The 121,896-nt window shown below is 32.5% G+C and overlaps 19 protein-coding genes, 1 non-coding gene and 2 pseudogenes across 30 annotated transcripts; 13 read left to right on the top strand and 9 right to left on the bottom strand.

Annotated features, from left to right (window-relative positions):
- Positions 1–5,406: 5,406 nt before the first annotated feature.
- On the top strand, positions 5,407–6,995 carry LOC107959079 (protein SODIUM POTASSIUM ROOT DEFECTIVE 3). Its single transcript, XM_016895052.2, has 3 exons — positions 5,407–6,354; positions 6,482–6,557; positions 6,690–6,995. Exons 1-3 carry the CDS (start codon positions 5,923–5,925, stop codon positions 6,851–6,853), a joined length of 672 nt encoding a protein of 223 aa, XP_016750541.1. The 5' UTR covers positions 5,407–5,922; the 3' UTR covers positions 6,854–6,995.
- A 4,151-nt stretch (positions 6,996–11,146) lies between these two features.
- LOC107959080 (DNA repair protein RAD51 homolog 4) lies at positions 11,147–14,458 on the bottom strand. Of its 3 annotated transcripts, none has more exons than XM_016895053.2 (10): positions 14,240–14,458; positions 14,063–14,142; positions 13,850–13,965; positions 13,679–13,760; positions 12,980–13,108; positions 12,743–12,856; positions 12,566–12,656; positions 12,301–12,371; positions 11,995–12,144; positions 11,147–11,904 (listed from the first exon to the last, which is right to left on the bottom strand). In XM_016895053.2, the coding sequence occupies exons 1-10, from the start codon at positions 14,325–14,327 to the stop codon at positions 11,872–11,874; spliced, it is 954 nt and encodes a 317-aa protein (XP_016750542.1). In that variant the 5' UTR covers positions 14,328–14,458; the 3' UTR covers positions 11,147–11,871. The 3 variants fall into 3 exon arrangements, with proteins under 3 accessions (XP_016750542.1, XP_016750543.1, XP_040969160.1); XM_016895054.2 differs by having other exon boundaries at positions 14,063–14,106; positions 14,240–14,404; XM_041113226.1 differs by lacking the exons at positions 11,147–11,904; positions 11,995–12,144 and having other exon boundaries at positions 12,301–12,437.
- On the bottom strand, positions 14,420–14,491 carry TRNAH-GUG (transfer RNA histidin (anticodon GUG)). The gene has a single exon. It is a non-coding gene; the product is annotated as a tRNA-His (tRNA).
- Positions 14,492–14,962: 471 nt separating this feature from the next.
- Positions 14,963–18,822, bottom strand: LOC107959082 (UDP-galactose/UDP-glucose transporter 5B). Of its 2 annotated transcripts, XM_016895055.2 has the most exons (11): positions 18,602–18,822; positions 17,794–17,907; positions 17,425–17,517; positions 17,225–17,290; positions 16,962–17,060; positions 16,537–16,616; positions 16,142–16,254; positions 15,933–16,021; positions 15,757–15,843; positions 15,589–15,657; positions 14,963–15,503 (listed from the first exon to the last, which is right to left on the bottom strand). In XM_016895055.2, exons 1-11 carry the CDS (start codon positions 18,710–18,712, stop codon positions 15,387–15,389), a joined length of 1,038 nt encoding a protein of 345 aa, XP_016750544.1. In that variant the 5' UTR covers positions 18,713–18,822; the 3' UTR covers positions 14,963–15,386. The 2 variants fall into 2 exon arrangements, with proteins under 2 accessions (XP_016750544.1, XP_016750545.1); XM_016895056.2 differs by lacking the exon at positions 17,425–17,517.
- Positions 18,823–19,143: 321 nt separating this feature from the next.
- On the top strand, positions 19,144–21,168 carry LOC107959083 (60S ribosomal protein L23A). Its single transcript, XM_016895057.2, has 3 exons — positions 19,144–19,406; positions 20,134–20,491; positions 20,872–21,168. Exons 1-3 carry the CDS (start codon positions 19,394–19,396, stop codon positions 20,954–20,956), a joined length of 456 nt encoding a protein of 151 aa, XP_016750546.2. The 5' UTR covers positions 19,144–19,393; the 3' UTR covers positions 20,957–21,168.
- Positions 21,169–24,063: 2,895 nt separating this feature from the next.
- LOC107959084 (probable aquaporin TIP1-2) lies at positions 24,064–25,323 on the top strand. Its single transcript, XM_016895058.2, has 3 exons — positions 24,064–24,307; positions 24,464–24,714; positions 24,806–25,323. Exons 1-3 carry the CDS (start codon positions 24,175–24,177, stop codon positions 25,178–25,180), a joined length of 759 nt encoding a protein of 252 aa, XP_016750547.2. The 5' UTR covers positions 24,064–24,174; the 3' UTR covers positions 25,181–25,323.
- A 3,526-nt stretch (positions 25,324–28,849) lies between these two features.
- LOC107959085 (protein SOSEKI 2) lies at positions 28,850–32,371 on the top strand. Of its 3 annotated transcripts, none has more exons than XM_016895061.2 (5): positions 28,850–29,115; positions 29,224–29,498; positions 29,917–29,986; positions 30,081–30,968; positions 31,931–32,371. In XM_016895061.2, the coding sequence occupies exons 2-5, from the start codon at positions 29,255–29,257 to the stop codon at positions 32,007–32,009; spliced, it is 1,281 nt and encodes a 426-aa protein (XP_016750550.2). In that variant the 5' UTR covers positions 28,850–29,115; positions 29,224–29,254; the 3' UTR covers positions 32,010–32,371. The 3 variants fall into 3 exon arrangements, with proteins under 3 accessions (XP_016750550.2, XP_016750549.2, XP_016750551.2); XM_016895060.2 differs by having other exon boundaries at positions 28,918–29,115; positions 31,928–32,371; XM_016895062.2 differs by lacking the exon at positions 31,931–32,371 and adding an exon at positions 31,176–31,525 and having other exon boundaries at positions 28,938–29,115.
- Positions 32,372–33,760: 1,389 nt separating this feature from the next.
- On the top strand, positions 33,761–37,818 carry LOC107959086 (protein ALP1-like). 2 transcript variants are annotated; one of them, XM_016895063.2, is made up of 3 exons: positions 33,761–33,990; positions 34,292–34,422; positions 36,564–37,818. In XM_016895063.2, exons 2-3 carry the CDS (start codon positions 34,296–34,298, stop codon positions 37,610–37,612), a joined length of 1,176 nt encoding a protein of 391 aa, XP_016750552.2. In that variant the 5' UTR covers positions 33,761–33,990; positions 34,292–34,295; the 3' UTR covers positions 37,613–37,818. The 2 variants fall into 2 exon arrangements, with proteins under 2 accessions (XP_016750552.2, XP_016750553.2); XM_016895064.2 differs by having other exon boundaries at positions 33,763–33,990; positions 34,253–34,422.
- Positions 37,819–38,895: 1,077 nt separating this feature from the next.
- LOC107959087 (uncharacterized) lies at positions 38,896–41,779 on the top strand. Of its 2 annotated transcripts, XM_041113224.1 has the most exons (7): positions 38,896–38,914; positions 38,999–39,106; positions 39,275–39,402; positions 39,786–40,850; positions 40,933–40,998; positions 41,078–41,276; positions 41,419–41,779. In XM_041113224.1, exons 3-7 carry the CDS (start codon positions 39,400–39,402, stop codon positions 41,481–41,483), a joined length of 1,398 nt encoding a protein of 465 aa, XP_040969158.1. In that variant the 5' UTR covers positions 38,896–38,914; positions 38,999–39,106; positions 39,275–39,399; the 3' UTR covers positions 41,484–41,779. The 2 variants fall into 2 exon arrangements, with proteins under 2 accessions (XP_040969158.1, XP_016750554.2); XM_016895065.2 differs by lacking the exon at positions 38,896–38,914 and having other exon boundaries at positions 38,962–39,106.
- A 98-nt stretch (positions 41,780–41,877) lies between these two features.
- On the bottom strand, positions 41,878–45,630 carry LOC107959088 (ras-related protein RABE1c). Its single transcript, XM_041113225.1, is given in 9 exon segments — positions 41,878–42,283; positions 42,395–42,487; positions 42,558–42,623; positions 42,895–42,992; positions 43,184–43,249; positions 44,047–44,147; positions 44,231–44,303; positions 44,892–44,971; positions 45,264–45,630. Coding segments are annotated over 8 exon segments (657 nt in total). The 5' UTR covers positions 44,965–44,971; positions 45,264–45,630; the 3' UTR covers positions 41,878–42,196.
- Positions 45,631–46,733: 1,103 nt separating this feature from the next.
- LOC107959090 (40S ribosomal protein S15a-1-like) lies at positions 46,734–49,265 on the bottom strand (annotated as a pseudogene).
- Positions 49,266–53,992: 4,727 nt separating this feature from the next.
- Positions 53,993–56,359, top strand: LOC107959091 (cytochrome P450 714C2-like; annotated as a pseudogene).
- A 1,951-nt stretch (positions 56,360–58,310) lies between these two features.
- On the top strand, positions 58,311–58,814 carry LOC107959092 (uncharacterized). The gene is made up of 2 exons (XM_016895067.2): positions 58,311–58,654; positions 58,768–58,814. Exons 1-2 carry the CDS (start codon positions 58,531–58,533, stop codon positions 58,812–58,814), a joined length of 171 nt encoding a protein of 56 aa, XP_016750556.1. The 5' UTR covers positions 58,311–58,530.
- Positions 58,815–70,966: 12,152 nt separating this feature from the next.
- LOC107959096 (uncharacterized) lies at positions 70,967–71,392 on the top strand. The gene is made up of 2 exons (XM_016895073.2): positions 70,967–71,232; positions 71,346–71,392. The coding sequence occupies exons 1-2, from the start codon at positions 71,109–71,111 to the stop codon at positions 71,390–71,392; spliced, it is 171 nt and encodes a 56-aa protein (XP_016750562.1). The 5' UTR covers positions 70,967–71,108.
- A 1,559-nt stretch (positions 71,393–72,951) lies between these two features.
- On the bottom strand, positions 72,952–76,952 carry LOC107959093 (UDP-glucuronic acid decarboxylase 6-like). Of its 3 annotated transcripts, none has more exons than XM_016895069.2 (12): positions 76,805–76,952; positions 76,259–76,378; positions 75,274–75,360; positions 75,074–75,161; positions 74,756–74,847; positions 74,615–74,679; positions 74,447–74,535; positions 74,108–74,185; positions 73,932–74,025; positions 73,789–73,855; positions 73,586–73,690; positions 72,952–73,402 (listed from the first exon to the last, which is right to left on the bottom strand). In XM_016895069.2, the coding sequence occupies exons 2-12, from the start codon at positions 76,346–76,348 to the stop codon at positions 73,220–73,222; spliced, it is 1,038 nt and encodes a 345-aa protein (XP_016750558.1). In that variant the 5' UTR covers positions 76,349–76,378; positions 76,805–76,952; the 3' UTR covers positions 72,952–73,219.
- A 2,201-nt stretch (positions 76,953–79,153) lies between these two features.
- On the top strand, positions 79,154–80,373 carry LOC107959095 (uncharacterized). Its single transcript, XM_016895072.2, has 3 exons — positions 79,154–79,368; positions 79,447–79,609; positions 80,087–80,373. The coding sequence occupies exons 1-3, from the start codon at positions 79,244–79,246 to the stop codon at positions 80,225–80,227; spliced, it is 429 nt and encodes a 142-aa protein (XP_016750561.1). The 5' UTR covers positions 79,154–79,243; the 3' UTR covers positions 80,228–80,373.
- Positions 80,374–80,572: 199 nt separating this feature from the next.
- Positions 80,573–82,660, bottom strand: LOC107959094 (ubiquitin-conjugating enzyme E2 7). Of its 2 annotated transcripts, XM_016895070.2 has the most exons (6): positions 82,502–82,660; positions 82,278–82,380; positions 81,753–81,850; positions 81,582–81,682; positions 81,263–81,340; positions 80,573–80,842 (listed from the first exon to the last, which is right to left on the bottom strand). In XM_016895070.2, the coding sequence occupies exons 1-6, from the start codon at positions 82,542–82,544 to the stop codon at positions 80,765–80,767; spliced, it is 501 nt and encodes a 166-aa protein (XP_016750559.1). In that variant the 5' UTR covers positions 82,545–82,660; the 3' UTR covers positions 80,573–80,764. The 2 variants fall into 2 exon arrangements, with proteins under 2 accessions (XP_016750559.1, XP_016750560.1); XM_016895071.2 differs by lacking the exon at positions 81,263–81,340.
- Positions 82,661–87,175: 4,515 nt separating this feature from the next.
- Positions 87,176–88,396, bottom strand: LOC107959099 (osmotin-like protein). Its single transcript, XM_016895075.2, has one exon. It carries the CDS (start codon positions 88,086–88,088, stop codon positions 87,342–87,344), a length of 747 nt encoding a protein of 248 aa, XP_016750564.1. The 5' UTR covers positions 88,089–88,396; the 3' UTR covers positions 87,176–87,341.
- Positions 88,397–96,130: 7,734 nt separating this feature from the next.
- On the top strand, positions 96,131–99,361 carry LOC107961374 (CLAVATA3/ESR (CLE)-related protein 46). The gene is made up of 3 exons (XM_016897522.2): positions 96,131–96,363; positions 96,483–96,547; positions 96,658–99,361. Exons 1-3 carry the CDS (start codon positions 96,165–96,167, stop codon positions 96,733–96,735), a joined length of 342 nt encoding a protein of 113 aa, XP_016753011.1. The 5' UTR covers positions 96,131–96,164; the 3' UTR covers positions 96,736–99,361.
- An 8,061-nt stretch (positions 99,362–107,422) lies between these two features.
- Positions 107,423–110,527, top strand: LOC107959100 (heat shock cognate 70 kDa protein 2). The gene is made up of 2 exons (XM_016895076.2): positions 107,423–107,974; positions 108,625–110,527. The coding sequence occupies exons 1-2, from the start codon at positions 107,761–107,763 to the stop codon at positions 110,361–110,363; spliced, it is 1,953 nt and encodes a 650-aa protein (XP_016750565.1). The 5' UTR covers positions 107,423–107,760; the 3' UTR covers positions 110,364–110,527.
- Positions 110,528–110,657: 130 nt separating this feature from the next.
- On the bottom strand, positions 110,658–112,981 carry LOC107959101 (uncharacterized). Its single transcript, XM_016895077.2, has 3 exons — positions 112,844–112,981; positions 112,708–112,765; positions 110,658–112,612 (listed from the first exon to the last, which is right to left on the bottom strand). The coding sequence occupies exon 3, from the start codon at positions 112,260–112,262 to the stop codon at positions 110,754–110,756; it is 1,509 nt and encodes a 502-aa protein (XP_016750566.2). The 5' UTR covers positions 112,263–112,612; positions 112,708–112,765; positions 112,844–112,981; the 3' UTR covers positions 110,658–110,753.
- A 217-nt stretch (positions 112,982–113,198) lies between these two features.
- On the top strand, positions 113,199–115,367 carry LOC107959102 (uncharacterized). Its single transcript, XM_016895079.2, has 2 exons — positions 113,199–113,820; positions 114,031–115,367. The coding sequence occupies exon 2, from the start codon at positions 114,109–114,111 to the stop codon at positions 114,991–114,993; it is 885 nt and encodes a 294-aa protein (XP_016750568.2). The 5' UTR covers positions 113,199–113,820; positions 114,031–114,108; the 3' UTR covers positions 114,994–115,367.
- Positions 115,368–121,896: the final 6,529 nt, after the last annotated feature.

Raw genomic sequence — 121,896 nt, 5'->3', positions numbered from 1 at the left:
TTATCATTTATATAAATTTTATTATGAATTAAGTTTCAACACAGATCATATTTAAATTTATTATATATTTTAGTTATTAACCATGTTTGTATATTATAATAATTAATTTTGAACATAATTATGCATATGTGTTGATTAAAATTGGAATTCTATTTTGTACACTATATTAGTGATAGTAATACGGATTTATGTAGTATAATTGTAATTTGCAACTAAAAAGAAGAAAGTATGAGACCATTGGTCTCCTAAGTACGCGACATTATCGTATTTTTCCTTTTCAGCCTCTTATTCTCATTTTATCAATTTTAGGTCACATCCGAACTCACCCAATATTTTGGATTTATTGATTCCATCCAAAAATTTGAATTAAGTAATGGCCAGCTGTGGTTACAAGGAAAAAAAAAAAAAACACTCTCTACGCGTTATCTTTTAATGTTTTTCAAAATATTTCTATTTAGGGTTAATATAGAAATTGGCCCTTGTTCTTGTCTATTTGTAGCTAATTGGACCTTAATTTCTTTTTTGGATCTAATTGGTCCCTGAACTTGTATTTCGTCTACCAAGTTGGTACCTCCGGACTAACACCGATACTTGTATTAATGTGGCACTGCTAGCCAGTTTAGTGTGCCACGTGGCAAACATAAAATAAAATAAAAAATATAAATATAAAGTTTATTTGCCATGTGGCATTCTAAGAGGATACCACGTGGCACCTCCAGATTGATTGGAAATGCCATGTCAACATAAACTAACAGTGTTAGTGTTGAGGGACCAACCTAGTTGATGAAATATAAATTTAAAGACCAACTAAATCCAAAAGAAAAAAAAAATTTAAGGATCAACTAAATACAAATAAACAAATTCAGGGACCAAATTATATATTTGATAATATTGTTAGACAATTTATGGAGTTAATTAGGTCATATATAATCATAAAAATAAAATAAAAGATACAACGTATGTACACAAATTTCATGAATTATTCCCAAAGTTAGAAAGCGTAGGAAGAAAGGAAATTAAAATGTCAGCATCAAAAGTATTGATTTTTGTCAAACGTGTTGTCACCATCATCATCATATATATTATATAAAAGAAACTTTTAATTTTGAGATAGTTCTATGAGTTTCAAAATACTCTATTTTTAATTATATTTAAAATGGGTTCCATTTTTAAATTAAATTTTAAATATAACTTCCTTCCAATAACAAAAAAAAAGTTTTAAATAATAAACTGCTTTAAACATAATGCATTGAATTATTATTAAATTTTAAAACTAAAATCTCAAGGATAAATTGTAAAATAATTAATTGCATGCAACAATAAGATGTAAAGATATTTTCTTTTTATTTTTTTATAAAAAAATATTTTATATCTAAAGATTTTCGATATGTTTAATTAGTATAATCGACTTTAGAAGTCTAATCGTTAAAGTTGAAAATAACTCATTAAACTAAAATGACATCAACTTAGAAAAGAAAATTGAATTATTTTTAAAAATATTTTATGTAAAATAAAAAAATTTGAATTTTTTTTATCCAAAAATGATTTTTTCTACATCAAAATTCTGAGCAACATGAATATCTTGTTTTGATTTTTTTTTTAAATATATAAACTTTTTTGGCTTTATAAACTACATAACTACTTAGAGACTTATGATATTTCTGGTATTAAAAATTGAAAACATTTGAATTTTCTTGCATCTTATTAAAAGTCCGTACATAATTACTAGGGACCTATAAGCTTTTTCTTAATGAATTTTTTCAAATGAAATCAAATGAAAAAACTCTAAAGAGCTTATGAAAATAGTGAGGAAATTGGCTCTATCATATAATATATATTATTATATATCAATAATATATAAATAAATTTAAACTATAAAAACTCTCTCATAAATTTCTTCAAATGGATAAATTTTAAAGAATTTATAAAAACAGTAAAGAAATTGACACTTATTTGTAAAGTATTTGTGAGCTAGTGTTTTCTAATTATGGTAAAATTAAAATTAACTTTTAAATTTGTTAAAATGTACTTATTTTATTAATTTATTTGCAAAATAAAAAATATATTGAAGATAGATGACATAATATTTTGTTATTTAAGAAAAAGGATAATGGGGTAAAAATTATTCCTTTTTTGCATCAATAATTATTCTTATTTTAAATTAATTAAATTTTTTTAAAATATTAATTAATTTAAAATAGTAATAATCCACAAGGTAAAAAGTTAGGTTGTTCACATCAGCTGGGGTTGAGACTTCCAATAAACATGAATTTTAGAACTAAAAAAAATAGATAATGAATATTTAACATAATGCACATCATATATATGTATATATATGACGAAGAATACATTCACAACGGTGCAAAATTTAAATGGCCTTACATCTTTTCATAATTTTTTTAAACTCAATTTTGTAACACTCTATATCTAACTTAATCGTCGGGTTCGAGTACAGTGTTCATATTCATTGCCGAAGCAACTACGATAAAATTTAATACAAATTCACATCGTCAAACATATAACCATAAGAAATATAAGCAAACAATACAACATATAACCATTCTCAGGTCCTATACGGACTTACGAAAACTTTAAAGTTAACCCGAGATTGAATTAGGATTGAATTGTAAAAAATTCAAAAATACAGGGTTGACATTGTGACATCGTTGCTTGCACGTCGTGACGTCGCCAATCAGTTTGTTATGTCATGATGTCAAACCACTCGATGTCACGACGTCACTTACTATATAGGCCTCATCGAGATGACGGAGTTTCTTATCTCACTGTGACATTATAGGCTATTTCTCGTCACGACGTGGTACGTTTGACGTCGCAACGTCACATACTGTTTTTACAATTCCTCCTTGTTAATCAACCTACAATTTTACAATTCAACTATCAATACAAACAATTCATTTTCAACCAACACATGTAATATTTCCTAGCATTAGTACATACACTTCACTACCTTATACAACATTATACTATAGCATCATCACCAACAAGCTAACCAATTTGTGCCATTCATTTAAAACCCACACATTTCAACCTAGAACCACAAGTCCCTAACATTACAGCCATTTCCAATATTTAAACATATATGCCAAGTTTTCATAAACACATTATAACCATTTGGCCAAATATACACCATAAAGTACCTAACATTAAAAGATACCTGAACTTAAAAGTAACTAAAATTTGACTCAACTAGGTGCATGCCAATTTCAAACAAAATGAAATATGCAAATATTTCTGAATCGGGAATCGTCCTCTGGATGCTAGAAATCTACTTGTTACTTGCTCAAAAATTTATTAAACTTATACATGGAAAATAAAACCGTTTGCTAGTAGTAAATTTATGATTCAAAACAAAGTAAATAACTTATGCAACATGTATACATTCAATTCTTAGTAACTCTTTAAATACAAGACACTTCCATTTCCACAAAGGCAATTATACAACCAATTTCACTTACTGACTTTTCTTTTTTATATTTTGTTATATATCTATGATTGTTCAAATTATTATAACAATTTATATGCTAACAATTTGATTTATATAGATTTTGGCATATTCTCCTAAATGTGTCATATTCATGTTGGTTTTCATTTAATTTTGTATTTTGTATAGTTTATTGTAATTATTTAATTTCAATATAATTTATTCTATATAAATTTTAATACATGGTATAATTTTTCTATGTATATTTTACTTTTATTGTTATCAAATGTTTTTTTTTTTGATGTCTTAAATATTTCATATTTTACAAATGCAAGTCGACTTATAAATTAACTACTGGAATTTTCGGTGCAAGTGGTTTAATTTGAGAGGCTTAAACAAACAGAGTATTTCAAAGTAAAATGAAGAATGGGAGTATTGCGTCCATGGAAAAAAGCTTTTGATAATGGATATTTGATGCGTAAAAAAGAAAGAATCAATGGCAGTTAAAAGGATATAGTATTTAGTTAGTCACTAAATGTTTCCTAGCCTGCAAAAGATGAGATGAGTGGGAGAGGTGAAGTTGAGAAAAGTGATGGATTCAAATGTTAATCAGGTTGCAATTGAGTCTTCAAAAGCTAGCTTCCCACTCATTGTGTTCCAAAGGGGCCGGCCCTTCGACCCACTACCACGAGGCTAGGCTACGGCAACCTTCTGAATCTGATGGAAAACACCTCAGCCATTCCAAGGCATAATCATTACACAAATCTAACTCCAATTCCAACACTCTGGATTGGCACTACATCATAATAATTGCCAACACTTCAGTACTATATTAACATGTAAACGGAAAAGCTGAATTGAGTATGTGTGTAGTGGCTTCCTCTGACCTGTAACTTTGTGGCAAATGAGGTGAGGGTTTCAAAACTGCTTACAACTGATCACATCTGTAGCAGCCGTTTGGATTAATTTATATATGTATATGATAACAAATGCTTAGGGTAAAAATATTTTTGTTAAAATTTTTATTCATTTGTATTGTTAAAAATGAGTGTAGTTGACAGAATAATTATTTAGTGACATATGGTGGGCCATGTGTATTTCATACTGATATATAAAGACCAATTTTTAATTGTAGAAATTGAAACAGAAAAACTAATTTTTTCTATAAACGAATATAATTTGACTCTTAATACAGGTAACTCCGTAATACTTTTACAAATGATTTAATTGTTTTCATCTCTCACTAATATTGCATGAAAATCTTCATAAATTACTGAGTTTTTTTATGGACCATTGCTTTGTCTTGGCTTAATTGTAATCCCAGAATTCAGGCATTTTCTAGATTCAAGTGTTCCATAAGATACCATCTTTTTCAACTTTGGTTTCCTTGAATATTTAGTAATGTTTTATATTTCATAGACAAAAAGTCCAACGATAGTTCCTGAAAGAATTTGATGAATACTTTAACTGCTCAACATTTTATGCTTTTAACAAAGTTACAGTTCAGACAAGCATACGACAATGAAAATGAGAACAAATGAAGTGGCTCCTTTTCATTAACAGTCGTGCATAAGGTGGCCAATTAACTATGCATATGGAATTAAACTTGATTAATTTTTATATATGGTATTATCCAATCTAGTCTTTTTTTTTTCTTTTTTTTTTATCATTACAAATTTGTTGAAGAGATTAGTGAGATTTGAACTCTGATATTTGTCACTCCAATTTTGATTATATTGGCATAAAATTATATCATTTTAATTATTCAATGTTTTTTACATAGACGAATTAAAAGCAAAACTGAGCTGGGATTAGATTATGATTTTATGCAAACCCTTTTGATATCAACCTTTGTTGTAATCTCAAAGCTATGATTTTTGGCATAAATAAGCAAGAAAGCCATGTTTTGCTTTTCTAGTTTATGATTGGGGAATAATGAAATGAAGAGCTAGGTGGGCAAATTCAAAAGATATGGGGAAGCATTAGCATTAAAGATTTCAGAGACGGATACAAGCAAAGATAGCTATGAATGTTTAGTCTCTAGATATAATGATTGTATTTCCTTTTCCAAAAGGAAAAAAACAGCAGTATTAATATATCAATAGCCCGCCATGGTCCTAGTGATACCGTAATCTTATCATACAAAGTTGAACCCAACTTTTTAACCCCATCTTAGAGAAAAATTTTGTACCTAAAACTAATCACATCTTTAAAGGTCCAGAATTTAATCAAATATTTTCCAAGGAATTGATTAATCAACACTTCAACAATGGGGCCTAGCTAGCTGCTTAATTCCTTTTCTTTTTATCCCCCTTTTTCTGTGCATGTCTCCCTCACCCACCTAGCTAGCTACTTTAAAACCATATTAGTTGGCCTTATTATGAAGATCCTTTCTTCCTACCTCTTATTTCTTCACCCATACTATAGCATATATTCAACTTAAGCGATACTTTATTCTCCCTCCCCTCAGTTATCCAAACATGAAAGGAATGGATCTTTTTTGCGCTTCTCAAGCTTCAACAGCCATCTGCTCTAGCGTGGACCATCGCTCCATGGTCCGCCATGGTCATAGGCGTATTGATCGCCAAAATTCAAAGCCTTATGCACCTTGTTCATCACAATTGCCTATAATCCCTAGGCCATACCATGAAAAGAGTAGCAAGAACGGTGTTAAGCCAAGTGACGTACGTCGAAAAAGCTCAGCAGATATTCATGATCTAAAAAGCTCTCCTGCTTCATCTACATATCTTCTAAGTGATAGACCCTTTATTGATTGGTTATCAGAGTCTGATCCTACTGTCTCAGCATTGGTTCCTTCTCAGCCTTCAAAACCTAAGCTGCATGTAAGCTCCGACGACAACAACAATTCTTCTGCTTTAAAGTCTTCTTCATCTGCTCGGTCTTGCGACAAGGTTTGGTCTTTAATCTCTTTCTTTTTCATTTGCACTTAAGGTTGTCGGACCATGTCTCCTGTTTTAAATCACTATACCAAGACTTTTAGCATTGGTATCCGATTTCCTGTTGTATATGAAATAACAGGTGGTGGTTTTGAGGGTGGCAATCCATTGCAAAGGATGTGAAGGAAAATTAAGAAAACATATCTCCAAAATGGAAGGTGAGAATTACTGTTTTTTTTTTTTAAAGGAACCTTGGTTTTCTTTCTTGGCATCCTTTTTGTAAGCCAAAAATGGGCATAAAGCCCTAAAGAAATTGCAGTAAGCCATGGTTTTTTGCACAATTTGTGCAGGAGTGAAATCATTTAGTATAGATTTACCGACAAAGAAAGTGACAGTCATTGGTGACGTGACTCCCTCAAGCGTGTTAGCAAGCGTGTCGACGGTGAAGAGTGCTCAGCTATGGCCATCTGCAGCACCATCTCAATCTTCTCAAATGGTCAAAATGAATTACTGATGAAAAAAAAAAATCCAGGGTTTTCTTCTTTTTAAAATGAAGTGTTTCACCTTGCTTAGATAGTAATCAACATTTGAACTGTAATATAAATTAATCAAATGTAAACCTTTTGTTGTGATAAAATTATTATCCCTTTGTTTGATGCTCTTGTGTTTTGTGATCATTGCCATTATAAATGGTTATAGAAAGCGAAATCTGGTGAAAAAGAAAAACTCTGAAAAAAGTTTAATCATATATTAGACACTGCAGATCAAACAAAATAATTGGTCCCCAAGCATGAGGCCCTCGCGTGATGTGATGCACTAATGATAATGAGTTTAGGGTGACAAGTAGTGGAATTGTCTGAACCCAGTAGTGAAGAAGAGAAATTTTAGGCGAAGACAAAATTAATCTATCCTTTTTCTTCTGTCTTCTGGATGAGCCGAGAATCTAGTGGGTAGTTGTACATTGTTCCAATGTTTTTAAAGTGCCATGTCAGTTAAACTGGCTTAATATGAACTCAATACTTAACATCTTAGGGTTATTCGTGTATTCAATTAATTTGCATTTCACCGACCAATTAATTTTAAGTTATTAAAATGATAAAAGGTATCATACCATTCAAAACTACATATATATATATATATAAAGTTCCACAATTCCACACCACTTTGCTCTTGTTGGTCAAACTGGGTTGCTAAAGGTTCATTTGTCGTAATTACTAGAGGAAATAAATATCAATAATAGCTGCCCTTTATTCTTGACCAAGATAGAGAAGGTATGAACCCCAAAAAAAAAAAAAAGGGAAAGAGAAAGTGATAGAGAAGGTGATAGATTCAGCGATGGACCGAATGACAGCCATATATAATTGGGCTGATATATTTCCACATAGCCTAGGGAAATTTTTTGGGACCTATCTAAAACCAACCATAAGAAGACAATTATATACAAGAAAAGGAAAGAAGGTGTAATTTTTTGTGGTAATCCTAATACAGACCCCTGCCTTAAAATTTAAAAACCAGCCATAATTTGTACGTGCCTGCCCGCCATAAAACTAAATGATGACTTCCCAAGTCACACTTTTGGTCGCATGTCAATGTCTATTTTCCCTTTCCACACTGTGGGTCTCACTCTACGTCTTCCCCTTCTTTTTTGTTTTATTATTTTTAGCAAAACTCATAAATAATAAAATTCCCATTTCAATAAAATATTGGGTTTTTTTAGACAAATAACCCTAAAAAAATTTTAAAAATATAAAAATAACTCTGTATTAGATTATTTAGAAAAATAACTTAATTTCTAGAGTAATAATAGGTGTCTCCACTTCTTTAGACGGCACAACCTAAAAAGCAGTTCAATTATTGTTTTATGAGTTAAAAAATGATAGGATGAAAAAAAATTAAATTTTTGGTGCCGCCACTTCCTAAGATAGTACCCATATAATTTTTTGTATTTTTATGTGTATTTCTACAATTAAAAGGAAAAAAATAAATAATTTTTATTATTTTTGGTGCCGCCTCCTTTAATGGAGGCACCAATAACTGTAAATTTTTTTTGTGCCGCCACTCCACATGGTGTACCCAGAATAGGTCCTTATATAACATATTGATTTTGATGTTGTTACATTTACAAGTGGGATCTAAAAATTTAAAAAAAGTTACCTAGTGCCGCTACATTTGGTGTAGGGACTAAGAAAATAATTTTTTATTCGTTTTTATGACTTTATATGATGAAGTGGTGGGAAAAAAATAAAAAAAATATACTGGTGCCACCACATTTTTAGTAGGGATAGGGAAATTTATTTTACTGTTTTTGGTGACACCACATGAAGTGGCGGGACTAAAAAATTTAAATTTTGGACACACTATGTGAAGTGACGACACTAAAAAATTTTAAAAATAATACTGGTGCTGCCACATTTCATGTAGTCATTAGGGAGAATTTTTTTTTTACATATATTAATGCCCCCATTAAAGGAGGAGACACCAAAAATAATAAAAAATATTTTTTTGTTTAATTATAAAAATACAAGTGAAAATACAAAAAATTATCCGAGTACCACCTTGGGAAGTGGTAGCACAAAAAAATTAATTCTTTTTCATCCTATAATTTTTATAATCATGAAGTAATTATTGAGCTATTTTTTAGAGTAGTACGCCTTGAGAAATGGAAGCACCTATTATACAGTAAAAACTAAGTTATTTTTCAAAATAATTTATACTAGTTTCATAATTTTAAATTTTTTAAATTATTTATCTAAAAAAACCCTCAAATATTACAATTGTACGTATATTTATTATTCAAATAAAAATCAAATAAACCAAACATTACGATTTTGATTGAACTTTTTTTTTTATTTTACCTTGACTACCATCTACTATGAAGTGGATATGAGTAATTGCATGCATCGTTGTTTCTACCTCTACTTTTCATTTTATGAATTTATATGGTCATTATCACTGGAAGGGACAAAAGGGAGTTGAGATAATTGGTTAGGTGTGGAAGTGAGATAAATTCCAAATTTCTCATCACATTGACGGTTTGAAATTTTAACTACTTTTTCTCTCTTGTGCTCTTAATGTTTCGATAATCTTTTTAAACTAATTTTGGACGCCTGAATAAAGAAAATACAAGGGAAAAAAGGTCAAAAAGGCTTCACATAGCATTATTTTAAGATCTCCTTTTGCTATATTTAAAAATAAATTTTGAATTTGGATTTCATTTTTGATTGGCATACCATATATGATATCTGGCAAGGACAGAAAGTTTCTTTTGATTGTAAGGAAAAATATTTGAATTTTTAGCATTAATTATACCACAAATCATTCTAAAATAGGGCTGTTTTTATTTTGGTCATTTTAAATTTTATTATCAATTTAGTTATTTTAATTAAGATAATTATTCAAATTGGTCATCACCATTAAAAATTTCGTTAATCACTAAGAGATTGTTGGCGTGACATTTTTTTATTACATTTGATTAATGCCAGGACCTCTCTATAATTAGTCTAAAACATTTTTTTTTGTTTATTTGTAACATAAGAACTATCATTCCTCATTATCTCCAAACATCCACCATAAGAACCACCAATTCTCATCGTCGCCCATCCTCTATTCCTCTATTTCTATCACCCTTCACTCCACCATCCCGCCTCATAAGAACTACCTTACATTTTAATTTTAAAAATTTTTCTTAAAAATTCACATTGAAACAAAAAAAAAATCATCATAGCATAATGATCTTTAAGGATGAAAAATATAAATTATACCTTTAATTCGGGCATTATTAAGGAATCAAAACTATAATTTGGACTTAAATAAGAAACACTGCAAATTAGAGATTTGACATCCATTTGAGAATTGAGATGCTTTCATATCAAGCATAATGTCCAAACTAACAAAAGTAGGTTTGCCACAATTCAAGTAGTCAAACCATGTTCTTATCAAGGATTCGGATCATATAAACACGAAAAGACATGCTTAAACATGATTATCGTAGCGCATTAGAGCAGAAAAAAAAAACCGAAGTAGCAAATAAGACTCCGCAGACAATACGTCATGAAATTCGAACTCTTTTCGAGATTAATATTGGTTAAGTAGAAGGCACTAAGCTTCACAAAGCAACAGCGGGCAAATAACCAAATCATTAACATCAATTAAAATGCAAGGTGGTTCTTGGGCAGCGGAGTGAGTAGCAATAGAAAGGGGCAGGGGATGGATGGTGATGAAATTTGATAGTTCTTATGGTGGATATTGGGCGATAATGAGAATTGATAATTATTATGTTGCAAACAAATTAAATAAAAGCATTTTGGATTAATTATAGAGAGATTTTTAGCTTTAGTAATAAAAAAAATGTCATGTTAACAATCCATTAATAGATTGACGAAATTTTTAACGACCGTAACTAATTCAAGTAATTATCTTAATTGAGGCATATCTTAGAAAGTGTAGCAAGGACATATCACAAAGGGAGAATTAATCATTCCCTATCCTCATAAATTTTGTAATTTGCAAACTAAATTTGGGTTTGGGAAATACTGAAATCGGATAATTTATAATGCTAAATATATTAATACCTGCGGTTATACTTATCCATGCATTAAATTTGGGTGGGGCAAATTTCAATTAACAAAAAGACTTTGTTTGTCAAGAAACAATCCTCGGGCGGTCGTGAAAAGTATTTTATATCAACATATATAAATACGCTTTTTTTTTTACTTATTAAATATTAATTCAAGTGAAATGAAGCAAACTTTAAGTTGAAAAACTATTTAAAGCCTAACGTTATGTGAGTTGAGTGGAACAAATAATCTGGTGCTTGAACAAATTGACTTTTGATGATTAAGAACCAAATTTCCATGAATGAAATTCCGGTGTTGTACATGTGATTGACATTGATGGCATGGGTGTTTAGTCCTTGGAGTCATGCACTGCTTTTTATCTTTTGACCCCATACCCCAACATTTTTATGATTCCTCTGTCTTCTCTCCACCATTCTTTTCTTTCCCCTTAGAACATGGCTATTGGCCGCATCCATTAAAACCCACAACGGACAATGGTCTAAATTTCATAAGTCACTGTCAAATTTAAATTCACTCCAATATGTCTTCAAAGTTCAATGGTTAGCTTTATCTCCTTAACTTTTTCTGGCTTGCCTCAGCTGATCTTGAGATATAAGTGTTCACACTACTAACTTGTAAGGCGAGTGCTTTTTTCAACAGAACTGTAAGGAGACTACCCTGAAGGTTGATATGGACCATGAGATGATGACACGGTGTCACCTCTGCATGATGGCCTGCTAACATGGGAACCATCAACAACCATTTTCCATTCCCTTTGGGTCATTAACAGCAACGGTAATAACAATTTGATCACAAATGGCTAAGCACTCCCATTCGTCACCGCTAGTCAGCTCCCATAAGAAGCTACACTACAGAACACTTCCCATGTACAATCGTTATCAAAGGGTATTTTACTCACAAAACAGTTCCATTTTTACCGGTATTTTCGTCCCTACCACACCTGTATGGGCTGGTACTAGATCACAAACCTTGCAGCCTTCCCAGAGGCCTAATGTAAAATGGGAAAAGGTTAAGTGTAAATGTAAAACAATGCTCTAGTAAATTGTGAGGAGTTAGAAACGTGAAGAAATGGGCATACCATGGATGGGTGTCTTAAAATGGAAACATTGTAGTTGTTGCTCCCACGGTCACAGGAGAGGAAAAGCCTTGAATGTGGAATGCACTTCCAGCTATCTCCAAGAGCCGGTTTGGAATACCCTCCCTCACCACCTACCGTGTGATTGATAATCTATAATAATAAGAAGAATCTTAAGGAATAGTTATTCCAAGGGACATAGTTATATTATATGGTCAGAACTGCTACTAGATTTAACTGATGGTAATCAAATTTGCATTTTTATTAGCTGAGCCATACTAGCACAGAAGAAAATCGAGTGAAGCTTACAAGTACTGCAAGATTATGCTGATGTGCTAGCTTTTTAAGCAAATATCCAGCAGATGTCATCAAAGCCCGCCCTGTATCCATCAACTTTGAATTTATGACTCCTCATAAGCATTAAGCAGTATATGATATATTGAGTCCTATGAACAAAAAAGAAACATGGGAAACAGAGAAAACCACTTGTTTTCATTTTAACTAGGAAAAAACTTCTATCTAAACATTCATCGAGAGCCTCAGCAGATGAGCATAATGATGCATGCATATATACCCTGTGTGCTAGAGCTTCCAAGTACAGGGGAGATCAGCGATGATATTGAATCAACTATTAGCAATCGCATCTGACAACCTCCTCTTCCGTCCTGAATCAACGTTCACTTGACCAATAACACTAGAATATCATAGTCAATTAAAGCATAATAGTATGTGTGCTTCGTTTAGATGAAACCTGACATCTCAAATAAGATTCTAGCTGATGTAGCACGTCAAACATTGCAAAGATGTCAAACACAGAATGACATGATATGTTGCTCATTACTTTTTGCAGAAATTGGTTTTTGGCCTGCACGGTAATAAATAAGCAGAAGCCAACATCAGTTACCGTTTTAGGCAACAATCGCGGTGAAGGGTATAAGACAAGGAAACTAACATAGCAATATAATATAAGAGTGATGAAATGTTTGACCTGAGCAGATGAGGGATTAATGGTCTTTCCTAGGAAGTAGGCAATGCGTTGAGGTGAAAACGAGTTGCCTGTATCTAAGTACAGCACCAAATGATTCCTTGCAACATTTGATGCTGTTCGCAAGCAAACCTAAACGTCACCAAGATTTGAATCAGATTTTAAAACAGCCGCTCTTCTGGTCTCATTATGAGAACGCTTTCAAGATCAAGTACAACCTGATTGATTCACCCTAGTCCCCTATAAAACAACATACTTTATCCTAATGTAGAGACATAAAAAGCAACATTTTGAGGCGACATATAGGCCAGCCTCAATATTATCACCCAGAAGTAAATTTGTAAAAAAAGCAGCAAAAACAACTGCGTGTAATCATGAAATGAATAGACTTGGGGTATCATTCTGCAGAACTCAAATACTAATTTATTATTGTGATTATGTATGCCTTGTAATATTTCAACAAAAACCATTGGAAAAGAGCTAATAGTACATATGGCTCTCACTTCATAACGTACTGTATTGGAGACTCCCATATGATTAGTTACATTCAATATCATGAACTCACGCAAAGAACCTACATAGATAAAATCAAACACATCTCATTTTCAGCATTGGTTTTAAGTTTAACTCAACCTATCAGCAGCACTTCATTGACAGCGAAAGAGGGCATTCAGCATATAAAAAACAGGGGATAGTTCTTACTTGTGTTTTACCAGAAGATGATGGTCCAACTAATTCAGTTAATTGGCCAACACGGATCCCACCTCCGAGTAACAAATCAATCCTACATTAACGGTATTTAATGATGGTAAAGAAATCAAACTTCCCAATGTAGGTTACAAGTTAGCATAGCAAAATTTGAATCTTTTATACCCTTGAATTCCAGTAGGAAAGACATGTTTATTCCTTTTAGCATCTTCCAACAATTCCATTCCATTCAACCATGGCTGATGCATGTCATCTATGATAGATAGAACTTGAGCAATCCCCTATATGCCCCTCACCCCCCCCAAAAAACCCAAAATAGTTAGCTACAATTATAAAAAATAAACAATATAAAATAAGATTTTCCTTGATGATAATAACCTCCTTTAATCTCTCAGAAGAATTGTTTTGTTCCGCAAAAGCAGCTAACATATAGAGATCATGAATCAGGAAATCTTCAACTGAAAACAGTTCGCATGAAAATTTATATAATTAGAGACCAAAAGTGGAAGAAAACAAAGGTTCTTTTTCCCTTTTAGCAGAGAGAAATAAACGGACCTGAGAAAATGCCATGAGAAGCGCAGAAGTTTCGGACAGTGGAATCTAAAACTGGATACTCAGTCTCTAGATTTGCCAATCGTGCCATTGTTTTTTGGTCTCAACTGGATAGACAAGGGCCGTTAGGGTTTATGGCTTTTTGTTAGGTTCATGAAAAAGGAAGAGAAGAAAAATTAAAAATGTGGCTGCTGGGATTCGAGCCCAGGTCTCTACGGCCACAACGTAGAATTCTTACCACTAAACTACAGCCACTTCATTGGTGAGACTTAGATGTACGGAAAACTATTAAGTAAAAAATATGGAGCCAAGTTCGAAAACTCAACATAGACTTGTTATTCAACCTTTTCCAAGTTTCCTACATGTAACAACTTTTTTTCTTTTACATAATAATTAAGGAATAAAGCATCTTTAATCCCCGCAATTTTTTTAAAAAATTTGATTTCTAATTTTTTGGTCAAATCCATCTTGAAATTTGACATTTTTTCTATTCAAATTATGTCACACTATCTTTCGAAAACATGGCACAATATTAGAATCTCATATCATCATACTTCAACAAAATTTAAGTTCAAGGATCAAATTAAAAACAAATAATCAAGTTCTAGGACAAATATGGACCAAGAAACAATTCAAGGACCAAAGAAACTACTAATTTGGATACTAAATATTACTTTATAACTGGATTTACTTGAAAAAGAAAAGGATTTAAACTTCAAATTTTAATTTACTGAAATTTCTTCCTTGAATTATGTGGAATTGTAAGAACCAAAAAAATTGTATATCACATACTCTTTAACTTTTCAACTGAATATAAGCTTTGTTTGCCTCTTTTCTCTTTTTTTTTTGTGTTCAACTCCCTCTTTTCCTCTTTCATATGTTAATAAAAGACATACAATCATATGCCTGAGTAGTTGCATATACATCTAATTCCTTTTGCTAAACAAACACCATTCTTCTGCTTCACTTGAAGTGTGTAGTTTTCATAACCTCATATCCCTGCAGAATAATGTATCTGCAGCTTGGATTTCATAATATTGTTCAAACCCCAGTCTTGGAGGGAAGCTTCAGAATGCAGCTTTAACTTAGGCAAATTCTTACCTCTATAGAATTAGATGCAGCAACTGGCGTGAAATTTCACCGGAAGATATTAAGGGATCCCCTTCACGGGACTAGGAGCTCCGTCCTGCGTTAGTAGCAGAGGAGGGGGATTTGTTGATGCTTTTTTCAGGAAGTTTTTCGAATACAAGGAGCCAAACACAATTACCTGATCAAGGCATCATATATAGATATATATATATCAGGCTATTGAATATCGACAAGAATGTAGAACAAATGTAGTTGAGACTTACCGCCCCAATCCACTGTTCCCAACTAAGTGGATGGCCGAACCACACACATGACAGCATGATGCTCACCAGCTTAAAACAACAGAGTTGCAGGTATCACCATTCATCCGAAATATATCATTAGGAGAAAATGATACATTAAAACTTTATTGTTGAAACTTTTGACTATACCTGTCTCGTGGTCATTACGGCAGCAAATGCAATGGCACCAAATGTACGTATCGTGTAAGAAATGAAGAATTGACTGACTGTGGCTACCTATAACAGATAAAGATAATCCCTTAAAACATCAGGGTCCCAAATTAAGGCCTATTAAACACTAAAACAGGAGCGTGAAGAGCACTTACAGTAGAAAGTAATACAATATCAAGAAAACAATCACTGTGGCGATAAACAAAATCTATTGCTGAAAGTAAATGTCCCTGTAATAGAAGGCCTAGACCAAACAGAAAAATGGTCAATCACAAGTAGTAACCAATCCATGAAATGCAACACAGACAAACCTTAAAGGTAAAACAGAAGATATTCCTGAAGAGTATGTTGAAGGAACTTTTACCTGTCAAGCTGAGAATACAAGAACATGATGTCGTGTAGAATATTTGATTGTGTATTTCCATATCGTATCCTTTAAATAATTTATCTTGGAATGTGCTTGTAAAACCATCAAACCTGTTAAACGTAGAAATGAGCATTTAAAACCTTTTCTCCCAAAAGCATTCAGAATAGCAATGCTAGTTGAAGAAATATTTCAGCCTATAAAAGCCTTCATATGAAAGAGCAGTTTTTCACTAATATAATTGCAATAAATGCAACAAATGCTAGTAATAAATCAGCAATTGAGAATTTAGACCTATCATGGTGCATATATCACTTTGTGTTTTGAAGATCAAATTACAGAAAGGATCAACAAATATCTTTTATGGCGAGAGGACATAAGTTTCAGATTGATACCCAAGATAACCAACCATCAGAGAAACGCCCCAAACTGTACTTTCTCTTCCTTTGCTGTAAGGACTAACGTCAGTTCCTGCCTATAGTGAGAGCTGAGTTAGTATTATCTATAATAAAATCAGAGCATAAGCTACAGCAGCTACTCTGCTATAAATTAAAATTCATATATAGCAATGCGACATGTATGACAGAAACCATGGAATAAGCAAGTTAAACAAATGTCTATGCATAATATTGTGGTTCAAAGCCTCACAAATTTTTGAATATACATCCTAAATTAGCCCCTTCAATCCAACAATCAAGCTCTTTTATAAGCTAAAGTAAATCATGCACATGACAATCTCATTTGTCATTCAAGGCATAAAAAACCAGAAGGAAAATAATGAAAGGAATAAACATTAGTTGACAAAGGACCAGAATTTTACCGGAAATAGTATAAATATTGAACAACCTAGGGTCACCAGAAACGCTACCAAATAGTCAAATCCCTTGTATGTCTTCTGCATAATGAAAGTGCCCCAAATCTATACGGAAAAAAAAAAAGGAATACTTAAAGACCCATTTGGATAAATAAGGGGGTAACATTAAGCATCCATTGGACGAAATTTAAGAGTCCAAACCCTTAAAGACCCATTTGGATAAATAACATACATAAACCTCCATAATTAGTCATGCAAAACTAACTTACCATTACAGGTATCATTTTCGCACACTTAGCAAGGGTCTGAACCGGAAAACTGACATACTTTAGGGCCTGGACCACAGAAATGTTATCATTATTATAAGACTATTCAGAAAATTTATGTTCAAATACAAATATTCTGCAGATTAGAATTTCTGTCAAGAGAAACATAATTGTATTTGTATTGATATAAAGTCCAGCTTCACCTCATACTGACATGTTGTGGTAAGGATGTTTGATACTGATATGAGGCAGTACTTATAGATGGGAGCAACAGGAACCAAGGCTTTCTTACTTGCCTAGAAAAAGAAAGCAGAAGCAAATGAAAATACCGAAAAATATGTTGGTCAAGCTTGCCATCTTTTATATGAGATGGTTCATCTCTTGGTTGTCATAAGGTTATGAGGCAAGAAAACTCCTAACAATTTAGTCAAAAAGTAGAAAGACGAGTGATCTTCCTTTATCTCAAAGAAACTATTCTTATCCCCCCTCCCATTAAGGCCCATGGCAAATAAATAAAAACACACAACAATAGTACATACAATAGCAGCAACTTTCCAGTAATAGTTGCATACCAGTAAAAAAACAGCGGAGACAGCAGATGTTGTTATGCGGTTGCAGAAAACGAGAAATAATGAGTACTTAAAATATTCCTTGTTCAGGCCATACGGTACTCTCATTATCTTTTCCTGCATGAAAATAAATTTCCATCAACACCTTAAAACAAAAGAACACTTGCACCTTAAAAGAAGAGTGAGGAACTGCCCTTGTCTACATGATTCTCATTGGGAGGAAGATTAACAAAGTTGAGACATCCATGGCAAAACTGCCCGTAGTCTACATTTCTTATTATTTGTTTTAGGCACCCTTTTACTAGCAGCTGGAATTAATAATCAAATCTCATCAACATAAGAGATTGAACTTGCAATTTTTTAATGAGATAAACAAGAATCATTCTGATATCCGTCACCATAGCTAAAATTCATTCTTTACTTTTCATATTCCAAGTTTCCAAGCAAAGGGGTCACAAGATCCTCCCAACAGAACTAGCGAAATAGTCAAAAAAAAAAATAAAAAAGCCTTGGGCTTGTATATTGTACTAAAACCAATCTTGCTATAAGCTCAAGACAGAGACATTAAAATCTAGACTTTCTTTTAATAAACCGTTTACATAGAGAAGAGTCATTGAAACTTATTTTCTAAAAAGGAGACCCACATATTGAAGTTCTTTCGAGGCACAAACAATGCAATTGAAAATTAACAATAGAAATCATATGAAAATAAAGGTAAAAAAAAACTAAAAAATAGGAAAGGCATGAGATTTATCTTTTATTTAAGAAGAAGAGGAAGAAGAAGAAGAAGAAGAAGAAGAAGAAAAAGAACCTGTAAAACTCCATAGATAACAAGAGTAACCATGATTCCACTGACTGCGAAAATTCCTTTCCATATTTTGTGGTCCTTCACCCCTTTTGTCGTCGGCAAAGCTCCAGCCATTCAGCAGTAAGCCAAAACAATTTAATTTATAAAAAGTTTATTCCAAAGAAAAATAAAGAATTTTAGAAGGCGATGAGATAAGCGCCTGGAAATGTACGGAGGCGATCGAAGCAAGAACTTTTCCCGGGGACAAGTGGAGGAAGGAAGGGAAGGTGTGGGTTTTAAAAGCAGGGAGTGAATCGAAAACTTGGGACCGAGAGAACATAAGAGTTGTATTTTAAAGCTTTGGGCAGATCGTAGTTAGTGTCGTTTTAAGCCGCGGAGAGTTTCGGCTGCCGTCTCTCTTGGTTTCTCGCTCTCTTTCACAGTCATCCGTGTAAGAGAAAGATATTCGGCTTTCTAGGGGAATCTACGGAGAAAGTGGAGAGATAGAAAGGTTTGCCAACGTCAGCATCCGAGGGAAATGGGCATTAAATGTAAGGCGAATGAGCGCGTGAGAAAATATCTGGTCTGGGTCAGAGTCAACTTTGGCCTTTATTGAGAAAATAGTACAGTTTCGGCTTAAATTTTGTGATTAGGACGAGTAGAACTCTTAGTCAGAGCCCATTGGACCTTTATAGTAACCGAAAACCCTTATTTATATAAAACCCTGATTTCCCAGCAAATCCTGACGCCTCCTCTGCGTCTTCTTTGACAACTCTATCGGTAGGGTTTAGAAGGGTTTGAGGCCAGCAGCCACCAATGGCTCCCAAAGGTATTCTGTTTTGGATGTAGTTTTTTCTAATTTCGAACAACTTTGCTTGCACTGCCATTTTCTTTTTAAATTTGTAATGCTTGTTCTAGTTCTATCTTGCTTTTGATACGTGCAATGAGAATACGACTTTTTCTAACTTACTGTATTGCTTTATGAAGAGCTGAAATGAGCTTAAATCTTACTTTATTTTGTGATTTTTAGATGCTGTTGGCATTCTCTTGGTTTTATAAACTCTTCTGTTACTGTTAACTCTGGATTTACTATTGTCTGATATCGGATTTATATGGGGGCAGACAATTAGTAGATTACTTGTGTTCTTTTACATGATTTTCATTTCATAGTTTTGGAAATTTGGAATCTAGATTGGAGTTTATAACCCATATTTGATTTGCTATTTGCATAGGAAGGGATATGAGCTTGGTGATGTCTCTCAAGCTTAAAGTTTATATTCTTTGCTTTGTTGTGTAGTCTGTAGAATTGTATATTTGGGTTAGTATAGTTTATTGTTTGTGTTTTAATGAATGTTTTGAATATGTCATCATTAGAGACACAAACAGGGTTTATTAGGATCAATGTATGTGATTTCCATTGTGTAGGATACGGTTTGGCATTGGAGTTGCATTGTAGGCTTAAGTTTCCACCATAATAAGACCACCTTTCTAATGATGGTATATTGGTATTTGTAACTTCATTTCATTAATTATACTGATTGTTGTATATTTTGCAGTTGAGAAGAAGGCAGATCCAAAGGCACAGGCCTTGAAGGCTGCGAAGGCTGTGAAATCTGGGGCCACTTTTAAGAAGGCGGCAAAGAAGATCCGAACAAAAGTTACATTCCACAGGCCAAAGACCTTGAAGAAGGATAGGAACCCTAAGTATCCACGCATTAGTGCTCCACCGAGAAACAAACTTGATCATTATCAGATTCTCAAGTTTCCCCTCACAACTGAGTCAGCTATGAAGAAGATTGAAGACAACAATACCTTGGTTTTCATTGTTGATATTCGTGCAGACAAGAAGAAGATAAAGGATGCTGTCAAGAAGATGTATGACATTCAGGCCAAGAAAGTGAACACCTTGATCAGGTAATGTTAACAATTATTACTTTCATGAGCTGGTTTCATATATTTCCAGTAGCATCTATTTCATAGATCAGTGTGTTCTGTCTTTGATTATTAGACATTCATTGGAGGTCTCATTTGTTATTGAAAAGCTTCATTTGAAGAACTGTAAAAAGAATGATACATTAGGCATGTTATTGGATTGGGACCATATATTCTTCTTCCACTTGTATTGAGACCATATTTCTATGTTATGTTTCACTTGCTTATGATTGTATTCTCCATATTTGGTTTCTTGATGACCCGCTCATCTAATCACTTCATATTTTTCTTTCCTACTCGTCTTATATGCTTATGAGGGCCTGTGGTCATTCTTCGTAATCAATGTGTTTCTTGTGATTCAGGCCTGATGGTACAAAGAAGGCATATGTTAGGTTAACACCCGACTATGACGCATTGGATGTGGCAAACAAAATTGGTATTATCTAAGCTAGTTGGTTGCTACGTTGTTATTTTGAGACTTTGAGCAGGAAGATATATTTTTAGCTGTTGAAGTTGTAATCTTGCTTTACTGCCATTTAACCTTCTGTGGTTAACTGAAGTATTTTTGTTTAATATGTTATTTCAAGAAAAAAATTGTTTGACATTGTTCTGTGCTGAAATGCACTTATTGCTTCAAATATAGAGACTTGATTTCTTTAGTGAAGTTTCATAACTCTTGCATATTGGTTTATCTAGTGCAGATATATCAAAGTTCATCAAAAGAAAAATAGAGTGGTAACAGGTTTTTTTAGCTAAAGTCTTTACCGGTGACTGACAACTTAACTCTCTAAGAAACATGACAAATTATTGCCTTACATTTACAAGAGTAGTTACCTTACTATGAATATTTTTGTGGCTAAATTATATTGGTATAATGACTTATTTGTTTTTGTTTTGCCATGTCGGCAAATGTAACAAATATTAGCTTTTTCATTTATTTTTGGTGATTTGATAAAAAAACACAACTAAAAGGATTAAAAAATAAAAAATAAAAAAAAAATTTATAAAGTTGGAAGGCTAAAAAAGGTATTAGGTAAAATATGAAAAAATATATATATAAAAACTACTTAACGGAAAGTTAAAAAATAGAGCAAAAATGAACAAATTACTACACTAAAATTCAAGGAGTTGATTATTTTGATTACATCAAATGAGACTAAATTAGAGTGACCAAGTACCAGACGTTACTGAACTTGTACATCCCTGGATAGTTGGTCTACACCATTTTATCTCCATGGATATTGCCCTCTTTTAGTTACAAAAGCTTGAAAACCAATTATTATTGGAGAAGAATCTTCCCTATCACCCCGATTTGGCTAAATGATTTTTAATTTCGACAACCTTATTTATTCTTCTTCCAAGATATAAAAAAACAGAAAAATATGGATTTTGAAAGAGTTGTGGGGCGGCCATTGCCCTTCTGAGCCGTCCATATTAAACAAAGGCATGGATAATATTTAAAATGCAAAGGAATAAGGGTTGTGGATGAGAAGCTATGTCATACATTATTTTAAACAAAATCAAAAAACATTGTTGGACAATATTAAACCGACCCATAATCCCAATTATTAGATTAAGAAAAGTGTTGGTTTGATAACTACAGCTGCTTATTTATTCCATTTCAAAATTCCTAAAGTCCACCTTCCCCCAATACCTACTTCATTTTCAATTCCTTTTAACAACTAATTTTAGCCCTTCTTATCATTCTAATCTAATCTGATTAATAAAAATGTTTAGACTAACGTGATCACGTTATTCTCATTTCGTCCGATAAAAGCTGCAACTCCTTTAAATAATTTCCTAATGCAAAAACCGTTTTGGATTTAAAAACAACTTGTTTTGTTTAACCTGCGTTTTAGAAGGATGAAAGTAGATTTTATCTAGAAATCTGGACTCAATTTTTAAATATAATTTCCTTGATTTAATCAATAAACCGGTTTTTTTTTAAAAAAATCGATAAAAAAAATTTAATTAATTGATTTCAACAATCACATTTAAAAGAATTTACAATCTCCTCAACTTTCATTGTAAAATTTAATGATGGAAGTATTGCGAAATTATTGGCCACAAAAATATCGACAGATGAATTTGCAAGACCAATAAGTCACATGATATTACTTGGTCAGAGTGATAGATCAGAGGTGAGAAAATAATAAATTATTTACTTTTTTATTGTCCACAAATTTGTTTAATGTTATTTATTACTAGCCACAAATTAGTTTAATGTGCAGAAATGAGTTTACAGATTAAAATAATCCAATAGTTTTCTTTCATTAGTCTTTTAATTCTAAGGTTAAATTTTGCTATTAATGTATGTACTATGTGTAAATTGTGGGTTTAGTCCCTATACTTTAATTTGGTCATTTTCAGTCTCTATACTTGTAGAATTTTAAAATTTTAGTCTTCACCAAATGGTTAGCTATTGAATTGATTAAGTTAAGTTATGTTATTTTCAATTTTTGAAATAAAAATCATATTATTACACATGTAATGTTATGTTAATTTCCTATTTTTTCATGCATTACTCACAAAAAATCAGTTAATAGATTTAATTATTGTCATTTGTATTAAGATTAAAATTTTAAAATTTCAGAAATATAGCGACTAAAAATGATCTAGTTGGGTAATATAGAATAAATCTACAATTTTATGCATGATATATGACTAATAACATAATTCAACCAAACAAATTTAATTGTTACCTTTTAGTTATAACTAAAATTCAAAATTTAAAAAGCATAAAAATTGAAATTCATCAAATTACTAAATCAACAATTTAGGCAATTTACAGGGTCTAATAATATAATTTGACCTAATTTCTAATTGTGCAACTAAAAAGGAAATTAAGGGGAAAAAAAAAAAGAAAAATGCACTTTTATATAAATCCGTAAAATTAAAATTAACTTTTATATAAATCCGTAAAATTAAAAATAAATTATCTGTATGTATATTTTATTATCAAAAAATGCATATATAAAAAGGAAAATCACGAACTCAAAATAAAATTTTGCATAAAAAGAGAGTGCAGCATAAGGTTTTTTAATTTTAAATTTATTTTGAAAGCAAAAACTTTTTCTAGTACCAAACAATTCTGGGAAAAATGTTAAGGTCAAAGCACACTTGTTTAACAACTTAAATCTTTAAATTTTTACGGTTTTACCAGATAATAAACGATTTGGATTTACCCCTTAGTTAATCTTGATTAGTCCATGATAATGGCTTAATGAGGCCAGCAAAGCTAACCACCATCGTCCACGTCACCTCGTTTATAAACAATCCGATGGTCGGTCAAGAGAAAACAACCAAAATCATAAGAGGGGCGGAACCCAGTGCCACCAATGTCATTCTCTGTCGGTGATTAAAATTCTCCGCGCTCGGATTGGCCATCAAAGTCCACATCTACCGTACACGTGGCATAATGGGGGAGATTTGGAGGCCCTCCCTCGCCTACAATATTTTTTCTTTTGTTGAAAATTTTGCTAGTTACCGATTTTAAACCGGATCGTCCGGTTCGTAGTCGTTACATTGGACCCCTATATATAATTACCATTGAAGAAAGCTGAAGCAAGCGAGAGAGAGACAAGGGTATCGACGAATTGGCTTTTATTTTCTTTTTTAGTTTTGAAGCTCTAAGTCCAGCTAGATTTTCACTTTTCGGGTGGAGAATGCCGATTTCTCGAATTGCAGTAGGCTCCCCAGCGGAAGCTAGCCAATCCGATGCCCTCAAGGCAGCTCTAGCTGAGTTTATTTCAATGCTCATCTTTGTTTTCGCCGGCGAAGGCTCCGGCATGGCTTTTAGTACGCATCTTGATCTCTTCAAACCCACTTAAATACTTAATTAACATGTTCGGTTAGAACAAAGTTTGATGAATTTCAAGATGCCGATTGGCACTGTTTTATGTATTAAGCCTAATTAACCAACCTCAACGTTTATGTGCATGTATCTTTGTGCAGACAAGCTCACTGACAATGGCTCATCAACACCGGCGGGATTAGTAGCGGCATCAGTGGCTCACGCCTTCGCGTTGTTTGTGGCGGTTTCCGTCGGTGCTAACATCTCCGGTGGGCACGTAAACCCTGCCGTCACATTCGGTGCCTTTGTTGGTGGCCATATTACATTGTTCAGGAGTATTTTGTACTGGATTGCTCAGTTGCTCGGATCCGTTGTTGCTTGCTTGCTTCTCAAGTTTTCAACTGGTGGACTGGTAAGGTTTCATATATACGTATATGAACTGAGATAATAATAAAAACCGAAGTTTCAATTTAATGTTTAACCAAGTTGTTTGTATGATGCAGACAACATCAGCATTTAGCTTGTCATCTGGGGTAGGAGCATGGAACGCAGTGGTTTTCGAGATCGTGATGACCTTTGGTTTGGTTTACACTGTATACGCCACAGCTGTTGACCCGAAGAAGGGTAACATTGGGATCATTGCACCCATTGCAATTGGTTTCATTGTGGGTGCCAACATCTTGGCTGGTGGTGCCTTTGATGGCGCATCCATGAACCCTGCAGTCTCCTTCGGACCAGCCGTGGTCAGCTGGACGTGGGACAACCACTGGGTCTATTGGCTCGGTCCATTCGTCGGCGCTGCCATTGCAGCTATTGTCTATGAGGTCTTCTTCATCGCCCCAGACACGCACGAACAGCTTCCCACTACTGAATATTAAGATTTATGGCCTTCTTCCATGTACTTAAACAAGGGTTTGAAAGTTGGGTGGATCACTTTGGTTTCATTGTTGTGGGTGTTTATTCCATGTTTGTATCTCTCTTTTGTTAAGTGCTGGTTCCTGTGAACTTGGTTTTTCAATCATTTGATATTCTTCACTTGCGTTAAATTAACAGAATTTCATGTCCAAAATGCATTTAATTTGATAATTAAAATCACAAAAAACAGTATGAAAAAGAACAAAATCAATAATAAACATTAGTTGAAAATGTCAATTATGGCTGGACATTAACAATGGGAAGGTCTTGAGATTCAACCTTAGACATAGCTGATTGCTGCGAAATCTTAGTATAGAAGATGAAAAACTCTAGTGTCAAAGATGTTCAAGCCGGTTCAAATTCTAAAATTCAAAGGAATATTTTTTTTTTAGTATTTACATACTTCCATGTAAATGAAACGATTACTGTGATATATGCAGGATGAGATAAGAAAAATGTTTATCAGAAAGCTTAGAGCAAACCCAATTATAGAGGTTTAAGAGTTTCCCTGGGAAATAACAGTATTAGATTTGAGAAACCAAACGAATTCTGACTAGCCAGTTAAAGATGCTGTCCCATAAAATATTCATGACGTACCAGAAAGAAATTTATTGGAGGGGAGAACATTTTACTCTCTTCTTGTTCAAAGTTCATCTTCCAAAGTAAGTACCATGAAGGATAAGCCATAGAAGTAGAAGAAAAATTACAACCTAGTTCACAGATAGGAGGTTTCAAGTTCCATATTCATTGAGTTTTCTTCAGACGTATCAATAACTTTCCATATGTCATCGATGGATGGACTACTCCTTTTCATCTTCGAATTCTGGACTGGTTTCCCCTTTTAAAAGCTGCCGTGTGGGGCCTCCACTGTCATAAAAAAAAACTTACTATTCCAGTTACCAAAACCTAAGAAGGGCAAGGAATCCACTGTAGTAGCAGTAGTTTGATCGTCAATGATAATTCGAAGATGAAGATTATTGGGATATGGCTTTTGTAAGCGAAGCAACGGTCCAAGTCCAATAAGTGTGGCGTTTTCAATAACTCCCGAGTCCAAAGACTTGGCCCCCTTGGAGCTCATAATTGTTCTCGTGCACTACTATTCTGAGAGATTCCAGAATTTTCTATATTTAGCAAATTTAGATATGAATTTTAATTTTAAAGTTTTTTTATTTTTTAAATTATAGAAGAAGCTCGATGTCTTTTTAATTAAAAAAATATTTTTCGACTGGAAGTGAAAATTTGAAAATTTACAAACGCATTAATCAAATCAATGATTTAAATAAAAATAAAAAATTATTATGAATATTATAAAATATAATTAAAATTTCTTTTTGATGAATAAAAATATATAAATTCAACACAAACTCAATTAAAACCGAATGACTTACAGCACAATTATCCAAATTTTGATAAATAATATAAAAAGGAGTTGTCGGCTTCACCCTTTGACATAAAACTTAAGAGTAATTGGGTCCTCACATGACTCAAATGCATGTCTGTATGCATCTCTTTTTATATCAGAACTTGAAAAATGTTCAACCTGACTTTGCACGGGAACATGTTTTTAATCTTTGGACTTTTTTGCCCATTTTTTGGACTTCCGGCCAAGTTTCCCGCTCACACTTTATGAGACATTGATGCGGTAAGTATTTCGTGATTTAGATATAATATTAAACTAATTAAAATATTATAATTACAAAAACCCTCGCATTATGATTTTAAAATTTTAAAATTCGTTTTATTTAAATTATGAAAGTATTAAAATTTTCAGATATGTAGATGAAATGTTAAATATATATATGTGGCATTGATAATTTAGATTTAATATATTTGAAAATTTTGACATAGGTAAATACACGTTAATTTTTTATTTATATTTTAAATATATTTCACGTTAAATTCAAGATGATATAAATAAATCTTTAAATTTTAATATGCCATTAAATATATGTTCACATTTAATGTCTGAGATAATACTATTATTTTGATAATGATATTTAAGGATTAAATTTAAAATAAATTATATGTCAATTTGAAAAAAAAATTATAATTTAAGGATGTCCAATGAAATTATCCCATTTAAAATTATAGTTTTTTTTTGGGTTAAAATCTAAAAATATATTAAAGCATTTTGTAAATTATTTGAACATCTTTTACTCAAAACTTCTCCTGTTTATGGGTCGGGCCAGGTGAAGGCCTACTCGAAAAGTGGGAATATTTGAATAAAAATATAATGAGTTTGGATAAAAAAATAAGGCCCGTTCAGAAAATTGGCCGGGTCTTGAGTAAGGCTTTTTTAACCTGGCCCGGCCCAAATATGTAAAAAAATTGCATTTTTTAGTATTTTCTTGCTTTTTTTTTACTATTTTACTACTATTTTACTATTATGTTGTTATTGTTTTGTTGTTATTGTATAACTATTGTTTTATTATTAAATTTGTTACTATTTTAAAGATATTTACTTATTAAATTACACATGTTTTATGTTATTTAAGTATACATTTTTTAAAATTTATTTTTAATTTATTAAAAAATATTTATTTTAATATTTTTAATGTATTATATATATTTTAAAAAAATTATATAAAAAATTAATATAGACTAAACCGAGCCTTGACTTTAACATTTTTATTCAAGATAAATTTAAACAAAAATTTAAATCTATTTTTTAAGCCAGATTAGACTTGATCCTAATGAATGAATCTAAAATTTTTATGAACACCCCTACTCAAAACTTCCATTATCATCTGATCCTATTATTATCTCCTTAGATCACCAAAAAGATTTGGCCGCATCCAGTTGCAGATCACACAGCACCGTATAGAACTGTCGCCTTTCGATCCTCAATCTCAACCGTTGGGTGGTTCTTACCAAACAGATTAAATAAATGTTTAACCTCCCACCCACATACAGCCATCCTCTAATCTGCATGATTCCATTTGCCACGTGGATACAGGGTCCCACTTAACTATTTCTCTTAGTTTTTTAACTTTTACCTCAACTTTCTATTCTAAAAACCAAATCAGAGGACAGAGTCGACAGGACGTTCATTGCCTTTCTTTTTATTTTAGTCTCAAAAGTTGGGTCATTTGGTGTGGGCCTCTAAAAAATGATAAGTCAACTCATGATTTTTTTTCTTTTGAATAAATTTATTTCCAAGAAATTTGAATTTTTTCTTTGAAAGTGGGCAATTACTCCCCCAATATGTAAAGCTTGGGTCGTCTTCTTCATTGCATTTAAGGATATATTACAGTCTTTTTCACTGCAACAAGCAACTTCCACTATTGAGTGTTGACAGCTTTTATAATTTCTTTCCTCCAACTTACTTTAGAATGGATGATACCCAAAATTATTGTTGACTATTTTTTTAAAAATAATTAATATAATGGGAACTCTTTTTGAACTTCAGAAAGGTTATAGCAAAATGTTGGCCCAAATAAACATTTGATCCATAAATAAATTTTGCTCCATTTACCAAAAATATATATACTTAGCCATTAAAAAAATTTAAATCTCGGGTTAAAAGTTTTTGAGGAAAGGAAACTAAACTCCAAAGTTAAAAAGAGTATCATATGACTACAGTAGTCCTCCCCGAATAAGCTTTAACTGCACATTAAAATTTTAAAATATGTGCGGCAGAACGGCACCGTTTGACTTAGCGATTTGCAGATTTAAATCTTGATATATTATTATGTAGTACGAGATAAAATAAACTAGGAATTTGACAGTCAATGCTCGCAAGAAGTGAAGCAAAAAACAGGCCTTATTTGTTTGGTAGCTGTTGTCTGCAGCATCCCTATTTTGAAACTCTTCTCCATTTCACACACTCTCATCCATCTCCCTATAAAATCCAAACCTACCCATTTCTAGCTTCTTCACTTACTCCCTTCTCCATCAGGTAACAGCACTGTCTCCGCTCCCTCTCTCTCATCATAATTTCGGCTTCCTCTCCCGTCGTAATGTCTTATTCTCTTTCTTTTGTTGTTTCTGTTGTTGGGTTTCTCAGATAGAGAGAAGAAGAAGAAGAAGAAAGTGAAATGGCGGTCAGTTCTAGAGGGAAAATGACAGAGTTCGGGGGAATTGTTTCAAGGAAGTGGAATGATAGAGAAATAAGCCCAGAAAGAAACAAAGTCTGGATTGAACCCAAGCCTCACAACAACAAGTCTTCCCTCACTGAAAGAAAGGTTTCTGTTGTTTATTATTTGTCTAGGAGTGGTCAGCTTGAACAACCTCATTTCATGGAAGTTCCTCTCTCTTCTAATGATGGACTTTATCTCAAAGGTATGACAATTAACCCTTCCCATTGCACTTCTCTTTCTGGGTTTTGTCTTATGGTGAAGAAAAGAACATCTAGATCTTTTTTTTTTCTCTACTTTCTTTGTTTCTATCTCTGTTGTTTGGTTTCTCAGACAATTAAGTGTTCAAAATTTTGAATTTACGTTCACGTTCCAAGAAATGCCTTTTGCAAATTGGTTTTACCTAGCCATAGCTGCTGCCTGCTGCAGCTGACAAAAAGCGAATTTTCTGTTTTCCCTTTAAGAGAAAAATATATTAAAAAGTGCTCTTTTTTCCGGGAAAAGAGAAAGAAAAGAATTAAGTTTAAAATTTCAAAAGCTTTTTATTTTTACTTTTGATCGGATGCTGAGAAAGTACCTTGTTTTCCTATATTCCTTACAATTTTCAAAATCTTTTTCTTCAGATGTAATCAACCGCCTAAACCTCCTTCGAGGCAAAGGCATGGCTAGTCTATACTCTTGGTCTTCCAAACGGTAAAACGCTCGCTCATTCCCAACCATTTGATCAGATTACTATTTCCTTTCACTGTCTGATATTAATAGTCCTGCTTTGATTGTTAAAACTCAGGAGCTACAAAAACGGATTCGTTTGGCACGACTTAGCAGAAAACGATTTCATTTACCCGTCTCATGGCCAAGAATACATTCTCAAAGGATCGGAGATTCTCGACCACACGATCAACTCTCAAGCACTTGACATAACGTCGGCTTCTTTTCGATTACCAAAACCGGCGGAGTCTCAGAAGTCAGAGAACGAGCATGATTTTCCGTCAATAAGACGGCGGAGGAATCAGTCTTGGAGTTCCATTGATCTCCATGAGTACAAAGTTTACAAGTCTGAGTCGAGACCCGAATCAATCGGGAGAATCGCTGCTGATGCGTCGACTCAGACTGATGATAAGAGGAGAAGAAGAAAAGCGTTGGTTAAGGAACCGGAAATCGAAGAGCTAGAAAGTACTGAAAGTCAAAGTCAAGAGTTGGAGCTGAATCATACTACGGAGCTGAGTAGGGAAGAGATTTCACCTCCACCGTCGGATTCAAGCCCGGAGACATTGGAATCCTTAATGAAAGCTGATGGACGGTTGAGATTGGGCAACGGTGGTGGTAGTAACGAAGATAGCTTGAACCGTACGGCTGAGGGTTGCCCAAGTGGGAGGATTAAGGCGTCGTCCGTTTTGATGCAGTTGGTATCGTGCGGTTCGATGTCGTTTAAGGATTGTGGAGCCAGCTCAGAGAAGGATGAAGGGTTCTCGTTCATTGGACATTACAAATCGAGGTTACCACGCGGGGCAGGGAATTGTAGCCAGGTGGGAAAAGAAGCAGGGATTGAGAGGGAAACGGGGAGCTTCTCAAGGGTAAGCTTGGAAGATAAAGAGTATTTTAGTGGTAGCTTGATTGAGACCAAGAAAGAGGAGATCCCTAACTTGAAGAGATCTTCTTCTTACAATGCTGATAGGTAATCCCCAAAATTTATTTGTGAAGCATTTTAATTACCAATTACGTTTTAAGTTTACTTTCATTGCTGCTTAAAATCTTATATTTGATGTATAATTAACTAAATAATAACTATATTCTTTACCTCCTTATAAAAACAGTAAAACTAATTTATCTTGTATTTCGAATGTAATGCCAAGGAATCTAAGTAATTAAACTCTTGATTTAGACATAAACCCAATACTAATCTCATGAAAGGACTGAAGTGAAGAAGCACTGATGATGGTACAATGAGTAAATAGGTTTGAAGCTTTAGTTGAATAATGAACTGTTCCGTACCTGCAATGCAAGGAATGCCTCGCCTTTCAAGGGATTTCAAGTTAGATTATTGGTTCTATTTCTGAATATCTGACCCTGCGGGCCTGTTTTATGTATTGAATGTAAAATTCGTACGGGTTTTGCCCGAAAGGCCAGCTTTTGTTACACATATGTAACTAAATACTCTTCATTTGTTTAAAAGTCTTTGTATTCAATGCTCGACATGTATTCAAATATGAGTGCGTGTGATGTTTTGAATTAGATGAAAAATCTTTGGAATTTTGAATATAGGACCTATGCTTGACTTTGGATAACACAGCTGTCATGTATGTGTATGTCTTCCATGGCTATACTTTTGTTTTGGAATCAGCTGTATGTCTTAAGGAAGGACAGATTATATACGAAGCTGGCCATTGACATTAATGATCCGTAATCGAATCCCAGGAGGTCCTGGAATTTAAATCTTGCGGTTGGGTTTTAATGTAATGAAACATATTGGACAAATGATTTGACTACATTAATACTAACTTTGAAGGAATGACCAGGTAGATAAACACAATTTCTGTTGAGAGTTTTAAGCTTAAATTCTTATTAGATGCTTGATCTGGTTCTGCTTTGTTTGTTGGTCTTTTAATTGGGTTAATTTGGGAACATTTTAATCAGCAGGAGCTCGCAGTTGCAGCTGGCTGGAAAGGAGATGGACGGAGTGCGTACAAAGTGCATACCGAGGAAGCCGAGAACTTAGTGATGGAAGAAAAAAGTCAACACCGTCGCATGACACCAATTAAAGTAGAAGCTATAATTGAAAGACGCGCTGTCTAGATCTGAATTACTTATGTGAATTGTAGTAATTTGTAGTTTCGTAACTAAACAGTGAGAACTGTTGGGAATAGCAATGGCAAATTATTTATAGAGCAAGCTGCTTAGCGGACGGTTTGCCTTCGCAATGATAGGAAGCGCAGGGTTGGGTGATTGGTGCCTTGGTTTTTGTGGGAGTCTATGTCTTGTTGTCGGTGCACGGGCGATAACCTCTAGTTGTGATATGTCCTTTTTGACACTAATTTAGTTCGACTCTGAATTAAAACATAGGAAATGGAATTTCATCTAGGTCTTATCGTCTGCTTTGGGCATTGGTGTCACTGTTGGAAAGATGAGTGTTCTTCATGGCGATTGGAGATGTGAAAAATTCACTAATCTCTACCAAGAAAGTTGCAACATTTACTTTGCTAATTTTTTACTAACAATTTGGAATAGGAGTAATTTTTGATACATTGGTAATGTAGAAGTCTGTATTTTTAGTTAATTAGATGGTATGTCATTAAAAATTAGGTTATTCTTAAAAAGTTTTGATGATGTGTTATCATTTAATTTATTAATGGTGTGTAAACCATATATAGATCACCCATTAAGATAACTAAAACTTCCAAATGAAAGCTTTTACTTGGGTGAAATACAAGTAAAGTGAAATAGAGTTAGGTTGGAGTTTCATTTTTAAAGATTGAATTTAAATTGAGATAAAATTGATTTATATGCTTAACTTCACTTATAACTCTAGTTTACACTTGACGCCCTATGCCTGATGGTTCCATATTTGAAGAGTGGGGGGCGCGGTATTGGTTGAGCAAAATGCCCTTGTTAGCTAAGCAGCCAATAAAGCCAAGATGAATTGTTGGACTTTCCTTTCTATTTAGACAAGTTTAAAGCCCAGTTTCAACAGTTTCAGTCAACTAGTAGCTAGTACTGTACAATATTAATTTCCCAAAGGGCCTAAGAGGCGCATTGCTTCCTTCCGCCAAACTTTACTTACATGATGAAATCCCTGGGAACGTAAGATATATATGATGTGACCAAAAACAGAACTGAAATTATTAAACTTTCCTTATTGCAAAGCAATAAATTGCAGTTTTGTTATGCAGAAAATCTGGCTGCTTTTCCACCAAAAGAAAAATCTTCATTAAAACTCCACAACCCGCTATCCTATAGGAATTTAAACATATATATATTAATAGGCAAAGAATATTAACATTCGATTTCCTAACCTCTTATAAAGACGAATTCAAACATATGAACTTTGTATGTACAATTATAAAATATGTAATACTTGATTTTTATTTTTTTAAAATAATATGATCACATAAGTAGAAAATTTTGAAGAAGAAACTGAAGTTTTAGTTTGCCAAAAATTGTGATGATTGTTGCAAATAGATTAAGATGATTGGTAGTAGTAAGCAAATAAACTTCTTTCATTGCGTGTTAAATCAGCTTTGTTTTTGTTAAACCATATGCATAATGACCAAATTAGCCACGAAGAGCTACCTTCGGATTCTGACCATTTACAACTGAATTTCACCTCATTTACCATTTCATGAACCAAATTAGACCAGATGGCGTTTTAGTCATTTTAATTGCAAAATTGACCTTCCAATTCATATATCATCCCATATATATACATTAGTACACTAAGGCATGTTAAAAATTTGTTTTTTTTTATATATATTTATATAAATATATACTCTTTAATTTGAGAGAATCTCACTAAAAGCTCTACGCAAAGCCCTCCCTTTTTCTTCCCAGGGAAAAAAATCTGAACATGTTTCAGTAGGTTTTTGTGAAGAATAGAAGATTGTGTCTATTCGCATGTCGATGTCGTTTGTTTTGTGTTGGCACATTGTCTAAAAACAACACACTTTGAAACTTCTTTACTTGCCTGTAGATTTTCTCATCAGGTAACACATGAACAACTATCTACCTTCTCCTTTTCTTTTCCTTCCTTATTTCAACGAAGCTACCATTGAACACAAAGCTGTTTTGTTCCTTTCTTTGTGTAGTTATTGCATATTAGTTGCCACTATTCCTTTCAGGATCCTATTGTTTATGTTTGTCTCATGGTTTGTGATATATGTATTGGTGGTGTTTATAATTAATGGGTTTTGTTCTTTTTGATGAATTGTAACATAGTTATCGTAATTCTTGTTTTGCTGGAGTTAGCGGGTTTTGTTTTTGGATTCAATTGAGTGTCTTTTTTAGGCTGATGGGTCCTGTAAGAGGGTTAAAGAAAAGAAGAAAGGTAGAGAAGAAACCTGTAGAAAATGCCTCTGCTTCTTCTGAGATGGAACGGTCTGTTGATTGGTGGGATGCGCTTTCCAAGAGGATGAATGGTATGTTTTCTTTTAACAGTTTTACTGTGTCTGACTCTTGAACATTTTCTTTTTCCTGTTTTTATTCTTTATTTTGAACTGTTTTTTTTGGTTACCTTGTATTGGTATTTGCTTTAGTTGGTCATTCATGGCATTGCCGATATATAAACTTAATAGTTGACAAGTTTTCAAGTCATGGCTGGAGACAAATTTGACTGGCTTTACAATTTATATCGTTTTCTATTTATATATGAATGCATAGGAAATACATTTAGGACCATGTATGCAGGATCCCTAATCTGACTTTCAAGTGGTTCTGTTAACCTAACACTCTTTTTTGTTTATGTTATTAAATGGGGAAGAAGATTGGTTTCGTTGTTAACAGATAGCTAATGAAGTTGACAAACTGATTCTCATCTTACATTTGAAGTTTGTGATTGGATTTACTTTGAGGAAAGCTTTAAGTTATTAATGGAGACTCTGCAAGTGAGAAATGGAGTTGTAAATAAAAGGGACTTGTTATTAGTTCTTTCTAGATGACTTTTATTGTTTGTGAAAGCAGATTGTAGATAACTTGACTATACATTTGTAATAGCCAATGTAGGCGAAACAAACAATCTTTTTTCTTATTCTTCTTCCTCGTCCTTTTTATTGATTTATCTTAATTCTTTATCCTTTCATCTTGAAGATTCTTCTCTTTTGGTTTATGTTAAATGCTTTATCCATTGGTCTTTTTGAATATTGTTCTTGTTCTGCCAGAAACATGCCATCTACAGAATGCGTGGTCTTTCCATTTCTTGAAATATTATCTTTCACATATATGTAGTCCTTACTTGTACAGTCATTACATGTTTTGATTGAAAATGCTACAGAGCAAGTAAATCCAGAATAATAAGATCTTTAACATGAAAGGCTATTGATAAGATCAATCAAGTTATTTACCAGGTTATTAGGCAGGAATTAATTCCCTTCATATTCTGCATTCATGAGTTCAACCTGCAACGCCTTTTATCATTCAAAATAACAAGGGTTTCAACTGGTCAAACTATCGCTTAATGTGTTCTGATAAATATGTCACTTCTTGATGAGAAATTTCTTGTGTTCAGAGCATTGAATTCTTCCTATTTTTTATTACTCTTTGTCCATGTATCTGTTTCCCTTGTTTTCTTTGATTTGTCTTCTCAGTGCTGGCTTCTATATGCTGGTTTAATATCTTGTGATTCTTGTCGTTTTACATTAAAATTCAACACACCATGCAAGGGCACATTAGTTTTAGTTACCTGGAAAATGTTAAAGAAATGGGTGATGATTACTTTGAACATGTTAAAAGAATGGCTGGTAATCCTATGTTTCACTTACCAGCAAGTTCCATAGGTTGAAATTTTTTATTTCTCCCATTTTCAATCTATACACAGATGATATTTTTTCATAACATTTGTTTTTAGCTACAGTTCACAATTCAGTAGATTACATTGACTAGTGTCACTTAAAAAACAATAGGATTTGTCAATGAGGAGAGATTAAGAAAGAAGACATAAGATAAGAGTTAAAGAGCTTGACGCAGGTCAGTAGAAACTAAGCTTTGATTGGAAAAGTAATTGCCAATTAAGCTAATGTGTATGCTCTAACCAATCCAAATAGTCCTCTAATCAAATTCATGATGTTGGTTGCCCTTGTTCCATGAGCCTTCTTTTCTTGGCTCTACCCGGATAAGACGAAGAGGACCGCTTTGAATTTAGTTACTTATCTTCCTTTTTCTTTCTCAACAAGATGTGAGTTGTCTTTACGATGATGAGTAATAGGAGAATGGAGTCATCTTGTTTAATCAAAGCTTCTGCATTGGTATTAGCAGTCTGTCACATTGGTTCCTACCAGTCCCAACTGTAATTGTTGCAAACTAGATTCAACAGACGCTGTCATGCTTCAACTTTATGTGCATCATTTACCTATTTAATGTTCCAGTTATAAACAATTATGCATGTCTACTCTATATTTTCAATTCCTATGGCTGAACATTGTTTAATGAAATGAGACTAAGAAGGTTATATTTTTCTCGTTGATACAGTAATCCTGATAATTGAAATAATGTTCCATAGATACTAGTGAAATCCCATAGATCATCTACTCCAAGTCTCAACCCTATTGACTCATGCTATTTGCAGGTCTTCAATCGCCATCTAAAGGTCTGGACAAGTTCAAATCAGTTTTCAAAATTTCCAGAAAAACTTTCAGCTACATATGTTCGCTCGTGATGGAAGACATGATGGCTAAGCCAGGAAATTTCACATTTTCAAATGGAAAACCTTTGTCTTTTGAAGATCAAGTAGCTGTAGCTTTGAGAAGGCTAAGCTCTGGTGAATCACTAGTGACAATTGGTGATCTGTTCGGGCTGCATCGCTCTACTGTCTCGCAATTGACCTGGCGCTTTATAGAGGCCATGGAAGAAAGGGGTCTTCACCACTTGCATTGGCCTTCCACTGACGCAGAAATGACGGAAATAAAGTCCAAATTTGAAAAGATTCAAGGACTTCCCAATTGCTGTGGTGTGATTGACACTACTCATGTTACGATGTGTTTGCCTTCGTCAGACCCTGAAAGTAAGGTGTGGCTCGATCATGAGAAGAATCATAGCATGGTCCTGCAGGCAATTGTGGACCCTGAAATGAGGTTCAGGGACATCGTTACCGGTTGGCCAGGTAAGATCGACGACTGGCTGGTGTTTCAGAGTTCAAATTTCTATAAACTGTGTGATAAAGGAGAGAGATTGAATGGCAAAAAAGTTGAGGTGTCTAAAGGATCAGAAATAAGGGAATACATAATCGGAGACTTAGGCTATCCTTTGTTACCGTATCTTGTTATACCATACAAGGGGAAAGAGCTACCAGAGATTAACACCGAGTTCAATAAAAGACATTCGGCGACTCGGCTGGTGGCACGCAGGGCCTTGGCAAGGCTGAAAGAAATGTGGAAGATCATCCGAGGGGTGATGTGGAGACCTGACAAACATAAGTTGCCCAGGATCATCCTGGTTTGCTGCTTGCTTCACAATATTGTTATTGACTTGGAAGATGATGATGTGCAGGATGAAATGCCTTTGTCTCATGACCATGATTCGGGTTACCGACAACGGATTTGCGAATCTTTTGACATTGAAGGTGTCCACCTGAGAGATAAACTTTCTGTCTACTTGTCTGGGAAATTACCACCTTAAATTACTTTACCATTTCTGATTCCTGATCGGTAGTTTATTGACATAGAAAAAGGTTTAAAATAGGATCTTTGGCAGACAATCATTTGATTGAAGTTGGTTTTCTTTTTGTTTGTTCGATTTAAATTTGTAAAAGGTAACACAATCAAGTGCATTTTTGAAGCAGGCAGGCTCCTCAATTATAAAGGGAAGACGGGAAATTTTAGATCGCTCATGGAACGAAATAGGCATGCTTGCTCAATTATACTGGAACTATCCAATCCACCCTTTTTTACTTGTGACTTGCAAAACAAGTTAAACGACTGAATATCAGTGTTTCTCTTCTAGATTGTTAAGCGTGTTTTCCTTTGCAAGCCCTTTATCTTAAGCCATTATCAAACTAAAAAGAAAACAAAAGAAATCTCACTGACACACACAAACCAAAGCCTTCAGACTAGGGATCATCATTTTGGTTGCAAAATAATCACAATCTGGCTAAGAGAATATACAAAATGAACACAAAGCTATTATATATATTTGAACATCACGAAAGTAACATATTAACTTCTTGCACAAGCACTGTAAGAAACCTAAAATAAAATATACGTCTGAGAATTAAGAAGAGAAGACTCCTATTGAGTTGTGTCCGACAACTTTTAGCATGCTCACCGGTGACAAAATATGTTGAAGCTATTCCACATCTTAAATTTTATACCTCATGTACAATACTTACTTTTAGTCGTAACCTATTCGAATCTTTAGCTCGGTAGAAAAATGTGTTTAAACACACTTAAACTCACGTTTTTTGGTTATTGAAATAATAAATTTACCTATTGAGCTCAAACTCAATTGGCTATTTTCTCTGTCTCAATCTTGTTATATTTTGGCTTTTAATTATAAAAAATGTTTGATATTATTTTTTATTTTTAAATTTTTTAATGAATTAAAATTTAAGATAATATATTTTAAAGACTTACAATGAAATAAATTTTATATTATTTAATTAACTAAATAATTTATATAAAAAAAATTCAGAAATTTCTACTGTGACTGACTGGGACTTACAAACACCAGTTCTCACCTTACCTAATAGTTAATAAAACAACTGTCAAAGCTTTATTGGCGGCTGTAGTGGACTTTACCATATTTAAACCATTAAAAACTGGACACGTATCCATAATTCCCTTGAATCCCCACCTTACCACCGCTCGTTCAAGATTCTCTTTCCATAAACAAGCCCAAGGAGAACGAAAGCGACGAAATCCACCCTTCGATGTGGTTAATCACAAACAATCGACAGCAAGATCCATCGCTTGCAAAACACGTGTACGTTAATGATGTAGGTAACTGTGTCGTGTGATAAAGCAGTTGTAGTCTAACATTTCTGATAATTCTTTTTCACGAGGAAAGATCCGGTGCTCCTCACTCACAAAGCAACAATTAACTCTCTCTCCCCCTCGTTCTGTTCGCCGGTAAATTCATCATAAAATCCTCGCTTTTTTCCGGTGGCAAAGCAAGGTAAGGATCTTCGAAAATTGAAGGAAATGGAACACTTTTTCTTTAAATTTATTTTTAGGGTTTTTCTATTTCATCAGTTTTATGAAGTTTTTTCTTTTTATCCATTTCATTATCTGGGTTTCTACGAAAACTCTATGGATGTTATTTTCTTTTAACGAAAAATTTCAGGGGAAGCTTTGAATTAGGGTGATCTAAGCAGAGATTATATGCTTTGATTGAGAATTAGAGGAGGAGAAGAAGAAGAAAAGGGAAGTGTATCATCTCCAGTTGAAGTAGTGGGAAGCTGGAAAGAAATGGTATATCATTTTATCTTCTTTTATGACAAAAAACGGATGGTTATTATTTATTTTCCATTTTATTATCGGCTAAATTTGTCAAATATTTGAATTTTTTTAACTTAATGAAGTGTGTATGTTTAGCCGATTTATTCTTTTCTGATCTTTAGTAAGTATATGTAAATAAACTTTTTAAAATTATACTAGCAGTGCCAATTCAATAGATTTTATATACAATTAGTTTCGCTTTTGCTTTTGCTTTAGAATGATTAAAATGCAACCTTTTTGTTAATGTGAGAAGTGATTTAGTTTGTGTGTTTTCCCAACCCTTAACCATGCTTTGTTGGTTAATGGATCATTGAAGTGTTACAAATAAGCAACTTCTGAGTGATTGTTTCTGGCAGTCTTTTCAGAATAAGAGTTTTTGGATGGCAAAGGGTCCTCCACATGTGTCTGATGGAGATGCAGCATTCGATAATCCTTCAAGAATCGAACCCAAGCGATCACATGGTTGGTTTGTTGATGCTGATTCGCAGCTGTTCCCTAACAAGAAGCAAGCTGTACAAGCTGCAAACAACAAATCAAGTTCAGGAATTTCTAATTCAAATGTTCCGCCTTGGGAAAATGTTTCCAGTTTTCAGTCTGTTCCTAGCCATTTTATTGATCGGTTGTTTGGTTCCGAATCTGAAAGGTCTGTCAGTTTCACTGAAAGGAACATATCTCCCATAGAAGCAGATAACATGAGACGAAAAAGCATTGAAGATCATTTTGGTGAAGATGCATCTTTTGGTTTGTCAATATCTCCTTCAATTGAAGATCCTGAAACATGCTTTAATTATGGTGGAATTAGGAAAGTTAAGGTCAATCAAGTTAAGGACTCCGATTCCGGTATGCATGATCCAAAGGAACTTAGTTTTAGTAGGGAAAGTAACAGTGAGATGTCTAATATTGAGGCGTATAATGGGGAAAATGAAAATAGTTTTATTTCAATGGGGCATAGCTACGATAAGCGGTGTGATAATGTTGCAGTAATGAGTCATACCTATAACAGGGATGATATGCGTATCACCACTCCTGCCTACAGTAAGGATAATGAAATTCCAATATCAATGGCCAACAGTTATGTTAAAGAGGATGCCAATATTCTTTCTTTCGGTGGCTTTCATGAAGAACATGAGATTATCCCTGTGGGCAGGCCTCTTGGTAGCTTTGACCCATCATACTGTCAATCTGCCAATCCAACACTGGAAGACGGTTCTGGAAAACAGCTGGACGCATCAGCTGCTGGTTCCATTCCAAGTGCAACTCAAACTGCTAAACTAAGATCTGAATCTGCTGCAAGGACTAAGCCAGAGTTCAAATCATCAAAGAAAGATGCCCCAAACAGCTTCCCTTCAAATGTCAGAAGTTTGATATCGACTGGTATGCTTGATGGTGTACCTGTGAAGTACGTATCCTTGTCACGGGAGGTAACTGGATAGTTCTTTTTTCCTGCTCTATTTAAGTTGCAATTGCTTTCTACCTTACTGTTTTATCCCTGTATGTAATAAGGAGCTTTGTGGAGTTATAAAAGGTTCTGGCTATCTTTGCGGGTGTCAATCATGTAACTTTTCCAAGGTGAGCCATCCTATAGTTTCAAAATTGGTGAGCTCAACTTTTTGCTTTCTCATCTATGATTTATATGATTGTGCTTTAGGTGCTGAATGCATATGAGTTTGAGCGCCATGCTGGTTGCAAAACCAAGCATCCGAACAATCACATTTACTTTGAGAATGGAAAGACCATCTATCAAATAGTACAAGAACTGAGGAGCACACCTGAGAGCCTGTTGTTCGATACAATTCAAACCGTTTTTGGTGCACCGATTAATCAGAAATCTTTTCGCATTTGGAAAGGTAAATAAGATTTTATGTAGCTGTCTCATAAAAAATAAAAAAGATTTGATTTTGTGATTGTATGAGCATGAAAGAATTTCTGCTGCCTTAAGAAGACTCAGGTTGCAGTGCTGACTCTCTTTTTAACTTCCCACCTTTCCAGAATCATTTCAAGCAGCAACTCGCGAACTTCAGCGCATTTATGGGAAAGAAGAATTAAATCTATAGGTTGTTATTCTCCAAACAGGGCCTTCTCAACATGTAAGATAAAGCAACAATCTCTTTGGTGAATCATCATGTGCATAGAAAAATAAACTAATTTAAGACTAGTGTATTTTATGAGAGTGTTTGGGTAGACATGTAAGTGTAAAAAAGAATGCGAGTGGAGCTTAGCTGCTCATGTATTTAGGTTTTACGTATATGGTGTTATTGGGATTGCATCATATCAGTTTCTCTGCCTAATTTAGAGTAACTGAATCTAAGAGAGAAAATTTAAGTTGTATGGAAGTAACGATTCGGCCGAATTTATTCTGCTTAGTTTTCAAGACTCCTTGCTTCCAGTGGTAAGATTAGGCGGGCATTTATAACTAAACGGAGATGGAGAAATTATGGGTTAGTAATATAAAGAAACCACTTCCATTTTCCATTTCCTTCCCTACCAACAAATGAACTAGTCTTGCAAGCAGTCAGAACTTAGGCTTCCTGACATGAAGGAGCCGAGAGAAGGGGAGAAACAGAAGGTTATGTTCTTCACATGACACAAACAATTGTAAAGAAAAACACTACATCTTCACACCCTAAAACAAGTTATAAAGAATGCCAATAAGAAAATACAGGCACTCATCATCCAGTAACCATAATTAGTTTTCTCTTTCCCCTCCATTTTTTGAAGAAAAGTAGTTTTTAACATCCAACACGTGCCCCACCATGTTTGAACTCCCTTAGGTTGAACCACAGCAAGCCGGTCTTTGTGCAGCTTGACCACCCCCAGCTGCCTGGTCAGGTTTATTGATCTTAATTGTTGAAGGCTACAACAATACAAAAATTCACAATCACATTGCAGAATAGGCATGATTTCTAATTATATGATGCTCAGTTGTGTAATTTTTATTCAAGATAAGGCCGGCCATGTGAATTACCTCAGCCTTTGAGTCAGTATCGACGAGTCTTTGCTTTATGTCCCTTGCTATTGAAAAGAAAACTTCCTCCACATTTAGGTTAGTCTTTGCACTCTGCATGACAATTTGTTTTCAGTATTTAGCATCTCCAATTCAACTAGCAACCACAATCAACAAGCATCACTTACTGTTTCGAAAATTTGATTCCATACTCGTCCGCAAGAGCTTGTCCCTTTGAGGTTGGCACGGCCTTAAAAAGAGAAAAATGTAGACTAAGATCAGAAAATAGATGCATCCATTTAACAATATGCAAAGCGAGAAATGGGGAAAGAGGAGGGGGATGATATTTGTGCTTTTGTATCAAAAAAAATGTGATTAACAGGTTGAATATCACTTCCATTCCTCAGTCCCCAAATCAGGAGACTTGGGAATGAGGACTATGCAAAAAGTGCACAGATCCAGAAACACACTTTGGCTTAGCAAAGACATCTACTAAAATCTTATGGAGAAAAGAAGTATACCCTTTTGCTTTCATCCATGTCTGCCTTGTTTCCGACCAATATCTTGTTAACATTATCTGATGCATGCTGTTCAATGTTGCGAATCCAATTCCTAATATCTGCAAGGAGAGAGGCTCTCTGTAAGAGATTTAACATAAAAAACCAAGTACTAGAACAACCAAAAGAAGAGCAAAGCCTAAGTATTTAGCTCACTAATAAAAGACCACCAAATTTGCAAATTTGAATAGAATAAGTTGAAATGTAAGGTCAAACAATTAACTAAACTAAAACAAGAGAATAAAGGATTTACTGTTGAAGGAGGATTCATCCGTGACATCATAGACCAGCAAGATGCCCATGGCTCCACGATAGTAAGCTGTTGAAAAGATTGGAGCGAAAAATTAGGCATCAACAGAAACCATTTGCAGGAATGCAAAATATGGAATATACATATATAGATCAATGTTAGACAAGTAGCCTAAGATTTAGGTTACCAAAAATCTCGTTAATACTTAATAAGAACATTATTCCATAAGAAAACAAATTGAAAATTTTGAGAGATATGCCCAGACCAGGAAGCAGCATGCCACACAACCATGGTAAACCTCCAATAAAGTTAGATTAAGACCAAAATGCGTCCCACTCCAGGCAGTAAGCATACGACATAGCATTATCATTGTGTATCATACACTGATTTTTAAACCCAAATCTTAAATCCTGAACTCTTGACTTGTTAATCTGGTCTAGTAGGATCACGACATTGACTAATAGGCGGCATTTCTGGTTCCTCAAATTTTCCTGTAGCATGTGTAGTGTAGGACCTTTACTTGAACTAGCTTCTAGGCTTCTTAAACAGGTCGTTCCTGCTCACACATTCAGCTATGGTTTGTGGCAGCAGACCACAGCCTTTAAGATATCCTTCTCCCCTGAAAAACACAGCTTCTTCCCACTCCCCAGCTTGTTATCAGGAACATGTTTTCCAACAAGACTAACGCAACTCTTGTCTCCCCAACTTAGAAAACATGGAATGTTTTCAGCTAAATTGATAGACTGGAAATCTCCATGGTAGATGATGGCAGTGCAATGATTCAACCATATCATTTTCCTCGTACAAGTAATATGACCATCTCGGTAAGATTGAAACGAAAGAAATATGCTAACTAAAACACTCACCAGTTGTGATTGTCCTGAACCGCTCCTGCCCAGCTGTATCCCAAATTTGGAGCTTTATCCGTTTGCCATCAAGCTCAATGGTTCTTATCTTAAAATCAATACTGCAAGTGGATTAATCACGTTGAGAAAGTCATTCATTTAGATAAAATAAGCTAGACAAAGGGTTCCATTTCAAATTACGCACCCAATGGTGGTGATAAAGCTGGTCGTAAAGGAACCATCTGAGAACCGTAAAAGTAGGCAACTCTTACCAACACCTACAGATGTAAATAACATTAGATATGAAGGTCCTAGCAAGCCTTGAATGCATATCAGAGTATCAAAGTTCTACTTTATAAATGCATCTAAATTTCAAAATAAGGGAAACACATTTCATGAAAAAAGAAAATTATTTTGAGGCAAAATCTAGAAATCAGATTAATTATAAAGAAATTATGAAATCATCAAAACCATTAACTTCAAATAACCAAGTTTTATCGAAATTAAAATACATAGATCTAACTGCTGCTCCTACCTAATCATATACAGCAAAACCGAAAGTCAATAAACCAATAACTACAGAAAAAAAAAATTGCTTCTTCGACATTCTATAACTCGGAAAATCTAAAACTTAGCCCAAGGAAACTCATCGAAAGAGATTTGGAGAAACAAAACTGAGAGACACGGAATACATTAAAACGTGAGCTAAATCTAGTTAAACGATAAATTGTTTCGAGAAAAATGCATGGAAAAATAAATCTAAGAGAGCGGAGAAAGATAGGAGAATTCGAAGATCAGTTCGGTTTTAAGGAAAACGAGAGATTAAATTGGAAGAAAAAAGAAAGTAGTTGTAGAGATCAACGTACCACTGTCGCCGATCAATAGAAGCTTAATAAGGTAATCGTAATCAGCTCTAGCTCTTGCTGGTGGAGCAGCCATCGAAATCCTGCAAACAAAAAAAAAAGAATCTGAATCAATAGTTCACATTTCTACACTGGAATCCACGTAATTAAATTAACAAACTGATGGAAGTCGAAGATAAAACAAGAAAAGTACCAGATCGGATATTGAAAAAGAAAATCAAGAAAAAAAAAGAGAAGTTTCCAAAAAAGGTCAAATCTTAAAGACCATGGTAACAAAATTCAAGTTCTTTTCTGTTTGGCTGGTTTCTTATACTGATTTCTTCTATTTTTTGAAAAAATATAAAAATAAAAAGCCAAGGAAAAACATTTTATTACCCGCAAAATAGATCTTCTCCGAGGAAGATGGATAGCTAAAATCCGCAGTGTCCGCTTTCCCTTCTTCCTTTTCGTACCTTTTTTTTCCCAACTTTTCTTTTCGTTGTATGCGCCGATCACCCCTCGCGCATGCTAGCAAATCCACTAATATCAAGGGGAAGAGAAGGTGTGAAAAGACTCTTGTTTTGATGATTTCCTTTATAAAGCAGTGAAATTAATTAATTAACTAATAATCTAAGCAGTTTCCCTGACAAACCAAGTAACAGGCGCGTGGCAAATGCGTTTTGACATTCTGGTAATTTCTACGTGGCTTATCCTTATTGCTGGATGGCTGGTGTGGGCCATAGGAAACTAGAACTGAAGAAGTGAGCTGGTATCCTAATCATCCTTAGCCTTTAAATACTTAAATTAATTAATAACTTGCAGCTGGGTTTAGAGCAAAAGATCCAGTGTTTCGATTCATAATAATACTACACTGCACCGCAATCAATCAATCGCAGAATGATCGACGGTAATGGAAAAAGATGGGGTTGCCCTTTGATAAATGGATGTGGGAACCAAGTCAAGCTGTCCAGTTGGGTTGGACCAAGTTCCTCCCAATTTTCTGCCTTCCTTGTTAAGTAAAAAACAATAACATTGTCTTCAATTGTGTCTGTCTCGTGCTTGAATTCATGGTAAAGTTGGATTCAATAGTTGACTTCAATTATTAAATGTTTTTATCGAGTCGAATGTTAGCTTTTACTGGATCAAATTTGGGGGGATACGTTTGGGATTTAGAGAAGATTTTGTCTAAAACAATTTTACGTATAACATATTTATGGTGACAATTTTTTGTGTTTTACTAACAAGACATGAATTGCGTTGTTCTGTCCCAATGATCAGAACTTTATACAAACTGACAGCTAATATATGTAAGGTGTAGTCTTTTTTTATGCCTGCCTGGATCCTGCGAATGGAGACCATCTTGGCAAATAAAAAAGATGGCAATGATTGAGTATATTTAATACTCCAATTACCATTATTAGATTCAAATTCAATCATTAATTCCAACCCATTGCTTGTTAGTTGAATTATTCTCAAATGATTATGTTAAATAGCCTAGTATTAGGTATATAAGTTTAGATTATCTCATAATCGAATTCTAATTTTATATTAATATATATCCTCTTCCTAAAATGGTCATTCTCATACGAAAGTGTAGAGAGTCCAGAGAAGAATGACATGGCATAATGCAATAGAAAGTAGAAAAATCAAAAGCCGCTAATTCCTAGAATTTCTGGTTTGTAACAAGCCACCACATTCCCCCATTATAATCATATTAAAACAAACTAAAGTTTAAAGGAATATAATATATAATAACATATGATGGGCTAGAATGTTAATGCTTGAAGCATATGCTTGGAAGATTCTTTTCCCACACACCAGAAGAATTTCCTTTAAAGCATACAAACCCATCCTTTACTCTTTCTCTTTCAGAGACCATTCATTGCCTCAATCTTCAACTGCAATTTCTTCACATGTTTGAGGTCGACGGTGACGGCAGCATCAAAGGTGACGATGAGGATGGAGATATATCGTGATCGCTGAATAGTAGCTGTTCAATCAGTTGGGCAACTGAAGACTCTTTTGGCAGTTCATCAAGAATGGGGATCATTGTGGCTCAAGCCAAGCGTATAAATGACTGAAGAATAGTTAAGTTATTTTCAGCATTTGCCTGTACTATTTAGTATTTATGCCTGAACTTGAGCTTTCAGAAATGAAAGTGAAAACATTAGTGGTTGAAACTAATATTATTAGAGCTCTTTTTGCACCTTAATTCTACCGGAAATTATGTTTTATATTTCATATCAAGGTTGATTATTCAAAAGCCGCAAAAGCATAATTATAGATAATTTAGTACTGCTATCGAACAAATATTATAACCGAAACTCATTTCGAAATGACAAATTATCCCTACGTAAAATCATTATTATTGTCCTCAATTGAAAGGCATATTCAAGAATCCTATAAATGGATTTTTAGGAAATGGCTTCCTAAGTTTCAACCAATTGTCATTACGGGAGAATATCATTAGAAAATAAGAATACACGCGTAATCAAAAGATTTCCCAAGACTATTGCAATCATGGAATGAGTCAATCATCCACATTCTTCCATTTCATCAAGAACTTCAGTTATTGGGAAGTAAAAGAAGTAAAAGGTTATGTATATATTTTCAAATGAATGATTTGAACATCCATTGCTTCCAATAACTGATTGCAAAGTTAAGTCGTAAAAGTGCATCTCAGCATGTCGAGTCTTGACCAAATGAGGCTGTAGTATATTCCAAGGTTGGTAGTTCACCCAAAAAAGTCGTACATGAGCATTAGGAGGACCTTTTCCTAGTACAAGGAGACAGCGAAAGACACACCTCTGCCTCTGGTGTACTAATTCTGGTGCTGCGTAGCCAATTGCATATAGCAAACCAACAGTTCGGAATCTCAAACATCATAACCAAAACATAAAAAGTATAATCCCCAAATATACAAAATTAGATTTGCATAAACACTGATTGACAAGAAGTGCCAATTCCAAGATTAAGAGAAATCAAAAATTAAAATCTCAGAAACTTGGTCTCAATAGAAGAAACCAAGTACTTCACCAACATTCTTTCTCTTTGCTTCTTCATGGTCCATAATGCCAGCCGATGTGGTTAGTACAATATATCCGAACTGCAGTGAGAATGCATGTAAATGGCATAGGTTAGCGCTCCCATTTTCGATTGGTTAAACCTTCCATTAGCAAATACAAGACATACCACAATAATGATTTCTTAACCTCGGCAAATACTACTTCATGCAGAGAACAAACACCAAAAGTTTCTAAGCAAACCTGTCTTGAAGGAAGCAGCCTGGCGGTCCAATCCTCGATCTCTTTGACTCCAACATCAAAACGAGGACTGATCACCCCACACTAATTCAGTCTCCCGTTCAGTTCAACCACAATTTTGCTAGCTCTGTGATCGTCAACATACTCAAACTCTCCAATATAACCTGCAATGGCAATCGCATTTTCATCTTTACCAAAGATAAAAGTTTTAACTAAAAAATGGCGGAGAGAATAGGGAACAAACCATGCTTCTGCATGACCAAAAAGAACTTGATGATAACTTTGGAGGAAGGCCGGATCATGACCTGTCGTTTTCTCCTCTTCTCTGCATTGTACATGCTCTTGAGTGCATCATTCAAAACACTGACTCTCACCATCCTTTCCAAAATACAGGCTGCTGCGGATTTTACAGTGAATGACAAATAAGCATTTAAAGTTCTCTCTTTTTTTAAAAAAAAAAAAAAAGAGTCTAAACAAAAGCAAATAGAAAGCAGATGATTCTTGTAAGTTACATGCATTATCTTGTAGCGAACACTAATTCCCCACAGTCATATATCTCCGTCCCACTCTCTTATTCAAACAGACTTGAAAATTACCATTACCATTACCATTCCAATCAAAACCCAACTTTTCTCTCGAATATTACAATTAATCTTAGCCGGTTTTTATGCTAACATATAGGCAAGCAAAAGAAACAAAGCAACAACTGTTTTGGAACATAGAAAAACAATCGATTCCTAACTTGCTCAAAATACTAAAAAAACCTTTCAGTTTCATTTTGTTTTGTACAAATTACAAAAGACAGAGATGAATAACTAAACCAAGTCAATTACGATAATTTAATTCCAGAAAGTGCCTATCTGATTTCAATTGAAGAAATAAATAAATAAGTAGAGCATAAAATTCATAACAAGGATGAAATTTAAAGAGCTAACTTGATATAGTTTACCTGAAAGCAAAATTAGCGGCCGCGTCTGTGTTCTGAGTGAGGATACAGAAAAGAAGGCGAGCTAAGGTTTTGGCATGGTTTATAAGTGACAGCGGTTATGTATTTCTAGGGCTGGTGATTTAAAGTTGGCAGTTACGGGAACATCCAGCTCCAGCTGCTGGACTGACACAACCATGATAAGATAGCCCAATAAGTTGATGGTATAATGATTTATTTAGTCTTCTAAACTTAAAAAAAAAAATCATTTTAATCTTTTATTTAATTTTTCATTTTTTTTATCTTTTTAATTTTTTTTTGTAAAATCACTCTAACATAGATAAAAAAGAAAACAAATATTAACTTTACTGACATAGACTTACACATAGATTACCATGTCAACAATTAATTAATTTTTAATATATATTTTTATAAAAATTATAATATCTTTTTACAAAAAATTTAAATAGTTTTAATCTCTCTATGTTTCTTGAATTTTAAAAAATTATTTGATGTTACATCTACATATAAGTTTTTGTCAAGAAAATTAACATTTGTTAACTTTTCTATATATTTTAGAGTGGTTTGCATCAATTAAATTAAAAAGTGTTTATGAATTGAGCTTTTAAACTTAAATTTTCAATCGTGAATAAATCTTATTCAACCAGTTTTGCTATTTAAAAATAATGAAAATTGTATATTGATATTTATATTCTTTTGTAATGAATTTTAGATATAAATAAGAGTATATTATTCTATAAATAATGAATCCAACTATTTGAAAGCTCGATGAGTCAGGCTTTAGCTTGGACCTATAATTTTTTTTTTTTAATTTGGAGCTCCACTCGAGTTTAAATACATTTAATTAGACTGATTGGTGTGGCAATTTTCTTTTATTTTTCTTATAAATAATATATAATTATCTAATTATTAAAAAGTTCTTTTTGCTACCTAACTATAAAAAATTATAAAATGATCATCCAATTATTCAATTTTTTCTTTCTTGGTCACCAACCGTTAAATGGCCAATAAAAAGATGATGTAATAACTTTCTAATCAGCATAATAGAAACTTTAATTTTCAACATACATACATCATGTCAATTAAATCATGATTCTAAAATATATAACCCTTAATGTTTACACATTGTGTATTTTGGTCTTCTTTTTTTAAATTTTTCTTTTCTTTATAATCCTTTCACTTACAAAGCTAAAAAAAATAAAAATCTATTGACTAAATTTGATTGGAAATATACCAAAAATGTAAACACCAAAAAAATCCAAGATAATAATTGTCATATTTTCTCATTACTTTAAATTTAACTCTCGATGTCACAAATAAAAAGTGAAACTATAAAAAAAAATTAACACAATGTGCAAATGTTGATCATTAATTTTTTTGGAATCAATACTTAAATTGTCATGATTATTAATGTTGATGATTAAAGTTGTTATTATACCAATTTTAAAAGTTGCCGAGTTATTTTTCCATTAGTAATTTAATGTGTGGTGACCAAAAAATAAAAATTTGAATAGTTGGGTGACCAAAAAAAAAGCCTAGTTAGATAATTATTTTGTAACTTTTTATAGTTGAGTGAGAAAAAAATAAATCTATTAATAGTTTAGTTATTACCAATGTAGGTTACCATTGTTTCTTTTCTCCAAGGATGTTGAGTTGATGCGGTGTCATCTTATTCTCGATGTAACATAATTCTATGAAAATAAATTTACATTCTTTGAAACTTTTATTTTTTAAAACAAAATTTAAGCTTTGTTAAATACATTTCTGGTGAGGTGAATGGAGTAACAAATAAAATTGATAAATTGGCATATGGTGATTCCTTGAACTTGGTGATTATTAATGATATATGTTGAGTTGGTAATGTTGTTTGAGAATGATGGTACAAGTAATTGAGTTGATGTGGTGTCATCTTGCCCCCGGTGTAACGTAATTCTATGATTAATTTATTCACTAAATTTGATTGAGAATATACCAAAAATGAAAAGACAAAAAAATTAAAGATGATAATTTTTATATTTTTTTATTTTAAAATTAACCCTCAATGTCACAAATAAAAAAGTAAACTGTAAAAAAAATTTAAATTGCACAACGTGTTGATGATTAATTTATTTGGAATCAATATTAACTTGACATGATTATAAATATTGTCAGTTAAAGTTATTATTATAACAATTTTAAAAGTTGTCGAGTTATTTTTCCATTAGTAATTTAACGGGTGGTGACCAAAAAAACAAAGCCAACTAGTTAAATGATTATTTTATAATTTTCATAGTTGAATAATGAAATATAGTTTACCCTTATTTTTCTCTTCAAGAACGTAGAGTGGTCCCAACATAACGCCATTCTATAAAAATAAATTTACAATCTTTAAAACTTTTATTTTTTAAAATAAAATTTAAGTTTTATTAAATACATTTATGATGAGGTGAATGAAGTAATAATTAAAATTCTGAATTGGTATATGGTGATTACTTGAACTTAGTTATTATTGATTATGACAAGCTATCTACTGAGTTCGTAGTGTTGTTTGAGAATGATGGTACAAGCAGTTGAGTTGATGTGATATCATGTTGTCTTTGGTGTAATGCAATTTTATGATTAGACTAAATTTGATTAGAAATATGTTTAAAATTAAAACACCAAACAAATCCAATATAATAATTTTTATATTTTATCATCATTTTAAAATTAACCGTTAATGTCACAAATAAAATGTAAAATTATAAAAAAAACTAAATTACACAATGTGCAAATGTTGATGATTACTTTTTTTTTTGAATCAATACTAAATTGATATGATTATAAACATTGAGGGTTAAAGTTGTTATTATGTTAATTTTAAAAGTTTTCGCGTTTTTTTTCCATTAGTAATTTAACGGGTGGTGAGCAAAAAGGAAAACTTTGAATAATTGAGTGACCAAAAGAGAAAAAACCGACTAGGTGAATAATTATTTTGTAATTTTTTATAGTTGAGTGACGAAAAAAAAACTAATAGTTTAGTTACTACCAATAGTTTACCCTTATTTTTTTTCCTCCAAGGATGTTGATTTGATGCAATGTCATCCTGGTCCCGATGTAACCTAATTCTATGAAAATTAAATTTATATTATTTAAAATTCTTATTTTTTAGAACAAAATTCAAGCTTTGTTAAATACATTATTAGTGAGGTGAATGGAGTAGCAGATAAAATTGCTAAATTGACATATGGTGATTCCTTGAATTTGGTTATTATTGATGATATATGACGAGCCATTTACTGAGTTGATAGTGTTGAGAAGGTTAAAGAAAATACATCTCGCTCGTGCATGGTTTTTATTTATTTTGTTAAAATATGTATATTATATATCTGGTTAAAATATATTGTAGGTCTTTATACTTCTCATAAAATTTGGAATTTAATCTTTGTATTTTTATTTTTAAGAATTTAATTTCTCTACTTTTTAAATTTCAAAATTTAAGTCAAAATATTAACATTGTTAATTTTTTTTGTTAAATTTGTTAGTGTGACATTTTGATGTATAAAAAAGAAAACTCATTTACTAGTAACTAGAAAATGATGTTGTAATGAATTTAAATTTAACAAAATAATTATAATAATGTTAACAGTTGAACATATATTTTAAAATCTAAAAAGTAAATAGATTAAATTTATAAAAATAAAAACATAAGGACTAAATTTTAAACTTACCAAAAGCACAAGACTTGTGGTAGATTTTAACCAATGTGTGTAACTGTCGTAATGCAATTTGATCTTATCTACAAAAACTGAAAATCAAATATTTGATTTGACATTGTTTTGGGAATGTTTGAAAATACTAGAAATCAGTATACTCAGACCTAATTTAAAGTCCGAAAGGTGATTGATTTTTGCAATATTTGGTTGATGTTAAAATAGTGGAAAATCGGTTTCTATCTGCACGTTCCAGCTAATTTGATCCGATCCGGATAAAATGACCGACGTTAAATAAGGATGAATCGGTTTTTTATAAATCAAATTTTATCTCCTCTCTCAAAATTTTAATATTTTTTCAGTAAATAACTTCGAGTTGATATTAGACACATATTTAATTTATTTTTAATTATATCTATAGTATTATTTAAGTTTTTTATTATGAATTAAATTGTGAATATTTTCTTTTATAATTAAAATAAATTATATTATAGTATTATTAAATTTTAGTACTTCCCTAATATTTATACAGGTAGCGTCATTCTACATGGCTCTACCAAAAAAAATATGCTGACGTGGCATGTTAGTGGCACCAAATGATTTGGCTCCATCAACTTTTACTATAAATTTCAAGTCATTTTCATGTTTAGTTAAAAAATAAATTATTTTAATAATTAATTAAATTTTTTAAGTTTTTTTTATAAAAAAGCTGAAAAATCAAGGTAGTATACATGGTTTTACTATGGTTAGTTTTTTTTTTCTTTTGCTGTTTTCTTTTCTTCATTTTTCTAGGAAGATTGTTTTTCTCCCTTTTCAACGTTTTCTTTTCTTCATTATCCTAGGAAGATTGTGTTTCCCTCTTTTCAATAAGTGTGGCTCACTTTTAATTCTAAAAAAAAAAAAACTTATGTTTTAAAGGTGTGGTTTCTACATATATATATATATAATAGAATTTTTAATATTAATATTAAAATAGCGAGCTTCTAACACATGATTAATATGAATTTAAAGTTTTTTTTTGTAACTCTCAGTTTTTTCGTAATGACTCTGTTCTATACCTCATTTCATATAAAACTTTAAAGTGGTTCTAATTTATTATATTTCATTTAGATTTTAATTCTATTTTTATATTGTCATTGACATGATATAAGAAATGTTGATTTTAAGATATCTTTTTCTATTTTTATATATGTATATGGGAAGTTCAAAAATCATCGTTTATTAATAACACTTCACGTACTGTAATGCAGGCGATAGGCACAAATTTTAAAATTGACTGAACCCTCGACCGGTTAAGCTAGGCCAAATTATTACGATGAAGCGAACGAGTCTAGTCGGCTTGTAAACCTCGTACTGCGTATAAATAAGTTGCAAGCATTGGTACTTGGAAGGCCAATCAGCCAGCCCCGATGGATATCTACATTTCTATTGCCACTATGTTTTCCGTCTTTGCTTTATGGAGCTTCATTGTCTATCTCTTTGATGTTCTGTGGTTCAATGGAGAGAATCGTCGATTGATTCTCCGAAGGCAAGGGATCGAAGGTCCCTTACCCGTCTTCCTTTTGGGTAACGTTCCTGAAATGAAGCGGATGCTTTCCTCTGCGGAAAAACTGCAGGCGGAGGACCCCTTGTCCTCACATCATCGTTTGATGCATCTGTTCCCTTATTTTATGCAGTGGACTAAACAATTCGGTAATAGAAACCTGAAACCACCTTCGTATTTTTCACAATGAATAAGAGGGAGGGGTTATTTGAATCCTATTTCTTCTACTATGCAATGAATTATCCGCTTAGTAAACAAGATTCTGTAATTTGCATCACACAGGTCAGTCGTTCTTGTTTGCACTTGGGAGGTCGCAGTTCATGTATGTAGCTGACACTTATCTCGTCAGAGAAATCAACTGTTTCACGTCGTTGGATATGGGGAAACCTGATTACCTACAAAAAGATCGAGGAGCTTTGCTGGGGAAGGGCCTTATCACCACAAATGGCTCAGTTTGGTACCATCAGAGAAAAACTATTGCCCCCTATCTTTTTATGGACAAGGTCAAGGTACATGTTAATTAAAGTTCAACGGTTTCGTTTTTTTTGTTTTTTGTTTATACAAAGATATTATCCACTCATTGTATGTAGGATAGGGTAGAGCTAATGGTGGAGTCCGTTGGGGGAATTGGTGAAATCATGGGGGAATCTAATTGAAGCTAATGGTGGAACTGCAGACATAAGAGTCGATGACTATGTAAGAAGATTCACTTCTTATGTCATTTCGAATGTGGTGTTCGGAGATGAGTGGCAAATGGGCATGGAAATATTTCCAAAATTTCCAGATCTCATCAATGACATGAGCACACCAACAATACTTAGCGGCATCCCTTTCTACAGGTTTTTTTTTTCCTGTATCAATTGGAATTTGAGTGACAAAATATCATTTCTAATGGGCAAACCGATTCATTATCCCCCAACATATTAGATATCTTCCCACTAAAAAGAATAGAGAGATTTGGAGGCTTGAGAAGGAGATTCATTCGAAGATTATGGAGATAGTAAAGAAGCACAATGAGACCACTTCTAAAGACTTGTTGCAAGTTATGATTGAAGGTTCAAAAGGTGATATTGGGCCATCTATAACAATTAACAGCTGATCAGTTCATAGTCGACAACTGCAAGGACATCTGCATCCCTGCCTCCGAGGTTACTGCAGTTTCCGCAATATGGGGTCTAATGTTATTGGCTTCACATCCCGAATGGCAAACCCGTATTCGTGGTGAGGTTTCAGAACTATGTAAGGGTGGGGTGCTGAGTTTCGATGTGCTTCACAAGATGAAAGCGGTACGTAATCATGCCTGTCAATTCCCATGAGAAATTCTGAATTCAAACCCAAAATTTCTCTCTCTTTATTGCAGTTAAAAATGGTGGTTCTTGAGGTGCTACGACTTTATCCAGCAACAGCATTTGTTTCGAGGCAAGCCTTGACAAATCTGAAATTGGGTGACGTTGAAATCCCAAAAGGGGTTAATATTTGGTTATGGATGCTAGAACTGCACACCAACCCTAACTTCTGGGGAGCTGATTCAGAAAAGTTCAATCCCGAGAGGTTTGCTGATGGTATTTCAAAAGCATGCAAAAGTAATCAAGCTCACATTCCTTTCGGTTTAGGGGCACGAGTGTGTCCTGGACAGAGTCTTGCTATGACTCAACTTCAGGTGTTGTTTGCAATCATACTGTCCAACTTCAACCTCACCATGTCTCCAACCTATCGCCACTCCCCTCAATACGCTTTGCTGATTGAGCCTGAATTTGGTGTGAATCTCCTTATCCGAAAGATATGAGCACGCTCCTTGTTCCTATCAATGATGTTGACAATAAACTACCCTACCACAATTAGGAAAGAAAAAAAAGAGGATTTTACTTCCTTTTTAAGAGATTTCATACTGTCATGAAACAATTTGCTTTCTTGAGCAAGTCTGCAAATTTTCGGATTTTAACTCAAAAAATTTAATTAATTACAAAAATAATTTGCTACTTTTTTTAATATGTATGTAAATCACCTAAAATGAATAATATGTCAACTAATTATTGGTTGTTAGAATAAAAAAATCAATCTTTTAGGTATAGTCAACTTAGTTTGTGCCAACAGTATAAATACTAAAAAAAATCAATATTTCTAAATATTTCAAGCGCCTAAACATAAATAATAATGGTGGAGTCATAGAGAATAGCGTCACCCATTTAATGTGTCAAAGATTTTTTTAAAAGTGATTGATTTTTTTAATTTAAAACTAAAATTAATATTTTATTTGGTGAAATCATAAAAAATGGCATCACCGTTATTAGAATTTTTTTAATACAAAACAATGGGCTCGTTGGTTCAACCTACCGCTCTCAATACTCTCACCCCAAAAAGTGATAAATATGAAATTAAATCATTTCTTTAAAAAAACACTAAAAATGAAGTAGCAACTAAAAGAACGAAAGAAGCAAGTTATCTAAAGAATGGAGCTAATTAAAGAAATTGAAAATGATCTTAAAACTTGCAAATTCTAAAGATGTTAAGATTTGTGCAGTGGCGTATCTAAAGGGGCTGGTAGGGGCCCTGACCCCCCTAAATTTGAAAAGTGATCATTTAGACCCTTTAGAAATTTTAAAATTTTAAATTAGTAAAAGTAAAATTGCACTTTGCTCCCCTAAAAATGATAAAAAATTGATTTAATCTTTTAAAAATTATAAAGATATATGTTATTAAAATTTTAAATTTAATTTCGACAAAATTTTTTGACTTCACCCCTGAATCTATTCTAGTCTGTATATAAGAGTAAGCTCTGTAAAATGAGTTTTTTTTTTCTTTAGAGGATTTGATTTTGTGCTTGTGTCAAGGTTGTTTCTTTGATTTTGTACTAGCTATTTTATTTTTTATTTTTTACTTTTTGAGTTTTGTAGTATTGTTTGTGACAATGGAGGAAGAATAGGGTCGAAGAAGAAGCTTCCAAAGACTAATACATTGCCAAGTCGGCCAACATAATTTTACTTTTAAATTAAAAAAAAATTCTATAGTAATGGCGACATTGACTATAATTCTACTAAATAAAATATCAATTTTATTTTTAAATTATAAAAAAAATTGACATGTTAAGTGGTGGCGCCATTTTCTATGGCTCCACCACTATTATTTATTTTTAGGCCTTTGAAATATTTAAAAATACTGATATTTATATAGATGACTATAAATAGGTTGACTCTACTTAAAATTTAAATTTTTTTTATTATAACAGTCAATGATTGGCTGACATAACAAGTTGGTGATGCTAATCTCTTTGGTTCCACTAACTTTTACTATATATTTTAGGTTATTTACATACATAATAAAAAAAAGTAAATCATTTTTGTAATTAATTAAAATTTTCGAGTTATTTTTGTAAAAAATCGAATATTTCTGAATTTAAGTAGTTTATCTTACTGATCTTATAATCATATCATTGAGTAATTTTCGGAACGAATAAAAATATTATTTGTTATTAGGTATTACTTTATTAATTTAAATAAGAATTTGAATTTTGTATATAAAAGATGTTAGTTAAAATAGTTTATTTGTTATTTAATAATGAATAAGAAGAGTTAAATTTATTTAAATAATTATAAAAAAAAATCATTATTAATCTTTCAAAGTTATACTAGTATAATTTTAAATGTTAATGCAAATCTCTCATTTATATAAGCAATTTAATTGAAGCTCAATTACACATTTTAATTTTTAGTTGCTATTTACTATTATAATTTATCATCGAAAATTTTCATGATAATTAAATATTCTCACATTTATTATATAAGTGAAAGAAAATATTTTATAATGAAATAGGTGGAGTGATACCAAACATATATTTTAATATTATTAAACATGTGTTTAATTTTTAAATTATTATTTATTTTATTTAAATATTATAAATAGATATATATTTTTTAAAAATATATAAAAAATTTTAGATGATGATTTAAAAATTAAATTATTACATCAAAAAAGGAAATTAAATTATACGTAGAAAATTTTGGAGAGCATTGGAGCTGGGCCAATTAAGGAGACGAACTCAACTCAGTGTGACCAAGCCCATAAAATATCCACTACCAACCCATCCCATCTCTATGCCTGACCGATGATCCAACGGCCACGGTAAAACCTACAAATCATGGTCAAAGAAATCCGATCTCCTCATTTACACCTTTAGAGACCACTAAAGCAAAGAGAGTGGGAGGGATAGTTGGAATCAGAAGAAGAGAACAGGAAAAGGACGATGAAGAGGTGGTTCGATCCATGGCCGGTTTTCTTCAAGAGAGAGTTCAACCGGACGTGGCCCTTTCTTGTTGGTTTCGCTGTAACTGGAACTATCATCACCAAGTTCTCCCTCGGTCTCACTGGTAACTTCTCTTCCTTTCCTTTCCATCTCTACCATACGTTATTTTATACGCCCTTATATTCCTATAATCATACTGGTCGTCTTTTTTTGTTAATCGCCTTTTTTTTTATGCAGAGGAAGATGCGAAGAATTCGCCTTTCGCTCAGAAGCACAAGAGGTAAAGAAACCCTAGATCGCGATTTCTTATTTTTCATTTTTTTTTCTTTAAATTTGATTAAACGAAGGGTTAAATTATTCTTTGCTTCCTTGAAAGAAAACAGAGAGTCAATTTTAAACTGACATAATTTTGTTAACTACAATATTTTTCATATTTGCCGTCATTTCTCTAAGAGAATATCTGGTTTGCTATTTGAGAATGCTCAATGGTCAAATATATAAAAAAAAGTTTTGGCTCTGAACTTCAATCAATCGAATTTGCAATGAGGTATCTGCACTAAATATAATGTGTAACTCTGTAATTGTAGCCGTTCTATTTTTCCGTGATACATTCGACCCCAAAGGTCTAACACTGTGCACAACGTGTTAGCTTGTTAGGTTGAAGTTACATACTACACATTCTTTTAGTATAAATACCAAATTGCATATTAGGTTATAGTTTAAGGGCCAAACATGACATTAACTCGTTTCAGCATGATATATGTTTGCAAATATTGTCTCAGCAGGTGATAAGCTCTTATAATTTGAGTAGTGCTGCTGATGGATGACATTTCTATTTGTTTCGCTTGGCATGCAGGTGATCCCAATTGAATTCAAATGCTCATCTGGTTTGAGGCTTTTGGTTGTTTCCACTCTTTTCTTTTTTTCAATTAACTACAAAAATAACATAGGACATCATCAGTTGTGAGTATTCTACTCTAGTTATGAATTGTTATTCTTGTATTGCCATTAAGGTTTTTTTGCCTTTGAACAATGTTAAAACACCTTTTCAACCGTCTTCAGGCCTGGTATCCTTTGACATTGGATGATCATTTTGAGAATAATAATAAACATGACAATTTATGCCACTGTTTGCCAATTTATTTGTCATGAACTTGTGACGGATAAGGATGCAGAACTTGCGTATCTTTGTTCCTAGTTTTATGAGGCCATCGACCTATACATTTTTTCAAGTTTTATACTTTTAATTTATTCCAACGGAGACACATCCAGTGGACTCATAGATGCTAAAGTTTTACATTTGGAACATACAATGTCCGAGACATAACAGCAACTGCGAGTTTGTGCCCCAAACCCCCAACTGTCAGTGGTTTACCGCTAAACAGAATGCAATGGTGGATAAGTGAGCGGTTGTCTCGTTGGCAAGAAAATGTAAGAACAATAATGTGCTATCAATACCACAGCACATTAAGGCATGCTTGATAAGGCAGAAAGAAATTTGGAAATATAAAAAATTAGAGGAGAAATGTAGACCGATAAAAAGTATTTTTTATTCATGTGCTTGATAGAAAGATAGGACAATGGCAATAATTTATGTATTACAAGTAAAACTGAATTAAAATAAAGTCTTGCCCACAGTCTTGCTATACTCTTAAGAAACTATAATAAAAAACTTGAATATGATATTTGTATTAACAAGGTATATAGAGTAAAAAGTTAATATTAAAATATTCTCTAAGCAAAATTTTCATAACTGGACCAATGGTCAAATCGATCAGATCATTGACTGTATGGTTTGATTAAATAAATCATTAACTAATTATTAAAAAAAAGTAAAAAATCGATTCAATTGTTTTTTAATTTGGTTTGTTTCGAGTTGCAAGTCTAATTGTTTTGATGCATATCTCTGAAATAATATTCGGTCAATACGACCCGATTTAAACAATCATCACTCTTAAGTGTTTATACATTTTATACATTTGGAATTTAGTCTTACTTTTATTTTTAATAATTTAATCTCTCTACTTTTTGGATTTAATCCCTCCATGCATAATTTTTAAGCGAAAATTAACTGTGTTAACTATTTGATCTAATTAATAACATTATAACAATATAGAATGAAATTATGTTAGAAATTAAAGTATAAGGATTAAATTTTAAATTTAAGCAAATTAGAGGGACTAAAATGAAAATTAACCATTATTATATATATAAAAAAGGATGGTGAGTGTGTGCCATGTTTTCAGCGGTAGGCATGATATGTGGGGTTTTTTTTAATACAAAATTATTTAATATTATAAATTTGATTTAATTTCATAAAATTAATCTAAATAATTAATATTGTTGGTGCAGTTTAAACAACTACATTCCTTTCAGTTTAGGGTATCGGACACAGAGAGAAGTTCAATCTCGAAAGATTTGCCAATAGTATTTCAAAAGCATGCAAAAATAATTAAACCTACATTCCTTTCAATTTAAGGGTTCGAGTGTTTCCTAAGCAGAAGCTTGCTATGACTGAACTTTTGGTGTTGTTTGCAATCATACCATCTAACTTCAGCCCTGCCATCGCTCGAAGCTACCGTCACTCGCCGGAATACGCATTGTTGATCCTGCTTGAATTTGATGTACATCTCCTTATTCAAAAGATACGAGTAGTTATCAAGATAAACTACATCAATGGAATAAGTAAATTAATGGTACCTTAAATTTTCTTCCGTTACTTATCATTTCATCGTTATGTTACTATTGTATGCAATGCAATGTTACTTTTTTAGTTTGAATTACAAAAGTTCAAGTGTATAAGTAATCATCTTAATTCTTAAAAAAATTGCAAAGTCAGTTTGGACTGCGGAAACTTTTAATTTTCAATCATATTGTTGTAACCATTTTTTTGAAAAAACGGGAATCGACTTGGATTTGAAAACGAAAACGAAAAATGGGAGTTGCCACCAATCCTTTTGATGAGGTGTGATCGGGTCACCTTTAAATTAACCATTTTAATAAAAGTAAGATTTACTAAAATGATAATTTTGGGTCTACGAAAATCAGAAAATGAGTTCGGGAGTCGATTACGCACGAGGAAGGATTAGCACCCTCGATACGCCCAAAATTGGTACCTAGTTGATTAATTAATGTCTTAAGATCGAAAATTGAAAACTTTGAAGACTTTTGAAATACGATCCTTCTTTATGAAAATGCTCTAGTGTTAAAGACCTTCTCGTCTCAAAATATAAAATGTCACATCCAGTGAGTTAGGACACGACATCTTGAATTTTCGAGAGCGAGCTTGCCTTTTATTTAAAATTAACGTGTTTTAAAAGATATTCGGTTAGTTAGGGTGAACGAGAAAAATCGAAACCCAGTGAGTTAGGGTACGTTTCCTCGAATTTCCGAACACCAAATATCGCCTTTATTCGCGAAAAATCTTATTTCGAAGTAACAAAATGCCATACCCGGTAAGTTAGGGCACCACACCTCGCATCCCCGAAAATATGCATTTTTAAAATTCGTATTGTGATTTAAAAGAATATTTCGTGATTTAGGTTAAAAGAGAAAAATCGAAACCCAATAAGTTAGGGCACGATTTTCTCGAATTTCTAAATACAGAATATCACTTTTATGAAATGATTATTTTAAGGTATCAAAAAAACATGATGTGATTTAGTAGAATATGAAAGCAAATTATGGTATTAACACGTATAATAATATGATGATAGTGTCAAAACAATAACATGAACAGTTATAAAAAGATGAAACAATAACGAGGCTAAGTATCATAAAAATGTAAACACGTACGTGGGGAAAATGGAATAATCGAACACGCAAGCAAATAAATAAATAAATAGATATAAAAAATGGAAAAAATAAAATGACAATGATAATGATAGTAATGATATAAAAGTATATACATATATGGGTTAAGGTATATACGTAACAATAGAGGTTATAAGAAATATATGAAAGAAATATATATATATGATAATAATAGTACAATATTAAAAGATGCATATGCGTAGTATAAAAATGCGTACGTAATATAATGAAAATTACATAGTGTATATACATATTAGTAATAATAATGGTAATAATAATAATAAAACACTACATAAATATATATTGAAAATAGATATATAATAATATTTAAAAGCATATACATAATATATACATAACATACGAAACAAAATATACACATAATATATTAAAACATATACATGATAAAACATAATATGATATTTACAATATATAGAACTATAATAAAATGATATACACGATATAATATTAATATACATATGCACAATATGGAGTATATAAATATATATTAATATGACACAAATGTATTAACAAAACAATAATATCATAAACCAATAATAATATATAAATGTATTCGTATATATATGTTAAAGATATACAATAAAACATATATTAATATTAATAATAAATATAATAGGGGTAAAAAAATGGATATAATGATGATAAATATATGACACGGTATTAATGTGTGTATAATATAGTAAAGTATTTTAATGCACATACGCATAATATACATTAGGAATAACAATAATATAAATAAATAAACTATAAATATATGCATGAAATATTTATATAAATTTTTTTTAAATAATAGTGTAAATATGCTAATAATAACGAGAATAATGAGTAAAATGATAAATAATATTAAAAATAAAAATAATAAAATCCGCATTAAATATGGGAAAGGACTAAATTCGAAACAAGAGTAAAGTTCCTGAGCCAAATTTAAAAATAAAAGTCGGAGGATGGACCCATTCAAAAGGTGCGAAAATCATGGGGGATTAAAAAGGGAAATATCCCATTCTTCAAAACGCTGTGCTTCGTACGGGATCAAAATGGAACAAATATGAAACTTTGTGGGCGAAATTAAAAGGCAAGAAAAACGAATGGGACCTCATTGAAACCGGCCTCAAAAGCGGAGGGACTGAGGGCGCAAATAGACCCTCAGTCCAAAAACACGCGGATCCTTAGTGGAGCGGGTCTGGTCTTCGGGTCGGCGCCTAAACGGCGTCGTTTTGGTGCTGTGAGTTTAGGCCCAAAACGGCGTCGTATTGGGTCACTATATAAACCCAAAATTTCTTAAAAAAATCAGTTTTCTCCTCTTCTAAAAAAAAAAGAAACCCACTCTCTCCAATTCTCTCTCAGCCCCAAGCCTCCACTGCCGGACCGGTCGTCGTCCTCCGTGCCGTCCGCCGCTCCGGCCACCGTCGCCCGAGGGTAAATTTTCTTTCTTTTTTTTTCTATTTTATATTTGTTTAGTATATGTATGTTATTTTTAATAAAATAGGAGTGATATGTGATAACAATATTCGAAAAAAGTAAAGAAAAAAAGGTAAAATAAAAATGGTAAATAGACCTTTAGATCGGCCTTTGATACTCCTTGCTGCTGATTCGTGTTTGTGTTACAAAGCCTTTTTGATTGTTAATTTTCTTGATATATTTCGAATGGAATGAAAATTAAGAGCCTAAAATCCAACCCTTACACCCGATCCCCATTGTGGCTTTTATAGCCCATTTTTCAAGATCTTCTTCTCTGCGCACTGCTCTTTCCCTTTTAATGCTGCAGGTGCAAGTGGGGCGGTGGTGTAATACCCTGAAAATTTTTACAGTAAGATATTTTCCTTGATATAGTAAAATAAGGAAATAAAGTGACAATAAGGGAAATTTTGAGTTATGTCAATATTGAGAAGTATATTATGATATATTAATTCAAGAAAGGACTAAATTGTAAAAGTGAGAAAAGTTTTGTTGCACAAGAGTAAATATTCATAATTTGAGGGGTTAAAGTGTAAATATGAAAAAGTTGAAGGACCAATAGTGTAAATAATTTAAGAGTGGAATGATCTAGAAACTAAGGAAAATGGATGAATTAGGACCAAATTGAATAGATGAAGAACTATGAGGGACTAAATTGCAATTTTACCAAATTAAATGATGACTCAAGGATGGAATTTTAAAAGATAATGAAGGGCAAAATGGTCAATTGGAAGAGAGAGAAATCTAGAAAGTAATAATGATGCTAGAGATATTTTGATATTTTATAATTATTTAATTAGATAAATATTATTTTATTAATACTTTAATAAGATATTTATTATTATTTTATTAGTATATAAAGAAAGAAAGATGAGAAATTCTCATTCATATTTTCCCATGCACTAACGTGAGAGAAAGAGAGGAAGAAAGAAAGTTTTGCTTTCTTTACAATTTGGTCATTTTACCAAAAATTCACCATTTTCACCCAAAAATCAAATGAATTTCCATAGCTACCAAGAGACAAAAATGTTAAGGAGAGCATGGGGAGTTAGAATATCAAGTTGGATTCAAGAAATAGAAGCTGGAGGAGAGAGAAAATCAAGTTAAAGATTAGTATCAATAGAACAAGGTAAGTATATCAAGATTTCAATATGTTTTTAAGTTTGTTATTATTGACAAAGCATGGAAATAATGTTATAGTAGAGTTTTCTTACATAAGGTCCTATGTTTTTGATATGTTAGTGAAGAGAAAATAAGAGAAAGTGATGAGAAATGGTGTAGAAAAAGAAAATAAATGTGTTATAACATGGTAATTAATAGCTTGCACAAAAACAGTTTGGACAGCAGTAGTAGACTAACTTTGAAAAATCACCATAAATTGTAGAAATCGAATTAGAAGATGAAAAAAATATGGAATTAAAGCTTATTTAGTATAGTTTCTCATAGAATAAATAGTGTAAGCAATGGATTTTTAAATTTTTAGATATAATGAATTTTGTGAGACAAGGTCAGAATGAATTCGGGTTCCCCTGTTCTGACTTTGAAAAATCATAAATTGAATAAAAATAATTAGGGGCTTAAATTTATATTTCTAAAATCCTGAATGAGTCTATTTTTAATAGAAATAAACAAGAACATCATTTGAATCCTGTATGAGGAGATAATTAATTTTTGGTGAAGAGGGGTCAGAACTGTCAGACAGCAGAACAGGGGTAACTTTAAAGAATAAATTGTACTTATTGGCTAAACCAAAAATTCTGAAATTTTTATGGTAAGAATATATATGAGTCTAGATTCATGGAAAATTATCGGATACTAATTTGGTATTCTATAGATCCAGATATAAATAATTTAGTGACTATGATGCAGATAGACAGCTTGAATATTCATAAAAGTAAATAATAAAAATTATGGATAATGTTACTTACAAGTGTGTTATCTACATTAAGGATGTGGAATGGAGAGGAGGAGGAGGAAAAATATGTATGGATATTCATCTAGCATGGCTAATTTGCATATTTTAGGCTCAGGGACTAAATTGAATAAAAGTAAAACTTTATGGGCAATTTTGTAAACATGTCAAAAATGACAAAATTGCATGAAATGAATTATTTTATTATTTAAATTACAAAATTGAATGAAATTATTAATTTAGTTCAAGATTGGGGGAAAACATGTTTTAGGGATTAAATTGAAAAGTGTTGAAATTGTGAAAAATTCTGTTATTTTATAGAATTCATGGATTGTTATCAATATCTATGAGAATAATAGCTGGAAATAAGGATTAAATTGCAAGAATTTTATTTTCCTGACCCTAAGGATGAAATCATCATTAATTAAAAGTTTAGGGGCAAAATGGTAATTTTTCCTAGAGCATTAATTAAATGCATTAGAATATGAAATGAATGAAAATGATGATCAAATTTATTTATAAAGATTCGGACGACTCAAATATGAGACTTGATCGTGGAAAGAAAAGATATCAGATTAATGAAATTATAAACACAAACAAGCAATGAGGTAAGTTCGTGTAACTTGAATTATATTCTTAAATGCTTGAGATTGTATGTTATTTATGTGAATATGATTTGAATGTTCATTGTATGAAAATTTATGAAACATTGATAAATTTGATAAAAGGGGGAGAAATCCCAGTTGAATGAAAGGAAAATTCGATGGATCTCTAAAAAGGAATTGACGGTAAAAAGGATCTAGCCCGAACGGGTGATCCTATCCTGATATAGCCCTCCCGAAGAATATGTGTAAAACGGATTTAGCCCGGACGGGTAATCCGAATTAGGGTCTGAATTTAGCTTGGACTGGTAATTCAGATCCAAGCTCATTAGAGTAATTGTCGTTGCAGGGGATTTAGCCTGGACTGGTAATCCCGACAATACTCTATGAGTTTATATTACAAGGGATTTAGCCTGGACTGGTAATCCCACTGTAAGGATGAGGTTCGCGGGAGTATGCTCTCTGATATGAAATGTGTAAGACCATGGTTGAAAGATACCATGGCAACCTGATATGAGATGTGTAAGACCATGGTTGAAAGATACCATGGCAACATGACAGAAAATGAGTAAGACCATAGTTGAAAGACACTATGGCATCACGTCAAAGATAAATAAGACCGTGGATGGGAGACGCTATAACATCTGTTGAACAATTGATATTCAGGTAAAATGTATCAGATGACGAATGGTTATATGAAATGGTTGTGTGAAATGTTTACAAGAACTGGTCATATAGAAATATATGTACAAAAGCGTTGTATGAAATAATTATGAAAATGGATAAACGAAATAAGTATAAGTACATGGAATATAATTTATGTTAAGTTTGATATAAGCTATTACAAGAATAAATATACATAAAATATATGGAAATGATGAAGCATAAAATATTGATATAATGAAATGAATGATATATGCTTGTGAAGAAACGGTAAGAGCATGATATGTTTCATGACATGTACATATATGATTATCTTTGATATGTTGATACAAGGAAATTATGTAATTGAGACTATTATTAAACTCAAGTGCGACATGTCGAGAAAATAGATATATCAATGTTGAATTTATATGAGATATGTGCAAGTATACTAACAATGTTGTTGTTTGATGCTTATACAAGTGTCAAACTGTTGATTGAATGGTAATATATTTATTTTATATGATGACTTGAATCGGTAAGTATTTTAATTTTTTTAAGTGATCTGCAAATGATAGTAATGCTCCGAAACCCTCTTCTGGCAGTGGATACAGGTTAGGGGTGTTACAGGTGGCACAGTGGCGGTGCTTGTAGGAGATGTGACTGAGGCGGTGGGATGGGACCGATGGCAGAGGTAGCAGCAGCTTGGGGGCTAGGGTTTATTTTTTGTGTTAAGGTTTTTGGGCTGTAATTGGGCTAGAGTAATTAGGTAGGTTCTGGTTAGTTTGGGTCTTTAGTGGGCTTCTATTGGGTCTGGGTCTGGGTCAAACGGGCCTGTACAGCTGCCCCTCTTTGCTTGTTGTCGTGTAACGAGAATAAAGCAAAGATTCTCAAGAAAGACCCGTTTGGCCCAGCCACGTTGAGTCTTGACTTTCCTTGGCGCTTCTTTCCTTCAAGTATCTTCAATGTGCTCCATTGCAACTTTAGATAAGACCTGTTTGTTTAGCTTCACTCCACTTCACTGCATATTCGGGGAAATAAGATTTACTATCTTCAGTCTACTCTGCTACAATTTTTAGGAAGATAAGACATGTGACTTCAATTAGCTCTACTGAAACTTCTAGGGGATCTGTTGTGCTTGAATCAACTCCACTGCTGTTTCAGGGAGAAGACATTTGATTTTCAGCCTGTTACCCTACTGCTTAGGGGGTTAAGGCTTGTCATCATTGATCTGTTTCCCTACTGCTTAGGGGTTTAGATCTGTAAATTCAACCTGTTACCCTACTGCTTAGGGGTTTAAGGTTTGAAAATTTGGCTTGTTACCCTATTGCTTAGGGGGTTGAAGCTCATCACTTTTGATCTGTTTCCCCACTGTTTAGGGGGTTAGATTTGTAAATCTTCAGTTTACTCTACTGCGACTTCAGGGAGATGAGACTTGCTGGATTCGATCTGTTCCACTGCGACCTCAGGGAGACAAGATCTATAATTTTCAGCCCATTACCCTACTGCTTAGGGGGTCAAGGTCTGTAAATTTGGCTTGTTATTCTACTGCTTAGAGGGTTAAAGCTCATCATCTTCGATATATTTCCCTACTGCTTAGGGTGATAAGATCTATGGATCTTCAGCCTGTTACCATACTGCTTAGGGGGGTAAGGCTTGGTGGTTTGAATCTGCTTCACTGCAACTTCAAGAAGGCAAGATTCGCCGTCTTTTGATCTGCTTCCCTACTGCTTAGGGTGATAAGATCTATAAACTTCAGCTTGTTACCCTACTGCTTAGGGGGTTAAAGCTCGTTGCCTTTGATCTGTTTCCCTAATGCTTAGGGTGATAAGATCTATATCTTCAGCCTGTTACCCTACTGCTTAGGTGGTTAAAGTCTGGTGAATTCACTGATTCTAGGAACATGACCTGTAGAATCAGTTTCATGTATCTATGCTTATGTCAAAGAATGGATGCTATGATCAAAATGGATCAAATGTTCCTAATTAGATGCATTATAATGATCTATGAATGTATGGGTGCAACATGTTGTGAGCGTGAATCCCTTTTAATGTTTAGGTTGCCCTTGCTCTTTGTTCATCAAGGTTCTTTCACTGAAATAGTACCTTGTCTTCTTGTTCAGCTCTAATTTTGAATAGAAAACTCGAAGAGGTGGTCCCAATTTAAACTCTTTCTTCTCATATGCTTCTAATCTTTGAGTTTGGTCTAAATAATAGTCCTGTTTTATGTTCTTGTACTATTTAGAAACTTTCAGAGTAATACGCAGAATTCTTTTTGCGAAAATGGCTTTAGTCCATTAATCATCATTTCAATGCAAAATGCTTGAAAAGGATCATAACAATGTCGAAATTGAAATTTGTTAGAAACAAAATTTGAAGGGAATAGATTAATCACAGTCAACAAACATTACTGGAATACAAAATGAATAAAAAGGGAATAGATTAATCACAGTCAACAAACATTGCTGGAATACAAAATGAATAAAAAGGGAATAGGTGCCCCAGATATCGCAGCGTGAGCTTCTCTGTACTAACTTCTTGAGGACTCCCTTTTTGCTCAATATGTGTTTTAGGTGATCTAGAGTACCCTCGTAGATGCCCCAAGATGTAACATCTCTCTTCCTTGTTAATTTAGGTATCGTATGCCCCACCTTTGATCAATATTTGAATCGCCCTTTTATGGGTTTTCAATTCAAAACCCCTTTGGTCTCAAGGTGCTCTATGCGAGTTTTCACCCTGGCCTCTCCCTCTTTTTTTTTTAGGTGAAGTATTTATTAACCGAATCCGAATTCACGAGATTGGGTAAAGCCTTGCCATCCATTTCGGCCAATATCAATGCTCCTCCAAAAAAGGCCTTATTTACCACATAAGGTCCTTCCCAATTAGGTATCCATTTTCCTCTGAAATCCTTTTGTATGGGCAAAATCTTTTTCAATACTAGGTCTCCCTCGTGGAATTCTCTGGGACGAACCTTTTTGTTGTAAGCTCGCATCATTCGCTTTTGGTACATCTGACCATAATGGATAGCCATTAGCCTATTTTCTTCAATCAAATTCAGCTGATCGTATCGGGACTGGATCCATTCTGCTTCATCCAACTTTACCTCTGACAAAACTTTGAGGGAAGGAATCTCGACCTCTATGGGTAAAACTGCCTCCATTCCATCGACCAATGAGAAGGGCGTTGCCCCGGTGGAAGTTCTGACAGACGTTCGATAGGCATAGAGGGCGAATGGCAATTTCTCATGCCAGTCTTTATAAGTCTCAGTCATTTTCCCCACAATCTTCTTGATGTTCTTATTGCCTGCTTCGACCGCACCGTTCATTTTCGGGCAATACGGTGACGAGTTGTGGTGTCTAATCTTGAACTGCCTGCAGACATCCGTTATCGTACTGTTGTTCAAATTCAATGCGTTGTCAGATATGATCCTTTCTGGCATTCTATATCGACAGTGGCGGTGCTTGCAGGAGATGTGACTGGGGCGGTGGGATGGGACCGATGGCAGAGGCAGCAGCAGCTTGGGGGGCTAAGGTTTATTTTTTGTGTTAAGGTTTTTGGGCTGTAATTGGGCTAGAGTAATTAGGTAGGTTCTGGTTAGTTTGGGTCTTTAGTGGGCTTCTGTTGGGTCTGGGTCTGGGTCAAACGGGCTTGTACACATATAATTTAGATAAAAGAGAATTAGTGCATAACTAAATAGCTTTACATAAAATTTTTATATAATTTATATTAATTAAAAGGAACATGTGTCAAAGTTCTAATCTTTATTGTAAAGTTGAAAAAGAAATCAACAGTAATATATATCCTCATATCAAGTTAATTTTACATAAAAAAATTTGTGATATCTTGTCACATGAGGTAAAAAATATTTTAACGTTATAATATATAAAAACAGCAAAAGGAGAGTGTTAGACGAGGAGTGTAGAACAAATTAGAGTTGGGCTTACAAGCATTATCCAGTGTGATCGAGCCCATAAGATACTCACTCGTAAACCCAACCCCATCTCGGATCTTCCAATGGCCACAATGAAACCATAAAGCCATTGATAGGAAATCCGATCTCCTCGTTTGCACCAACCACCAAAGCAAAGAGAAAATAGGGGTACAGTAAGAATCAGAAGAAGAGAAAGGGAAAGGAAGATGAAGAGGTGGTTTGATCCATGGCCGGTTTTCTTCAAGAGAGAGTTCAACCGGACCTGGCCCTTCCTTGTTGGTTTCGCTGTAACTGGAACCATCATCACCAAGTTCTCCCTGGGTCTCACTGGTAACTTCCTTTCCTTTCCATCTCTACTATACGTTATTTTATACGTCCTTGCAAACCTATAAGGATACTGGTACTCTCTTTTTTTTTAATTAAACGCTTCCCTTTGGTTGCAGAGGAAGATGCCAAGAACTCGCCTTTCGCTCAGAAGCACAAGAGGTAAAGAAACCCTAGATTGCGAGTTCCTATTTTTGTTTTGGTTTGCGACTGAGATTTGAGTGTCATGTTCAAATTGACATAATTTTGCTAATTGCACTATTCTTCATATTTCCTGCCATCTCTCCAAGAGAATATAGCTTGAACACCGAAGAAGTAAGGAGTTCATGTTCGACTTTAAATCATCTTAGTAAATTACATTCGACATCTATGTTATTGACGTCAGGACTATAGTAGCCTTTCAACTACTCATATGAAAAAGGGTCTTTTAAGAAACCCATCTTTGAATAGAATGGTGTTTCTCAAGGATTATAGTAGCATTGACGCCAGGGGCAAATAGACATAATCTGTTTTACGTATATTCCTTGGAATGATAGATGTTTGCAAATGATGTCTTAGCAGGTCGTGAGTGTTTTTGTGCTCCGTAGGGGTATTATTTTTTCAACACAGTTAACTTTTAGCCACTCACATGATTTATTTTGAGTGAAGGGGAGGGAAATTATTTTTAAAGAGTTTTACTCTTCCTTCTAATTTCATGTTAAAATTTATATAAGTATTCCTTATGTTATGACAAACTATTATAATACTTAGGTAATAATTAAGCTTATCCTTGTATCAGTACACTAGATAACCAAAAGAGTCATTAACATCAAAAGTTCTGCTGATGGATGACAGTTCTATTTGTGTCCTCTGGCATGCAGGTGATCAACTGATTTCAAATGCTCATCTGGTTTGAGGCTTTTGTTTGTTTTCATTCTTTTCTTTTTAATTTCAATGAACTATACAAATAACAATAAGAAATCACCAGTTCTGAGCTCTCGAGTTGTGAATTATGATTCTTGTGGTCTAGTTGTCTTCTCATGAATTTGCCTTTGAACAATTTAAAGCGCCTTTACAGTTTCCTTTTTCTTTTTTTCTTATCTTACCGCCTTCGATGAAAACTGGAGAATTTCATTAAAGCCATGGGAGGTATTTAGGTCTGGTATAATTTGATATTGGGTTGTCATTTTTAGACTAATAAGCATGACAATTCGAGCCAATGTTCACCAGTTATTAGTTATGAACTTGCGATGGTTTAGGATGCAGAGCTTATCTATCAAGTTGTTAAAGTGCATCATTTCGCCCTATTTCCCATTTTATAAATTATTTTTATGATATTAAAACTTCCTTTGGATTGCACCTGGAATCTTTTTTATTTTTAGCTTTATCCAAAAGTCAAATGCACTAATCAGTGGTATTTAGATGCTCGGTTTTACTTAGACTCCCATTTTCAGCCGGAGGGGTAGAGGTCCAGGTAGCAACTGGACCTCCAGTGGCTTTTCAAAATTATCTTTTTCCCACAGTCCGTTCAAGAGAGAGGGTCAGTGTGGACTCAAGCTCACCCAAAACCTTCACCCCAAAACAGCCAAACGAACAAGAAAAGAGAAGAATCCCAACTATGATCTGAAAGTAGTAGTTTACCTCTAAAATGTAGAATTGAAATGACAGGGTTCTCAACTAAATACAAATATGAGCTTATTGTTGAAAAGGACTTGCCAGTACACAACTAAAAGAAGTCGGAGAAAGTTTTATAGATAATCACGATTCTTTTTTTATTGATAGCAGTGGCAAACAAAATTCATGGCATCAAGACCATCATCAATGTCCACTTTAAGGACTGAAAATTAAAATAGTTGCACAAAATTCCTACTTTCAATGGCTATGGTTTTTTTTTTCCTTTGATATAGTAAAGACCAATAGGAGGTATTGGAGAACAAAGACTGAAGGCTGGAGATATTGTTCCCCGCAAGAAGTGAATCTCATCTCTATTAGTATAATCCACTAATAGGTTTGATCACTCTTTAGAGATTCCAAGCCTCAATCGGAAATCTTCCTCCATGAGCGGAAGACCATCCCGCAACTTGACTTTCGGCTCCCAACCTAGCAATTCTTTGGCCTTTGTGATGTCGGGTTTTCTCTGCCGTGGATCATCCGGAGTGTTCTCCACCATGTTTATCTCCACATCGGGTTTAATAAGCTGCAACGTACGTACAACATGAAACAGGAGACAAAAAAATTAGCGATTTTATGATGATCAAGAACATTATCTGGAAGAGACTGATATGTCCAACTTAAAGATGGTCACATCAACATCAAATTGTTCGTCCATCTAAAGTGGTTTATATGGGATAAGAAAGAGGAGAAGAAATATGGAACTCACCTCCTTAACAGTCTCAGCAAGCTCGACCATGGTAAATTCACCTGGATTTCCAATATTGATTGGACCAGTGTGCTCACCCTCCATGAGACGAATAAGACCATCAACCTATACATTTTTAACAAACTTTATACTTTTTATCTATTTCAATAGAGGCATATCCGACGGAATAAAGGATAGTAAAGAGTTTAACATCTGTAGCATACCATGTCGGAGACATAACAGAAACTGCGAGTTTGTGTTCCAGGTTTTTGAACCGTTAGTGGTTCACCGCTACAAAAGGCAAAAGAGATGTCAAATGAAAGAAAATACTAGTTTGATGAAGAAACAAGAAGTAATTTTTTTTTACCGAAGTGCTTGAGCTATGAAATTGCTGACAACACGTCCATCATCGATGTTCATGCGTGGGCCGTACGTATTGAAGATTATAGCAATCCGTATCTCTATGGCAAACAACAAAAGGACAATGTCATGAAGAAATGATTATAGGATAATATCGTACAAGCAAACCGAGAAAATTTTTACCTATGCCATGCTGTCTGTGATAATCAAACATTAGTGTCTCAGCCACACGCTTTCCTTCATCATAGCAGCTCCGAACCCCTACAACGCAAACGAAGCATTTAGTGCCAAAGTAATGATGTCATAGAATTAAACATTCTGCCAAGCTTACTTTTCTGAGCACTGCATCTCCCAAGTCCAATTCAACATAACAGCAAATTCATTTTTAACGGTAAACAGGTTTGAAAATAAATTAAATATATTAATGGCAAGAATGTATCTTCAAGTGAAAATATTCTTTCACAATTACAAATGTTTCAATCAAAAGGGTTCTGATAAGATCAGTCAATTGAGGAAACTTACCGATTGGATTAACATTACCCCAGTATGTCTCGGGTTGTGGATGGATAAGGGGATCTCCGTATACTTCAGAAGTTGACGTGAGCAAGATCCTGTTCCACAAAATCCCAGTTGAGAAGAGCCAGTGTATGAAGGTAATAAATAAATTGATAAAGAACCACATTCCCTAACCTTGCTCCGACTCGCTTGGCAAGTCCCAGCATGTTTAGTGTGCCAATGACATTCGTCTTTATTGTCTGCGGAAATATATGGTAAAATTAAAGACACTCACAAATATTTCAAAAAAACCGCTGCAAAAACCCCAACACCGACCTTCACAGGATTGTATTTGTAGAAAATTGGAGAAGCTGGACACGCAAGGTGGTAAATCTGATCAACCTCAACCAACAACGGCTGAGTAACATCTGCAAAGTAGAAAAGTCAGATTAAATAACCAGAATATATTTTATATCTGCCAATGGACAATCTTGTGTTGTCATTCATTGCATTAGATTAGAAGTGAAATCATGATTTGAAAAAGTTCATAGTAGTGACATTCTCAAATAGTCAGTCATGATCGCAAAAATCATCAGTTAAACCCATTCAGTTAAGTCCAATTCTAAGAGCAAGTGGTTAGAAACCATAAGTTACCATGACGAATAAGCTCAAATCTAGGATGGCCAATCCACTTTCTAAGATTGTCCTTGGATCCGGTGAAGTAATTATCGGCAACAATCACCTGAATACAGAACATACTAATATTAGTACATGGGTCAAATATTCATATCAACTCTGCTCATAGTTTCTTAACAGGGAAAATGAGCTTTGATGTGATAACAAAATCTACCAACCTCATTTTTCTCATTTTCCATCAATTTGTCAACTAAGTGAGAACCAATAAAACCAGCTCCTCCAGTAACCAGGATCCTCATGTTGGACTGTCATAAGCAGTGAAAAATAAACTGAATGTAAAAGAAGAAAAAAGAAAACTCTAACCAAACCGAACACCATAAACTTTTATGTAATAAGTAGGGTAGCTTTTTTAGATCGAACAATCAGCGGTAAAATGGCAAATCGAACTAAATAAAGATTGTGAACGCAATTAAATAAACAAGATGTTGCACGTTATTCACAAATCTAAGACGAAGATTTAACAATAATAAAGGATCTAGAATCCTGGAGCTACCTGCTCAGGAGGGACAATATATATATTGTGGCATTCATCTAGAAATTATTTTAAGATTGATTTCGAAAGAACCCAGTTGCATTGGCTTCAAAGAATAATTATTCTTATATTTATCTCAATTATGGCATTTATTAGGAAAAGACAGAAAATTACACATCTAGCAATCAAGGAAAAAGAGAGATCATTCATCAGACATGGCTGGCAAGCTCTAACATTTTACTTTGAACCTTTACAAGATTAACCAATCACTGAACAGATTCACTACTAAATAAGAATGTTAACACACGATTAAAACAGATTAGTGAGTCCAAATACAGAATTATCCATGACCAAAGAGTAATGTCACCGGGTATTCACATCCGGATTTGATCGCTGTATCAGCGGGACCATACATTGTTTGCCATACTTCACATTACTCTAAACAAACCATCTTCCTAAGTCATAATCCAATAACCAAAGACTAAGTTCAAATCTAATGGTTTTTTTTTTCACAGGTTACATAATTCACAATGAAAGAAACTACCCAGATGCAGAAAACATCACAATCACTCGCTATCAATTAGCAAAAAGAAAGAGAAAGACGCATAACATGTCAATGAATGCCGACATTTTAGAATTAAATAAAACGACAACAACAAAAAAATAACCACCTGATAAAACTTAGAAAAGCGCAATGGAGATGGCAAAGGTGGTGGCTTTGAGGTTGTCTTTTGTTCCCCATTTGATGAATCTGTCGCCATTGCTTAGATCTCGCGTTTTAATTCAATAACCTGCCAAACAAGAGCATCTAATTAAGGAAAACAGAGACAAAAAGCAATTGGAAGATATAATTTATTTTTCATGGATTTGAAGGGGAAAAAACGATAAGAGATTTGAAATAGAAGACCTGATTAAGAATTCGAGGCAATAATCAAACAAAGCTACTGAAGTGAGATTGATCTCTTACATACACAAAAACAGCCTTATTTATAGCCTAAAGAATGGTTCTATGATTCGAAGCTTCATCCACCAAATAAATTTTCAAAAAAAAAAAAAACTAAACAAATAAATTGTTCGATTGGAAAGCCTTCAAGATTACGAAAAGCGAAAGGTTTTAATGATAGATACTCGATAACAATCATAAAAACACAGATCACAGTCGCACACCAAACGGAATTAAAATCCCAGATTTTAATCATTTAAACTATCTTAATTACCTTAAAGAAACTCGAATTAAGGGGAGGGGCTTCTTGATTTTTTGAGATTAGAGATTTCAATGGTTAGGAAAAGGTTAATCAATAATTACTCTGCTTAGGTAAGTAAACTTAAGTGTGTTTAAGGGGCGTAATTAAGGGAGATTACTATAATTATAATTATTTGTGTAATTAATGGCGGATACTTTGCGTTTGCGTTTTCAAGACAGAAATATGTTTTGTCTTTTTTCTTTTTTACGTGAGTTGTCTCTTGGAAGTTGTATATGCTTAGGTACGTCTCTGGTTGCTGCCACGTGTATGAAGTTAACGTGGAAACATCTAATTGGTTGATATTCTTTTTTGGGTCTTTTTCTTGATTCGAAGATTTGGTTCTTTAACTTTTTTTATTTACTCAAAAATCTTTGTTTACCTGACTTACATCTTGGATATTTCCCTTTCACCTCAATTTTTTGTTTTGTAAATCAACAATGGTTATATTTTTATTCCTTTATTCATTATGAAGTTAAATAAATCAACATAAACAATATTTTGAGACTCGTTTAATGAATAAATATAAATAAAATTTGTTCAATTCATTTAAATTTTGTGTACTAAATAATTCAAAACTAGTTTATTGTTTTATTAATATATATTAATAAAATTATTTTGATTTATATGTTTTTATTTATAATATAATTATTAATACTTACATTTGTCTACTTTATATCTAAGAAATAATATATATTTATTGTTCTTTTCATTATTTATTATTTATAAATGTATTTAAATAAAAATATTCGTAACCATATAATTTTAAATAAATGAATAAACGAATATCAAGACACATAAAATTATGGTCAAAGATTTTCAGGAACCTACTTTTCCACAAACCCCAGCTTCAGAATCCAAAAGCAAATCCCAATCAGATTTAGCTGAGAAATAGTCAGGTGATTTAACGTTCCAGACGTCCCAGTACCTCATAATGTCCTTGCTAAAAAGTTCACTTAACTTATTCGGTTTAACTAAATTAACCCAGAGGCCTAATGCATAAGGAACATTTCTGCATGACATGATCTACATCCTCAGTACAAACACAACAAAAGGGGGAATTAGAATTGTCGGTGAGCTTACGTCTATGCCTTTCAAAATTGGTAAGGATTTTGCCCTTATATAAGATCCATAAGAAAGTCTTCACACGCTGTGGGCCTTGATACTTCCATATTGCACTCTACTCATCAATATTCCTAACTCCAGTTTCGCTTTATAAGCAGATTTGACCGTGGAACAGCCATCCTGGCCTTCAACTGGAGGTAAGGTAGCAGCAATTCACAAAATAAACATCTCTTGGCAGGAACTTTTCAAATTGACTTCAATCCCATGTGCCATCGTTTTTAACCATTCATGAGACAAGAACAAATTCATTCGGAATACCCACAGGGTTTGGAACATAGCAAACAAGGGGAAATTATCTTCAATCCATCCCAAAAATGGATTACAAGTTGTTTCTTATGAAAAATAGTACAAGCAGTTTTTTCTATTTTCATATTTTTTATATAATATCTAAAATTACCTATAATCTCTCCCTAACCTATAAAGAGGATAATACACTTTAACATACTCGAACTCACATTTTTCTACATAAACAACAATACTATATAAATCTCAGATAAAAAAAATAATGAATTAATCCGTTTGTTTGCCAATAAAATATTTGCCAGAAAATAATTTCCTGAACTAATCAATTGTTTAGTAGATTTCCTGAAAATATATTATAAAAGCTGTTTTAAATTAAACAAATATATATTTAAGAATTTATTATCTTTTCATTGTTTATTTGAGTTTATTATATATATATATTAATAAATTTATATTTTATATTGTTTTTACATATATTGCAATGATTTTAAGTGCTAACTAGATTTTAAGTATATCTGTTAATACATACTTTATCCGGCTAAATTATACAGTTTTCATTCAAATGCATAATTTAGCCAGATGAAGCATGTATTAACAGAATATGATGAGAGCAGAGAAAAATTTTTCGAAAAATATCTTACCGACCTAAAATTCCTTCTTATTTTCCTGCGTTTCTGAAAATGTTTTACCAATATAAATTATTTTCAAGTAAACAAACACTCAAAAACTAGAAAAACATTTTCCAAAAAATATTTTTCTAGTAAACAAACGGATCTTAAATTTCAATAAAAATCAGGAAGTTAGAGTTAGACTTGGATGACTGCCATTTGCCAGCTGAGTTGTTGAATCAGCTAAACTTGCATGCAGGCCACGTGTAACCAAATTGCTGCCCACGTGTGAAAACCTTGTATCAACTCAAAAAGGAAAGACACTAAATGAAAGCCAAAAAAAGAAAGTGAGTTTGACTATATATTTTCTAACATCTGGTAGAGAAATCAGCTTGAAAATAAAAAGTGTTGTTTAGATCAAAAGAAGAGATTTTAAACAATGGCGTCTAATGTTAAGCCAGTGTTGGGTTACGCCATATTTTACGTTAAGGACGTAGCGAAATCCGTTGACTTCTATGCAAAAGCCTTTGGTTATAATGTTCGTCGCTTGGACGAGTCTCACAGGTGATTTTGGATATGCTCCCAAATGCATGTTAAATTTGTTTGTTTTATGAATGATGTTTGTAATTGTTAAATTTACAGATGGGGAGAGCTGGAGAGTGGGCAGACCACCATTGCCTTTACCCCAAAGCACCAACACGAGACCGATGAACTAACCGGTGAAGTCCAGGTTCCAAAATCTGATGTCCACCGACCCCCACTGGAACTCTGCTTTATTTACTCCGACGTTGACGCTGCATTCACGGTTGGTTTCCTCTTACTATAATTGAATTAATTCCATGTTAATCCCAAATAAAAGGATTACAATGGATGAGATTGTGAGTGTATATCTATAAGCATTCATTATGTAGGAGTAGTTTAAAATTTTAAGTTTTGCTGTAAAAAATAAGTGAAAGATTAAAATTTGAAGGTTCATTTTAGATTCATATTTGAAACTAAAAAAAATAAATTAATTTAAACAATATTTATTTTTACTGGGAAATAATATTTAAATTAGTTGCTATTATGATACATGATTTTTTTTAAACAGTTAATATAAATTATTTCAGAGTTTTAATTTGAAAATATAATCAATATTTTAGGTGTTAAAATTACATATAAGCATAACTTTTATAAATTTTTTATTTGGTTTGTAGTTAAAAAGCAATCTTTAAGAAGGTTATAATCTTATCATTAACACATTCATAAATTAAGATTTAACGGTGGGGTTGTCGTTGAACAGCGGGCAGTGGAGAACGGGGCGATGGCGGTGAGCGAGCCAGAGGACAAGAAGGATTGGGGACAGAGGGTAGGATATGTGCGCGACATCGATGGCATGCTTGTCAGGATGGGAAGCTATGTTAAGTCACCAAAGGAAGATTGATTTCAACTCTTTCTTTTTTTCTTTTACATTAAAATAAAATAAACTTACTTTAGCATCGCACAGCTTTGTAAACTTTGTTTAAGCTTTATCCATGAATAAAGCCTAAAAAGTTAAAAGAATAAATAATAATAATCAACTTCGATTTAGCATTGAATTAGACAAAACCATTTCGTGGTTTTCTAGAAATAGGGGATTAGATATATTTTCCAGAAAAATCAAACTGCAAAAGACAGATTTGAGAGAGAAACAACCATTATGTTGGTTCTTTAACAGCGAAAATCAGGGGGGCGGTATTGAGCTGAATGGCTAAAAGAAATTGCCACATTTCCATTGCTCAGAACTGAATATCCAATCAATCTCCTTTCTTACGTATTAATGTTCGACAAGTAACAATATTATCTTTCAGGATACGAAAAAATGAACATATTTCATTATATATAATCTTATATTCATCCAAATCCGATCAAAATTATATAGTATAGAAGCTGGCATTCAACAAGTCTTGGATCCCTGGGGTACACATTGTAGACCAACAGATCATAACATTTCCTGTGACCGTCTCACGCAGCGGCTCACCTTCTTCCTGAATTCATCTCTGTTCTCTCTCCATTCCTTCTGCATGTGCATATTGTGTATAAAACAATAATTTTTTTTCCTAACGAACACCATTATATAAACATGCTTTTGATTCTTTCGGTCTATCTATGATGATAGTAAGATTATATAAACATATGCTTTTTATCCCAATAAACACCATTATACAAATTCGAACATAAATGTAGGGTATAGACATGCTTCTAATATGGTTATACTCATCTTTTTTTCCGTACATTTGGAATATCGTGTGTTTAGCAAAAGGATATTTCAGGTGCAGTTTATAGAGAGTTTTAGTATACTAGAGCAGTTGATAGAAAGCTAAACACCATGTTAGTACAAACATGGAAAAGGAACATTATATGCAACTGCAGAAATCAATAGCCCAAAGTGCACCAAGAAAGGAATATATATGAATCAAGACGATCGATGACTACTTACAGCAGCTTCAACATTCGCGGGAGATTCGTCGTTAGGGCTGGAAAGCATTGATATGATACTCAAAACAATACTTTCGACCTGCCATATGTATACAGTAAGAGTTTACATTCGGTAATGCAATCTGCATGCATCTTATGATTTCCAGGGAATATTTTTATAGTTTTCTCTTGATTCCTTTTTCGTCTAATAGAACAAAATTACATGCTTGCAATCAAGTAGTTAAATTTGACTGAAACCTACGGCACCATGAATTTTAAGCACTTGTACAGGCACCAAAAAAAAAAAGCAATTAAAAAAAATTGACAATTCATAAACGTACAGTATGGATTGGCATCCAACGCTCACTTGCAAGCTCGTAGCCGTTTGGATCATCACCCGGAGGATGAAGAATTGATATGCAAACAGTGCCATCAGTATAAACTGCAATACCCAGAGACTAAATTAAACCATGCATCACATAAAGGCCTCTGAAAAGGACACAAAGGTGTACCATTAGGATGCCAAACGTCTGTTGTAAATTTCATTGTTGGAGGGCTGTTTGGGTAATCAGGTGGAAAGCTCATGATGGCATTGAAAAATCCCCCTTCACTGAAATTTTGAGAATTTGTGTTAAAAATAAACGAGTTATATTTCCCAGATGAGAGAATAATTATTCTCTTAATTATAACAGCTCATAAGACTGCTGCGAGATAAATTCGATAAAGCTAAATTGAATGGCAACTGGCAACACCATTACGAGGTAAAACTCAAAATCAAATATTTGAAACCTTCTAATCACCTACAGTCAACCAAGCTACTCGAGTTTATGAACCAATATTTGATTTGACTTCAAAATATGCCCTTAAAAAATCAACTCCGGCATGAATCATAACTCAGCTAAATTAATCCCGTTTCAAAACCCAAAGTTGTATTGAGCATGCATTATAGCCTCAGTTCGTGATCCAACGCCATCAAACAAATCCGACATCAACAATTCCTTAAAAAAACAGTGAATTTCAATTTTTAAAAAAATTACTAAAAAGTATCAGGTGGTCCGACAATTGTAACACTCCCTTCGAAAACATTGCTGTCATCAACCAATCCGGCTGAGAACCCATCTACCGGATTCTTACAAAGATCTGCAAAGCGATCAATCAAAAAAACCCAATTCAAAATCCAACCAAAACACCGCTCTTCATAAAAAGAATCATAATTGAAATCATTAAAATCGACATCGATAGTATTAAAAGAAAAGAGTACCTTTGAGCTGCTTTTGAAGGAGGAGGCTGGCTTGAGATGCCATATAAACAAAAAAAAAATGAAAAATATAGAGAGGAAGCAGAGAAAAGGGTCTGGGAAATGAAGAGACGGAAAATAAGAGAAAACTTGAAGCCGACAACAGAGTTCCAATTTATAGGTAAAGAAATTCGCGGATTGTGGACTCAGCGTTACGCACGGAAGAGCTTGGATTATGTAGGGTCAAATTTGTTTTAACCTGAGTTTTTTGAGCGAATTAAGAGTTGCCACGTGAGATTCGGTCGGGATCGGCGTGTGAAATGTGTTTCTGCTGCGTTCTGTGGGTGATGTTGTTTATACGTCATACTTATTTCTTTTTAGTTATTATATTTATATTCATATTATTTTGTATATGAATTGATATTATTTTCATATTGTAGTATGATTATTCTTTACATTTTCTTTCCATCGTAAAAGATAATCTTGATCGTAAATTTGGATAGTTAGCTTTATAGTATAGAAACTCGTTTCGCTTTTTTTCTTTCTTCGTTGATTTAAAAGTTAAATCTAAAACGACCTTATAGAATGTATAAAAATATATACATGTTATAGATAAAAATTATATATATTTATATAAAATTATATATATTCTTCGATTTTTACATTTGAATTTGAATAAACAAATTAAATTTATACAAAAAATTTTATCACATATCTATACGTAATTTTCACACTCATTCATCATATGAAGAATAAAGGGCATAGTTTGATGAGGAAAATTGTTTTGAAAGTTGATATTAGTAAAGCATATAATAGAGTGAATTTGAATTTCCTTCGCTTTATTATTGAGAGTATGGGCTTTCATTACAAATAAATGTCATGGATGATGCTCTGTGTTTCCTTAGTCAACTATCTTATCTTGTTCAATGGCAATGAGATAGGTTTTATTTCTCCTAAACCGGGTCTACGGTAGGGTGATCCACTATCACCATATCTCTTTATTTTATGCATAGAGGGACTTAGCTACCTTTCAAGGAACGCAAATAGTAAAGGAGTTCTTCAAGTACTTAGCTATCTTTTGCTCATGATAAGTTGGATACGCGATCTAGGATTGTTAATTAATGATTGCTCTCAAATTAGTTCTAGTTTTTAGTCATTTTCTATCCATTGGATTTTTCGCGAGTGCTAATAAAACCACTCATAATCTAGTGCGAGTTATTTTGCGTTATACAAACTACTTTGAGTTTGTTAATTGCCCATTTTCTATCTAATGATATTTTAGTTGCTGATTGTTCTAATGTTCCATGTGAGAACGAGGGGAGCTAGGTTGGTTGTATTGTATAAGCCTGACTGCTGGGTTTAGTTTCTCTCTAATTTTCTCCTCTTATTTATGGTGTTTTGGCTAATGAAACTAATAATAACACATATGCAATATGTATGAAATTGAAATGAAAAAATTAGTTTAAATTAAGAGTAGATGAAATTTTAAATAGGTAAGCACATCATATTAAGAATATTAAATGATTCAAATTGTTTATTATGATACTATTATTTTTCTTGAGTTGGTATCGAAATAACCTGTGAGACAAACTTGGTATAATATTTTCAATATATACATGCAATGTGGGTGAATTAAAATTTGTTTAATAACATTAAAATAAAACTTTAGTTGAAATGGTAAATAAAATATTTTACAAATGTTGGTGGAATGGATTTAAATCTCACCGTTTACAAATTTTTTATTAAGCCTTTTTTTTGTGTGCGTGAATAATAAGTGTAGGACAAAACCTTAAAATAACAATGCGACTAGCATGACTCAAGCATAGGTCATATCTAGGCTAGTAAACACCCCGGCCATTAGGCCAACTATTGAAATAATATAATTTATTTAAAATATATAAAATTATTTTAGTAATTTCCTTTAATGAGTTAGTATTGACTTAACTTTTGATGTGAATTCAATCACACACTTAAATAATAATATAGATATATATAATGAAAATTATTTTTTATTTTTTATTTTCCTTTTGGTGCCACCTCTTGTAAATATCTTTTTTTATTTTAAATTTACGGTATATTGAAGAAATCTAAATTATTGCTAAAAGCATTTTAAATAAAAATAAATAAATAAATACTAAAATCACAACCTTAAATTTATTAAAGATAAGATTGATGACATATTAAATATCTCTTAATAGAAATCTTTTACGTACATCGAGTTAAAAAAACAAAGACTCCTTGACAGTAAGTGGGTAGTGATATAACATTTGTAGATCTAAGAATGTTACGTGAAATAAGATAACGATAAGGCTAAGTCTTCATCTGATCTTACCAATTAAACGATAGGTATGTTTCATCTTTTTATGTTTTACCAAAAATCTGGTTAAAACAATCTCCAGCAATACCGGTGGAGGTTTTAATTTCTGTGCACTCAAATTCCAAGAAATTACTTCACTTAAAAGAGTTAAGCCTAATTTCCCATTGTTTACGAAAAGTATTTCTAAAAATTTCGATTTAAGTTAATAAAATTAATTTATTGTAATTAATTATTAATATTTTGATATATAAAATAGTAATTTTTAAATATTTTTATCTAATTAATATTAATTATTTGTAAAATATAATTTAAATATGTAAATTATATTTTAAATATTAATTATTAAAATATAAACTTTACAAATTTAAATATATAATTTTATATATTTGAAAAAAATTTCAATTGAGGAATAATTGTATATCTAATATAAATATTATATAAAATACATTAGTTTATAAAAAATTGTTAAAAATGTCCTTCAACTCTTAATGTGCTTTCCTCAAACACAAAAGCTCGAAAAAGATTTTGTTTTTATGTACAAAAGCATTTTTCAATAGCATTAGTAACATCAAAAGCTAGTTGTTTAATATTGTTTATGGTTGTAAAGGCATTTTTAATCCTAAAAATATTTTTGAAAAAAATGAGAATTAAAGGCTTAGTCAATTTTAGTTTGAGTTGTTCTTTTGTATAATTCTTAGTTCAGTTAATTAGTTCTTGTTTTACCCCACTAACATTTAGACACGTGTTAGCACAGTAAGCCATCAGAACCAACCTTTTTACCCTTATCGTCAGGTCCCCTTGACCATCCGCTCCTGTGACAAGGCCACCCGCTCAACAATTTACCTCATTAGGCACCTGCTTTCTTAGTATAAACACTGCCCAAAGTGTGAACATGTTTATAACAACGAGTGCATCCCATGAGAGAATAGCAACAATCTTGTATCGTCTAGGAACACTACATCCGCACTTCACGTACACTATGCGAGTACGATTGTTGTCCATTGTAACGGTTTACTACATCACACTATATGATAAGAGGACATCTCTTATCCATACCCTCTCGACGATGAAATGATTGAGCCTTTTAAGCCTCAAACTTGCTCTGAGCAATCTCCTCCTACTCCTATAAATACATTCTCATTTGTTGTGCATTGTATCAACAATTCTAATTAAGGTTATTTTAGTTCATAGCCTATTTGTACATATATATTTTTTTAATATATAATTTGTAATTGCTTAGATATGTACTTGTATTTATACTTTAATTATATTTGTAAATTTGAAAAAATTGTGTTGCAAAAATTTTATTCTACATTTTATTATTGCTTTTTTTCTTTTTGCAATGTCACACATAATATTGAAAAAAATTTCAAACAAAACCAAAATTGATGAAAAAAATTAGTCAACTAATAGTAAACATTTTTCCAACGTGGCATGACATACCAACCAAACGCATGGTTGAATTCAAATTCGAGCCTAATGGCATACAGGTTGATAATAGTGAAGTGAAGGCATTCGAGAGTGAAGTGACAATTCACAGGATGATACGAAGCTGTGCTGAGAGTGAAGCAGCTATGAAAGATTGGGCAAAATTTTGGCTTAATATGTACGGAGGAAGAGGGTATTTATAGTGAAGGTTTAACAATTAATCATTTATAACCCTTTACATGTGTCCAAAGAAGGCCTTGTCAAGGTAAGGTAGACCAAGTAAAAAGCATGTTAGTGTTTTTACAAGGGGACAATTGGATTTGATAACTACAAAATAATTGAACTTGATGAAGTTTGTGTTGCTGATGTAAAAAAAGCTTTACCACGCAAGGTAGGAATATAAAGCATGCTAAATCCAGGCTAAGAAATATACACATATTACAGGACCATATTGCAAAAGGACCGGAATAATTAGATAAAAACAAAAACAAAAAAGGGAAGCAAACATTTCACGTGTAAGTACCGTGACACAGGCATGAAAAGAGAAGAGATAATTTCTGAATATAGAGCCAAAAACTGGAAACTAGTATGAAAAAGAGACATTGTTTTGAAATTCAAATGCACGGTAATGAGTGCTCCACTATACTTTACCTGCTACTTCCTGTTTACAATTTCATTGTCTCTTTCGCAGAGATTCGCGTCGCGTCGCGTCCCAACGTAATAGTAAACACAATGTCAATATATATCTACATGATTACATGGCACATTTGCCATGGGAACACTGATATTTTACATTTTATAAAAGCTTATCTTTTAGTAATATCAAAGCTGTGCTTTTATGTTACTCGTAAATGCCTTAGGCATCTTCACTACTTTTGTGAATAAAAACACTTTTCTCTTCTTTTTTATAATATACAACGACGAAAAAGCCCCACAAGAAAAGGAAACCGATGGAAGATGAAAAACAACCTTCATTAATTTTGTCTAAACATAAACAATTACACACTTCAACTTCTTCAAACACCATTAATGCTTCAATCCCAACAATCAAACATTCACCATATCTCTAACATAGCACTACAGATTATTCAACAAACTCAAACTCATTATCGTCTTCCTCTAGTGACAGAAAATAACTTTTAGCTCACGTGGGGAAGAACAGTCGTGCATGAGCGAAGGGCTATCATGGGCGTAAGTAAATGTGGCCGGACAAGCATGTTTGAAAAACTCTGAATAGCTCGAAGCCCTACAGGTCTGAGGGCTATTGTAATGGTTCCTGCAGCAAAGCTCGTCGGTTCCGAAGGCAGCACAACCACTCTTACAACCCACAACTGGACCATGAGGAGGTGACCTATACTGTAACTTGCCGGGACACGTGGCCAGAATATTAGCCCTGCACCCAACGACGGGGCAAAGGCCTTTGCCTTCGTGCGGGGTAACAGTCATGGGGATGTTAAAACCGTCCACAAGGCTGACTTCGTAGGAAGAGAGATCTTTATGGCCACCGTGGTGGAGGCTGAACTGAGCAATTGTGATAGGAGTGGCTCCACCGAGACCGTTGCATTCAATGCGGTGGCCACAATCTCCCGTGGCACAGGAGAAATGTCCGTTAGAGTAGGTGCAGCCAGTTCGAGCCCAGATACGGCCAGACCAGTGGACGGTGGGGGCAGGGAAGGAACGGTGGGTGAGGGTATGAAGAGCGAAGCCGCCTCGTTCGAGGACAGGGTGGCCAGCGTTGGGTTGGATAGCAGGATAAATGGTGAAAGGGCAGTTGTTAACGACTGTTAAAATGAGACCAGGATGAGTAGCTTTACCAAAGCTGCATAACACAAAAATGGTAGCTAAAACTAACAAAGAAGAAGCCATTTTTGAAACGAATGTAGAGATGTATATTTAGCAATTTCTTGTTCGGTTCTTATAGAAAGCGAGGAAGAACATTATAGTTTTGTGAAAGACTGAAATACCCTTTCTCCATTTTTAATTTTTAATTTTACTGAACAGGGACCTGCAAAAAAAATTGTCAGAAACCAGAGGATGAAAATGACAGATTTAGACCAACTTTTCTTTACGAGGCTGCCTAAAGCTCAACTTTTTCATTCGGCTACTTGTCCATCCAGTGCTTTTAAAAAACTGCATTTTTGTAAAATGTAATAAAGAAATATTGTGAAAATTTATGTTGTTCATTTTTATAAAAAAGTTAGTTAAAATATATATTTTTTAAATATAATAGTGAAAATTAAAAATTTAATTAAATATATGATATTTAAATAATTTAATATAATTATATATAAAATATAAATTTTAAATTATTTATAAATTGATAATATATAAAATATTTTTAAAAAAATAAACATAATACTAAATAAAATTTAATATAATGATAAATGATATTTAAATAATTTAATATAATGATAAATAAAATATAAATTAATCTAATTATTTATATTCTTTTTAAAAGTTAATATAAATAGAAATAATTTATATTAAGATGATTCTAAAAATTTAATTTTTAGATATCAAAATTTTTTTATACTAATTCATATTTAATACATTTGGCTAAATAATCAATTAAAGTCCTTTTCTAAAAAAATTACGGAAACAAGCTAAATTTTAAAAAATTATGATAATAGGCTGATTTTGATGAATCACCTCCAACTGAAAACGTTTTCAATGATTTATTTTTAATAATTTAGATAATTTTTTTTAAATACTTTCATTAAAATTAAAATTTTTAAAATTATTCTAATATAAATTATTTCTAATATAAATAATGATATTTTGATAATTCTCATCTCATATGCAAAAGCTAAAAACCAGAAATACTTAAAAATCAGTTGATGAAAAATTATGTAGAAAGAGAGAGAAGATTATCAAGCGTCGAGTTCGAGGTGGAACGGTCAAGTTAAGACAAAACACGTTGGAAGGAAAAAGAAGTGGAACCAAGATAAGCGTTCAAGCAATCAACATCGTGTACGAGATCCTTGTCGGTAGGGTTGCGTAAATGAAATTACCAATTACTTTTCTATAACAATTTTTTTCATATTTTATCTCCAGAGTTCAATTCTAGCAAAGCTTTTTCTTTTGGGATGGATGACGACAAAGAAAGGCAACTGCTAACTCCAAAACTATAGAGGCTATATTAACAATAGATAAAAGATGAGATTTTTATCTGTGATATGTAGGTATTATTTTTTTATCATTTCAGAATAATATTTTATTTGACTAAAAAAGTGCGAAACGGACACAGGCTTTTCGTTTTCATATAAATGCCAACTAGGTACCGCGTAACATTTATTTTAATTACTAAATCTGATCGTTATCAGTGGAAAATGCAAGCACGAAAGAAATTGAAGCCCCCGTGGTTTTTCAAATATAAATACATTTTAGTTCATGAAAAGGAGAAAATATTAAAATTATACTAAACGCAAAAACCTAAAATATGCCCCAAACTTCTTTATTTTTGGTATACTTATAATTTGGTCTTTCTATTTTTAGATTTTAAAATTTAGACCCAAATACTAATATTATTCAAATTTTCCTTATAAATTTACTGGTTTAATATTTGAAATTAAAAAAAACCACTTAATAACCTTGTAAAAAAAATGACATTTTTGCAATGAACCTTAATTTGAAAAAAAATAATGATGTTGACAATAGAACATATTTTAAAATTTAAAAAATAAAAAAATTAAATTACGTACATATGCAAGTGTTATAGTTACTAAAATTTTTGAAAAAGAAAATATCTATGAAAAGCCCATCAACTTCTTGTTCTAAACTTAAAACTTGAAAGTAGCTTTACTGATGGATCACATACTTGCCCACCCAAAAAAAGGCTCAATTTACAGGTCTCTTTTGGACCTTTAAATCCAGGGCTTCATATTAGGCTTGGGGAATAGGATTTAGACCTTTTACTGTGATTTTGAAACCCCCATAAGGCTGAAATATATAGTAAAGGTGGTAATTGGTAAGAGATTTTCAGGTGATTTGTATGGTTTATTACCAACATATTTCATAAAAGTCAAGATTGCATATGATGACACTTGATTTGGACGTATTAATTAGAAAAGGATTAGACTAATCTGTAAACCCACTTTGCGATTTATGGTACCCACCCTGAAAATTTAAACTAATTTCAATTACACAGGCTTTAGTCGTATATAGGCAATCTGCAAAATGATTACTTCTCTTTTAACTCATTTAATTCTTAAATTCATCAATAAAAAAGTTATATAATAAATCTAAAATTCATAATTAAATTTGAGTATAATATTTTGTAATTACACAAAGGATGTATATTTACGTAATTATTATAATTAGTGAGTCCATCAAATTAGGTTAATTACACTTTTCAATTTTTAAGAAGAGTGAGAATTGAAGTAATTAAGTTGATAATTACACCCAAATCTAATTTTAAAAAAATTACTTTTATATATGTCAAAAAAATTACTTTTATACAATTTATAAAAATTATATTATAAGCATAAACCAGTACCAATATTTGGAATGGTTATGAGAAAAATAAATTTATATTATAAATCCTAAAAAATTCATTATAAAAATAATTTGTGTTTTATAAAATTATAAAAAAAATATTTAAATACTTAAAAAATTCTAAAGTTATGGCCAAAAAATTTTATTTTTTATAATATATTTATTTATAAAAAGTCAAAGCAAATAAATATGAACATAATTTATTTACCTACCCATGCTATATACTATCAAAATAATACACTTAATCGTAAAAAAAATGTTATAATTTTTTTTATCAAAATTTAATTATAAAAAAATAGCTTTATAAAATTATGACAAAAAATTATATTATTTATAAGTGTTATGAAAATTTTAGACAATTTGTAAAATTTTTTATAAATGTTATATATTATAAATATTATATTATATTTTTACTTAATTTACATATTATAAAGATATATAACCTAACATGAGTCTATCTTCAAATTAAGTTCATATAAATTTTTATAATTAAATTCAGAAATTATTTGGACTATAAACCTAAATATTATAAGGTCGATGTTAATTACACAAATAAAAAATGTTTTCTTGCATCATATTATGAGCTATAATACCATTTGAAAGAATGGTGCTAGATACAAACACCATGGACAACTTGCAAACTCTTTAATATGAGACATTCAAGGCTTTGGAATGTGGTTGAGAAGACATTTGTTGTTCTAAAAAAATATTTATCAAATTAACATCACTTTAGTATAGCATAAAAAAGCAAGGTTGGGTCGTACTAGCATATTGCATATTCATACCTTCAATCATATGTGGATTTGAAATGATCCATACTTCGAAAAGTACATAGAAGAATGATATTTTGACAATCTTAATGATGTAGGTTCAAATTCAGATAATTATGAATTCTGTCAAGGATCAATAAATAATGATATGGAGCATACGTTAAATATTAAATAGGGGATAACCCAACAAACATGCAGTAAAACAATTAGATAAAATTACATATGATCATTATGTTTTTTTCTTGTTATTTTATTAGTAATCATATTATCAATTAATTTTTTTATATAATTATAATGCATATGATGATTTTAATTTTAATTTTTATTGTTTAGAAATTATTTTTATCATATTAATAATTTTATATAATAATTAATATTTTTTAAAATATAAATTATATAATTATATAATTATAATTTGTACTACCAAACATGACATATATAACTACGATGTAAGTATATTAATACACTATATTAGTTAAACAAATTTAAAGAATTATAATTCTTTATAATTATAAAAGAATCTAGTTACTATTTAATAATTAAACTTTCATTTAATTATTTTACAATATCAAAATAGACTCCTACCAAGCTATATTAAAAAAAACAATTGTAGGGTTAAAACGATAGCTTTCGCCAATAAATGCTCTAAGGACAGTGTAACAACCCAAAATCCGTGAGCACCAGAAAAGTGTATTATCGGGCCTCCGTCTTAGTGAAATAAGTTCGAAAATAATTATTAAAAATATTTATGAGTCTAGTAGTGTGTTTAATTAGGTTTTAATTAAGTAAATTTAGCTTAATTTAGAGTAATTAGTAAAAAGGATTAAATTGAATAAGAGTAAAAGTTTAATTATAGATTAAAGAAAAATTAGAAGGACTTAAGAGGAAATTAAACTATTTCCTATAGCTGAGGCGGTTTAACGTGGAAAATATCAAAGATTTTATTGATTAAAAAAATATTTATTTATTTAATAATTAAGTATATTATATTATATTATATTATTATATATAAAAGAAACAAATAAGTTAAAAGAAACAGAATGAAAGCAAACGAAACAGAGAAAAACAGGGGAGAAAGAAAGGAAAGAAGAAAGAAAAGGGGAAATAAGGTTTATGAAGCTTGGAGTTAATTGGTAAGCTCAATCAAGTCCTTTTCTCATAATTTTGATATTTTAGAAGTCTTAAAACAAGTTTTTGATGAAATTAAGTTGTTACTTTGGAAGTTCTTAGGTTTCTAAACAAAGTTCATGTTGAATAAAATGATGAAATAGGGGTTTAATTGAACGAAATTCAAGTTAGAATAGATATAAGGATTGAATTGCAAAGTAAGCTATAAGTTTTGTGTTTTAGGGACTAGATTGAGGAAAATTCGGAATTAAGAAAATATGTTGAAAATTTAATAGTTAAATTTGAGTTTAAATGAAATTTGAATAGGAATAAGGTGTGAATTGGTGTTATAAATTTGGTTATTAACATTTTTCATCAAAACAGTTTTGGGAAGTAGCAATGGTCTGACTTTGAAAATTCACTAAAAATTTTATAAATTGAAGTAGAGGATGAACAAAATATGGAATTAAAGCTTATTGAGTCTAGTTTCTTATAGTAGAAACAGTGTAAGCAATTAATTGATGAATCAAGAGATATTTGAAATTTTGTAATACTGGTTCGGAGTGATTTCGAGATGCCCTGTTTTAACTTTGGAAAATCATTAAAAATTGTACAAAAATTATTATGGAGTGTAATTTATATATGTGAACTCCTTAATGAATCTAGTTTCAAAATAAATAAACAAAAACCTTATTCGAGTTCTGTACAATGAGATAATTTAGTTTTAGTAGAGAGAGGTCAGAACTGTCAAATGAAATAACAGGGGAGTATTTAACGAATAAACTGTATTAAATGGCTAGACCAAAAATTCTGGAAATTTTATGATTAGAATATATATGAGTCTAGTTTTAAGGAAAATTTACGGATATTAATTTGGAGTTTCGTAGCTCAAGATATAAATGATTTAGTAACAATGACTCAAGTAGACAGCTTAATGGTGAAATTATATATATACATTAAAAATGGTTAAATTTGCATGTTTAGGCTCATGAATTAAATTGAATCATGTTGTATTGATGATTATAAATTATTATTTTCGTAGCCAACAAAGAACCTGAAGCATCAGCATCGAAAGGAAAGGAAAAAGTCATCGAGTACTAAAACGGGAGAATTACGGTGTGTATTACTATAATTCGAATTTTAATTATTATTGATTACTGAATTTTTTTTATTGCTATGTATGGTAAGTAAGACTTGAGGTAAGTATGTGAAATTGATATGAATATTGAGTGAAAATGGAAGTGATGCAAATTGAATCAAATTGAATTGAATAAGTGAATTATGGAAGATGTAATTATTTGAAAAGCGTATTGATTGAAAAATGATTGGTGATTTGAATTGTGAATTGAAAGTGATATAGGATTGAGAAAGTGAATTGAATACCCTATTAACTATTCGGGCTGAGTCAGATATAGTTGGCATGCCATAGGATTGGAAGTGTTCAGGGATACTTCGACCTCGAGTCGATGAGACACTGGGTGTCACTATATTTCTTCGGATAGATTCGATGAGGTACTGGGTACCAACTTTACTTCGGCTAGGCCGATGAGACACTAGGTGTCAACTATTACTTCGAACTATCCGATGAGGCACTGGGTGCCATATTGGTGTGTTTGGTTGGATCCGTGTATCCGCCAAAGTCCGAGTTACGTTAATAGGGTGAAAAATTGAAATGTGAATTTGAGGCATTGAAACGAGAAAAATAAATTGAATTACGAATTGAAATTGGAATTGTGATAATAAGAGAAAAGTATGAAATCTATATTCATAAGTGATATAAATTTAAGTTTGAGAAAATACATTGATTTATGAATTAGTACATATGTCATTAATTGTTAGGTATTTTAATATTTATGTTTTTACTATTGTTGATATAATTTGAATTATGGTAATATCACTGAGTATATCCATACTCAGTGTACTGTTGTTTCCGTGCGCAGGTTAGTAGAAGTCAAGTGTCCTGGTTCAGCATCCAGAACATTCCCGACTCCAACACAAATTTGGTGATGTATATTTTTCTTTTGGGTAAAGGTGGCATGTACATAGGTGTTATATAGTCACTTGAATATGCATATTACTTTGGGTAGTGAAGGTTGAATTATAAGATTTAGATGGTTAAATGAAATGGTAAGAAAAGTATATGATATTTTGATACATGAACATTAAGTTGTTAAATGAATGAAGTTTTTAATCAATTTTGAATGATGCTATGATAGTTATTAAGTTGAAATTATGTTAATGATATAAATATTAGTTATATGAATGTGAAAAAATTGGTGCTGGTTGTTTTAGTTTGAATTTGCAGAAGGTTTTAGGTAAAAATAAGCAGACCGAAATTTTTATAAAAAAAGAAAAAAAAATTCAGAATATTCGAACAAGTTCCGTTCTACTTTTAACACGTGCTTAAACTTTGAGAGTTCAAGATAGGGACTCAATTATTATATTATACCATAAAAGTTATATTAATTGTAAATTATTAGTAAGTTGTCTGATATGTCCGGTAATGCCTCATAACCTCGTTCCGGTAACGGTTTGGGGTTAGGAGGTGTTACAGACAGTTAATTTAATTTATTAAATAAATTATTATTTTCGGTGTGAATTTAACAAATTAACTACAAAGTATTGTAATTAATATAAAAGGTAATTATTTGGTACGTGTGTATTTTTTAAAATATTTAGTTTTAAAATATTTTATTATAATCTATTTTTTAATCTTTTATATTTATTTGTTAATGATAATGTACCAAATAATTTCTATAAATATAAAATTTTACTTAGCAAAATCCTAAAATATTTTACCTCTCAGCATAAGAGTTTGAAAGAAAGTCATTTGCCTAGAGGAAAAAATGGAAAGGCAGAGCGAACAGCTGGACATCCGAAAACAACTTTCTTTTTCAAAAAAATTACCCCCCGTCCCCCCACCTTGCAGTTTCCATGATAATCTTAAGGAAGTTTTTAACATGAAAACATCATGACAGAATGCACGCGTCAGTAAATGCATGAAAACGCACCTGCTTGAAAGCAAACTGCCAACCATAAGCACCTGATCGAAGGCATATAAAACTTCCAGCAACTCAATCCACAAGCATTCTCGGTCATCGTGCATCTGAAAATTTATGCAGCCTTTGATATATATATATAATACAGATATTGACTTTCTTTTTTCCGCCAGTGACTTATCATTTTCTAAACTAGTGACATGAATCAATGATAAAGGCTGCTAAACGAGCTTACCTGGTAAGTCTTCAAAAGTTTTCAGTGCACAATGGGGGGTGTAAATTTGCACAAATAGCGGCCTACAGCAACTCAGGAGCTGCATTTGCATTGGTGGGTCCCGACACCCATGCCGACAGCAATGCTCAAAGCACTCAACAAAAAATTAATACTAGCATAGCACAGTATGTAGTTATAAATATATATATATCATGGAAGCAATGATCACCGAGGAATGATAACATATAAGTCAATTCCTAATAACTAGAAACAGAGATTTCTCAATCCAGTATATAATGGCATAGGATTCCCCAGCACCTTTAACAAAACATTCCTACATCTATTTTCAAGTTTGGCTATGATTACAGTAAATGTATCAGATAAATTGCTCCTTCATAGTTGTAAGAGCCCCCCACAACAGACCAGAGAATGCAGCACATGTCACCACCTTCATAAGATGAGAGAGCAACTTCTAATCTGTCTTCTACTAGCATGGCTCCTGCTTGCTGTTTCTCAGCTCCAGGGCTCCCAAATTAATGTTCAAGCTATTGAATCAGGCAAAGCTCTCTCTCTCTCTCTCTACTTTTTGTTTACAGCAAAATGCATTGCATGCAACTATATGAAGCCGGCTTCACATACTGGTTTAGGTTCTAAACTATTTACCTTTTTCTATCAGTGCCAACAGTTCGCTTCAAGTTCAGATCTAGAAGCCCCATGCCAAGGCCACGTTTACCTAACTGGGTAAGCACTGAGTACTCTCTTCAGTTTGAACTATTGTATTTATCTTAGCTAGTATAAGAAAATCCATTAACTAAATACTTCTTGCTACTAAATGATTAAAAAAAAAACAGGTTGAAATGAAAAAGATTCATAAATCCCCATCTGGTCCCAACCCAGTAGGCAATCACCATCCACCATCTAGGCACTGAGACAGTGGAAGCAATGGCCAGCATATATAGAATGAGGTAAACATGATTTGGGTTGGAGGTCAGATGTCATCATGTAGACTTCTTTTTTATGCTTGAGACAAAAATGAATTTTACTTTTATGATTCATGTCAGAAAACATGTATTGTTGTAATATTGTGTGCTCCTATTCTCCATTAAAATGAGCTAGCTCTGGCTTACACTAATAAAGATTAGTTTGCTATGAGAAGGAATGTTTGGTTTTCTTCATTCAGAAGGTATCCTATCTCTTAGTTATGATACTCTGCATAACAATGCTTCTAGTACTTGCAGGTAAGATAAGCCTGAAATGATACGTTACACTATGTATGCAGAAAGAACAATTGATCCTTAAGCGACTGAAACTATATAAAAGAAAAATTGACAAATATTCATGTGATAGGAAATAAATTCTAAACTAAACATACACCCCAGTTCAGTGGTTCAAATCATATCAGAGGAAGCAATGAATGCACAACTATCTACCACTCCAAGATTACTGTTAACAAATAGCTTAACAAGCCACAGAATAAAAGTGTTATTTTAGTGTTTACACAGAGGAACAAAATATTCCTAATTAGAGAAATGCTGAAATATGAAAAGATATGGGCCATTTAGAGCATGGACGTGGAGTTTTTTAGTCGAACAATTTTCTTTTTCATGATTTTGCAATAAATCTCAAAATGAATGTGCCACCATAAAAACAGTCAATATACTAAAAATAATATAATTCCTATATATTCAGGACTCTACCATAAACTACAACAATTCAGTATATAATCCTCCTATACAGCATGCTTCTGCTTAGATCTCTTGCTTCATCTTCGCTAAGAATATTAGGAACCTGTTGCTTGCACTCGAAGCATATGCTTCATCAAGAGCCTCATCACCCTGATGGAAACTTCAAATTAGATATTTTGCGGATAAGGTTCAGATTTGCACAATCTAAAATGGTGAAATATTAGAAAACAACATTACAGCTGCACATCAATATACCAAGCTTCTTCCTAAAAGCCTAAAGTTGAATGTTTCCAGATAAAGAAAAGCAAAACCTCCCAATACCTGTAGAGAGTACTACATTTCAAATACGTAATTCAAATTTAGATTAATTCTTCAAGTTTAGAACAAGAGACTGAACAATGCTATTTTAAAACCAACCACCGTCATCTGCTGAAAATTAATTTTTGCATATAAGACAAATAATTTGTGATTGCAGTCCAGTGTCCCATCCTCTTGTTGCCAATTAATTCTCCTAGCATGCTCATGCTTGCACACACATGCTCACAAAAGAAACTATTTGATTTTACTACATAGTTCAATCAGTGTTGGATGTACATCAGTGGAACCCACCTACTAACACCACAAATTCAAAATTTTGTGATCATGATCATGCTGCCATAAACATGCAATGCAGACAAACATCAGCTCTCTCCAACTATGACTAGCTTTCAATGTCATTATTTGTTTCTTTATTGCTGTCCTAAGTGACAAGTTTAGAAAGTGCACACATGACAGCAAAAAAGTAGTACTGTTCCCGCAAATGAAGCCGTACAATTCAACTTGCAAACAATATTAACACCTTACACCCACGGTCCCACTTTGAAAACTCTGTTATACATGCAATTTGTATCTTCTTGAAAGTGATAAAAAAATATGGCAAGTTCAAGAAGGTTGTAATACTAGTCCACTATCTACTCTACTTTGCATTGGGATTAGTACACATCACAATCATGTACTCTTTTGAAAACTCTACATGCAATTTGTATCTTCTTGAAAGTGATAAAAAAATATGGCAAGTTCAAGAAGGTTGTAATACTAGTCCACTATCTACTCTACTTTGCAGTGGGATCAATACACATCACAATCATGTACTCTTTTTCAATAGAAAAAGTGATCATATTTTTTCTCCTCTCATTTATGGTGTAAACTGTATGAGAAATTCCAAAAACACGTTTGGAGGCTCAACCTTCTACAATCTACATAGCCTCTAGACACTAAAACTATAAATTTACATTGCCCTTTGGACATACAGTTTGTCTGTATGTAGCTTAATATTAAGGCGTACCTTGTAACAGCAAGTTTGGGTGTTCCAACTCTTAAAAGTAATGATGTTCTCGTAAACAAGTAATCAAGAAGACAAGAACAAGCCACATGCCTACACTACATTTAATAGGAAAACATGCAGATGTGGAAATCTAGGGGATGGCTGATCAAATTCAAATCCAGAGGGAATCAGATGCAATGAAATGGAAGTAATAAGGTACCTGGGAGGCTTCATGACCTCCATTGAAACAAATCGAAAGACAACAGGAAGCACAGGTAAAACAAGGTATGCAACAGTATGCCGACCAATAGTGGATGACCATTCTGCATGACACCTCATATGTTAGATAACCTTATCAAAGATTCAAACCTAAAACCAGAACAACATCTCAGTGCATTGTCAACAGAAGCTATATCTGAAATCTCGACTTTGCCATTCTACATTTGATCTCACCTATGCCCAATGCAGTTAAATTATATCTTTACAAATTAGTGGCTATTCCAATTACTGTTTTTCATCCATTGCAATCAAAGGTGAAACAGAATCAGTGGCTTTGAATCTTTGATATATCAATAGATTTTCAGGAACAACTAGAGGATTGTCTCGAATAAGCAAAGTAACCAAAAAAGAGAACTGTTAAACTTAGAAGTTTGGAAAGTAAGCTTATTACCACAAATGGAATAAGCCAAGAAATCACAGACCCACATTGCCGAGCAGCAACTGTAGTTGGGCCACCCAAAGAAGGGATCCAAAAGGAACCTTCGGTCCACTGACCCTTTGAGTTATAGAAGTTTGCATCCATCAGCAATGAAAGTTATTTAACATCCAAAAGATTTTTCCTACATCAAACACAATGCCCATGCTACATCCACCACTATAATACCTCATTTGCCACGTTTGAAAGAGCTTGAAACAGGCATATCCAGACTGGAATACTGGCTAAAGGTGGGAAACAACCTGCAGATATGAACGAAAAAGATAATACTGAGCACCACCTTGTGAAACTAAATGCCATATGACCTTCAAAAATAAACAGTGACAAGGCCCAAAGAGAAAGAATGGCACAAGAAACCTTTGCATTATCAATTCATAATTCTTTTTTTTGATATAATAATACAAACGCCTAATTTCAAGTTAATTGCTACACCACCATCATAAATTTCACTAAAAAGCTAAGACATCAAAGAAGCAAAGAATCATCTTTCCATAAATTTGATGGAATATGAAAAATAAACAGAATCCAAATGATTAATCAAAAGGATACCTGCCTGAGAATTAATCCTAGCCTACTTACACCGCTACACGAGCAAGATGTTTCAATTTGTATTCCTCCTAACTAACACAAAAGATAACAGTTAAAACTAAAAAGTAAATACTCAAATTCAAACTCCATCATTACATGGTTGCCTGCATATATTTTTTTGATAGCATCTATTTTTGGTTGAAGATTTTGCATAGCTAGTATTGATTCCACGCCTAAACATGTAAAAACCATCGCCAAGTAATAGTTAACTACCGAATAAAAAAAGTCAAGACCAAAGTTAATGTAATGTCTCCTAACCCTATACCGTCGTCGGAACAGGGTTACGAAACATTACCAGTCAGTACAGTCCAATTTCAGTCATTAATCAAAATAAATATTCATACTCATCCTAGTTTTAAGATGTTGTCCCTTTAATGGGCCCTCGCGGTCCAATATAGATAGTAAATTCAATTTGGAACTAATTTAGAATCAATACGAATTTTTTTTATATTTCAAAATTCATACTATATACCGTTGCCAACCATAATTTACTTATTTCATCAATACTTTTACAACTTAAATGACTCTCATTAAACATCCTAGGTACATGCCATTATCAATACTCAACATACTTTACCTCATTGAATTCGGGATCGGCCTGGAATGCTGATTCAACAGTCTAGCCTTAACTTAACCTGCGCACGGAAACAAACTGTACGCTGAGTATACACTCAGTGGTATTTCTATAATCCGAACACTTGATAATATAACAATTAAACTTAAAATCACAATAACAAATATAACTATTCATTTATTTATTTTATAGATAAGTTTCATTTACTTACCATAAAAATTCTATACAAGCCATATAACAAACACAACAACATATTTGCTCAATTCTTTTCATTTGCTTACCTATAAACTTTTTACAATATATTCACAATTCATTTGTATTCACACTTTACTTCTTAACAATATACCATTTTAATTCATTCCAACATCAATCATCATCCATGTGAACTTCACTCATTTCATGAACCTTTTGGTTCATGTTTTCAATCTCATATCTCAATTTCAATTCTCAATTCAATTTCTCATTTCATTCCAATAGCTCAATCAATCAAATTCACTCGATTTATCTTTTCACTTATTTACCCCTATTAACAAGACTCGGACTCTGATAGATACGTGGATTCCTCCCAAACACACCAGAATATCCAACCCAAACACACCCGGAATATTATAAATCCTCCATAACACACCAGTATATCATATCCTCCCAAACACACCAATAAGGCATTAAATGCCTCTTCAGATAAACCGAAGTATATAATAACAGAAACATCTTCTCGGCCGAACTACAAATCTCCTCATCACATCATAAATCCAATGGCATGCCATTTGTATCCAATCTGGTCCGATACTGTTAATAGGGTATTTGATTCACTTTCTCAATTTAATAAATCTTTCATCAATATACCATTTTTGTAATAACCCGAAATTCACGGGCACCGAAAAAGTGAGTTATAGGGCCTCCGTCTTAGTGAAATAAGTTCGAAAATAATTATTAAAAATATTTATGAGCCTAGTGGTGTGTCTAATTAGGATCTAATTAGGTGAATTTAGCTTAATTTAGAGTAAGTAATAAAAAAGATTAAATTGAATAAAGGGTAAAAGTTTAATTATAAAGCAATAGAAAATAAAAAGGATTAAAATGGCAATTAAGCCATTGACTACAAATGAGGCGGCATATTGGTGAAATAAAATCAAAGATTTTTTTTTAGGTTTTATATATTATAATGATTATTATTATGGTTTTATATTAAATTATTATAATTATTAATTAACATTATGGTTTTATATTAGATTATTATTAGCATTATTATTAAATAAATTAAATAGAAGACAATTGTATGGTAATAAAATATACATGTGTAAGAATTATATTGGTACAATTGTAATTTAAATATTTAATTACTTATAATTTAAGTATAAAGATATTTTATAATTATTAATTGTATTAATTAAATCATGAGATTCTTATTTGATAAGCAAATTAGATAATGACATTTGTAATAATATAAATAGGTACACTTGTTATATAATTATTAATTTACTTAATATTAAAGTAAAAGATATTTTAATATATGATATTAATATTATATTATGTTAATAAAATAATAAAGCATAAAAAGAATTAAGGAAAAAAAACAAAACTAACAGAAACGAAGCAGGGAACAAAACGAAAACAGGGGAAGAAAAAGGGAAAGAAAATAAAAAGGGAAATTGGGATTTTAAAGCTTCAAGTTTAATTGGTAAGCTTAATTAAGTCTTTTTCTCTTAATTTTGATATTTTAGAAGCTTTAAAACAAGTTTTGAAGAAATTAAGTTGATAATTCAAGAGTTTATATGTTTCCAAATATGGTTCATGTTGGATAAATTATGGAATTAGGGATTTAATTGAATGAATTCTAAGTTAGAATTGATTAAGGGATTAAATTGTAAACTAGGCTATAAGTTTTATGTTGAAGGGACTAAATTGAAGAAATTTCGAAATTAGGGAAATATGCTAGAAATTTTATAGTTAAATATAAGTTTAGACAAAATTTGAATAGAAAAAGAGAGTGAATTGGATTAAGAAAATAATTAAGTTTAGTTAGGATTAAATTGGAAATAAGGTAGGAATTGTTTAGAAATTTAATTATTTATTATAATTAATGCTGTAAATAATAATATAAATTACTATTATTTTCGTAGCCAACAAAGAACCTGAAACGTCAGCACCGAAAGGAAAGGAGAAAGTCATCGAGGACTAAAACGGAAGAATTACGGTGTGTATTACTATAATTCAAATTTTAATTATTATTGATTGTTGAAATTTTAATTGTTATGTATGGTAAGTAAGACTTGAGGTAAGTATGTGATTATTTGAAAAGTGTATTGATTGAAAAATAAATAAATAAATGGTGATAATTGTATGGTGTTGATGGTATACACTTGTGTGAAAATTAATTTGTATATGAATTAATATAATAGATATTTGAATTGAATGAGTATTGAAAATTTTTGTGTAAATTAAATTGAAATTAGAAAAAGTAAAATAATACCCTATTAACTTGTCGGACTAGATTTTATACAAATGACATGCCATTGGATTTGTGATGTGATGAGGAGATTGTAGTTCGGCCGAAAAGATGTTTCTGTTATTATATACTTCGATTTATCCGAAGAGGCACTTAATGCCTTACTGGTGTGTTATGGAAGATTTAAAATATTCTGGGTGTGTTTGGGTTGGACATTCTGGTGTGTTTGGGTGAAAATCTGTGTATCTGTCATAGTCCGAGCTTTGTTAATAGGGTAAATAATTGAAATGAAATTTTGAAAATGAGATTATTTGTTTTAGCACTATTGAAAAGTACGAGAAAGAATGTATGAACAAAATTATGAATTGAGTTAGTATGAGAAAAATGAATTATGAATTTAAGATTTATGAAGTAAAATAATTATATATAAAAGTAGTTTAAATAATTATAAAATTTATGGTTGATGTTTGTAATTTATTAATGTTAAATAGTCTTGATTTATAGTAATACCACTGAGTATATCCATACTCAGCGTACGGTTGTTTCCGTGCGCAGGTTAGTAGAAGTCAAGTGTCCCGGCTCAGCATCCAGAACAATCCCGACTCCAACACAAACTTGGTGATGTATATTTTTCTTTTGGGTAAAGGTGGCATGTACATAGGTATTGTTTAGTCACTTGAATATGTATATTACTTTGAGTAGTGAAGGATGAATTATAAGATTTAGATGGTTAAATGAAGTGGTAAGGAAAGTACATGATATTTTGATACATGAACATTAAGTCGTTAAATGAATGAAGTTTATAATCAATTTTGAATGATGCTATGATAGTTATTAAGTTAAAATTATGTTAATGATATAAATATTAGTTATATGAATGTGAAACATTGGTGTTGGTGATTTTGGTTTGAATTTGCAGGAGGCTTAGGTAAAAATAAGCAGAAATGCTGCCGAAATTTTTTTATAAAAAAAAATTTGGAATACTCGAACAAGTCCCGTTCTACTTTTAATACGTGTTTGATTTTCGAGAGTTTATTAAGGGACTTAATTATTATATTATACTATGAAAGTTATATTAATTGTAAATTATTCGTAAGTTGTTTGATATGTCCGGTAATGCTTCATAACCTCATTCCGGCAACGGTTTGGTGTTAGGAGGTGTTACAATTCTAATAATCACATATATTCACACATTTTCATAATTTCATATATTTTCATTCAATTCAACAAATATATTTCAATTATTCACATTAATTCATAATTCAATACAACTCAATTCACTTTTCAATATCAAATATTCAATTATCACAAATCTCATATATTCATGTCAATTCCCTCATATTCCAATCAATATAATTTTTCAATATAACATTCATTCAATATTCAAATTTTTACATAAATCATATATATAATATATATTTCAATCAATATAAATTCAATCAAAATGATTTCAATCAATATAAATTTGATAAATTCATCACATACCAAAATCAATCCATTTCAATTGTAAAACATCATAATTCTAACACTAACAATTGTCATATGTATATAAATATAACAATTAATGACTGAGTTTGGAATATAGAAATACAAACCGTAATTTTCAAGTTAACTCCCGTTGACTTTGTCTTATCCTTCCTTAGCCGAGATTTTCGGTACCACATTGACTATTAAAGTTTAAAGCTTCAAAACCTTGATTTTCCCTTTTCTCCATTCCTTTCCTTTCTTTCTCCCTTGTTCTTCTCTGTTTCGTTTGCTTTTTTTTTCTTTTTCATTTCTTATATTTCATTTCTTTTATTTCATTTATTTCTTTATTTTATTTCTTTATTTTATTATTAAACTATTATAATATTATTATTTATACATGTGTATATTTATTAATACACATGTATTAATTTTTCACCTTACACTTGTCATAACTTTTATTTAATTAATTAATTAATATAAAATAATATTAATATAATATACTTTAATTATTATTATTTTACTTATATAATAAGTAAATACACATGTATAATACATGTGTACCATTTATATTTGTACACATTTAACTTATTTTAACCATACATTTGTCACCTCTTTTTGGCTTATTTCTTATTTAGTCCCTTCACTTTTCTTTATTCTATAATTAAACTTTCACACTTAATTCAATTTAATCATTTCTACTAATTACTCTTAATTAAGCTAAATTTACTTAATTAAAGTCTAATTAACTATTTAATTGACTTCGTAAATATTTTTAATAAATATTTACGAATCTATTTTTTTAGAAATAGAGACCCGAAAATTCACTTTCTCGATAATCGTAAAATTTGATTCATTACAATTAAATTCTAAACGCTTCCTTTTTCTAATAAAATGAGACCAAATTCAAACCTACGGCTTTGTCAAAGCAAATATAGCTATCTTGACAGTAACCGTAAGCAATTTGACCGGGAATACATTTGCGTAGGACACGTCTAATGCCGATAATCCATCTTTCAAAACCTACATAATATAAATCAAGAAATAGTTGGTTAGCCAATTAATCAATTACTTGATTGATTCCTCGATTATGTGTTTATACGTAGGAGAGAAGCTTTACCTTAAGAACAAACTCTATCAAATGGAAGATGAAGCCGAAGCAGACGCCATTTATTTTTAGCGCGGCAGAGTCGGTGGACCAACTGCAACAGCAGCACCGGCGACAGTGTATAGGAGGCTCTCTGCTTTGGTAAAAAGTTTTTGCAAATCGGCGGATGAGTCGAGTGACGGGGAACCGGAGGGATGTCGTTGAGGATTTTCCTTTCCCTTTTTTTTTAACTATCCTTATTTTGATGATTCCTTGAAATGAAATTTACCACCAAAAGTTCCTGAGCGGGCATGTTTTCAGCCAGGCAGTCCTTCCTTACTCGAATGATAAAAGGGAAGGGAGAAAAAATTGTTCGTGCACGTTGATTCGAGCCCATTTCGTAATTTATTTTATAATTTAAATTATATTAGATTAATGGGTAAACTACACTCAAGGTCACTAAACTATTAGTATATTTATGTCTTGGTCACTCAGCTTTAAAAATTGTAAAATGGTCTTTGAACTATTTAAAAGTTTTTATTTAAGTCATTGAACAATTCAAAAATTTTATTTAAGTCACTAGGCTGAGAAGTTTTGTTTTAGAAAATTTTTTGATTAGCTAGCTCCAAACTATGATTCGAAGATCGGTAGATGGATCGATACCTATCAACGAGTAGAAGAACATACCTTAGATCTTAATTGATCTGACGGCCAGTGTCGAAAATCAGAGAAGAAAGCTGTTTGGACTTTGATTCGTAAATTCGTGACACTCAAAGCTATTTCATAAAAAAAATTAAACTGTAGAAAAGAAGGTGAACTAGAACTTTTGATTGGTACAAACAGTGCGAACAGAGAAGGTCATACAATAGCAATTTTATTAGCCTAGTGACTTAAATGAAAATTTTCAAATATTTTAATAACCATTTTGTAACTTTTTTAAAATTAAGTGATCAAAATATAAATTTATTAATAGTTTAGTAATATCATGTATAGTTTACTCTAAATTAATTAAAATATTATGAAATTTATTTAATAAAAAATTAGTTATTAAATAATAATTCTCTAGTAAAAAAATATTAAAAAATAATATTGGTCCCATAGTAGCTATTCTTGGGGCTATGACAGCTTTCATCGTAGCATTGTAGGAATGAACCATTGCAAGGAATAAGCATTCAATCCCACAATTTTTTGCTCACAGTCAACTCTCTCGCTCGAAATAACAAGACTTTTTCTATTTATATATTTCTAATAAAGTTTAAATTTTTTATAAAAGTTTATCATTTTAATAATTTATGTATATTATATTTTTTAACTTTTTAATAAAATTTTAATAATTTCTAAAAGCTTTATAACATTTTAATATTATTTCCATAGTATTTTACTATTTTTAAAGTTTTAATAATTTAACATAAGTTTTTTAATAATTAATTTAAAATTTTAAAGCTTAAATGCTAATTTAAAAAGTTAATTAAACTATAGTTTTTTGCATGTTACATTTTTCATCAATTATAATGTTATTACTTAATAGCTGGTTAAAAGTTTTAATAGAAAAAAAAATTCAGTACATTCAAATTAGGTGATTAATCAAATGTGGTTATAACTCTGGTTATCTAAATCAAGGAAACAAAATAAAAAAATTAATTCCACCACTCAGATTAATCCGTCCCAATAGGATAAGGAAATTCCAGAAACCAATCAGAAGTATCCTACCCGCCAAAAGAAAAAGGTCGTTTACCGTTTCTTTTCAAACGGGTAAAAGATCTCAGGGGCGTGTGGTCCACACTGTTACACTAGATTTCGAAATCGAAACCTCTGGAACTCCCTAGACAACCTTACTGGTTGACACCCTAAGAAAAGGAGCGGGAGAAAGGAAAATGAATAATCTTTACCCGTCTCCAATTCTTGATCTAGCGGATGCTATCACACGATCAGAACTTTCCAGAAACCGAACTTCCTTTATAAACAACCAATTTCTTTTCTTGCGTTTCATCGAAAATCGAATCAGTTGAGCTCTGTCAAGTTCTCTCTCAAATTCTTCAACATTTATTTTTTCTTTCTATACTTGTTTTGTATTTTGTTTTGAGTTGATATGGCTGGCAAAGGCGAAGGTCCGGCGATTGGTATTGATCTCGGCACCACGTACTCGTGCGTTGGTGTTTGGCAACATGATCGTGTGGAGATCATAGCTAACGATCAGGGAAACAGAACCACGCCGTCTTACGTGGGTTTTACAGACACTGAGCGTTTGATCGGTGACGCTGCTAAGAATCAGGTTGCTATGAACCCTACCAATACTGTTTTCGGTAAGTTCTCAGCTCTTTTTAGACATTAGATTGGTTCTTTGGATGCCGTTTAATATTACTTATTTACTGCATTTTTAGTCGTATAATGCCTTTTTTTTTTTTGGTAATCAGTATAGATTTTGAAGTTTTATTTACATCTTTTTTTGGAATATAAGGATGACTGTTAATCAGTTAGATGAATTGGTTGTGTTAGTCTGTTACAAAAAAGCTGTTCCTAGTAGTTAGAGGGCTATATATACATTAAAAGAAGTCTATTGACGCTTCTTGAAATTGAAAGAAAAATCAGATATTGCGTTTCCACTCGTTTCTCTTTTTCTCATTTACTCTGTTCATTTCTCACAGTTCCATGTTATTTTCTACTTGATTTCTCGTCGTTTCTTCTTTGTTCTTGCTGGTTCATTGATTGGTTTCCCGTATAAAGCTTAATACGACAGGGAAATCTAAATTTCGGAAGTTCTATTATCTATTGACATTCAATGGCGTTAATATTTCTGAATTTTCTTTGAGGGTTTAACAGATTAATGATTATGTTCTTTAGAATGAAATATAGATTGAGCTTGGTGAACTTTAAGCTTTAAAATTTACTACTAGGTTATTATGGAGTGAACTTTTGCTTATTAATTGATTGGTGTTGTTTTTTTATTTTCTAGATGCTAAGCGTTTGATCGGTAGAAGATTCAGCGACTCTTCTGTCCAAAGCGACATGAAATTGTGGCCATTTAAGGTCATTCCTGGGCCTGGAGACAAGCCAATGATCGTCGTCACATATAAAGGAGAAGAGAAGCAATTCGCTGCTGAAGAAATATCCTCTATGGTCCTCATGAAGATGAAAGAGATCGCCGAGGCATATCTCGGGTCCACCATCAAAAACGCCGTCGTCACTGTACCAGCTTACTTCAATGATTCCCAGCGTCAAGCCACGAAAGACGCTGGTGTTATTGCTGGCCTCAATGTCATGCGTATAATCAACGAGCCAACTGCTGCTGCCATTGCCTACGGACTTGACAAAAAGGCTGGAAGTTCAGGAGAAAAGAATGTGCTTATTTTTGACCTTGGAGGTGGGACTTTCGATGTCTCATTGTTGACAATTGAAGAAGGAATCTTCGAAGTGAAAGCTACTGCTGGAGATACCCATTTGGGAGGTGAAGATTTTGATAATAGAATGGTGAATCATTTTGTGCAGGAGTTTAAGAGGAAGAACAAAAAGGATATTAGCGGGAACCCAAGAGCTTTGAGAAGGCTGAGAACAGCTTGTGAAAGAGCTAAGAGGACGTTATCTTCAACTGCCCAGACTACAATTGAGATTGATTCTCTCTACGAGGGGATTGATTTCTACACGACAATTACTCGAGCTCGATTTGAGGAGTTGAATATGGATCTGTTTAGGAAATGTATGGAGCCGGTAGAGAAATGCTTGAGAGATGCTAAGATGGACAAAAGCAGTGTTCATGATGTGGTTCTTGTTGGTGGGTCGACTAGGATCCCAAAAGTTCAGCAATTGTTGCAAGACTTCTTCAACGGTAAAGAGCTCTGTAAGAGCATTAACCCGGATGAAGCTGTTGCTTATGGAGCTGCTGTGCAAGCTGCAATTTTGAGCGGCGAAGGCAATGAGAAGGTTCAAGATTTGCTGCTTTTGGATGTCACCCCACTTTCCCTTGGTTTGGAAACTGCGGGTGGTGTCATGACTGTGTTGATTCCAAGAAATACCACAATCCCAACCAAAAAGGAACAAGTTTTCTCCACTTACTCTGATAACCAACCTGGAGTTTTGATTCAGGTTTATGAGGGTGAGAGAACAAGAACCAAGGACAACAATTTGCTTGGGAAGTTTGAGCTTTCTGGTATTCCTCCGGCTCCTCGTGGTGTCCCTCAAATCAATGTCTGCTTTGACATTGATGCCAATGGTATTTTGAATGTCTCTGCCGAGGATAAGACCACTGGACAGAAGAATAAGATCACCATTACTAATGATAAGGGTAGGTTATCCAAGGAAGAGATTGAGAAGATGGTGCAAGAAGCGGAGAAATACAAGTCAGAGGATGAGGAACACAAGAAGAAAGTTGAGGCCAAGAATGCTCTTGAAAATTACGCTTATAACATGAGGAACACGATTAAGGATGAGAAGATCAGTTCCAAGCTTCCAGCTGCTGATAAGAAGAAGATTGAGGATGCGATTGAGCAAGCAATTCAATGGCTCGATGGAAACCAGCTGGCTGAGGCGGATGAGTTTGAGGACAAGATGAAGGAGCTGGAAGGCATTTGCAACCCAATTATTGCCAAGATGTACCAGGGAGCTGGTGGTGATATGGGTGCTGGACCTATGGATGATGATGGTCCCTCTGTCGGCGGTGGAAGTGGTGCTGGGCCAAAGATTGAGGAAGTGGATTAAGCTGGAGATGGCTTTTAGAGGGCTCTTGTTATAAGTGATGGATTTTGTTATTTTGTAATCACCTCTTAAAAAAACCTTAGTACTCGCTGCCAGAGGGTCTAAAACTATATGTAAAAGCCACCTGTTTCCGCTTGAATCAACCATTTGCTTCTTTGCTTTAAAAACTTTAGATGCATAATTTGTGTGTTTTTTAGTTGCTGCAATCATATTGATATGCTCCAAAGTAGTCCCAAATCCATACAAGACAACATTATAAGAATCAAATATGAGGTGAGATGGACAGCAAGAGATCAATGAGGAAAAATGTAGGTTTATTTCATTAAAAATTTCCTTTTGGTACAAATAATAGAAAATTGACCACAACACCAATAAAAGTCTCAAGATCAAAAGTCATGACAGCAATAGCTCCTTTGGTCCGAGGTGAGGACGAAGGCAGATGCGAACCTCGTGTTCTTCAGGACCTGTACGGTGCTTTGGCACCATGATTTCAAGACCTGTTCCGGTCTCATCACCATATGCCTCAAGCTTAGCATCGTCAGGAATCCTGGTTGGTAAAGGTATTTCCCTTATGAACTCTCCCGGAGGACAATGCTCAGGCGATGGATCTGTAAGCTTGAATGTTCTATCGTTTCTCTTTATAAAGGGCATGCAAGCTGTGCTCATAGACGATATCTTTACAACACCATGCGTTAGATTATTCCACCAACTAACTTTCACCCTTTTAAGGTCTGCAAAAGGCAAGCTGATGATAATTAGGTATCCTTCTTCATCCTCATAAATAGTCTTTGCAGCCGTAACCGGCCCATACACATTTCTCATTACTCCACTAAACTCATTTAACCAAGGCGGTTCGATTGGGTGCATCTCTGTGTCATTGACCCTATCATTATGCTGATTAATGAGCAAACAACAGTCTTCATCGTCTCCATTTAGAAACAAATCTTTCTTCCTCTTGTTGCTGACGGGAGAGAGATCCATGACACAACCGTTTGCATGGTTTGATGGCCGAGTTGACAAATTTAAACCAGATCCATTAAGCAACTTTTTTTGATGCGGCTGTGGGTGAGTTTTCAAAGGAGGAAGGGGTCTATCAAGCTCAAATTCCGTGCTAGTAAGGTTCCTCCAGGTACAAAATTCACTTGCTTCGGGTGGGATTGTGAAGTTCAGGTCCCTTCCGGTAAGTTCCATCCACCTCTTTTGATCGTCTTCATCAAGACCTTTGAGGTTGGGTGACGGAACAACTTCAATTCCATGTACACATTGTGGATTAGAGAGACCCCTATAATGCTTTCGCTGCATCCTATGTGATCGAATGAATCCCTTATTGGTACTAAACGGAAAAGGGCGCTCCCCTTGACGCGAATGCCCATTCATGTAACTCCTCAATTGCATCTTACCCAATGCATTCTCAGGCCTCTCCTTAAAAACCCACATATACATGTTCTCCATATCATGCTGTACTAAAAACACATCTAGCTCAAGATCTGACTTATCAAACCCTGAAACTCCACTTCCATCCCTAGTCACCTTGACTTTGGATTTCTCATTGAAGACAGGCTTAAAATAATAGGTAAAGAAAAACCAAGCACCCCAAACACTATCCAATCTCTTGGCACATTTACGCCCACTTTTGGAAACCGTGACCAAAGTATCAACCTCATTGACTTGAGTTCCAAGACCAACATCTAACATATCTAATGGATCAGAGTTCCAGGATTGTGGTGGACTAGGCTCAGCTGATAGAGGAATTAGATTAATATCAGGTGGTCTAGAAAGAGCAATCGGCCTGTTCATCTCTCTGTCTAGTTCCTCATGAGAGACTGAACTTGAATCCATAGATAAAACCGTTGATGGGTGGTGATTCTCAATAGACAAGCTTGTGAGCAAATCTTCTCCCATTATTTAAGACCTTATCCACTATAAGAGTAAGCTGGGAGTATTCCCTTTTAAGTCTAAAGAACAAGTTTTAAACTCAAAAAACCCAACTACCTTTCACTTCAACACATCCATAAATATCCTAGAAATTTTCGCTGTTTTTCTTCCTTATCCACTAGAGAGTTTTCTTGTTTTATTCCCAAAAAACAGCTCCGAATCTCGTCAAATCAAACCCCAAGTTCAAGGAATTAACAAAATCAAAGAAACCCGACAATATTTGACTTATGAATTAGAAACTAATGAACTTTCATTGATGAATATCATCAAAAAAACTTATATCACCCAGTTTTTCTTGCCTTATCTAGAGAAGAATCCTACGAAGGGTAACAAATAGAAGTATTAATCCAAAACAGGGAAACTGGAAGATATTTTTTTCAAAAAAATAAAATAGATATTAGAAAAAAAATACCTTTCCAAGCGTTGGCCTAGAATCCCGGAAGAGAGATCTCCTTAGGCAATTATCATCTCTGACAAGCAAAAGAGTCTTAGGGCGAGAGAGAGGAATTGAAGAGGAAAGCAAAGACAACGTCTACCGTTAAAAATACCGTTTGAAAACGTCAGCCTGTTAGAGACAGACATATGAAGTGACGGTGACGACCTTTAATTTTGGTATTGGAAAAGCAAACTAGAGATAATTGGAAATGAAAATAAAAATGAGAAGCTGATAAGTGAATGGAATGGTCAAAAGGATAGGTTTTAGTATAAAAATTATATAATTTTTATTTATTTGGGTCATCGGCCACTGATGTCCCTTTGTTCAAGGGAAGAGCCACAGATTTTGGGTTATGTGGGTCTTTACATACGGATTGCTCAATGAGGTTAAGGGCCCAAACCAAAATCTTGGGCGTGGAACATGAGTTTTTCATTCTTTTTCTTATATTTCTTCAAACAAAAGTCAGACATGTTATATTTATCCAATTTCAGTGTTTCTTTTCACATTTTTTTAATTTAAATTTAACTATAAAAAAAATTACCAGTCATATTTGTGTAAAGTTAAGGAAAATCACATGGAAAAAGGGTTGATCACACATAATCAGAATATGATTATTTTATAATCACCTTTAGTTCATATTACATAAAATAGAACACAGCTAGATTTTCATGGATGACGGGTGTATTATTCTTTTTCCATTGTCTTGTAATTAAATCCAGTTAAGGTTTATGTGGAGGCTACCGCGTGGGCTTATGCGTTCACTACCCATTTTCCGGTTTTTTTTTTGTCCATCTTTTCGTTTTTCTATGATTTTCTTATCAAAAACCTTTGTCTGTCCATGTGAGTTGCTTATTGCCATTTTCCACACACTTCAAAGTTAAATAAGCTATTGTACAAAGAATTTGCCCATACCCCGCCTCCCAATCATATATACCTTTATTTGTTTTCTCTTTCTTTTTCAACACTTCTTTGTTTTCAACTGTTCCAATCTGTATTTCAGCTTCCACAGAATAAAAATTTCCCTTTCTGTTTCCACTGCCTATATCCACACTGTTTTCATGTTTGCTGAGAAAATTTGGAATGTATAAGGTAAATTTTCCTAGCTTGTGAACTGCAGTAAAAGTCAAAGTTCTCTGGGTCTTTTTGGTTCTTTTTTTTTTCTAGCTACTTCAATATTCCATTGTTGTTTCCTTTAGAATATGTTTGTGTAGCTCACATGGAAGTTGTAGCATGATGGGAAAGTAATTTTTTGCTTTCTTGTTCTTACATTTTTTTTCTATATATATACATTTGGTACAGAGCTGAGAGGGAGAAAAGCTAGTGGAGTTTGCTAAACAAGTTTAGATAGAGATATATGATGTGAATTGGGAAGCAAAGATGAAATCTTTCAGTGGATTAGGGATTGGTTTAAGTTTGGTATTTGGTTGTCTTGTATTGGCTCTTGTTGCTGAGCTTTACTATTTGCTTTGGTGGAAGAAGAGAATTGCTAACGCTGAAGTTGAATACGATTACACCAACTATGCAAAGGATCTTGTTCAACTCTTGTGCTGGAAGAAATCGGCTTCTTTACATGCAACCACAATCCCCAACAGCAACCAAGATAGCAATGGTGTGGAGCCAGACCTGGAACTAGGGTCAACCAAGGGTCTGATGCTAAAGGGTTTTGGAGAAGAGGGTGTTGAATCAGAGCTGATGAGGCTCCACAATCTGGTTGGTCCACCTAGATTCCTCTTCACAATCAAAGAGGAAACAAAGGAAGATTTAGAATCTGAAGACAAAGGATCAAGAAGAAGGAACTTGAATGATGTTATGCTACCTACTGGTGGCACACCTTTCCATAGTCCTTTGTCTTCTTCACCATTGAAGTCACCTTTGGGTTCATACCACCACCAAGGATTCAATCCTCTCTTTGAATCATCGACGGATGCAGAGTTGAATAAGCTGAGATCTTCACCTCCTCCAAAATTCAAGTTCTTAAGGGATGCAGAAGAGAAACTTTTGACAAGATTGATGTTAGAAGCTGAGAAAAGGGTACAAGGAAATGGCAGTTCCCTTCAAGATTCTGGTGTTAAAGCTGTTAACACTACAACAATTTCAACGGATGGGATAATAGAAGGGTCTTTCCTTAAATTCATGGTCGGTAAGAACAGGGAACCTCTCCAATATTTACCACACTATCCTTCAAGTTCGTCTCAGGTACTGCCATTGTCTTCTTCTCCTACAACATTCAGACCACCAGACAAGAAAGACAGTAGGTATTAGATTCCTGCTAGATGAGTTTTTTTTTTAATAATTTATTCTTTTACTCTACCAATTAATTCCTCAAGATGGTTTACTTTACAATCTGCAACATTTTGCTAGGCAGTTCATCTTGAATTAAGACAAATTGACAAATTCTAAGATTGATGTTTAGGATGTTGGTTTGGTTAGTTCAAAGTGGGAGCAATCTGATTTTGCCCCATCTTCCATGTCCCCTCCTCCATTGTGCTGCTACCAGTTCTTATTTTCTTAAAAGTAAATTCCTATTAGAGATGAGCAATGATAGAAAATGAAGCTTTTAGACAATGTATTTGTACGAGCTAATGATACGTCGAAATGGTGTACAGCTAATCCTTTTGTTTTTCCCAATTAAAACAGTTGGAACCCTCCCTGATTACGGTTTGTCTTTTTGTTAATCAAAAGGCAGCGAAACACGCATGGAAAACTAAAGCTTTCCCACTATCACTATTGATTAACACGATTTTTAATAATTGTATTAAATAAGATGCTCCATTATTGTGCAATTTTAAAAATCAAAATTCAATTATTGTATTTAAATATTAAGGTGTCACATATTTAACTTGTGAAGTTTACCAATTTTTTTACCCATAAAAATTTATATTTTGGCTGCAATAAATCAGCAAAGTTGGCCAAAGTTGATAGGCTAAGGGAGTTGTGAGATTTTACCTAAACAACATAATTTTTTCATTTTTTTTATCTCGCGATTTGGCTGAAAGTTTGCCCCCACCTTGACTTGACATCTTCATTTTTTCGTTACTTAATAAATTGCTAAAGAACAGTGGTTTTTAAATTTTAAAAGCTTAAATATGAATGCAAACAAATGCTGCAACGTACAGTATTTGAACTGGGTAAAGGAAAAAGATTGAAGGAGTGAACAATGCAGTGAAACCAGACACAGTTTCAAAGTTTCATGTGAGAGAGAGAAGCGGACAATGCATGGAAAAGTGGACCAAGTGATTACAGGTCAATTTTTGTTGTCTTTCGTTCAATCAAAACCTTGAATGACTTGTTTTCTTTTGTGGGTCTTCACTGCAGTCTGGATTTTAAAAAAAAGTTAAATTACAATGTCATTTTAAAATGTGATTTATCTTATTTTAGTTTTTTTTAAATTTAATCACTATAATTGTGTGAATTAATTACTGTTATTAAAATTTTTATCTTCAAATTAGTCTATTGAATGATTGACATGTGACATTCTTTTTATTGATTTTTAACTGCAATTTAGGGACCTCCCTAAAGTTTAGTGAGAAAAGGATTTGGATTAATTATAAGGAAATCCCTACACCTTAGTCAAAAGTTAATCAAGAAATAGCATGTGTTTAAAGTGATTAATTCGCATAATTAATTTATTTAAAGTGATTAAATTAAAAAAAATTAAAACTATTAAAATAAAATAAAATAAAATAAAATAAACTTTATTTTTGAGTGACCATAAATATAGTTTACCCTTAAAAAAAGGTAGGAACCAGCCCGGTTCATTCATTCATTCAGGTTTCCATAATATTGTGGAAAGTTTAAAATAAAATGTTATTCCCTTCTTGTTGTCTGGATCTAAACTGGAATAATTTAAGTTTAGGATTACCTACAGAAGCTGATAAGATTGGCTAAACCAAAGAAGAAGAAATAGATGAAAAAGGGGTATATTTTATATAATATTGAGATTGAATAGTGGTGATCCCTGATTTCACCGGACAACAAACTTCTTTGCCTGATTCTCTTTCTTTTGAGCTTCAAAATTGAACTGTATAAAAATAACTGTTCCTTCGCATCAATAAATTCGTAGTTTCTGAACTTGCTGGTTGGTTGATTCCAATTATCTCCCTCTAAATATATATTTTTTTTAAATTAAGAGTAAATTATAAAAATATTAATATGTTAATGTTATTGAAATTTAATATTTTGGTCATACTTCTTTTAAATCATTAATGATGATTTTTTTATTAGCATAATAATAAATTTAATTCTCTATTGTTTACATATTCTATCAATTTAGTCATAAATCTAAAATAATCAATAAATTTAATCTTCAACTTTATACATTCTATCAATTTAGTCTTAAATTCTTAAAAAATTAAAATTTAAAAACTTTAAAAAATAAAAATCATTTAAATTTTTATTAAATACATACAATATTATAAAAATATTTATAAATAAATGAATATATATTTCTCATTTGTTAACAGAAATTTATTTATTAAAATAATAGTTTTATAAATAAAATAATAATCTTATAAATAAGCAATTTAGGAGGCCATGAAGAAGATTTACGTAAATTTAACTTTTTTTTTCTTTTTAACATTAACGGTTATTATAACGACCTAATAGTCACGAGTGTCGGAAAGTGCATTTTCGAGACTCCATTATCGCAAATCGAACTTAAGTTAGTTACGTAGTTAATTAGATTTTAGTTAGGTGAAATTGCATGAATTAAAAGTAATTAGGTAAAAGAACTAAATTGTAAAAAGGGTGAAAGTTTAATTATATATTAAAGATAAATTAAAAAAATTAAAGGGACCAAAGGAGAAATTATGTCAATGGTCATAACTGAGGCGGCATAAATGTATATATATTATAAATATTTAAAATTAAAATATATATTATTATATTATAATAATAAAGTAAAAGAAAAAAGAAATAGAAAAAGAAGGAGAGAAAGAAACGAACAAAGAGAAGAAAAGAAAGAAATTAGGAGAAAAGTTAGGGTTTTAAGGGTTTAAAACTCAATTGGTTAGTTAATTTAGTCTTTTTTTATAATTTTTTTATATTTGGAATTCCAGTATTAAATATTATCCAATTCATATCAAAATTTTAGAAATTATTGAGTTTTTAAATGTTGTTAATGTTGAGTAATTTTAGTATTAGGCACTAAATTGATAGATTTTTAAGCTAGAAATGAAAAAGGATTAAATTGTAGAACAAATAGTAAATTTTGTGTAATAAGGACTAATTTGTGAAAATTTCAAAATTTAGAAATTTATGTGAAAATAGGGAGTTGAATTTAGTCTAAAGTGGAAATTGAATAAAAATATAGAATTGATTATCAAAAATAAAATTAGTCTCGGTTTAGGGACTAAATTGGAAATTAGGAAAATATTGAGTAAAAATTGAAATTTTTAATATGAAATTAAATTATTTTTACTAATGAATTTTAATTGTTTTAATTCCGTAACTAATGTCGTACTGGAATCCTAGACTAAAAAGGGGAAAGAGAAAATTGATGTGGAATAGCTCGGAATTCCTAATTTGTATTTCTGTAATCCAAATTTAGTTGTTAACTGTTATAATTTAATTTAATATACATGGTAAGTGTTGAGGTGAGAATTATTGTGTTTTGCAATTGAAATGAATTGATTTAGTATGTGTTAAATTTATTGAATATATATTGATTGAATGAATTGAATTGGTAGATATATATATTGAATGGATTGTTTTTGAATTGAAATGATTATATGTGTAATTATGTGATTATATGAAAAATTAGTATTGGATATTGATTATATCTGAAATGTGAAATTAAATCCTATTAATTGTATCGGGCTGAGTCGAATATAGATGGCATGCCATGGGATTGGAAGAGTTTAGGGATTTCTTCGACTTCGAGTCGATGAGACACTGGGTGTCAATTTACTACTTCGGATTACTTCGATGAGGTATTGGCTGCCAATTTACTTCGGTTTAGCCGATGAGATTCTGGGTGTCAATTTATTACTTTGAATTATCCGATGAGGCATTAGGTGCCAAACTGGTGTGTTTTGGTTGGATCCGTGTATCCATCCGAGTCCAAGTCGTGTTAATAAGGGTAAATGAATAATAAAGTTTTATAATTGACATTGAAGTGGTATGGTATGAGAAATGGAAGTGAAATAGTGAATTGAAAATAGGATGTGAAATATGTTGCAAATATATGGAATATATGATTTATATACTCATGAAATGACTATGGAATGGATATTGCAGTTGTATAATGAAATGTGAAATAAATTGCGAAAAGCTATTTATATAGCAAGTGTGAGAATTGAGATATTTGTGAAACAAATGAAATATGATATCGTTGTTATAATAATTAAATATTAATATGTGTTTATATTTAAATTGTATATTTGTAATTTCTTGTCTTTAAATATTCGGATTATAGAAAAACCACCGAGTTTATACTCAACGTACGATTTTCTTTTCTGTACGCACGTTAGGTACTTAACTTTTGATCGTCGATTTAGCATCCAATAACGATCCCGAATTCAAACGTGGTGATGTTTTTCCTTTTGTGTCGGCATGTACACAAGGTGTCTAAATATTAATCATTTTGTGGATTAATTGTAAATAAGATTATAAGTTAATATTGGATGGTTATATACATATAAATATGTGTTTATGTTTGAGGTCATATTATGACAAGTTTAAATGAACATGAAATAGGTAAAATAGATTAAATTTGACATGTTTACAAATTGGATTTGAATGATGTTTTATTGATATGTTTTGATGATATAATTGTGGTACCTATTAGGATACATTGGTTAGACACTTAGGATGATTGTTTTGACATATTTTGGATGTGTTTGATTGTGTTTTGAATTGGTTAAACGAATAATTTTTGAGTTGCTTATTGTTCAAGCTTGCAGAGAATGATAAACTTGTTGTTAAAGGTACATTTTGAGTCCACACGACCAGACACACGGGCATGTGACTAGATTGTGTGAGACACATGGCCTAACCACACGGGCGTGTGAACCCTGAAGCTTTGAAAATTTTTAATATTTTAAAAAAAATTCCGAGTCTCTGAATTAGTCCCGATTTGTTTCTAACACATATTTTAGGCCTTGAAGGCTCAAATAAATGACATTATGTATGGATTTAATTGATTTTTGACAATAATATTATGTGATATCAATGTATAAATTTATGTTTGTTTGATCGATAAGTTTCGGTAATGCTTCGAAACCATATTCCGGCAACGGATGTGGGTTAGGGGTGTTACAGTCATCGTGTTTAGGTTGAGACAAAATTATTATATGAAGTTAAAAAAATCATGAGAAGTCGTTGTCTTTAGGTTTAAGTCGATGTGCTTGAAGGCAGGGATGATTGGGATATATAGATAAAGATAACATTTGGGAAATCCAGTAGGTGGAAGACCATGCCGATAGTTCCACAACCAAATCCTACTTTAATGGTGCAATGATGAAAGATGTGGAAATTAAGGAATTTGGTGTAAGGGTTATTAGTGTTAGTGGTTGTAGGTAAAGGTGGTACTCAACGCTTGACAAACTTGACAAGGATTAAGGAGCAAAGCCAAATGTATAATAAAGTTTATTATTTATAAAATAAGTTAAAAAAAGAAGAAGAAAAGTTCGAATCAAGTATTGTTTGTGAGTTTTTTAATATATTATTTATAAAAGTATTATTTTATTAAATAAATTTCATGTAAAAAAAAGAAAAAAAAGGAGTAATCATTGATTCATAATTTTGTATACATTTTGTAAAATATTATATATTTTTATCAAAAAATTACTTTTAAATATTTTTGTTATGTTTTTGAATTGTTAAGAAGCTAAACTAAATTGCCAAATGTGTAAATTTGATGGCTAAATTTGTAGAATTTTGTAGCATTAAAACTAAATTGATAAAATTTGTAAATATCAGAGGATTAAATTTATTATTATGTCAATAAAATAGGCTATTTTTAGTGATTTAATGGAGGAGTGACCAAAATATTAAATTTTGATAAAGTCATTGACTAAAATAAAAAAAATTTAGACCTGGATGACTAAAATAGAAACACGCTAATAGTTGGATGACTAGTTTTACAATTTACCCAAAAATTAATTACAATGTTCTTAAAAGAAGAAAAGAAGATTGATGAATGGTTGATATTATGGAAGTAATCGTCTGTAGTTGATTATTTAGGGTAGTTGATATATCAATGTTTAGGAAAGAGCATAAAGATAGGTTAAACACAAAAGAAAACAAATCATTTTCATGAATGGGGACGTCTATTAAAACTAGTGTTGTAGGTTGATCAAAAATCAGAATCAAATTTAGAGACAAATCCAAACGCAATGGTCATATTCATGCCTACACTAATTATAATGCAAATAAATCGATGTTTCGTCCTTTTGAAACAGGGTGTTGTCATTCACCTTTAAAAAACATAGATTGAAGTTTTTAGTTATAATAAAGACTATTCATAGATAATTGTAGTATAAATTTGATGTATTCACCAATATTTAGGGAGAACACAGCTGCTTTTTCTGGGTGATACAAAGCACACATTATTAAAATGGCGAGGAAAAACATCTCAAAGAAACATAAATGGAATTTCCTATATTTTTTTATTTTTTAAATTTTATTAGAAAACTAAAATGTTTAGATTTTTATTAATTTTCTTTGAACTAATCACATTAAAAAAATGCATACAAGCCCATAAAGATTATTGTTTCGGGCTGTTCAAACTGAAACAACTGACCCAACTACTTTATCTTCAATTAGGATCCGACCCACCACATAGTTCCATATATATAAAAGGCCATACAGGCCGAGGCCGATTAATCCGTTCCTCTGTTTGTTTGCCTTTGAAGGTTGCCTATTCCCTTGTTTATTCTCCTTGTTATGTATGCATTAAGCTTGTATCTATTTCCAATTTGTTTGAGAATTATTTCTATGCAGTGTTCAAAGTACATTTTTATGGCGATTGTCTGTTTTATTTAATGTTAGTTTTAGCTGAAAATTTGGTTTTTATACCCGAATAATTTGGAAATTTTGACGGTAGATGGATAGTTTTTGTTATACTCTCATTCATGTCAAGACACGTGGCAAGTCAAAAAGGCACTCAAATAGTAAGCCTACCACCGGTGAACCGAAAGGTCAACTGTGAGTTTTCAACTATGG

This window comes from Gossypium hirsutum, chromosome A05, assembly GCF_007990345.1.
Source record: "Gossypium hirsutum isolate 1008001.06 chromosome A05, Gossypium_hirsutum_v2.1, whole genome shotgun sequence".
In the NCBI taxonomy this organism is placed as follows: Eukaryota; Viridiplantae; Streptophyta; class Magnoliopsida; order Malvales; family Malvaceae; genus Gossypium; species Gossypium hirsutum.
The sequence above is the reverse complement of the archived record's forward strand: the minus strand, read 5'-3'. Positions and strand labels throughout refer to the sequence as shown.

Bases quoted from the DNA above. Each gene is read 5' to 3' on its own strand.
- LOC107959079 (XM_016895052.2), top strand. From the start codon at position 5,923: ATGAAAGGAATGGATCTTTTTTGCGCTTCTCAAGCTTCAACAGCCATC. The intron at 6,355-6,481 runs GTTTGGTCTTTA...ATGAAATAACAG, and splicing joins CTGCTCGGTCTTGCGACAAG to GTGGTGGTTTTGAGGGTGGC. The intron at 6,558-6,689 runs GTGAGAATTACT...CAATTTGTGCAG, and splicing joins ACATATCTCCAAAATGGAAG to GAGTGAAATCATTTAGTATA.
- LOC107959080 (XM_016895053.2), bottom strand. From the start codon at position 14,327: ATGGCACGATTGGCAAATCTAGAGACTGAGTATCCAGTTTTAGATTCC. The intron at 13,966-14,062 runs GTTATTATCATC...AGGGGCATATAG, and splicing joins CTTCTGAGAGATTAAAGGAG to GGGATTGCTCAAGTTCTATC. The intron at 12,145-12,300 runs GTAAGCTTCACT...TTATTATTATAG, and splicing joins AGCATAATCTTGCAGTACTT to ATTATCAATCACACGGTAGG.
- LOC107959082 (XM_016895055.2), bottom strand. From the start codon at position 18,712: ATGGCTGGAGCTTTGCCGACGACAAAAGGGGTGAAGGACCACAAAATA. The intron at 17,291-17,424 runs GTGAAGCTGGAC...TCTGTGGTCCAG, and splicing joins CCACAACATGTCAGTATGAG to GCCCTAAAGTATGTCAGTTT. The intron at 16,022-16,141 runs GTAAAAGTTCCT...TGTTTGGTCTAG, and splicing joins TTGTATTCTCAGCTTGACAG to GCCTTCTATTACAGGGACAT.
- LOC107959083 (XM_016895057.2), top strand. The intron at 20,492-20,871 runs GTAATGTTAACA...CTTGTGATTCAG, and splicing joins AAAGTGAACACCTTGATCAG to GCCTGATGGTACAAAGAAGG.
- LOC107959084 (XM_016895058.2), top strand. From the start codon at position 24,175: ATGCCGATTTCTCGAATTGCAGTAGGCTCCCCAGCGGAAGCTAGCCAA. The intron at 24,308-24,463 runs GTACGCATCTTG...ATCTTTGTGCAG, and splicing joins AGGCTCCGGCATGGCTTTTA to ACAAGCTCACTGACAATGGC. The intron at 24,715-24,805 runs GTAAGGTTTCAT...TGTATGATGCAG, and splicing joins AGTTTTCAACTGGTGGACTG to ACAACATCAGCATTTAGCTT.
- LOC107959085 (XM_016895060.2), top strand. From the start codon at position 29,255: ATGGCGGTCAGTTCTAGAGGGAAAATGACAGAGTTCGGGGGAATTGTT. The intron at 29,499-29,916 runs GTATGACAATTA...CTTTTTCTTCAG, and splicing joins TGATGGACTTTATCTCAAAG to ATGTAATCAACCGCCTAAAC. The intron at 30,969-31,927 runs GTAATCCCCAAA...CATTTTAATCAG, and splicing joins TCTTCTTACAATGCTGATAG to CAGGAGCTCGCAGTTGCAGC.
- LOC107959086 (XM_016895063.2), top strand. From the start codon at position 34,296: ATGGGTCCTGTAAGAGGGTTAAAGAAAAGAAGAAAGGTAGAGAAGAAA. The intron at 34,423-36,563 runs GTATGTTTTCTT...TGCTATTTGCAG, and splicing joins GCTTTCCAAGAGGATGAATG to GTCTTCAATCGCCATCTAAA.
- LOC107959087 (XM_041113224.1), top strand. The intron at 40,851-40,932 runs GTAACTGGATAG...GTATGTAATAAG, and splicing joins ACGTATCCTTGTCACGGGAG to GAGCTTTGTGGAGTTATAAA. The intron at 41,277-41,418 runs GTAAATAAGATT...CCACCTTTCCAG, and splicing joins ATCTTTTCGCATTTGGAAAG to AATCATTTCAAGCAGCAACT.
- LOC107959092 (XM_016895067.2), top strand. From the start codon at position 58,531: ATGAAGAGGTGGTTCGATCCATGGCCGGTTTTCTTCAAGAGAGAGTTC. The intron at 58,655-58,767 runs GTAACTTCTCTT...TTTTTTATGCAG, and splicing joins GTTCTCCCTCGGTCTCACTG to AGGAAGATGCGAAGAATTCG.
- LOC107959096 (XM_016895073.2), top strand. From the start codon at position 71,109: ATGAAGAGGTGGTTTGATCCATGGCCGGTTTTCTTCAAGAGAGAGTTC. The intron at 71,233-71,345 runs GTAACTTCCTTT...CTTTGGTTGCAG, and splicing joins GTTCTCCCTGGGTCTCACTG to AGGAAGATGCCAAGAACTCG.
- LOC107959093 (XM_016895069.2), bottom strand. From the start codon at position 76,348: ATGGCGACAGATTCATCAAATGGGGAACAAAAGACAACCTCAAAGCCA. The intron at 74,680-74,755 runs GTCGGTGTTGGG...ATATTTCCGCAG, and splicing joins ACAAATACAATCCTGTGAAG to ACAATAAAGACGAATGTCAT. The intron at 74,186-74,446 runs GTAAGTTTCCTC...TTTGCGTTGTAG, and splicing joins GGGTAATGTTAATCCAATCG to GGGTTCGGAGCTGCTATGAT.
- LOC107959095 (XM_016895072.2), top strand. From the start codon at position 79,244: ATGGCGTCTAATGTTAAGCCAGTGTTGGGTTACGCCATATTTTACGTT. The intron at 79,369-79,446 runs GTGATTTTGGAT...TTAAATTTACAG, and splicing joins CGCTTGGACGAGTCTCACAG to ATGGGGAGAGCTGGAGAGTG. The intron at 79,610-80,086 runs GTTGGTTTCCTC...GTCGTTGAACAG, and splicing joins ACGTTGACGCTGCATTCACG to CGGGCAGTGGAGAACGGGGC.
- LOC107959094 (XM_016895070.2), bottom strand. From the start codon at position 82,544: ATGGCATCTCAAGCCAGCCTCCTCCTTCAAAAGCAGCTCAAAG. The intron at 82,381-82,501 runs GTACTCTTTTCT...ATCGCTTTGCAG, and splicing joins CCTTCAAAAGCAGCTCAAAG to ATCTTTGTAAGAATCCGGTA. The intron at 81,341-81,581 runs GTACGTTTATGA...TACATATGGCAG, and splicing joins GTTGGATGCCAATCCATACT to GTCGAAAGTATTGTTTTGAG.
- LOC107959099 (XM_016895075.2), bottom strand. From the start codon at position 88,088: ATGGCTTCTTCTTTGTTAGTTTTAGCTACCATTTTTGTGTTATGCAGC.
- LOC107961374 (XM_016897522.2), top strand. From the start codon at position 96,165: ATGATTACAGTAAATGTATCAGATAAATTGCTCCTTCATAGTTGTAAG. The intron at 96,364-96,482 runs GCAAAGCTCTCT...TTTTTCTATCAG, and splicing joins TGTTCAAGCTATTGAATCAG to TGCCAACAGTTCGCTTCAAG. The intron at 96,548-96,657 runs GTAAGCACTGAG...AAAAAAAAACAG, and splicing joins GGCCACGTTTACCTAACTGG to GTTGAAATGAAAAAGATTCA.
- LOC107959100 (XM_016895076.2), top strand. From the start codon at position 107,761: ATGGCTGGCAAAGGCGAAGGTCCGGCGATTGGTATTGATCTCGGCACC. The intron at 107,975-108,624 runs GTAAGTTCTCAG...TTTATTTTCTAG, and splicing joins CCCTACCAATACTGTTTTCG to ATGCTAAGCGTTTGATCGGT.
- LOC107959101 (XM_016895077.2), bottom strand. From the start codon at position 112,262: ATGGGAGAAGATTTGCTCACAAGCTTGTCTATTGAGAATCACCACCCA.
- LOC107959102 (XM_016895079.2), top strand. From the start codon at position 114,109: ATGAAATCTTTCAGTGGATTAGGGATTGGTTTAAGTTTGGTATTTGGT.